The sequence below is a fragment of the Cyanistes caeruleus genome, chromosome 19 (assembly GCF_971803275.1).
Source record: "Cyanistes caeruleus chromosome 19, bCyaCae1.hap1.1, whole genome shotgun sequence".
In the NCBI taxonomy this organism is placed as follows: domain Eukaryota; kingdom Metazoa; phylum Chordata; class Aves; order Passeriformes; family Paridae; genus Cyanistes; species Cyanistes caeruleus.
The window spans coordinates 2,265,579-2,407,495 of record NC_141719.1 but is presented as its reverse complement, the minus strand read 5'-3'; the positions used below and the strand labels follow the sequence as shown (position 1 = coordinate 2,407,495).

General features: G+C 44.6%; 4 protein-coding genes and 1 long non-coding RNA gene across 7 annotated transcripts in view; 1 reads left to right on the top strand and 4 right to left on the bottom strand.

The window, feature by feature from the left end:
* Positions 1–49,236, bottom strand: part of GAS7 (growth arrest specific 7) — a 76,026-nt gene extending 26,790 nt beyond the window's left edge. Inside the window, exons 1-4 of one of the 3 annotated variants that reach the window (XM_086856688.1) lie at positions 48,894–49,236; positions 17,372–17,495; positions 4,457–4,528; positions 2,814–2,899 (exon numbers count right to left, since the gene is read on the bottom strand). In XM_086856688.1, the coding sequence (XP_086712814.1) occupies positions 2,814–2,899; positions 4,457–4,528; positions 17,372–17,495; positions 48,894–49,076 (465 nt within the window). In that variant the 5' untranslated portion in view covers positions 49,077–49,236. Of the gene's footprint in view, positions 1–2,813; positions 2,900–4,456; positions 4,529–17,371; positions 17,496–21,062; positions 21,327–48,893 lie in introns of those variants that run through there. The other 2 variants (XM_086856689.1, XM_086856690.1) reach the window with 2 other exon arrangements.
* A 2,083-nt stretch (positions 49,237–51,319) lies between these two features.
* LOC147649786 (uncharacterized) lies at positions 51,320–55,461 on the top strand. Its single transcript, XR_015277896.1, has 2 exons — positions 51,320–51,452; positions 51,543–55,461. It is a non-coding gene; the product is annotated as an uncharacterized LOC147649786 (long non-coding RNA).
* Positions 55,462–59,564: 4,103 nt separating this feature from the next.
* Positions 59,565–87,714, bottom strand: LOC111937206 (myosin-4-like). The gene is made up of 39 exons (XM_086857766.1): positions 87,511–87,714; positions 87,271–87,414; positions 87,023–87,179; positions 86,473–86,500; positions 86,280–86,391; positions 83,479–83,571; positions 83,319–83,382; positions 83,131–83,229; positions 82,931–83,034; positions 82,344–82,482; positions 81,811–81,929; positions 81,567–81,716; positions 81,319–81,489; positions 80,673–80,986; positions 79,623–79,695; positions 79,001–79,088; positions 78,201–78,318; positions 76,674–76,797; positions 75,710–75,846; positions 74,176–74,431; positions 73,326–73,568; positions 72,496–72,672; positions 71,728–71,873; positions 71,554–71,644; positions 70,411–70,800; positions 70,197–70,323; positions 69,667–69,785; positions 68,895–69,091; positions 68,205–68,388; positions 67,155–67,320; positions 66,250–66,374; positions 63,997–64,305; positions 63,704–63,907; positions 63,350–63,475; positions 62,057–62,227; positions 60,848–60,952; positions 60,673–60,768; positions 60,140–60,274; positions 59,565–59,790 (listed from the first exon to the last, which is right to left on the bottom strand). Exons 1-39 carry the CDS (start codon positions 87,712–87,714, stop codon positions 59,776–59,778), a joined length of 5,820 nt encoding a protein of 1,939 aa, XP_086713892.1. The 3' UTR covers positions 59,565–59,775.
* An 11,624-nt stretch (positions 87,715–99,338) lies between these two features.
* Positions 99,339–124,453, bottom strand: LOC111937203 (myosin-1B). The gene is made up of 39 exons (XM_086857381.1): positions 123,811–124,453; positions 116,327–116,567; positions 116,097–116,240; positions 115,849–116,005; positions 114,877–114,904; positions 114,664–114,778; positions 114,492–114,584; positions 114,330–114,393; positions 114,148–114,246; positions 113,944–114,047; positions 113,719–113,857; positions 112,328–112,446; positions 112,078–112,227; positions 111,323–111,493; positions 110,595–110,904; positions 109,879–109,955; positions 109,499–109,586; positions 109,296–109,413; positions 108,328–108,451; positions 108,112–108,248; positions 107,291–107,546; positions 106,237–106,479; positions 105,963–106,139; positions 105,732–105,877; positions 105,554–105,644; positions 105,076–105,465; positions 104,229–104,355; positions 103,940–104,058; positions 103,449–103,645; positions 102,877–103,060; positions 102,625–102,790; positions 102,327–102,451; positions 101,832–102,140; positions 101,527–101,730; positions 100,657–100,782; positions 100,393–100,563; positions 100,201–100,305; positions 99,845–99,940; positions 99,339–99,635 (listed from the first exon to the last, which is right to left on the bottom strand). The coding sequence occupies exons 2-39, from the start codon at positions 116,528–116,530 to the stop codon at positions 99,483–99,485; spliced, it is 5,826 nt and encodes a 1,941-aa protein (XP_086713507.1). The 5' UTR covers positions 116,531–116,567; positions 123,811–124,453; the 3' UTR covers positions 99,339–99,482.
* A 1,314-nt stretch (positions 124,454–125,767) lies between these two features.
* On the bottom strand, positions 125,768–141,680 carry LOC111937209 (myosin-1B-like). Its single transcript, XM_086857383.1, has 40 exons — positions 141,623–141,680; positions 141,388–141,424; positions 140,271–140,508; positions 140,041–140,184; positions 139,793–139,949; positions 139,182–139,209; positions 138,969–139,083; positions 138,797–138,889; positions 138,635–138,698; positions 138,453–138,551; positions 138,249–138,352; positions 138,024–138,162; positions 137,554–137,672; positions 137,313–137,462; positions 136,568–136,738; positions 135,998–136,304; positions 135,737–135,819; positions 135,065–135,152; positions 134,853–134,970; positions 134,047–134,170; positions 133,831–133,967; positions 133,474–133,729; positions 132,196–132,438; positions 131,913–132,089; positions 131,682–131,827; positions 131,503–131,593; positions 131,025–131,414; positions 130,783–130,909; positions 130,428–130,546; positions 129,985–130,181; positions 129,429–129,612; positions 129,177–129,342; positions 128,879–129,003; positions 128,384–128,692; positions 128,032–128,235; positions 127,234–127,359; positions 126,969–127,139; positions 126,777–126,881; positions 126,539–126,634; positions 125,768–126,037 (listed from the first exon to the last, which is right to left on the bottom strand). The coding sequence occupies exons 3-40, from the start codon at positions 140,472–140,474 to the stop codon at positions 125,885–125,887; spliced, it is 5,829 nt and encodes a 1,942-aa protein (XP_086713509.1). The 5' UTR covers positions 140,475–140,508; positions 141,388–141,424; positions 141,623–141,680; the 3' UTR covers positions 125,768–125,884.
* Positions 141,681–141,917: the final 237 nt, after the last annotated feature.

Below are 141,917 nucleotides of genomic sequence, written 5' to 3'. Positions count from 1 at the left end.
GGGCGGGCAGTGCCCCTGTCCCTGTCACAGCTGAATCGCTCCTGGCATCATCGCTGGGCTGTGCCAGGGACTCCCACCCCAAACCCCACTGCCCGGGCACCCGGTGCTCGTCCTGGCCCTGACAGCAGCATCGTGCCTGGCACCACACACGTGCAGCTCCGTGGCTGGTGTGCTGTCCCCTTGGTGGCAGTTGTGACAACTCCAACGGACAGCATTTAGCTGCTCTCTAGGAAGCCATAAACAAGGTCTGGCCTCGTGCCCAGCACAGCATAGCTCCGCGTTGTTCTCAGATGTGGCTTTTCCCCCCACCCCCTGACCTGTTTCCAAGAAATGTGGCTGAGCTTGCTGGAGGGATCTTGCCAGCGTTTGTTTGTGTGGTGGCTGCTTCCCAGGTCTAAGAAAGCATCCTGGCCAAAGCCTAGGAGCTGCTCCACAGTGGGAGACAGCCCGTGCCAGGAACAGACAAGGAGGCAGTCAAAGCAGAGCAGCTTAGGATGGCCCAAGACACACAAGGAGAGAGAGAGAGAGACAGGCAAAAAAAACTTTGAGGGTATGCAGAACAGCTTCTTGCAACCACGAGTTTATGATCAGATGCTTTCCTTACTAAGGACTCTTCTGCAAAAGCTGCCACAGCTCCCAGGAAAAGCAGCTTCCCAAGCAGGCGTAGACACAAGCTGTTCTGAGAATTAATGCCACCAGCAGCCAGTTAGAGATTCAGAACTAATTCAAAGCAGGTTCAAAGCAGGGATGAAGCCAGGACTTCAATTTGGAAAAACCTGTAATAAAGGAGCAGTGGAAAGAAAGTATGGAGGCGATGAAGGGAATGAGAAGTCATGAAAGGGATTTCTGACAGGCTGATGGCTGAGTCAGCTGAGCAAAGCAGTGCAGAACACTGAAAGGCTGAGAGAGCCTGGACAAGAGAAGGCTCCAGGAAGGCTTAGTGGAAACAGTACCTGAAGTTGACCTACAAAAAGCTGAACAGAGATTATGGACAAAGGCCTGGAGTGATAGAAAAAGGGGGAAAGGCTTCCCACTGCCAGAGGGAAGGGTTAGGTGGCATAGGAGGAAGAAATTGTTCTCTTTGAGGCTGGTGAGGCCTTGGCACAGGGTGCCCAGAGCAGCTGTGGCTGCCCCTGGATCCCTGGAAGTGTCCAAGGCCAGGCTGGATGGGGCTTGGAACAGCCTGGGATAGTGGAAGGTGTCCCTGCCCATGGCAGTGGTGGCACTGGATAGGTTTTAGTCCCTTTGAGCTGAAGCCATTCTGTGACTCTATGACTCCTCAGGTATCTCAGATGTGAATTTGAGTAAATAAGTATCTGTAAATTTGAGTAAGACTCAGCACTGGAAACAGAAGGTGGCAAATGTTGCTACAAAGGAAGTTCTGCAGAAGTTAGTTAATCTGTGTTCCAAGCCAATACAAAACATGGGAGTCACATACCTTGAGAAATTATGTATTTTTTTGGCACAAGGACTCACAAGGGACTTTTTGAAGGAAGTCACAGCCTACAAGTTTATTTGGGTTCTCTGAGGGAGTCTCAGTAGATGTGTGGACACGGGTGTCTGGTGCTGCACTACATAAGATTTTAAAATGCTTTTGACCTAGTTTAGGTGCTCACTGTCTCCAGCCCGGGCAAATTGCTCAGAGAGACAGCAGCACAGGGAGTTAGTACAAGATGTTTGGTGTGTAAGAAACAGGGTATCTAAAGAGCTGGACTGAGAACTTTCATTCTGAGAAATGCTGTGAATCTAAACCAGGACTAGTGACCAAGGTGAAAGGCTGAAGGGAATTACTTGAGAGGCAGCACATGAGAAAGAGGGCCAAGGCAAAGCGGGACAGTTGTCAGACAACACAAAACTTAGAGCAAGAAACAGAGAATGCCAGAGAGACACTGAGAGCATCAGACAGGCCAGGTCCACATGGCAGCAGCACACCAATCAAACACACATTTCCCCAGAGGTATTTAGCAATGCAAAAGGACTCACCACTTTCATAGAGAAATGAAAACATAAAACTCAGGTCTGAGACCACTGGGGGAAACTCCAGAGGGTGGGGAAGCACAGCCCAACTGGACTGTGATCCACCAGCTGTGGCAGTCACATGGTCATATGGTGGTATTTTGGCAGGGAGCAAAGAGTTTCATGGGAGGAGCTGGAAGAGGGCCCTGTGCTGCATCTGCAGACCTGTGGGGAGGATTTTCCCAGGGATATGACGCGTTGCAAGCAAAAGTGCAGAGATATTTATTGGAAATCTGGACAAAAGACGGGGGAGGCCAACTGTCCACAGGTCAGCATGCTGTAGGTTAACTCGGGGTGATGTGCTGGGTGAGGCACTGAGGAGGGGCTGTGAAAGGATAGGCCAGAGTGGATGAAGTCATTGAGAAAAAAGCTTTGGATGAATTCTTTGTGAATACTGTATTTGGGAGGGAAAGCTGGAGCTGCAGGAAAATACAATGAGATACAGACATGGGCGGATGTGCGAGTGTAAAGAGAGGACTGTGCTGGACACAGGCCCAGGGTTCAGGCTGGAGTGGCAGGAAAATTCATAGGGTTGTTAATAGTGACTGAAGTGGCCTGGTGGATTTTTCAGAAAGGAGCAATAGGACAAAAAAATCCAAAGGACCTTGGCATTTTTTACTGTTTTACCAGCTGGACACAAAGACTAACTGTGCTACATGCAACAAATCTGTCTGATCTGAGAGTTTCTAAAAGAAAATTACCTCCTGACTTCCTGCTCTGGGTGGATTACTAAACTACTTAAGTAGAAACCATTTATTCTTGCATTCTGCTGTTTTTTCTTTCCTTCAAAAACTTACCTGGGGGTCCCCGCTGGCTTTTCGGAGGCTCATATGACCTGAGTCGAGCTGGTGTACTGGGGAGCCAGAGATGTAGTAGCCATTCACTGTAAGAAGAGATGGAGATTTAGCAGGCTTGCTGCTGATAGCAAATGAAAAACAGCACAAATTTAACAACTAATCCCATAACTGAATATGAAGATACAGATCAGTGTTTTAAGACTTAGTTGTATTTCTCATTACCCTTCTGTGATTTGACTGGTAACAGATTGAACATCTTCCTGAGTGGAGTCTGTTTTGCCCATGACCATAATGAGTGATCTCTCCCTGCCCTTATCCCAACCCAAGAGCATTTTGTTGTAGTATTCACTCCCATTCACCTGAGGAGGAGAGTGGCAGTGTGGCTTGCTGGACCTGTCATCCATTAAAAGTACTGGTCCAAGGGAGTTGAGTTTTGATGTTAAGAAATGTGCAAGCCTTGATATAGTTCCTGCATAGAACTATAAATAGCCTTTTTTTTTTTTTTTTAATATACTGAGCAAGGAATAATGCTTAAAGTAGTGTTAAAACAAGATACTCAACTACATTATAAATCCTTTGGTCACAATGAAATACACAATCCTTGCACAGACCACCCACCCAGTTCTGCCAATAAACTGCCAATAAAGAGATGTTTTCTAAGGAAAACATCCTCTAGCCTGCTTTATTTACAGTCAGCTGGCAGCAATGGCCTTCACATTTAACACTTTTTATTCTAGAGTAATTTTTGCTTTATTTTGTCACTCTGCAGTACCCAAGAGCTTTTCAGTACAGTTACACATCTGACTCTGTTACTTGATTCCCTGCAACCTCAAGCCAAGACAGAGATTATATATATATGATCACCCCTGTAGCCATCACATGCTAAAACTCTTTTCTGTGCTTATGCTCTGCATGGAAGAGCATCAGCCAGCCCATGTGTGTCTGCAGCTCTTTAATTTCCCTGCCCTGTCAGAAAGCAGAACTGAGGAAGTGCTTGTTGGGCCCCTCTCTGCCTCTGTGCTCCCAGAAGGAGCCACCCCAGCTCCTGAGTGGACGCTTTAGACACCCAGACAGAAGATGGATGGGCTGGCAGGGAAGAAACAGTCCAGAAGATGTGTCAGGAGGGAAAGCCCCACCATGTTTGCTCTGCTACACTCTCATGACCGTGTAGCCTGGAGAAGAGAAGGGTCTGGGGCAACCTTAGAGCCCCTCACAGTGTCTAACAGGGATACAGGAGAGATAGAAAGGGACATTAGGCAAGAGTCTGGAGTGACAGGACAAGGGGCAATGGGTTTAGGCTGTGGGAGGGTAGACTGAGATCAGAGATTAAGAGAAAATCTGTGAGGGTGGTGAGCCCTGGCACAGGGTGCCCAGAGCAGCTGTGGCTGCTCCTGGATCCTTGGAAGTGTCCAAGGACAGGGCTTGGAGCACATTCCATAACCTGGGATAGTAGAAGGTGTTCCCACCCATGGCAGGCAGGTGGAACGAGATGATCTTTAAGGTCCCCTCCAACCTGAACCATTCCGTGATTCTATGTGTACATCAAGTCTCTGTCCCACTGTATGACACCACGTTCCTTTGCTTTGCTGAATGGTGGAGAAGCAGATTCAGGCAGTGCAGTCAGGCACAGCATCAAACAGTACCTGCAGAACTCTTCTGTGACACAGGGCTCTTTGGAGTGCCAGGCACGCTGCTCGGCCGCTCCCACGTCGTTTCTGTTGAAGGGAAACACCAGTGTGAGGGTGATGGAGGCTTTTGCACATATAGCAGAGTTATGACTAGTACACATAAACCAGGCTCTGACCCTCACTGGCCTTTGAACCAGGCTCTCACCCTGTGAGGAAGATGCCTGCACCTGCTTGCACTTCCTCTCTCCCCTCACATCTTCCTGCTACAGCTGCCAGCTGGGATGGGTGGAGGCAGCAGGCTGGAAGCTGCATCACTGGTTCTTCCAGATCAGTGCCTGGGAGCACTCAGCTGGCCTGCAGTGACTGCCTTTCCAGGTGCACTGAAACCCTTGCCAGCCGTGGTCCTCAGCCTGGGGACAGGCACCAAGCAGTGGCAGCGCCTCTGCCCCTGCTCTGTCCACAAAAGGCAGCTGTGAGTGCCTCACAGATGTGGTTCCAGCCACATATGCACAAGCTGTAGCACCTTTTTTCCCCAAAAAAATTATTTCCCTGGAAAATTTCCTTTTTTCCACTCAGGTCACTTAGCAGCTGGAATCTGCAAATGTTTGTCACAGCAGTTGTGACACTCCAAAGACTGATTCTGCTTCCCTCCCTTCAGCTGCCTCTGTAGTTTAACCATTCTGCTCATTTTCTCAGCAAATGGAAAATTGTTTTTGACCACATGCTGAAGACAGAAGATTTAAGTGCAAAACTTTTTAGAAGTTGTAAACAGAAGACAGTGGAGTGAGAGCAGCAACTTCCACAGAAGTCCAGCTAGAAAGCCCAAGGAACCATTCCTTTCGAATGCACATGTCAGTTCCAAATCAACTAAACAGCACTGATTGCCAGATGGTATCAAATAAGAAAATAAACAAGTCACTTTCATCAAATCTAAGGACTACTTAGCTGCTTCATTTGAAACTGCTGTTTCCCAAATCCCAACCAACAACCATCCAATCCTGCCAAAACCTGAAATCCTGCATCTGTGTCAGTATTCTGGATGGCCATGGTCAAGTGGTGATGGAGGAGGGCCCTTGAGGATTAACAGTTTAGGTTTGGCAATGAACACCTCCCTCAGGGCACATAAGGCCTCCTGTCCTCGGTCAGTGCTTATTTGGGCATCAAACCCAAGAGGTTAACATGCTTAAGAACCATAAAAGACCTATTTATATATATATATATATATTTTCATGCACATATGTATATGCACACATGTATCTATATGCATATGTATATACACATATATATGCACAGAGATGTCCTCAAGGGTTGTGTTAGGTTCCTTATTTCAGGAAAGGACTCAGGATTACAGATCCCAAATGGAAGCAGGTGCCACCTCCCACACCTGTAATGTCCCAGAGATTACAGAATGTCCCTGCTCCTCCCAACCTTCCCCTCTCACCCCCTCCCTGAAACACAGCGTGCTTTTGCTTCCAAAGAAAAATACTTCGAGTTTTTTCTTCCCTTAAGTGCAAAACCTGATGAACTAGAAGCTTTGCTGAGTCACAGGGGAATATTTAAATTTTAGCCTGTTTTTGTGAACTGGGCAGTAAGTAAATAAATTCCACACTAGGTCAATAAAGAAGCACTGAGAAGTGTCTTAACTAAACAGAAGTCAAATCAAATGCAAAGAGTTGTCTTTTATGAGTCAGCTTGGCTTGGCTTACAGTCCACAAGTGCATGGTTAAATAAAGACAAATTCTAATTTACATTTACTATAAGGCAAAGATAAACAATACAGTACCCACGTGTCTTGTAGATTTTTTTTTTAATTTTTAAATTGTTGATTAATTAATAATGTGAGTTGAGATCTGTGAGAAGGGAATTTGATGTCCACTGATGCTGAGCCCCAGTGCAGTGATGTTTTTTTGCCAGCACTGACTTTAATGTTAGGAGTAAAGCAAATTACCTTCATGTTTGGCTTGGGGGTTTCACACAAGCCTATCTACCTCCAGCATTTTTGAGACCCTATAGAGGAATGCACCTAAAAACCTACCAAATATATGTATGAAATGTAATTAATTGGTTAATGAGATGTAGCTCAGTTGGCCACAGCATGATGCTAACATGAGGGTTTGATCCCTCTATGGGCCATTCACTCAAGAGTTGGACTCAATCCTTGTGGGCCCCTTCCAGCTTAGAATTTTGTGTGATTCTGTGAAAATTACCAGCTGCTTCTTGTAACTGGTCTCTGCTTTGCCTGCTGGCTGTTGTGGAGCTGCTGTGCAGTGCCTCATTCTTCCCCTCTGCCACACAGAGCACCCAGACACATAACTTGAGGGCAGAAAATTCACACATGAAAGAGCAGTGCCCAGTGGTAAGCAGATTTGTGAATCCAATTTAAAACATTCAGTGTCTTGACAAATTTTCCAAAATAAAATGACTTTGGAGTTAAGCACATTGAAAAATAAAATAAAAAAAAAAACAAAACAATGCTATAAAATGCATTAAATAGAAAAAGCATATTTAATTGGTTAGGAATTAAACAAGAATGTTTTAATTCTATTTATTTTGAGCATTAGGAGAAAAAAAAAGTCCACTTCTGTGCAGGGATTATTCTGGCAGCTCAGTAGGGATGGGGACTAATCTGGATCAGAACTGCACTGCTGGAATGCCATCTACTGGAAGCAACTACATTTACAAAGGTAAAACTGTGACATAAATTTCTCTGCAGCTTAGTCATGATTAGAAATGAGAGTGGGGATTAGAAGTGAGTGGGGGGATGACTTTTTTTTTGCAGAGACACAGAGAAGGCTTGTTGAGAGATAATGCACTGTCTGATCCAGCAAAGGCAGAGTCTTGTCTGGGAGCACCACACAGAGCCTTCAATCCTGGTGCTTGGAAAATCAGAAGGCCACTTGTAACTCTGTGGTAAAAGAGTGATCATGGATTTTAGGAATAGATTCCATATTGGCCTAGATTTTATATCCCACAGTTTTCCCCAGAGGATGTTCCAGTCAAGCTAAAGCCTCATACTCCAGGTGCAATTTAGCACAGGCAGACCAACACCAACAAGTTCTGTCCTCCCTTACCAGCCACATGTTAATTAGACCAATTAGGCAGTGTGGGAAGGAATAACCAGTAGTTTCTTTGAGAGAGATGACCCAGCAGACAATTGCAGACAATTCTTGACTGTGAAGGAGGATTGTGAACAAAAAGAAGTACTGCAGCCTTGGGAGATACCCAAGGCCAGGGCTAGGAGCCATCTGGTCTGGTGGAACATGTCTGCCCCCAGCAGGAGCTGGCACAAGATCCCTTCCAATCCAAACCATTCCATGGTTCTGTGGAATTTAGTTAGTGAACAGCAAGGCAGGAGAAAACCACTTGTTAAAACTGAAATGACATAGTAAAAGGAAAAACAGTTCAAAGATCCGAGCTCTACTGGCCAACGGAACCTGAGAGGGTTTTCACAGAAATGGTGAAACATTTCCTACCAGAGGAAAAGTGGAAACCTGTGGTGTTTGTGGGAAGCAAGTTCACTTCTGTTTGGCAGAATAAGAAATTACATGATGTGTCAGAGAGCCACACACTCTGGGATGTTGTGTTAGTCAAGAAACACAGCTTCTGAGAATATCCTGAAGTGGATGATTTGTGTGGTCACACTGTGGCAGCTGAAGAATTGTTGGTCCCTCTTCCATGAATTCAGCAGCACTCTAAGGTCAAAGGAGCTGCTCTCCAGTTTGAACATATATCAGCCAAAAGTCAAGGCTTTATGTACCAGCACAATCCCTCACAAATGTGCTTATATTCCTTTCAGGAATGCACTTAGTACCTCAGCATGGTGTCATGTGTAGTTCTATTTTTGGAACTAAGTGCTCCAAAGTTTCATTCTCTCATCTACAAGAATGGGGCAGATCAAGCCAGTGGACCTCTGGGTCTGCTTACTGTGCAGAACCCTCTCCTGGTCTTAAAGATCTGTAGCCCCTGTCCTTTGTTACCCAGCTACTGGTGCCAACTCACATCTTTAAAAATAGGTTTGGAGTTTATTTTGGCTTTAACAGCAATAAACCTGTGATGCTGAGCAGCTCCAAACCCAGTTTCTGCCCTGAATAACCTGAAGCTGTGCAGGCTGCACAGGCCAAGAATGAAGATGCAAAGGCAGGGAGGAAGAACAGCAACAGAACATGTCCCCCCTCAATGCCACAAGAAGAAACCCTGAAAACTTCTAAACTGCTCCTGCAAACAAGCAGGCCTAGAAGTCACATCTGCAAAAGGGTAGAACAGGCCTACACAGTTTTAACTCCTCCCTTGCAAACACTTTGCAAACCTTCCACAGCTCTTCTGTGCTTCTCCACTGCATCTCCACAGGCTCTCAGCAAGATTTGTGGCAGGTCCATGGCTCCCCAAAGAGTAAAGATTGGTTGGCCCTGTGACTCAGAGGGAGGGCAATCAGCCCTGCTTAGAAAACAGGTTTTCTTTAATAGCACTCCCAGCCAAAACCTCCTCTGCCTGGAGCCACCACGCTCTGAACCTTGCCTCACCAGCCAGGAGCAGAGAACCGTCAGGGCTGTCACACCTCATGTCCCATTTCTGGCTAAGATCTTCCCCCCATTTGTGATGAACTGGCAAAGTTTTCATAGCACTTCATTTCTTGGTACTGTGTGGGGTAGAAAAAAGCCCAAAGGAATGGCCAAGGGAGTGTGGGGGTTTGGGCATGTAAGGAGGGAACAAAACTCACAATGCCCTGAGACTGGTGGGAACCATCAGAACTTTTGAAGTAGAAGGAGTGGATGGATGAAAGTGCAATGAAAATATTTTTCCCTTCTGTTCCACAAAGGATGTGCAGTACAAGATTGTGTTTCATTGGAATGAGGAGGTCTCACCTCTGCTTCAGTTCACAGAACTCAGACCAGCCCTGGCCTCCTGCAGACCTAAGGCTGTGGACTCTCCTGAGCACTTTCTTCATCTTTGTGCTCCCACATTTTGGTCCACTGAGCCCTGCAGTACTGAATCCTGCATGGGTCACCTGTTCCAGTATCAGCTCAAAATGCCCAAACCACCAGCCCGTGCATGAACCTCTGAAGTGCAACACAGTGACCTCACACTGCTCCATGGGCCTCCCAGGACTGTGCCTTTACCTCCCTCCTCATACCTAATAAAAAGAGACAAAAAAGCAGGCAGAACTGACCAATGCAAATCTCTGCATCAAACACGAGAGTCAAGCACACAAGTGCTGAAAGCAGAATACCAGGCAGCACATGAACTTGTTCAGCAGGACTTGCGCTATCAGAACTGAAATCCACTTCCATCCCACAGGCAGTCCAATAACAGAGAGACTGAGGCTGCCAAACAGCTTTTGACCTCAGTCCTGAAAGACACACCACGGAGACAGGCACCATCCAGGAGTTCCTGAATTGCTCTGTCCACGTGTTGAACGGAGAGGTGCTTGCAGCCACCTCCACAGCACGGGAAAAGCTGCTGACAAGAGCTCTCACTTGATCTTTCAAAATGATTACTGCGACATCTACCATGCCCCTCCTTTTTGCAAACATGTGACAAAAGCAAGCCCTTCACTGCAGGCTTAGCAGTGATAATAATGCCATTTCCAGCACTTTCCCAGACAGGCTTTGTTGTTCTGGGTTTTAGGCCACTTTACCAAGGCAGGCTCCTACACCACCCTTTAGCTAGGGCATCCTGTATCAGAGGGAAATGCTCACTGAAACCATTTAAGTGTATGAGAAAATGTGTAATAAAAATGTTTGACACCTCTTTGGTGTCTCCATAAATGACTTACTCTTTGAGCTGCAGTTCATAAGTTTAGTTGGAGTAGGAATTGACTGTAGATGCTGAGGGATGAATAAAACCCCTCAACTCAGAGACCTTTCAAGAAAATGACCACTTTCAGCCACACATTTCAGGACTACCCCAGAACTCACTGTTGCAGGTGGCATTTTACTAATGATGTTTATGATGATTAGAATATATGGACCTTAATTAGGATCAAGATAACACAAAAGCAGAACTTCTGCTTTCCAGGAGATAAAATGCTGTTTAGTAAATGGGAAGGAGCTTACATAAAAGACAAGAAAAGGCTGGAAATAAGAACACACCACATAAGGCTGGCCTCAGCTGTGAAAGCAAGGTGACTGTAAGCCACACAAACAGTGGTGTCACAAGTACATAAGTCATCTTTAATGTGATGGGCAAGGTAGCTGGAGTGCTGTTGTTTGACTAATGCAAGAGGTATTGCAGCTGCAGCCCATCAGACAATTTCTTCAGCATAATGAAATATTTTCCTGCTGAATCTACCACCCACACACAATTGTAAACCCCTCCTACAGACACTGAGTAACTCGTTAACCACGTAGTGGCTGTGCATTCTGGGCACTCTTTCTTGTGTTTTGGCATGGCAAGTGTGGATGTCTCTAGATGTTGCACAAGGCAGATGCCAGGCACTCAGCTGTAATGTCACTGGACTCAACCCTCCTGTAGCAAGGCCATGCTCAGAAAACCTTGGGTACACTGAAATTGTCTTGGGCTTCATTGTGCAGATTGTGTACAACTCAGAGGCCTTTACAACAGTTTCAGGATTGAACCTGCTTCAAAGGATGATAAATGTGGAGTGTTTATCTGGGATATCAAGTGGAGACAGACAGAAACGTGCTGTTTGTCACCTCTGCACAGCTGTTTGCTCCAGGGTAACCCAAATTCCCTCATTACTGATTTTCCTAATATTTTTCTTCCACATAAGAACACTGTCTCATATATTCTATTTCTTTCTACTTAAGAACCAATTCCTTTTTTTTTCATGTAAAGACAATGAAAATTAGACCACACAACAAACACATGGTGGAAATACTGTTACAGTCAGATAAGATCACAAAATCACAAAATAGTCTGAGTTGGAAGGGACCCAGAAGGGTTGTGGAGTCAGACTCTTAGGTGAATGGCCCATATGGGGACCAAACCCACAACCCTGGCATTATTAGCACCCTGCTCTGACCAACTGAGCTCATTTCAGGGTCAAGATGCATAACAAAGGCAAATAATCCCAGTGTGGAAGGACATTAACCACTGGAAACAATGGTGGAAGTAATGCCTCACAAGAAGGGAGGCATCTGCTGCATTTTGAAGGCTCAGAAGAGTCAAGATGTTACTTGCCCCTAAACTCCCATTTCTCCTCCCCAGGAATGCGAGTTACCACTTCTGAATTGTTCAAGCACTAAGAGCAATAAAACAATTTAACCCCCAAAAAAGGCTTCTGCACTGAGGCAGAGAAGATGCACCACCAGGCATGGTCACAAAGACAAGCTGTGGAACAGACAGGTCACCCAACACCTCTTCTCTTTAGAAGGAAGGCACAGAACTACACACAGTTCATCTGGGGAGCAGCACAGAGCTCCACCATATCAAATCTTGTACAGCTTTAGCTTGCTGACCTTCTTCAAAGGCTGTGTCCACCCCTTGCTCCCAGCCATGCACCCATCCTGCGCCTGGTGACATTCCTGGCTGATCCTGCCTTTCCCTGGAGAGCTCCAGGGCAGGACAGACAGTCCATGGAGGAGCAGGAGCACAAATGAAATGTTCCTCTAAACTCATATTAAGATTCTTTGACTCAGACAACTAGAAAAAGCAAGCCAGCAGATGAGTGACAAGAGCCAGGTTAGATGTGATGATTGTAAAAGCTGGGGAAATACAAAGACACCAAATAAAGAACAACTTTCATTGAGTCCCCAGGCGTTTGTCACTTTCCACACTGATAAATATTTTTCATGTAGTTTAGGTTTTACAGACTGAAAAAACAGGCCTGACAGGGATTTCAGGAAGTTATACTGTCCCTGCTCTACCCCAGAGTGAGGCCAAAGTGAATTTTCATGCTTTTGCATAACCTGCTCTGGTGATACAGACTCCCAGGCTGTACTGTACTCCCACACTTCACTTCCAAGAGAGGGTTGGAAGGGTTAGCTGTCCTGGTTGCAACTGAAATGTGTTCTAGTGATGAAAATTGAAATTGATATTGAAATCTTCTAGTGATGACAGGCATTGCAACAGTCTTCTCCCTAATGGCATTTTATGCACTTTAAGCCTACTTTCATGACCCTGCCCATATCTTTGCTTTCTAAGGGCAGACACCCCCAATCTCCCAGCATTTACCCACAGGCTAGGTTTTCCACATCTTCCATCATTTTTCCTACTCTCTTCTGGGCTTTATCCAACTGACTCACATATTTCCTGAAGTGTAGCGTCCAAACAAGATAAAATATTCCAGCTGAGACTTTATAATTTCCTTGTAAAGTTGGACGCTTACTTCATGCCTCACAGACAACACTCCTATTTATACAATGGAAAATGCTGGCTGGCTTGTTCTAGCACAACACTGTTGGCTCTCACTCAACTTCAGATCCTCCAGAGCCCCAATGTCTTCATCTGTAAACTGTTCCATTGCCTGTCTTTTGCCATTTAATTATTTCTGATGAAATCTCTGATCTTAAATGCATCTTTACTGAACAGCATCCTCCTATTCCAGGGTGATTGTGAATTCTGAGCCTGTTCTGTGCAGGAGGGAACACCGTGTTCTCTTCCAGCTCCAATTAAAAGTTATTGTTTGAATAAGTGCTCTCAATGTCAACATGCCATTCATCACTGGAAATACTGCCTAGAATGGATCCCTGGGCAGATCACTGCAGGATTCCCTTCAGTACAAACCTCCCTTGGACAAGGGACCATTGATTACCATGCTCTGAGGATGAGCTGGAAAACAGTTTTGCAGCAGCTTATTGTAATTTAATCATGGTCCCCACCTTGTTTTCCCTTTAGTCAGCTTTCAAACTGCCTTTGTTGCTTTTAAGACCTGTTTTCCCATCAATGAACTGCGTCCCCTACCCACAGACCCTGCCTAGATGCTGGGTAAATGTTTAGCCACAGTCCCACACCTTCTCTCAATGGAGCTTTTCAGTGATGGAAGTGCAGAAAGTGCCACAGACTTGCCAAGAAAGGCTGTTGTTGATAGCATTCCCCCTCAGAAAGGCAGTGGGTGCCAGCAAGGCCCCAGAGTGGGGCAGAAGGATGCTCTGTACCTGACCCAGGGCTCAGCCACAGCCCTGAGCTGGATGAATCCCCTCTCTCTGCCCTGGGATATGTCTCCCACTGACTGGCAAGGCAAATGGTGGACACCCAGGACAGCTGGAGTGCTGCAGTGAGGGACATGCCACTCTGAGACTGCCCAAATACAACATTTACATGAACAGACAGTGAACCCAATGCCTGGAGCTCCCACAGCATGCTCACCATGCTGCTGTGTGACTCTCTTCCACCTCACGCATGAGAAACCTGCGATGGAAAGGGCAACCAAAGGGAGGCTGCATGACAGCAATGCTTCAGGGACATGTGCAAAAAGAAAGGAGCATAGATCTGTGTGCCCCAGGCTCCAAAAGAGCTCAGAGGGAGCTGTTCAACATAAAATGCAGTGCTACATTTGCTGCCTAACACCAGCCCTGAAGGAAAAGCCAGAGTGGAGCACTCCAGCAATTAACTGCATTTAGTGGCAGGTCTGTATCCTCTGGACTCTGGAAAAGTGGGATCAGAGGTGCCCTGCAGCAGGATGCTGTCATCAGGGACTCAGCAGCTGCATTCATGGATGGGGCACCCTTGGATGGAAGCAGCTGGACATGATTCCCTGCGTGCACACAGCACATGGGCAAGGCTGAGCTCCAAGGAACTGCTGTGAGGGCTCCAGCTGAGGAGAGCTAAGGATCCTGCTGGATGCCATGGAGAGGAGTCCTTCCTTCCTTCCTTCCTTCCTTCCTTCCTTCCTTCCTTCCTTCCTTCCTTCCTTCCTTCCTTCCTTCCTTCCTTTCCTTCCTTTCCTTCCTTTCCTTCCTTTCCTTCCTTTCCTTCCTTTCCTTCCTTTCCTTCCTTTCCTTCCTTTCCTTCCTTTCCTTCCTTTCCTTCCTTTCCTTCCTCCCTCCCCTGGTGCCTGGGATATCTGAGAAGTGGCTGTGATGTTACACACCAAGAGTTCTGCATCAGCTGCTGTTGGTGGGTAACGATGATTAGCAGACCTTTAATCACATAGTTCACTGAAGGCTGGAGTGATCTGTGAAGGCACTGAGGGTCAGCCAGCTGTCTTCCACTGACCCCTGAGCTCCCATGTGCGTGCACTAAACAGTGACACCTCTCTCCAATGCTTCAGGGTACTTTCATTGTCTGGTGAATGGTAAATGAGAGCAGCCTAGAAGTACATGTGCACCTTGATGGAGAAGAGACCTGGCTCCTGCTGCTGAAACGATGGTGCTAAGGAGGCCAAGAGGGACAGAGGCCCACAAAGCCCTGTGACAGAGATGTGTGCCAGCACCATGTCCTCGTGACAAACATTGCCAGTGTTTATCTTGGTACTCCCAGCAGCAGCTGCAGCAGTGACAGAACAAATAAGCAGTTCAGACAAGTCAGCAGTGAGCTGTCCAGTCTGTGAGACTGGCCATAAACATCACCCATGCCAATGCAGCTCTGCCACAGGAAAGATGGGTCCTGTAGGTTTAAGGCTTCTAGCATATTGTCTTTGACTTATCCTGTGGCTGAAACCCAGAGAATACATTCTAAGTGTCAAAATGCAGTCCCACTGTTAGGAGCAAGTCTCACATGCCAAATGTGACTTTATGGTGACTGCATGGCTCAGCAGGTCCAGCAGTCAAAGAAGAAAGTGTAGCAACACCAAATTTGACCATCATGAGCCTATGGATAGTCCTGAACCACAGGTTTTTGTGGGATCAGAGGTCAAAGCTAATTAGTCAGATTAAATCAAAATAGTGTCCAGACAGCTGCTCATGCCAGGCCTGGGAAAGGCTTCACCACACACTTCAGCCAAAAGGCCTGGAGGTTGCATTCTGCATTGTCTGAAGCCGAGATGACACCACAGGTGACACTTTTGTGGCACTTAATCCACTCTGAGGAAGCACAGTCATTTGAGGTCTGAGTCTGATCATGCAGTATAGCCCAACCAGAGCAAAAACACTCTCAAGCAGTATCACCCAGCTGCAGTCTCTATGCAGCTGGAACACTTTGAGGCAGCAGCATATTCTAACTGAGCAGGTTAGCTAAGCTGAGCTTGCCAGGAACACCTACTAAGCTAGAGGGTAGTCAGTGCCCCTGCACATGCTGCAGGAGATTCCTGCTGTCACACAGCCCTTATGGAACAATGGGAGGCTCAGAAATGCAGGGTTCTTGAGTCCAGCATAGGAAAAAGAGCAAGTCTGACTTCAAAGCCAACAAGGCTTAGGATGGTGAAAGCATTCTTATCTAAACAGAACTTGAATAAGTGATCCCTAAAGCAAGGCTCAGAACACAGAAACCCCACTTCTATCCTCTTACATAAACACCATAGGTGGTTTGGACTAGACTGGTTGTAAGTGACCTCTGGAAGTCCTCAGCCCAGCTATTCTGAGCAGGATCACTGCTAACAACAGATCAGCCACAGCTCTGTCCAGCCAGTTTCTGAGATTTTCCAAGGACGGAGATTCCCCCGCCTCCCTGGTCAGCCTGTGCCAAAGTTATCCTCCCTTCCTAGAGGAATCAGAAATCTCTGATTTCTGGCCTGAGCTCCCAAACAGGATATGGCAATTGGCCCTTGTTATATTACTTGTAATTTTTGTGAGGGAAATACAAAACTGCCTGACATTAGGGAGAAATTTAGTCCCCGTCCCCCACGTTTCTGAGGCAGAGTCCCTGTGACAAGAGCTCTTATCACAAAAGAAACAGGCTCTGCCTTTTACCTGGGCTCAGCCCAGTGAGTATGGGTCCATCACAGTGATGGCTCACAACTGAGCATAATCACCTCTTCCCCTACATCTGAGCAGCAGTGGGGATGGGGTATCTAACTCCTGCTAATCTCCCCAGCTGTGCAGGGGATGCTGCCCATCAGCCAGAGCAAACTGTGCTTGAAAATGGAGGCAGGCTTAAATGGAAATGCATCTTCTGGAGGGAACGTCCTGTAAGATGTGAGTGCATCAAACTCCAGTAAATAATGACTTGGCAAAGCTCTGGGCCAAAAGCTTCTGAAATAAAACACATCAGCCCCTGAGCAGACCATGAGGTGCCCATGGCTCTCCTTTGTGAGTGTAATAAAGGAATGCCAGAGGTCACTCCTGATGGCTGCAACTTCCCTGTGAGCAAGGTTAGTTCCACTTGTCCTCTCCTTCAAGTCACTCTGGCATTCTTTTTTGCTACAGAAATGCGGATTTTCTGGTCACAAGACCCTGTTTTGCAATGCTGCTGTGAGCTCAAGATGAGAAAAGCAGGTTGACACAGAGTCTCAGGTAAACTGGAGGTGGTACAAGTTTGACAGGTCTTGAGCAGGTGATAAGATCGTGAGTTAAGTCTGCTTCTCAACATGACAGTGAATAGAGCACACAAATACAGACTGAAAGCTTTGTCTGTGTTGTCCCATTACATGTGTTTTTCTTTCCTTGTCTCCAAGGCAAACTGAGTCTGACCAATTCACTGTTTCTGTTTTCCCCAAAGGTGTTTTACTGATATCTGATGTTCTATCGAACTATTTACAGGTATGTGTATATATAGACATAAATATCTCCAGGTAAAGGAAACAGGGAATGTGGTAAAAAATATAGACATAAATATCTCCAGGTAAAGGAAATAGGGAATGTGGTAAAAGTTTTATCTTTAACAGTGTTTCAGATTCTAAAACATCAATGACAGGGACATTTCTGCTTTACATTCTCTGTCTTTTGTCAACATCTCAGATGTCTTCTGATGGTCAGAATTAAGATGACAGAGAATAATAATCTTCTTGTATTTTCTTTCATATGGTGTAAGGATCATATTAATTTCTTTGGCTCTACAGGCACTTTTGTTATCCAAATCAACTAGAAAGATGATTTCTGAAACAGATCTCTGCTGGTATGGTGAAACATTTCCTGGAAAGCCACCCCCACTTACCATTTGTGAAGCTGTTCACGTAGTACCTGCGACCCTGGGGAGACATGTAGCTCTGCCAGCCGGGGGGAAGGTGGCCGTTCATGGTGTCCTCTCCTGGCTGAGGAGCTGCCTTTCGGGGTTTCTGCTGAAAAGAAAAAAAAAACCAAAAAAAACCAACCTGTTAAGTCAATATCTAGATTATCTAAAGTCTAACCAGACACATAGCTGGAAAGAAATGATGTGGTTTGGCTTTCTAGAGATTCCAGTATAACCAAAGTATTCCACTCCATTTCTCTTTTCATCTGTGCTAGTTTCATCCAGAGCATGAAGCAACATTGCCTTGAAGGAATCACCCTTTGGGACAAAAATCAACCCCTCTGATTTAATGTCCCAAGAGCACGAGGAGCTGTCCAAGAAAATGACTCTGGCTGAGTAGTAAAATGCAAAGCATGAAATCATCAAGTGTCTGAGAAAGACAGGCAAACATCTGGCCCTCCTTTATCTTCCCATGGATATACCAGTGGGTCAAAGCACTGATCATGGAGGTGCTGTCACAATTTATTTTACAGGAGCACCATCACCCAACCCACAAAACCAGCTTCTCTCCCTGTAAGCTCCTGATACCACAGAGTACTGGAACAAATCCTGGGACAGCTCCTCCACCACGGGATTAATGGTGCCCTGTTATTGTTTGCAAAAGGACACTGAAGAAGAGTAAACTCTGCAGTGTGGGAGTGGACCAGCTCTGGAAGAATACTGCAGCAAGTGGGTTCCCTCATATCCCATTCACTGATATCTGGCCTTGAAAATAAGAAAAGATACACCAGACTATCTCTGCTGTGCATGGGAACCTCCTAAAGAGGAATCTGGGGTAACCCAGCCCTGGCTGCTGTCTCAGAAGGTCCAGATTTCACACGTTTTTGCTGCACACTCACCGTTTCTGTACCTAACACCTTCTTTCCCTCCTGGAACTGAATTCCCTCCATTCCCACTACCCCTACTTCTTAATACAATCCTACACTGACTCCACGTGCCAAGCAGGTCACTGCTAAGCTCAGATGACTTTAGGGGCCCATGGTATTCCTCCACTTTGCACAGCCAGCACCAGTGCCCTGCAAGGACAGACGTTACCAGCTTCCTTAAGGGAGGCTCTGAATTGCCCCAACATTCTTTCAATCACATTTTCAGTGTTGCTTCACGTCTCTCTGCTGGACTGCAGGTGAGTGGACTTTCACAGGTGAGTGCCATGGATGCATTCTTAAACAAAGGTTATGCCCAGTGACAGATCTGGATGCTATACAGTTAACACCAGCAAATATTGGATGGAAACAGTATAAAAAGCAAAATTAACCCAGTGTTTCATCTGTAGTCTGTGCCAAAATGTGAATCACTTCAAAAAGCATACAAGCATTATGATTTACAGTTGCTAATTCTATTTTGTGGTCACTAATATTTCTAACTTTGCTTCTGATTTTGCACCAATAGAGAAGTGCTTTGAGCACAGTGCTCTCTATCCATGACAGTCAAGAGGAAATATCAGCACTGCCAATGCAAATGGCAATGCAATGCAATGCCAAATGCTGAAGTTCTTGGAAACAATGGGGAAACAGTCTGCTTTTATGTGAGCGTACTGTGGGTTAACTCCATCCAGCAACTCAGCACCACACAGCCACCCACTCCCTGCCTCCCACCCCTGAGATAGGGAGGAGAATGAGAAAAAAAAGTGAAATTCATGAGAGAAGAACAGTTTAATCACTGAAATAAAGTAAAAGATAATGATAATAATAATGATAATGATGATAATAACAAAGAAACAGGAGGAAACAAAAAGAGAGAGGAATAAAACCCAAGAAAGACAAGTGATGCACAGTACAATTGAACACCCATACCCAGCCCTTCCCTGAGCAGCATTTGGCCCCTCCTAGCTTACTCCCCCAGTTTATACACTGGCATGAGTGGAATATCTGTGGTGTGGAATATCCTTTTGGACAGTGTGGATCAGCTGTCCTGGCCTTGCTCCCTCCTGGTTCCTTCTGCAGCTCCTTGCTGGCACAGCACAGGACACAGATGAGTCCTCCATTTAGAGTGAGCACCGCCGAGCACCAGCTAAGACATCAGGGTGTTAATCAATATCCAGTATTCTCATACTGAATCCAAACTTCGCACTGTACCAGCTACTAGGAAGAAAACTAACTGTATCTCAGCTGAAACCAAGACAGCAGGGATCATGACATGAATCAGACACGAGACAGAAGACATGAGACAGAAGACATGTGTGCATCTCTTCCCTTTGTTTTAGACAGGAATGTGTCTCAGCTCACTGTTAGGCAGGACTTATCCCCCCAAGGAGACTGCAGAGGAAGATCCACTGAATGCTGGCACCACTTCTGTGTTAGAGCCCCTAACCAGTCCCAGTGCAATCCCCTCCCAACAACACTTGGACTCCGGCTCCTACAGCAGCTTTAGGGGAAAAGAGAAATGGAAAATGGTGTAGGGGAGGAACAGAAGAAGAAACAAAACTTGACTTCATACAGGTTTCCCCAGCACCTGCCCTCACAGAATCACAGAATCACCAACTGGGTGATTGGGTTGGAAGGGACCTCAAAGCTTATCTCATTCATTCCTCCTGCCATGGGCAGGGACACCTCCCACTATCCCAGGTTGCTCCAAGCCCCATTCAGCCTGGCCTTGGACACTTCCAGGGATCCAGGGGCAGCCACAGCTGCTCTGGGAAGCCTGTGCCACAGCCTCACCAGCCCCACATTAAGAAGAATCTCTTCTTAATGTCTTAATCTCAATCTACTCTCTCTCAGTTTGAAGCCATTCCTCCTTGCCATATCACTACTAGCCCTGTTCTCATCATGTAGGAGCCCAGGATGCTCTGGCATAGATAGTGTGGGATGATGAGCTCTGGGATAGAGGCACATGGGCCTGGGCATTATAATGCACCATAGATGAAGTACCTCATAGCTTAGGCACATTCAGGAAGCCATCCTTTCAGAAATGAGAGTACCAGAGAGGCCATCGTGGGTAGCACATTGTCCCTTTTCTGCCAAAACAGGAGATCTGAGGAAAAGGAGAGATTTTCATGCTCAGTCTTCCTCGGCAGACACAACCCTGTCCCAGCCAGGCCATCTGCAGTCCCTTCTTCTTGCACCAGCACAGTTAAACCAAGGCCATGTTTGCACACCTATGTGGGAGAGGTTTTGGTTCCTGTGGCTTGTGATGACAGGCAATCCTGCTGCTGGGACACAGCAAGGACAGGGCACAGGGAGCAGAAGCCACTGGCAGATAGGGTTCCAAGAGGGCACAGTTCCACATCTGGCACAGCTCCACATCTGGCACAGCACCCACAGATGGGCTTCAGAGCTCTCCCAAACCCAGCTCTCAGCAGGGCACTTTCCCTGCTCCCAGACACATGGAACAAGGAAAGTGCTGAGAGGTATCCATTGTGTAGATGCACCCTTTCCTTAGATCAGCAAGACTGGACTGTTACTTTGATTTCTTGTTCCTGCTTTATGAGAATTATTGCCAGCATAATTTCTGAGAACAGTAAATTACAACAGAGGACATCTGCATGGAAAGGAGGTTTCCTATCAGCAGAGAGCATTGCAAACCAGCAAAGAGAGAGCATCAGGCAGGGACTGGAAGTTGAAGAAAAGCTCAGCTTGAAAAGAAGCTGCCAATCATGAGAATAAGTATCAAGGCTTACCAGGGAGCTGTGCACTTCTTGTGGTTCCTCCATCAAGATTAAGTGCCTCTTTCTAGAAGTTCTCTATTCCAATAAAGAGAAAAAGCCAGGACCCTGACACCCCTGCCTCAGCTCAGGCTGGGTGGGCTTGCAGTCCCTTCCACTTTCTAAACCTTCTGACTCCCACAGCGCCTTCCAGTTCAGAAATGTTCAGGCCACTCCCCTGACTGTCACTGCTGGAAGTGTCACCAGCTGCTGTCACCATGGTGGTGGACAGGCAAATCTGGACCCAGAAAGGATGTGTGCAACACATGGTCGAGGAAACAGGAAACCTGAACAATGTGAGCAGTGAACGTGTGACCCCAGTGAAATCCTCCTCCATCTGTATCTGATGCCTGGAAAAGGGATCAAAGGGTCTCACAAAACATTAAAATCCAACAGCGCAAGAACTTCTCTCCCACGAGATTTCCTAGGATCAGAATTCCATGTAGCAGGGGAACATACAAAAGCCAGCCACCCAACAGGTCTTGTTCTATGTGACAAGGGATGGTTTTTGTCTGCTGCCTGCAGGAACACAGGGATGGAATTCTCCTGATAAATGCACAGAAGAGAGAAAACAGAAATGAGCAGCAAATGCAGAAAGGGCACTGGAGCTCTTCAGCACCCAACCACGTGATAGAGAGATGGCAAAGGCAGCATGTGGAATAAGAACAGATCTATGGGGTTAACTCCTCTAATCCAGGACAGCAGCACTGCCAAGAGGCAGAGGGATTTGCTGTTTAGGTCAGAGCACACAAACCTAACCATTCTCTGTGCTTCTTCCCCTGCATCCAGGGGCACTGGGACAGGGATGTCAAGAAGAGGACAACCTGTGTGGGCCAGAGAGCCACCTCACAGCACCAGAACCCTGACCAGGAAATACTGTTTCTGTGTGCTGCTACACACTGCTGGTCTGGAAGCTCATCTGACGAGGACAACTGGGTCAGGCATCCTGGATGCTTCACGTGAAGTGCAGCAGCAGCCAGGGCCTGCCTGTTGGAGCCCTGACACTTTCTGGCTGGCTGGGCCAGCTCAGAACAGGGCAGCACAGCCAGTAGGGAGGTGGTGGGTGCCTCTCCCATTCCACCTCTTCTGACTTTTTGACTGTTTTTCTTTTCTTTCTTGGTCTTCTTGATCAAGTTAGCAGCAGCCCAACTCATTCTGTTCCTTTGGAATAGCCCTTGGCATTGTGATGCCCTCCCAGTGGTGGAAAAAAAGCCAAAAAGGGTTTTATGCAGCAAAGTGAGGCAACAGGGAATGACACACATCAGTTCAATCCATGATGACTTGACCCTGAGGCAAATTCTGCCTTGCTCAATAGAGGAAAATGACTTCCCATTTTCAAACTGCAGGAAATCCCCATTCTCCTTCAAAGAAGGATCCTGGGGAGGAAACATCTGTGTGTTGACAAGCCTGAGCTCCCTGAAGATGTGTGGGCTTGCACAGAGTTCCAGCAGAGCTCAGACCAGGGGCAATTCCCAACACACAACCCCAGGGAAAAGAAAGCAAAACAATCCCAAACCCATAAGTTCAGGCCTTGAGCAACCTGATCTAACTCTGAACAAGGAGCTGGACCAGACACCTTCAAAAATCCCTTCCAACTTAAATTCTTCTGTGATTTTATGATCCTATTTCAGCAGAGCATGCAGTCTTGGAGCAAATGAAGAGGAGTCTCTGGCTGTGGGAAAGGGCTGGAGGGCAGCTACAGCACACTCACCTGCTGCTGCCACCTGTCCAGTCACACTTGCAGACCCAGCAGCACAAGGAAAGGCCACGGTGCCCAAACAAGCAGCTGCCCTGCAGTGCTGGAGGATCACTGGTGACAGAAAGATGGGGAAATTATAGAGGGGAAGCTCCCTGCAAGGAGCAATGCAAGGAAACAGCATTAATCTGCCCCAGAACAGCCTCTGTCCTGTGGGGAATGGCTTGTTCTGCACTGACAATACTGAGCTTATCTTTCTGTCCAGCTGCTGTGTGTGTGACCACTGAGCTTGGAAAAGGAGTGTGTCAGTCCTAGGGAATGGCACAGAAAAGGCAGAACTACAGAAGCATAGAATGGTTTGGGCTGGAAAGGACCTCAAAGCTCATCTCATTCCATCCTCCTGCCATGGCAGAGACACCTTCCACTAGCCCAGGTTGCTCCAAGCCCTGTCCAACGTGGCCTTGGACTCTTCCAGGGATCCAGGAGCAGCCACAGCTGTTCTGTGCCAGGGTCTCACCATCCTCAGAGTGAAGAATTTCCTCCTAAAAACTTATCAAAACCTGCTCTCTGTCACTCCAGGCCCTTGTGCAAAGTCCCTCTCTTGCTGTCCTGGAGCCCCTTTAGGTACAGGAAAGTGCTGTATGGTGCAGTTAAAGAAGTGGGGTCTGTGTTTGGCTTCAGCTGATGCCTGCATCAGCCTGTGCCCTGGCTCAGGAGGAGGCCTGGGGCACTCACAAACCCCTCAGCCCTACCCACAGCCTCTCTCTGCCTCATACTTTGAGTCATTCTGCATTTTGTTCATTTTTATGCAATCTTTCTTGCTCAACATTTGGTTTCCATGGAGTCACATACACTGTGTGAAACAGATTTATATATAGAAAGTGGAACGGGTCATATGATCTGTCCTGGTTGTCATGGCAACCAGCACAGCTCCCCTCCGGCTGAATAGGATGGCACATTCTGCTGGGGACAAGTCACCCTCCCTGGGTGGCCCTGCCTGTGCCACTGCCCTGCAGCCCTGCTGTGCCATTCCCCTGCTCTGGGCACTGGCTGTGGCCCTGTGCCACCAGCCCAGGTCCCCTCCCGTGCTGAGTTAGAGCAGCTCAGAGTGCTGAGGTTGAAGCTGTGGGCTGAACTACACCCAGCACTTACCCACATTCCAGTTTAATGGGCAGCTCTCATTTTTCCCAGTTTTAAAAGTCTCCTTGTGCTAATAAGTTTCCTCTGTGCCATGCCACTGCTTCATTCCTTCTTCCTAAATAACTCCTGCATCTCCATGCAGCTGCTGTTTCCTTGGATGCCATCTCTACCACCTTCCCACCAGCTGATGGTGGCTGTGAGCAGGAGGAATAGTGGCCAGCTCTCCTGTATCTCTGCACTTCTCTCTGTCTCGTTTGGCTGTGGAACACAGTGTGCATGCTTCCCACTCAGCTCTGCCTGGTCTCCAGCCAGATCCACAGCTGCCAAAAGCCTCCCTTCTCTCCCACCCAGGTCCCTGGCTGTGGCACAGGCATGTGCCCAGGACTTGTCTTTAATGTAACATACACGAAAAGCACAGTGTTAGCAGAGAATGTGCCTTCTGGGACTAGTATATTTTTCTCCGTCAGTACCATAAATGAGGAAAAAACAAACTGTTTCTGAAGGATACATGACCCAGGGAGACAGACTGGGTGATGTTTTCTGCCTCAGTGCTGTGTGAGAGACCAAAATGTGTGGGAAGAGAAATGCTCTGATCTGTAAATCCCATCCTGACCCCTTCAAATTAGGGGCTGTCAAACCAGAAGTGAAAAATACAAGTAACTCCAGTGCAGCTCAGTCCTCTCCTTTCCTTCCCAACATGTGCCTGGTGCACAGAGCCATGTGCCAGACTGGGAGAAGTCACAGCACTGAGCTGCAGCTGAGCCTGGCCCCTGTGGTAGGTGATGTGGGACTCCTGGCACCAGGTCTGGTCCAGATCCTACCACAGACGATGCTCACTCCCTGGCAAAGCAACAGCTCAGGGAGTGCTTGGCAGTCAGTGGGTTTTGGCTGAGGAGGGAAGCTAGGCAGGTGTAAGAAGTGGGAAGCATAAGAAAGATGGAAGGGTTGAGATTCAGTGTGGAGAAAGAGCATTGGGAATGGGGCCCTGGTTTGAAGAGGGTGGTTAGCAAAAAGACAATAAAAAGCCTTTAACAGCCAGGATTTGGGGAGTGGCAAGTGAGCAGGAGGGTGAGAGCATGCAAAGAACAGCCCAGCTGTCAGCCTTCTCCAGCCTTCTCACCACTTGCTCTGCCTGAGCTCTGCTCCCTTTCCTGTGCTCCTTTCTCTGGGTGCTCTCAGGGGGTGACTGCATTCAGCACTTTGTGACAAGGGTGCAGAGATCTGGCACTGAAAGAGCAACCAAGGGGGAAATGAAGGACCACCCTCTCACCAGGTGCCAAGGACCACGGACAGCCAGATAGGAGTAGTGTCTGTTCTGAGAAAGCCCACCTAGAACACAGTGACCATAATGCACCCACAGGGAGCTCAGGAATCACCCCCAGGAAAACACACGATTGTTTTTCCCTTCTGTGCTAACAGACAAGTCACTTAATGGACACATCTGTCCAGTTCCCTTTGAGCAGCCCCTCTCCTGTACCCAACTGAGCCATGCATGGACAGGTGATGGCCAGACTGACACCGGGCAGGAAAAAAGCTGTGGGTGGTCACATCAGACAGCCACAAGGAGTTGGCACTACTGGATGCAGCTTCTACATCACGCCCTTGGAAGGCCAATGAGGGGTCATGCAGACAGACTTCTGTGATATTAGGGAAAATTTCTTCACCAAAAGGGTGGTCAGGTACTAGGAGAGGTTGTCAGGGCAAGTCATAGAATCACTGTCGCTGGAAGCGCTCAGACAATGTGCAGATGTGGTGTTTAGGGGTTCCGTGCTGGACTTGGCAGTGCTGGGTTAATGGCTGGACTTGATGATCTCAGAGGGCTTTTCCATCCTTAGGGAATCTGTGATTCTATGAAGGGCCCAACTCCACACACAACAGAGCAGAGAGGAATGGGAACAGAGCACAGAGGGACAACGATGGGAGCAGATAACCTAATCCCACAAAGACAGCACTCTGTGCAGTCACCCTTGTGGTGAGAGCCATCAGGCCCTTGGTCTGGGGTGAAAACCAGCACATTGAGACACAGGAAAGGTTCTCTAGACCACACACTGATACAGAGATGCAGGGAAAGAGGTGTTATACGAGACAAGGGATGATTAGGGGTAGATGGTTAGAGGAAGAAACAAAAGTGGGGCAAGGGATGAAACCAGTGAAGGGTAAGAGGATTCAAGGAACCAGTTAAATAGGCAGCTGATGATGACATTTATCTGCCCATGCCCTGACTGATGACTGCACTGTGTCCTGTCTAAGGTACTGAAGAAAAAAAGAGCAGACCTTGGCATCAACACATGGCCTTGGATACCCCTGTGGGAAGTCAGCATATGAACCATCCAGAAGGTAAAATCCAGTGAATGAATGCTAGGAAGGACTGAGCTGATACCTCTTACCCATTCCCAAGCGTATCTGTGACCAGCTGTCTCCCTGAAACTTGGAGCAAACCCTCCCAGCAGCCAGTTTCCCTATAGGAGTCAAGGAGTTTTTCTGAATTAACTGTAGTCTTTTTCCTTCTTCCTCAAAAGAAATACAGAAGTTAGCACTCTCCCGTTCCTCTGGTTTCCTTTCAGCACCAATGTTTCTTGCTGCTCAGAGAGTTAACATTTGGAATCCCATCTGCAACTAGCAGAGTGGGTATAGGCTCTGGAGGTCTAGGTATGGTTCATCTGCCAGGACACAGCCAGCACACTGAGTGCCCTGCTCTGCTACCTTTCTGTCATCAGAAGATCAAGCCATGCTGTCTCCCTATCACAATGTCTCAAAATAACAGGATGTGGCCGGTTGGGACAAAGCTGATTTCCCAAGAGATCCAGAGCTGCCATGAGACAATTTCATGTTTCTATGCAAAAGCTCTGCATGCTGCTGTGTAAACTCAGCCCACTCTGATGTGACAGAGTTTGACAAGAGCTACTTGAGTCCCAGCCCCATCCCCTCAATGGGAATGGAGACCCAGAGCTCTGCCACAGGCTGTCATGAGCTGGCTCTCTTGGATACTAAGGCTTCCCCAAGCAGGAGTTATCACACCATGGCTTGGTAAGGTAGGAATGGCCAGAAGGAGATGACAGACTGGGAATGAGGCAAATGCCAGCCCTCCAAAATCCTGGGCTGGATGTGTCCTGTGCCAGGGCAGCCCAGAAGTAGGCAGGAGCTCTCCTCCCTTCACTGTGGAACCCCCAATGCTCCAGAGGGAGCTGAGGTGGGACCTGCAGGTTGTGCCAGAAGTGGGGGAATGGCCAGAGCCCCTGGCAAGCAGCTGGGAATGGACATTGATCCTTTGCCTGACCAAGGGCTCAGGGCCCCGCAGGGCTGAGCAGGGGGTGTTTGGTCACCTGGGGACTCTGTAGGAGCCAGAGAGCAGCAAGAGACCCCAAATCACCACTGCAATGGGTAAGTGGATTGTAGGGCAGCACAAGCCCAGAGATTCCTTTGTTTGAGGTCTCTCCCCAGGGCTGTTTCTAGCACTGTACCAATTTTAAAGTTATTTTCTTCCCAAAATTGGATGCCTGAGACTCTGTTGTGTGAAACCTGGAGCAGAGAAGTTTTTTTACAAGCCCCACCCTTCTCAGGAGGCATGTGCCACTCTGTCTCTGACACCAGCATCTGGTACGAGGCAGAGCACCAGGGCCAAGTACTCTGAAAGGCCGTGTTGTTCTGGGCATCCAGGGACAACAGGGCCATTGTTGAGCAAACCTTGTACTGTCAGAGTCACCCCCAGAAGCACAGGGAGTCACAAGTCCAGAGCAAGCCAGCTGCAGCATTACTGCTTGTCTCCAGTTTGAAATGACCTGCTGTGGGGACAAATCCCTCCCTGAGTGGCTGCAGAGTGTGGCACACCAGCTCAGATGGTCAGAGGCCCAAGAGCCAGCCAAAAAGCTGTGGGCACGCTGATTGCTCCAGGTGCTCTGCCCTGGAAGGGTGGCTGGAAGCATTTATAAAAAGAAACTTCCCACAGACTTAAATTTGCTGTCTGACCCCTCTCCCTGGGCTGTGGCATGAAAAAGGGGAGTAGAAAAGTCACCCTCAGCAGGCTTGGGGGCAAACAAAGAGCTGAGCAGCATGGCTGCCTTCTGGAATTCTTGTGCCTGTGAGTGCAGCTGGGTTTGGAGGAATGGAACATCTGGGAATAATGCCAAAGGTTTTAATGTGGGGCTTCCAGCCTGTGCACTGCAGGAAACTCAGCCTGAGCACTCCTCTCTACCTGTGCTGCTATCTTCCTGCAGCATCCTCTGCAATTCCAGCAGCTGGATGCAATTCCAAACAATGCAATTCCAACATCCTCTCTCCCATCTCTGCTGGGGCGTGCCTTCATGTGCTTCACTTCTCATACATCACTAAGGTTTTAACAAGCCCCATTCTACTGCAGGGTTCTGCAGTTTCCCAGACACAATAAAATCACTTGGTAACAACTAATAATTACTGTCCTTTCAGAAAAGAAGGGATTCTCCCTTAAAATACACAAGCTCCCTCCCACATGCACACACAAGCATGCATAGCAGAGCTAAGGCACAGCAACCACAAACCTTGCTACAGTCATCTGCCAAAAACATGCATTTACAGAAACAGTTTGGAGCAAGTAACGTATCTGTAAGTTAGAAAAGCAAGTAAAAGCATCATAGATAAGTTTCTGGAGATCTTGTCAGGTAGTGTATTCTCCTTTTCATGAGTAGTTATTAAAAGAACATTCTGAGAGTGCCCAAAGAATTATCCAAATTAGTTTGTAGTAATTAGTCTGTATTTATCATAGAATCACAGAATGCTTCGGGTTGGAAGAGACATTAAAGCTCATCCCATTCCAACTCACTGCCATGGGCAGGGAAACCTTCCACCAGACCAGACTGCTCCAAGCCCTGTCCAACCTGGCCGTGGACACTTCCAGGGAGAGGGCTTTAATTTATTAAAAAATACTAACTTATTAAAAAAGACTTTAACTAATCTTTTCTCTTTTAGGAAGAATGTTGGACAAGATGCCTGACAACCTTATATTTAATGATTTGCATTTCTGATAATTTTATTACAAATATTATCTCAAAATCCATGATATTAAAACAAAATTGCAATAGTTTACTCAGATTCTGTTCCTGGCCCCAGGCCCTAAGCAATCTTTTGGCATATTATAACTACACTTTTCTCTACTTTAAAATGAAATGCGGTTCCTCCTGTTGCTGTGCTTGGGCAGATCCCCACATAGTGTGCCTTAGTACTTCTTCAAGCAGCAACCTTTTACTTACAAACCCCCTCAATTTTTTTTGAATGGTGTTTCCCTGCAGAGGAAATCTGTTCCTTGGATTAAATGGCCTTCCACGACCAAAACTTTGGGAACCTCAGATGCAGAGCAAGCAGTGAAATGGCCAAGATACAAAGTGCTGCCAGATGCACATTCCTGCGCCCTCCCTTGTAATCTCTCTCAGGCGTGGGGAATGTGCCTGTTGTGCCTGTAACCCCGCAGCACAATGCACTCACACAGACACACCACCTCCATTTCTTTCTTTTTGTCGCTGCTACAAATCTCAACAAACGAGCAAACAAACAACAAAATAAGGCACGGGAGGAAGGCATTCTGACCGCTTGGCACGCCTGAAGGAGGCTGCAGGAGCCCCGCACACCCTGCCTGCTGCTGTGGCCGGACAGACAAACAGGCAGATGGACAGGCAGCCACTGCTGCTCTGAGAGCAGGGCTGTGTGCCCGTGCCTGCTGGCAGGACAGGGTGACACAGGAAGGACAAGGGACTCTGGGGGCAGTGTGGAATGCTTGGTGCCCCTCGCAGCTGGGACAGACTCCTGCCAGGCTCAGCAGGAAGGGAGAGCCCCACTGACACCAATTACCGCATCTGCAGCATTTTTCCAGGGGCTCCCTCTCTAAGTATGCCAATGTGGGTCTGCCTTTGTACCCTGACAGAAGACTGAGATGTGTCTCAGGAAAATCCTCCCTCCCCAGCAGGCTCAGGGACTCTGGAGGTTGCTCGGCCATGACCACACGTATCTCTGCCTGGCTGCCTCAATCCTCACCCACAGCCAGGTCTGGACAGCCACATCAGAGCTGTTTGCTGGGCTGACATCAAGGGCAGCCAGTGTGTGACATCCAGGTAAGGCTGCACCCTGAATCAGCCCTTGGTGGGCAGAGCAGCATCTCCAGGGCTCTGCAGGAGCTGAGCTTCCCTCTTCCCCGTGCTCCTGGAAAGGCCAGAGCTGGTTCTCATCCATCCATCAGCACCAGTGGCTCTCTGCAGCTGCTGTCCCCTCTCCAGCATCCCTGCACAGTGGCTCTGCTCCTTCTTCTGGCCTTTCTGATTTGGAGGAGCACACAAGCAGAGGACACCTGTGTGTTTCCCCCATGTGCAACCTTCCCAGGGCTGTAATGTGAGCAGCCATTTCACCAGGCCAGGCAGTGAATTTCAGCCTCTTATCTCTGGCTGAAATAAAAGGGTTTTCCACGTTTACCTTCTAATTAGTGGCCTACCTCTGAGGTAAAAAACCTGTTCCTTGTCCTCACAGCTGCTGCTCCTGGCTCTCTACATGCTGAAGGGAGCTCAGATCTCATTTTCCTGGTTTAGCTCTTTTTAATGAAACTCCACCATTTCATCTAAGAAGAATATCCAGGCCACCACACTTGTGCAGTGAAATCCACTCAGTCCTGATCCATATGCAATAATAACATTTACGGCAGCAGACTGCCAGTGGTGGGGAGGACTGCAGAGATGAGGGATGGCAAAGTAAAGTGCTGGGAGACAGCAGTGGCAGCTGAGCAGGAGACCTGCTGCTGGGACATGACCAACTGCATCTGGCTCAGACATGAGCAGAAAAAAATAGAGCAGCCAGAAACACCCAGGAAATATCAATTCAATATTCGACTTGGAAAAAGTGTAAGTAGGAGAAAACAGTCCCCCACAAAAAGCCAGCACAGGGAAAATCTCTGGAAACTGCTATTGATGAATTTGAATTTGCACTTTGCAGTAACTGAGCATTCTCAGAACACAATGAGTGCCACTGGGTCCCCTCCACCCTCTCTCTTTTCCCAGTCAGTCTCCAATCCCACTAACACTGGTTGAAAGAAGATGATGAATAAATTGGCCATTTTAAAACTGCCTGACACCTCAGTCCCTGGGACTTTCCTGCCAAGAGGATGCATTTCCAACGTGGTCCAGACACTGTGACCTCCTGCTTACTCCAGATTCTTCAAACCACACTCTCAAAGCAGATAAAGAAAATATATTGGTTTGATTGCTCTACACCCAGCAAGTTAATCTTGTTTATGGAATTGGGCATTTCAATATCTGTCTTCCTCCTATGTCCATTACAGCATATAATCACCAGTTACTGCATCAGTGAATTTGAATAATTGTAATATGGAAACATCAGAAGTCATTGGGACTGGGGAGCTTTTGTGCTTGGTACTAGGCATGTAAGAGAATGAACCTTTTAGACTGCTTTTAAATTAAAAAAAAGCTGCTAGTTATTCCTTTGACAAGTATAGAAGTGTAGGCGCAAAAGTAGATAAAATCAGCAGAAAAGCATTAACAGTAACAGGAAATACTTTGTAAATGCATATTAAGAGGAAGGCTAAATAAAATAACAAGTTGAAGCTCGGCAGAGGAGAGCTACCCATGAATGACCATGTTCAGGATATTTAACAAAATGTCATTTATTAATAAAGCCCTCTGTTATCAAGTGGCTCTCATAGTTAATACCAACAACAAATATTTCAGCCTCAGCAGGGAAAGACTAAGTTGGAGAGCCCTGACATTGATAGAATTTTGAAGAACTGGCTCATAAATCTCAGAGCATTCGCTAATCTCTGAGAATCCATGGAAAATCTGGTCCAAAAGAAAGTAAAAACCAAAGATCTAGGAAAAAAATGACCTGAACAGAAAGAGAAGAAAGTAGTTTAATGTAGCCAGAAATAATGAATGAAATGGGAGTGTGTTGGATATGCCATCTATCTGCTGAAAAGAAAAAGGGTGGTTTATTCTCCCATTCTGCACAGGAGGAAGAAAAATGAATTTAACTTTTTCAAGGGAAGGTTCAGGATGGAGGTGGTGTTGAAGCCACAGTAAAAGTTGAACTTCTTTAAGGAAATATCAAATAACTATTTATAAGAAGTGATGTAGGTATTATTCAGCCTTTCTGAAGCAAAGGAGTGAGCCTGTGACTCGAGTATGAGGTACAGATATGTGTCCTCAGCAGCTGTTTCCAAAGATTACACTATGCTGACACTCCACTGGGAGATGGCTTGGAATGGACACATTTGATACGAAAATAGAAATATTATTTAAAGTATGACATCATGTATTAGAAAGAAAATAAAATCTAATAGAAATAATCTCATAATCTAAGAGGAAAATGCTACTTAGGAAAGATCAACACTTGGAGCTGAAAGTTAAGAATTGGGGGGGAGGATGATACCATCTTTCTGAAATGAAATGAAATGAAACCTTTAATAATACTATCACAGGGAAGGTGCTGTCTGCCCACCCTGCACCACCTGGACATCATCACCTCAGAGAGGCATAAGTAAATCACTCCTAGCCTATAAGCCCTCTCCACATGAACTTCTGCAAGCTTTTGCATGTGAATTATGGTAGTATTTGCAGCTGAGGTGTTTTGAAGCCTGCGACTGAAAAAAAAAAAAAAAAAAAAAAAAAAAAAATTAAGCCTAGGGAAAACAAGAAAGTTCTGTTGAGTCTGCCAATTATATTCCACAACTTTAGATGGGATTTTTAAGCCCATGGGGTTTTAAAGTCATATGCTTTTGTGAAAAAGGTAGAATTCAATTTTTAATCTAGACTTAAAAATAAATGGTCATAAATTTCCAGATCACAAGCTGCTACCCTGTGAAGAGCAGGAAAAAACAAGTATTGAAGCACAGCTTTTGGCCCAGGTAATCCAGGAGTCATGGAAACACTCTATTGCTATTACCCATAGCACCAAGTTCTTACAGGGTCCTTTCTGTCAGGAGCTTGTCCTGCTCAGGGCACCTCACTGTTTGTGCTACTTCCCTTCTGAGATTTCCAGGGAAGTCCTGGGGAAGCTCTCTGTGATACCTGCAGTTCTGCACCCAGCTGCCTGAACACTTGTGCTGGCCTCAGACAGATGCAAGGCAGGGGAAAAAAAATAGTTCTGGGAAAATTTAATTCAAACTCAAGAGCTGCTTTCTGGGCTGTAAAAATCGTATTTGCACCTTCCTGCTCTGCCACAGCAGCCTTGTTTGTGGAGGAGGGAGTGGGGAGGCTGAGCACAGCTCTGCATTCGCAGGCGGGTCCCACCTCCTGGACACCAAACCTTGGCCTCGTGCCCGGGAAAGAAGCAGGACGATGCAGAACAGATGCTGAATTCAAACTCCAGATTGATAACAACACCCTCAGGCTCCTGCTCTCTGACTTAGCAAGGGAAGAACAGCTTGGCAAGACACAAAAACTACATCTCAGTGTGGTTCCTTGTGGGGATTGCCACACAGCCTCTTTAAGCATTTCCACAGGTAGAGCTGCTCTATCCTCTTGCCTCAGGACTGCAGACCTCAGCTAAGCAGGTGCTCACAGCTCTGATCACCAGGGAGAAAAAGACAGCCTGGACATCTGAAAAAGCACTGGGAGAGACTGACCTCAGGAGTTTCTCTCCCTCAGTTGGCTGTAAAGGAATCAAACTGTTTTGTGGTTTTGAAATAAGGATGAACTTGTTCTTCACTGTCTGCGTGACTGAGAAGTTCCTGCCCCAAGGCTTCTCACCTGTCCACGCTGGAACACTACAGCACAAACAATCCTTGAAGCTTATGAGAAAGCTGCCATCTCCCTGGACACCCTGTACTGGCACTTCTGATTGTGCCCTGGGGCAGCAGGATGGTCACAGCACAGCACAGCAGTACCCTGAGGAAGTATGTGGTGCTTCACTTCATGCAGAGAAGAAACTGCAGCCATATCTAGCAGTTTCTGCCCTTGAGCTGCTCACCTGGCACAGGAGGTTGGTTAATCCTCCTCTCCTGGAGACTATAAATGAGCCAGTGGACACCAAACACACACAGCCCCCATCGGGCATGGAGGCTGCCAGGAGGAGCCCTCCTGGCATCCAGAAGTTTTCCACTGGTGAGCTCTGGGCAGCTCCTGCCAGGTGTAAACCAACACTCATCCCCTCTGGAGAAATCAGCATCTCTTGCATCATCTGTGCAGAAGGGCTGGACAGCTCTGTCAGGAGGTGGAGATAACCTGCTTGAGTAGCACACCCACATGGCAGTGACCCAGCTGAGGTCTGGCTCTGGTGCCATCTCTAACACCGTCCCAGCTGTGTGCTCAAACTGCTCCAGCCCCATCCAGAGAAGCATGGGACACATTCAGCACTCCTGGAGACCAGGCAGCTGCAGCCACAGGGGAACAGGGCACTGAGGTGGCTGACAACAGGGTCTGGCCCCTCTGTTCTCTCCCAATGCCCACTCTGAACAGGTTCTGCTGCTCAGTGGCCTCGTGAGCTCAGAGCACACAGAAGGTACCCCAGGAAAACACTGGGAGCTGGACCAGTGCAGCAGGGAGGTTCAAGAGGGCTGCTGCTGAGTGCAGATGGGGTTAAGGAGGCACAAGAGGGTTTCAGGGGAGCCCAGAACAGCTCAGGTCTCCAGCATTGCCCTGTCTTCACCTGCACAGCCCAAACATCCTTCACATAACTCTAAATATTTCTGTGCCTGCTGCTGAATTGGAACAGTCAGAGCTTTCCAACAGCCTGGGATGTGCAGGATGGCTGTGCCTGTGGCTTCTGGACACACACTGCCCTCCTGTGCAGCCCCCACAGAGCAGTGCCTGCCTCCCCCAGCCTCACTGGCACTTCAGAGGGGTCAGCAGTGCAGTGCTGCCCTTGCTGCAGCAGCTCTGTGCTGCTCATTCCAAGTTCCTGTAATTGACTGGATTAAGGGGAAAAAGTTGGTAGATTACAGGAGGAATTTTTTGGTGAATTTTTCACAGCTGCAGGGTCTCACCATGTGAAGAAAAATAAAACCTGTTTTATTTGAGGGAAATCTGAGAGGTTATCTTGGTTTTGACCTCACTCTAGTAGTTGTCTTGTATGCTTAAACATATTGAATGTTCAGTGCCTAATTAATCACACTCTGCTACACAATGGCAGCACATTTCAGTGTATTATTTTCTTCAGAATAATATGGTTTAACAATATAGAGAAGTGAAACTACAGTGAAATGTGTGGTTGTTGTTCCTAAGGCTGGGCTCCTGAGAGAGGGAGCCTCTGGAGCTGAAAGATATTTTCTCAGCATGCTCTGAGAAAAAGTAATATATGTAACATTTCATGATCTCCACTGAAAGAGAAAGGTCTTTAGACAGGAAACAGGGCTGAGATCAAAATTAGTGTTACAAGAATAGCTTTCAGATCTGGCCTGCACTTTTCTGGGGTGGTATATTTAACTCCTTCAGCTGAAGATATTGCCTTACTACTGCTGGAGCTGCAGACTAGCAGAGAGAGGGGAAAATGAACAACAGTGAAGAATTTATAAATGCATATATTTTATTTGGTTATAAATAAATTTCTCGCCTTGAGAAGAAAACGTTGAAGTTGTCAAGGAAGGCAACATCATAAATAAAAGAAAACGTTTACAAGAGAGGAAAAAATTGTGTCCTACATTGTGATGAGCAGTAAATCAGTTGTACTCCTTAGGAACATTCTGGTAAGGCAACTGAGGTAGTTACACATTATGTGATAAAGAGGGACAATTGTTGCTCTCCACAGAGCAGAATGAGACATCTTAGGTGTACAGGCTATCAAAAGCCAAGCTGTAACCTTATTATTAAAAGCAGTAAATACAAGGAAGAAGTATTTTGAAGGATTTTAGCTGCACTGCATTTCAAACCATAAGAAGCTGGTGGGCATCTGCCCTTTGAGCTGTGTGCCACTCAAAGAGAGAGACAATGACAAACCATGACCTCAGAACAGAGTGGTGCCAGCCCTGGCAGGCAGAACCCTTTGTGGCATCTGCCTGATGGTGCTAATTCAGATTTCTGTGGGGGTTACAGGTGTGCACCCCAAGCAGGTACCACCCAGAGATGCTGAAAGGAGCAGCCCCAAGACCTCCCTCACACAGAGCTCAGTACACGAAGCTCAGTAGCCACAATCATTGCTATCTGCAAGAAAAGACTGTATGAGGCTCTCTCTTGGTGGTGAGGAGCAAACATCCCACTGCAGCACAGGGAGGGGAAGGCCTGTGCAAGTCACATCAACCTCCCCAGAACACTTCTGCCATGGGGAAGGAGTAAAAGGTTTTCAAGCTCACTCTCCTCTAACCACAAGCAAACATCGGATCCTCCAGCGCTGAAAGCAAAAGCAAATTCCCTACCACCAAAGTGAATGTTGGGATTTGTTCATTCCAGGGCCTGACTCTGGGCTGGAAATAGGCTGTAGCTTCTGAGGGGCTCTTCACAGGCTGCCAGGACACAGCTCTGACCCCAGCCAGGGCACTGGAGCTCCTGCTGCGGGAAGCAGCAGAAGGGAGGAGGAGGTTCAGCCCTGCAGCTCTAACACCACTGCATACATCAGGGACACTTACACAGAGCACTAACCAGTGCTAACAAAGGGACTACAGCCATTCCTGCTCATGTATTTCTGATTCTAGAATCATAAAAGAGGCATTTCCAGAGATTTGCATCTTGCCCAGCAAAAACCTGCTTTGCTCAGTGTAGCCAGCTTCATTCCATGTGTCACCAGAATCACTGTGTGCAAGCTTCTAAGATTGTGATATAAAGACCTTGCTGAGCATCACTGGGTGGAGCCCTGTGATCAAGTTCTCTGACCTAACTGAGTAAAAAATGCAGCCAGAGATGAAGCATTCAGCAGTTCTCAGCTCCTTTCCCCTTTCATGTGCTACTTGTGGTCTCCATCTGTGGGTTCACTGCCTTCCATGTGGGGCTCCAATGTGGCCAGCAGACCTGCTCTCCTACTCCAGCAGAGTCCCACCCCTGAGATGTGGCAGTCCCACGCCCAAAGTGACAACATTCCCGAGGAGGGCATCAGAGGCATGCTGGAAGATGCCTTGCTCCTGGCCACAGTGATCACAGCGTGCTGGGAACAGTGATTTGCACCACCAAAATCTCCTCCCCAGCACTGCCAGCAAGCTGCACAACAGAATTTGCCATGATCCCATCACAGAGATGAATTATGTTTCTGGCCCATGATTATGTTTCTGGCAAGCACTGAGGGAAAGCTTTGTCCCCCACCAAAGTTTCATATTCAGCCTTAGTAAATTTGGTGAAGAGAAGAGGAGGGAGCTGGAGTGAGGGAGTCCTCAAACCCTGGGGTAATGCTCAGAGGAGCTGTGCACAGGGGTTCACTGACTCATGTTCGTTGCAAAACTATTTTCCAAAAGATGATTTAAACATGATTTCTTTTTGAAAATACCTGAAGTTCCGTTCTTCATTCCCTAACAGACTGAGGTTATTCCCAGTCTTCATTTGGTCTCAGTTATCGCTGTGATCATCAGCAGTCTGCAGTGCAATGAGACAAGTCATAGGCTCTCTTCTAAATCTTGCTATTGAGAGTGATTACTTGGCCTTGGGTAATGAATTAGTCCTATTATACAGCAGCTGGCACAGTAGAAGCTAATCTGCTGCTCAGGCAGCTCATTACATGGGCAGGGCTGGAACTGCTCAGCTCTGTGCTGCACACACAGCCTTCAGCAGCATTTTTTAACTGAATTCTGCACACAGTTCTTCAGGACTACAAAACAAACTACATCCATCAAATCAGTTTCTGTCTGTTCCTTTCTGAGTTAAGCGTTTGCTCACCCCTTGGAAATACAATTCCTCTTCTGTGCAATTTCTACATGGCACTTTGCCATATCTGTATCAAATCCAAACTCTGTTAATTCTTCATTCTCTGTCAACCCTTGCAAACTCTGTCACTCCTCATCTCCATTTTTCTCCTCCAAACTCCTCTGTACTAATTATTCCATCTACCCCAGTACCACAAGCTTGCCAGCTCTGCCTCTTCCATAACCAAATTTCACTTCTGCAGCAAGTGGAACTGCTCCTGTACTGCACCAGCTTGTCACTGTAGGTCTTGCTTTGTGGTTTTGTGGCAATGGCTCAAGGAGGAGCATTTCAACACACGGCAACTGCAGGATTTCGTTTTGGAAACATAAGCAAAGGGCTAAATAAGTGAATTAGGAAGGATCAGGAAGACAAAGAAGATCCAGGCAGCCAATTTAAAAGAATGTTGTGAAAGTGCATATAGATGACTATAGTCAAACTAAGCAGAATGACAGAAAAAATTCAATAGCAATGTTGTAGCCACGGTGGTACTCTTGGGAGTGCTGGTATCTGCTGTTAGACCAACTATCACAGGTATGCTTGTGAAAGAATAAACTCCTTTCTATGAAAAGAAGCAGACAAGGAGTGAAAAAACTACTGTACAAAACAAGAAACAGATAAATCAGAAGGCAAAGAGCAGAAGCAAAAAGAGTCTTCCTCAAATCAAAGGTCTGAGGGGTGATGATGCCAGTCACTCAGACAATTCAGGAAAGTGAGAAATGTGTTGTAAATATGTTCAGGTTATACATGATTGTTTACATGAGCTCTGGTAAGTCTTCAAAGAACAGGCAACAACACAGGAAACAAAACACACTAGGAATAAATGCAAAGTATTACATATGGAGGTAGTAACAGAAATCCTGTTGTACTTTTCATGTCTCAAACAATGTCAAGCTCAGAGATCCTTGTTCCTTCCCTCAGACTTCCACAAAAGCTGGTCTTTTAGCAGCCCAGGGAGCTGCTCCACATTAACCCCTCCCATGCTCCCCATTCCACTGCTGAATTTTTCTCAAGCAGTCTCAGAGCTGCTTGGCCTGTCCCTGGCACAAGGGCTGTGAGAGAGAACAAGAGCCACAAGCCACAAGTGCTGAACCACCAAGAAGGGCACTGCAGGTGCAGTAAACAATGACATTTAACTCTGAGCTAGCAGATTTCAAGGAAGTTTTTATCATGATTTCAAGTAAAACATAGGGGCAAGTTTGGGAAGATCAAATGAACGACTTGAGACCTCTAATTCTGTGCCTCTGCTCCCTCCCCACTCTCACACCTTTCTCCCTTTTACCCACTGCTGCACTTGCTGAGAGTGAGAAGGCATTTCAAAGATGAAAATTCAGTACTTCTGGGACAGCCTGGTTATTCCAGACTTCATTTCCAGCCCAGAGGAGCTCCTGCTTTATCTCTGTGATGGGCTACAGCCTTGCAGCTTGCCTCTGCTTTGGCAATGCTGGGCAGGGCAGATCCTCTGCAGCCTTCACATCTGCTGTGTCCCTTCTTTGCTGAAGATCACAGAATATTGCATTGGAGCATTCCATAGAACATCACACACCTCCCTTATGGACCTTGGTCTGATCCATTTTACAATACAAAACCCCAGGTCTTCCCAAGACTTGTTAGTTCTAATTACCTGTTATTGAGGAGTTTTTTCACAGCACAAAGAGAAGCAAAGAACTGATGGACATGGGCACATGAGGTGATGGCCGGAAAAGGAGTTAAAATTGGAAAGATTTTGTTCCTGGAGACTGCAGCAGCAGAGGCCATTCCAAGTGCCACAGAGCTGGGAAAGCCCTGAGAGATCTGTGCAGTAAACAAACTCAGTGCTCAAACAAACACTGGAAGACCACGATGCTTTTGCTGCCAGCATCACAGTGGGAATATCTGTGGCTCAAGAACAGTCTGCACAGTCTACTCTTACCAACCACGAATGTAGGAAAAATGCCAGACAGGTCTCAAACAATGTCAAAGAAAGTTTTTCAACCTTTGCATCTGCACCTGTTGAGAAGCTGAAAGATTAGTGACCAAAGTAATCTGTCAGTCAGCCTAAATGAATCCTGAAGTGCCTCATGCTGATGACTGAGTACTGAGGGGACTGCTCACAAATGCTGACAAAAGTGGATGTTAAAAGACACTGTCCTGTTCCGCTGCCAGATATACCCTACAAAATGCAGAGTGGCAGCTCCTGAGTAACCCATGGCACCCCTTTCTGGAATGTGCCAGCAAAAAAGCAAACCACAGATGTACTAGGGTAGTACAAAAGCTATTTTGATAGCATGATGTGGAAAACTGGATTACTAGTACAAGCAAAAAGCTTTCTCTGCTGTTCCATATGTCTGTAAAAGGATTGCTCCCCAGGGCAGTCACCACAGCAGGTACAGAGAAGGCACCAGGGCAGGGAGGGTGCTGTCAGGGAGTTTGTATGCCAGGAAATTGTACAGCCTGCTCTCCCTCTCAATCACAAGTGCATTTCTGCAGATATGGCAGGTATGCAAGGGGCTCTCCCATGCCTAACCCTGTGCTACAGAGATTCAGGCTGCTCACCTGCTCTGCAGGTACAGGGCAAACATCTCAACAGCCCTGCCACATACCAGCCCTGCACAGCAGCTCCTCTCAACAGGTAATGTTTTACACAGTGCTGTGATATAAAATATTCCGATTACTCTAAAGCATACTTAAAATTTTCAAGACAAACAGTAGTTGAAGCACAAAGTTGAAAAACAGTGGCTGAGCAAGCTGTTGGCCCTGGTTTCCCACTGTTCTGCACACTCCAGGGCTCATATCAATAAAAGGGAGTGATAGGTAATTAAATATGGCAAATGACATTTTGAAGTGACATGAACTGATGACATTGTGCAAAGCACAGCGTGGGGACCACCAATTCCATTTTGCTGCTTTCAGGTTTGCCCAGGTCCTCTGTCCTGCCTGCAAAGGAGGAGTTGTGCAGGTTACTGGAAATGAGCACACAGGGAGCAGCCACTGCAACCCAGCCCCAGCTTTTGGGAGGCTCCAGCAAACCTGCCTTGCACAGGGAACAAGGCATAGTCCAAGAGTGCTGGATGCTGAGAAAGCTGCCCAGAATGAGTGCTCCCTGGGAGTGTGAGAAATCAGAGACAGAAATATCAGTGCCTTATGTCAAACTCTCCAGGACATAAGTTAGTAGTGGCTGGTTCCCTTTGCTCTCGATGGGAGGAACAGGATGAACACCTGCAAAGTGAGAAACTCCTGCTGCCCTGAGTTGCAATGTGGCCACAATGAAAACAACTGCAATAGACCCAAATATTTTCAAAGAGAGATACTACCTGCTGCTGTTATTGTGGGGTTCTCCAAAACAGACAATGTTCTATCTTTGGGACAGCACTTGGTGTCAGCAGCCAGCAAAATAACAAAAGCAAGTCCTGAGAACACACTCAAACACTTCAGATTCTGATAATGAGCATTGGGGCACATTACTGACAATAATGTGCTTCATGGGCATAAGCAACCATGGAAGATAAGGAATCATGGAGCATAAAACACAGGTTTAATCTGCTTAGTTAAATGACCAGTTAATTTTACCTGGTCATTTATTATCCCACAAGTGAAAGTGAAATAAGTAGAAAAAAAACAAATCACATCAAAGCTGCCAGAATTTTCCAGTCTTGATTACAGAGCCAAATTTTCCATTTTGGACACCAAAGTAAAGATTTGTGTTTAGAAAATAAGTATTTGGCATCTTCTCATTATTCCTACTGTTTTTAAACTACATTCAGTATAAAGTGTTGTGTGGTTAATTCAGCACTGGTGTTTGTGGCACAACACTCAAAGCACTGAAGGTTCATTTTGCACCCAGGCTGGAAAGTGAGACTTGAGTTCCCCATGTTTACTGGTGCAGAAACCACTCTTGTATTTTCCTACAGGACATGTGCCCCATTCAGAGCACAGAATGAGCCGGAAATTCTTTAGGGAACTAAGCAATCTTCAAGTGAGTCTTTAAATGATCCACATTTTTCATGGTTGCTCTATATCCACCCTTAAATTGCAGGTGCACAGCAACTCATTTAATCTTGCACATCTAGAAGACAGATGTCTGCAGGGAGACTGTTTTTAGACTCTTTTTGTAATCCACAAGCAGAGATAGTGCAGTTTAAGCCCTCCATGGCACTTTTCCATCTTTTAGCTAAGGGTAAAGGAGAAACATCTTTAAAAATCCTGTCCTGTGCAATTTTTCTAAGGTTATCAGTGTGACTGTTCTCACCTGCTCCAGAAGCAGCACCCATGAGCCTAGCTCCTGCAACAGCCCAACTTGTGCAGGGGACAGAAGAGCTCACAAAAAATGCCACAACCATCTGTAAGACCCTTCCCTTCATAATCCTTGGCTATTTATGGTACTATTCAATTTTTATATTTTATCTGTAACTTGAAGTGCGAGACAATTATCGCTAGATGGATAACAGGGATTGTGAACTGCAGAATCACATCCCCTTCATATTCTCCTGGGGCTTTAAATTCCATCAGAACCTTGATTAAAGAGTGATTTTCTGGCAGCAAAACATAATTTCCTCACTCTTTTATATTTGATTTCATTCACATTTGCCAGAAATATCAGTGGTCAGATGATCACAAGTTTCAACTCTAAAAAATACAGTTACAAAAAGTCAGAGAGAGAAAAAAGACCGTGTGAAACTAAACTTCAAGGCAATACCACAGGATCCTCATTGTCAGTCCTCTCATGAACACCTCACTTTGGACAACAGTTTGCTGTTGAATCACACAGAGCAGACCAGCCTCAGCACCTGTGAGCACTGAACTTTGGAAACTTCACCTTTTCCCTGAGAAAATATCCACATCTACATCTAAATTCCATCCATGTTCCATCTACAGCCAAGCAAATCTCTGCCTTCATTAGGAACCCATCCCTGCATCAAGAGAATGAAAACCAACCTTCTACAACCTTCTACACTGGGGAAATGCCCTCCCCACTTCAGCTGTGGTTGCTGCCCCAGCCCCAGCTCCCAGGGGCAGCAGAATGGCCAGAACACTCAGGATGGTGTCACAAGCACCCCTGGGCAGGAGATAGGAATACTAATCCCAGTTTGGCAGTGATGGCATCCACTCTTTGGGCTCAGCACCCACAGCCTTATCACACCAGATTAAAGGGCAGATTCCTTCCCCAGCACCCAAGACTACAGATTGGAGCATTACTTGCTCCACAGAATATTCTCAGAAAAAAGCAGTCTCAGCAGTCACATCTATACCTGAGATCGTCACACATCCCCTCAGTTCTTGTGGTTCTTAATGAATTTTATGTTAAGCTGATTTTTGAGTGAGGAGGTGGAGGAATGAGAGAGTGAGACAACCAACTCCAAGGATGTAGAAGAACCTTGTGAGAAAGCAAATCACCATTGCTGCGTGCAGGAGATAAGGACACCATGTACAAATAGCTCAGGGCTCAGGTACCCACAGCCATCCAGGTGCACACCCAACTTTATTCTCTTTTGTGCACCAGGAAAAGCTCTGTTGCAACAGATACCAACACACCCTCCCTTTTAATATATATCAGACACATCATACAGCCCCCATGACGGCAGAGAGCACAGAAATCCTCCACACATTCTCTTGTTATTACAGAATAAATAAAAACCATTTTAATTTCTGTGTATTCCTTTCATCCTTTGTCTCTGTGACTCCCCAGGCACCACGAAGGAAGCAGTCTGTGCCATGCCATGCTTCCTGCAGCTGGATGTGCAACAACCTCCAGGCTCAGCTGTTTGCACATCTCCAGCTGCCCCAGGCTGGTTTAGGTGAGGTGAGTTACCCACTGAGTATTACACAGCAGTGGGAGCAATGAACCATCAGTCTGACAGCTGCAGGTGAAGCCTGCACCAGGGAGAAGCATTCCTTCCCTCCTAAGTGCCTCACAGTTCTGGTAAATCAAGCTGTGGAGAGTGCAGATAAGATCAGTGGCAGCTCCAAGTCCTACTCAGTCCAGCCCGCTCAGTCAGATTCCAGAGCCACCTCCATCCATTCTGGAAGCACACGCTGTGCTTCATACAGAGACTTACATCTGTGGGATGACTGAAGCTATAAAAAGTGCTGACAATTTCCAGCAAATTTGCATATGTTGCTGCTGCTGCTGCTTATATAAGTGATTTCTAGTTAACTACAAATACAAAAATCAAGGCCCAAAAATAGGTTTGCAAAGAAACCACTTGCAAATGTGACTGAATGATACATCTCTCCAACACTCCAAAAATCACTTGTCTAGAAAAAGCAGACGCAACAGAGGTTTCTCCAGAGGGTCCCATACAAAGCACCTCCTGGAATACAGATTACCCCACTTTCTCAACATCTCTGCTGCCCTGCACCATAAAGTTTGTCACAAACTGGAGCACCTGAGCCTTGTGCCAGGTTGCTCTTATGTCTGGAGCTGTATAGATCTTTCTATACACATCATCATTCCAAGCTCCCTGATGCAGCTGTGATGAGGAGGCAGCCAGCCTCAGGATAAGAAACATGAGCTGTTGAGAAATCCCTCAGTGTATCACACACCACACTCCATTGGCTCTGTCTATACCATACACCACCTCCTCACCTGCATCTGCACATCCTGCTCCAGCCTGGGAAGGACAATTGCTTAACCTGGGGCTGCAACAGTCTGGTACTGAGGGGACCTGTAGGGCTCTGCTCAATGGTCAAAAGGTCAGGCAAAAATATAAAGCACACAGGAGGGAGGAAAGGGTCAGAAAATCCCTGACTTTCAGGTCTCACAGCTGCCATAGCTATTAATCACCCAAGGAGGAGTGAGGGTTGAAGCTGATGGTATCTACTCAATAGGATATGGATACCAAGCAACAACATCCTCCTTCCCCAAGCCCTTCAGCTTGCACAAGGGTGCTGCTTGCTCATAGACCAAGCTCAGCCAAAGCAAAACCAAATGAATCTGACAGCAGTCTTCAGGATTCCTCTAGTGTCCATGGATTCTCACGCTCAGGAAATACTGCTTAGGGACCATTTTTCCATTAACCTACTATCTACAGCAGTGTAAGAAACTGTACTTGGTTTTCCAACATAAGGAAGACAAGGACACACTGGAGAGAGTCCAGCAATGGGCCACGAGGATGATTAAGGCACTGGAGCATCTGTCATACAAAGAAGGGCTGAAAGAACTGGGACTGTTTAGCATCAAGACAAGAAGGTTTGAGAAGGATGTTATCAGTGTGAATAAAAATCTGTACGGGGGACAGTAAAAAACCATATAGACTGTTCTCAGTGATACCCAGTGAAAGGATGAGGTGCACTAGGCACAAAAAATCCCTTTAAAGGGACACAAATCCCTTTAAAGGACACAACAAAAAACTGTGAGGGTGGCTAAACACTGGAATACATTGTCCAGAACAGTTGTTGTGTCCACCCTTGCACACATTAAAAACCTGACAGACATAGCCAGGCAAGCCAGACTAGCTGATCTCCAAAGGTCCTTTCCAACCCAGTGATTCTGTGATTAAAACCACAGCAGCCTCCTCAACTGCTCCCAACCAGCCCAGCCTCAGGGAATCCATCTGGAACCCCACCACGAAGCCGATACCCTCCCTTTCTCCCTTTGCTGTCTGCTTTTGATAGTTTTTTGGTTTATGCTACCACTTTTGCTCTCTGACAGCAGTATCCTCTCCAGAGCTCCCAGAGACATGCCATTTCTGCCTTGTCCCTACCATGAGCTCCTCCAGTCCTTCTCCAGCTCTGTTTCCATCACTGCCTTGAGCAGGATCCTCCACCATTTTCCTCTAACCCTCCACTCCAGGCTTGAAGCAGCCACAGGAACAGTAAACAAAAGGATGCAAAATGTCTTTATCTCTTTACCTCTCTGTGTCTCTTGCCCTGCATTTACCACATTTTTGGTCTTTCCCTTGATCTTCTGTGATGAATGAACTGAAAACACAGTTTTGCTAGCAAAAGAACACAGAATGTAGCAAAAGCACAGGGCTGGCTGCCTGTGAGGAGACCCAGGTGCTGTTGGTGGAGCAGGTTCTTCACAAGTCAACGACAGCATCAGGAACAGACACTTCTCCTCCTCCTTCATCCCTCAGGAACCAGCACACCACAGACTTGCTGCTCAACCAGCCAAGGGTGGGAGAGCTTCCCCTCCCCGCTGCTTTTCAGACCTTTCTCACTTCCCTCTTCCAGCTCAGGACCAAAACTCAGCAGAGACTTTTGAACCAGTGCTGTCAGAGGACATCCCAAGGTTGGTAAATGTGAAGCCCTGTGAATGAGAAAATGCAGCCTTCCTGTCTAAACACAGTACAGGCTTCAGGTCACAAAGACTTCAGAAGAAGGCCACCTCGTTCTGGCAGCTCCCAGCCACCAATGGACCTTGCTGAGAGAAGAAAGGGTGTGTGCTGTGGAGGCAGGCAATGCCATGAGGGACATTCTGTCACTGCTGCGGCAGAAAATGCAGCCAGCTCTCCTTCAGGCTCCAGAGAGAGCACAAGTAGTTGTTGGGGAAACTGGGCACAGGGAAATGAGGGCAGGACAGAGGGAAACAGTAACATCTTCCTCTTCAAACAACAATGTGTGATCAAGTTCAGCTGAGGACAGAGCACTGAACCATACTGAGAGCTGCAGGGCCAGGGCCACCCAAAGCCCATGGAGGGGCTGGCTGGTACAGAGAGAAGACTGATGTCCATGGCCCCATCTGAACATGCACTGTGACCACCTCCCTGACGTCAGCTCCGATGTCAATGTGGCTGGGCAGGGACTCGGATCAGAGAACAGAGGAGAGTGTTTTTGTTGTGGTGTCTTTCAATTAGATCAGGTCTCTGAGCAAGCTGCTTACCTGCACTCAAGGGATGAGCTACCTAGAGATAAGGGAAAGGCTACCTGAACAGAGCCATGAGAAACAGACACACACAGAGCTTCCTTCTCACATACCTACTGTGATGTGTGCCAAGCACCTGTGATCCCATGGATTTGGTTAATTAGCTCTCATTTGATGCATTTTTAAATTCTGGCTCACAGTCTTTATTAGGTGCCATCTCTGGAGAAAAGGAAAACATGCCAGAGTGAACACACTCAGCCCTTGCCATTTTTCTTGCCTTCTTTCTGAAGGTTTGTCCAAGAGAAAGGAGGCCAGGCTGTGTGCACAAGTGGTCTCCATCAAAGCTGTCAGTGGTACAGGAGCCAAGGGTGAGAAAGACACATTTGTGGGGCTGTGGGCACTGATCTGAGCATGCTGGAACTTGCTCGGGGAAAGTTCTTAAAGACTTAAGTGGGGAAATCAGAGTTTCTGAGAAGGAGATGACAGAAAAGCAAAGTTATGGTATTTGGAAGCAATAACCCACTGCCTCTGCTGAGCAGTCTTTCACATCTCATGATACATTTTTCCTCAAACAATTCCTAAATTCCTAGGTGTGTAAACATTTAGCAATTTGTGAAACTACAAACACTCACTTATCTCTATAAATGATCTTGTAGGTGGCAAAACTGACAAACAGCAGGACTCCCACATTCTGAAACTAGCGAGAGAAATCCCAAGTGCATCAGCTGCACAGGAAAGTCTGTGGCCTCACTCTTGTAGCACTGCATGGGCAACTCCTTCTACTCTCCTGGCTTTCCAGGAAAAATAGTAAGAAACAGGAAGTCAAAGGAAACATCATAGATTTTTTAAATTTATTTGGACAAGAGAAATGAAAAGGCAGTGCCAGATCTGTGGGCAAAATGTCCTTTTGCACAGAATCCTTTGCTCACAGAAAACTGCTCTACTTGCAGCTGGTGGGCAGGTTTCAGTCAAGACTCTGCTTCCTGCCTCTCTGATTCCCTGGAAAGTGTGGATGGAAAACCTGGGATGGGTATTGCCCATAGGCCTTACACATAAGCAAAGCAAGCTGGCTGATTCCTCTTGGGAACCTGGAGGACAAACAAAGGCTGACCTGAGAAATGTGCTGTAAATGGCTTCAGCCCAGTCACCGCAGGGAGATGCTCCCAGACACCACTGCCATGTCCACAGCCTTGGTGTAAGTTTCAAATGACAACAGGACACAGCCAGCAAGGAGAGGAGTCATGGGATCGTGGTGAGTTCTTGCTTTAGTGCATGAGATGCTTCAGAATTCACATGCAGAGACTGTGAAGGCATTCTTCATGGACATATTTTTTACCCTCATGTTGTGTCTTGTTTGCGTGGACAGAAAGCCATAAACACATTCAGGCACAAGCAGTCTCGAGGTGGGAATCCAACTGTCACCCCAGCTGTCAGGGACCTGAAAATGACTGAGGCTGACAGAAATTCTCCATATCCTGACAGAAAGTCCATGGCCTTTGGGTCTCACAACCAACCTTAACCCTGCTGGGGCTCCCTGAGCCATGCCACAGGTATGGCAGCGAGGTGTCTGCAGCTGGCTGGAGAACTGCCGCAACAGAGGCAGAGACGGCTCCAGGGAGAACTTAGACAATCTTCCAGTATCTACAGATACAGGGAGGGGACTTTGGACAGGGGCATGGAGTGAAGGGGGAATGGCTTCAAGCTGAAGAAGGGCAGATTTAGATTAGACATTACGAAGAAATTCTCCTTTGCAAGGGTGGTGAGGCCCTAGCACAGGATGCTCAGAAAACCTGTGGCTTCTCCAACCCTGGAAATGTCCAAAGCCAGGTTGGATGGGACTTGGATCAACCTGATGTTGTGGAAGGTGTCCCTGCTCATGGCAGAGTGGGTGTAACGGGATGATCTTCAAGGTCCCTTCCAACTCAACCCATTCTGTGATTTCATAATTCTATACTGAATTACCTCTTCCACAACATAAAGCCACGACATGTTCAGTGAAAGGAAATGAGAAGGAGTGGGAGCGAGTGAGGGAGAGAGGAGGGAGTGGAACTTGCCCAGCATCTGACCCTCATGAGCGACGGACAGGGGCTGCACCACCGCAGCCTCTGACTTCTGCTGCTGTTCAGCGACCGTGAAAACCCAAGCGTCCGGAGCAAGCCCGCAGCTCGTCACGCACCTGAGCTCTGCCTCTCCATGGCTACAGCTACAGGCACCAAACGCTCTGGCTGCCGGAGCGAGACGGGCAAGTGGATTCTTACAGCACCCGGCAGCCTCAGCCCGGGGTGCCGGAACACCTGCCCGGGGCAGGGGCACAGCGATGCCGAGGGCGTCCCAACAGCATCCCCGCGATGGCCCCGTGTGCCCCCGCGGGACATTCCCGGCCCCCGTCCCGCTCCCGGTCCTACCTCCAGCAGCTGGACGTAGCTGGCCGGGAACCAGCCTCGCAGCCCGTCTTCCTTCTGCCCTTCCCACCAGCCGCCGTCTGGCACCTGCAGCACCGTGATCAGCTCACCCGCCGCGAAGCGCAGCCCCTGCCGGTGCCGCTCCCCGGAGAAGGGGTACAGCGCCTGGCAGCGGGTCCCCGACATCCCTCCCGGACGCGCCCGCAGCCGCCGCCGCCGCTCCGCGCCCGCCCCGCTCGGCTGAGGGGGCCCCGCTCCGGCCCGGCCCAGCGGGCGCCAGGCGCGGGCAGCGCGGGCAGCGGCAGCCGAGCAGCCCCGGCGCCGGGCGCCCACGGGCACCGCCGGCTCGGGGTGGGGCGGGAGAGGCGGGACGGGCAGGGCGAGGGGAGGAGGGCGAGAGAGGGAGGAGGAGTGGTGGGAGGAGGGGGAGAGCGGAGAGGGGGAGGAAGCGGCGGGAGGAGAGGCCGTGATGGTGCGCGGGGCGGGCGGTGCGTGTGGCGCTGGTGGCGGCGGGACAGCGAGAGGGAGCGAGTGTGAGTGACCCTGGGGGGACAGCGTGTGGGAGAGAGCACGGGGGGCACCGCGCGTGTGGCTGTGTGACAGACACTGCTCTGAGGGACTCTGTGTGCTCCACACCCCTCTGTGTGTGTGACAGACACTGTTCTGAGGGACTCTGTGTGCTCCACACCCCTCTGTGTGTGTGACAGACACTGTTCTGAGGGACTCGGTGTGCTCCACACCTCTGTGTGTGTGACAGACACTGTTCTGAGGGACTCTGGGTGTATGACAGACACTGTTCCAAGGGACTCCGTGTGTCTGTGTGTGACAGGCGCTGTTCTGAGGGACTCGGTGTTCTCCACACCCCTCTGTGTGTGTTTGTGACAGGCACTGTTCCGAGGGACTCTGCGTTCGTGTGTGTGACAGACAGTGTTCTGAGGGATTGTGTGCTCCACACCTCTGTGTGTGTGTGTGTGTGTGTGTGACAGGCACTGTTCCGTGGGATTCTGTGTGCTCACACCCCTCTGTGTGTGTGTGTGTGTGTGTGTGTGACAGACAGTGTTCTGAGGGATTGTGTGCTCCACACCTCTGTGTGTGTGTGACAGGCAGTGTTCTGAGGGACTCTGTGTGTGTGTGTGACAGACACTGTTCTGTGGGATTCTGTGTGCTCCTCATCCCTCTGTGTGTGTTTGTGTGTGACAGACACTGTTCCGAGGAACTCTGTGTGTGTGTTTGTGTGTGACAGACACTGTTCCGAGGAACTCGTGTGGACACTCTCTGTGTGGACACCCACTGTGTGTATACGTTTGTTACACACAACCAAGAGCGTGAGATCCATTATCACTGAATGCCTGAAAGAGATTATGTGACACACCTAAACCCGTATGAAGTGTGTGTGTGACACATCCTCAGGTGTATGTGTCTCTGCAGCACTGGTCTGAGTGCACACCTTGCTTCGTGTGTGTGTGTGTAGCTCCTGTGTGAATTGTAGGTGTGTGAGGCACCTCTGTGTGGCTCTCAGGTTTGTAGCCTTTCTCCTAGACCTTTCAGAAGGTGACTGAGTGTAGCTGTCCTTCATCGAGACAGCACTGATCAGAGCTGAGCTCTTCAGGGGTTTTTATTAGGATTCCTTTAACAAATTTTCAGCCTTTTTTCACAGTTCTATTTTTGATCCTCTGAATTGTGATAAATTGCTTAAAATCACCCCCTTTTGATAAGTATTTAAGCTGATAACTACTGATCTATGATCCATTATGTGCTATTATCACACCAGCTGTGCCTTGCTTGGCAAAACCCCACAGACCTGATATCATGGCACACATCCAGGTACATCTATCAGCAGTATTCTCTAACAATGCCATTTATAGATGGCAAGAACTGAAATTAAAACAAAATCCTATATTTTACTTCAGCATATACAAACCCAGCTTTGCTATTTGGTAACTCAGATCTACATAGTTTAGAGCGCTCACATAAATAATTTCGGTTTAAATATTGCTTTCCTTATGTTTGATGTTGACAGAATGCTTTGATATTTTCTTTGGCTCATTCTCTAATATTTTTTCCTCTACTTCCAACTTGTTTTTTTCTCACTATCTCCCTTTCTAATATTTTTTCAGGCTCCTGTTCTTCTTTGCATGAACTCTCTTGATGGGAAAACCTCTAGCAGGGTTTCAGTCCTAGGGTTATCTCCTCCCTGAAGTAATTACAAACTTCAGCTTTTTAGCAGGCAAGCCCAAACGTAAACACTTGCCTAATTTTTATTTTAAATTTTCTTTCTAAACCTGTTACTATGACTTGCCTTTGGCTTGTGTACAAATGTCCAGTCTGTAAGCAGAAGGGCTCTGTTCCAGCCAGAGGATGCCTTTTAGTCACTGGAGGTAAAATATCTCTTGAACAGTTCCATACATAATCCTCATTTCATTTTTCAGGTAATGACCAGGTTGGTTTCTCAGCTATGTCTAGTCCTTCCCCTCAGCTTGCAGGATGGCTTTGCTTCCTGAACAGTTCAGAGAGCAGCTCTTGCCAAAGGCTTGGTTGGACCTGTGCTTGCTACTGCATCATGTAATGTCTGTATTGTGAAGGGTGTTAAAGGGGGACAAGCTTGACATGTGAGGAAAATTATTTCTGAGCATAGGCATCTTTTTTCTCTAGCATATCAGAGCCAGAGTTATGATGAAGTACAGAAGCCATCCCAGAAACATGCAGATTTGCCACTTCAGGGGTACCAGGCACTGGGATGAACTGGTCAGCTTTCAGTCTCAGCCTTTGTTCCTACCATCTGTTCCAGCATCTGAAGCATCTCAGCTGCATGCAGGTGTTCCCTGGGCAGTACACAGCAGGTCTGACTGAATGTTCCAAACTGTCCCTCTGGCTGTAAGATCTGCCTGAATTTATTTCCTGAGCCATCACAACTGTCATACTCACTCTACCATCTGTTCTAGCAGGGTATTCCACTTAGCAGTAAGAAACCAATTCTAAATCAGCATCACATGCACATATTCTGTATTAGTGTGAGATCTTGAAAGGATCTTTTTTTTCCTGAATACCTAAGGCTTGGCCAAATAACTTTTTAACAAATCTTAGTGTCGGGAAATGCTGTCTGTGAATGAGAAAGAACCAACTTCATAGAACACTGCAGAAAGCATGTGTGGTCATCCAGTCAGAGACAGAGCTCATTCCATGATTTCACAGCCTGTTCTTGGGCCTTAAAATGGCACCACTACAAGTCCTGTACAGGTGGGCAGATTCCCTGAGGAGGGACCTAAGAACATCTTGGGAGTACCAGAAGAAGGTTGACATCTGACAGCTGTGGGAGCAGCATGGTCAATAACTTTTTTGTTCAAAGCAGTATTTGACAATCTGTCTAGACCATAAAAAAGATCTGAGTGACTGCAGCTGTCTTCTCTGAACAGATCCTGCAGAGGTCCAAATGAGAATGGGTTAGCACAGGTTAGTATGGGAGAGCTTTATAACTGTGATGGATTGGAGATTCAGATGAATAATTGATTTGCCATACCTGTTTTCAAAAGACAGCATCACCACATCTCCTGAGGCCAGGAACCAGGAAAGAAAGAGACTAAAAAGAAAGCACATGTAGCACTGGGTCCTTAAATGACCTTTGATATCTAAGTGACAAGTAGAAATTATGTCCATTTATGGAGAGTAACTGTTCTCAGTGTGTACACAGAAGATACTTTCAGCTGTTAAAATGCTTAAAAGTTTTTGGTGGAAGGGGCCATTCTCAGTGCTTTAAACAGACAAAATGCCAGAACAGATCCAGGAGCTCAGAACAAAATTTCATCTGGTCTGCAGTCTCTTTTTGGTCAGCAACTCACAGAGAATGAATTTCCTAGACCAGATATTCTTGAGCATCAGACTTGGAAATTTAGGCATCCAGGAGTTCAAACATTCCAGGCAGAGAACTCGGATTTATGAGTCATGTTCATCTGATCAAATATGTGATTTGAACATGAATTAAAAAAATAGCACCAAAGGATCCATCTTGGCTTTACCTTTGATTTCTGCTTTTAGAAGTTTTTCAGATGGCTCTGCTGACCTTGAAACTCCCCTTGTACATGATCAACCCCAAAAATGAAGTCAGATGTGCAGTGCCCTGCCTGGCTGTGGTTGTAGTAAAACTTTGTGATGTTCCAGGGCAGGTTTAGTCATCCTTGTCTTAGCAGTGCCCAGAGCTGTATCTACTATTTTAGAGTCAGACATAAACAAACGTATTCTCTGTCTATAAATGGACAGTGATATTACATGAACAAACAGCTTGTGGTGATTCACATGAGAATAAACTGGGGTTTTCTGCCAGGATAATTCACCTGGAGAGATGACTGCTTCCATTCACTTCCATTCTTGGAAGCAGGCTGAGAAAAACAAACTGTTCCGATAACATCAGCCTATTTCCAGCCAATATATTTCCTACTGAGAGGCAGGGCTGGTCCCACCCTGTTACATGACAGCAGTAATTGGGCCTAGAAATGTGACTCATAACTCTGACACTTTGCCTCAGAGTTAGGTGTCAGCAGCAGCCAGTTGTCACAAACCCCTGTTTGAAAGAGTGATGCCAAGTCTTCTCTCCAGCAGTTCAGTGTTCATCTCTCACTTCTTGGAGCTCTGAAAAGCCTCAGTCTCAGCCCTGTGCTCCTATTAGATGGCTTCAGAATTTCAAATGAGTTTCCTTCTCTTTGTCTTGCTGCTCTTTCTCTTGCTGCAAACTAAACATTCAGGGCTTCCAGGGCACTTCATGGTGGTCAGTGTGCTCACAAAGGGAGTATAGGTCTCATTTTAGACCACCTCAGTGATTCCTAAGCATTTATATTTGTTGAAGCAGACATTGTTGTAGCCTTATCCTCTCTTCTTCCAGCTCTATAAACACTAGGTCATTAAATGTTTAATGTTTTTGGGTTTATTGAATGTTTAACTATTTCATGCTAAATGGAAAAGTCATTGAAAGGAAGAAAGGCGTTGTCTATAAATCATATACTTACAGTATTAATAACAATAAACTGTGACTACATGGATCTCAGCTTCTAAGTGTTAGAAAATAACATAAGACAAATAGCTGTGAATCTGACTGTCTGGCTTATTATGTTGTCTCCAGAAATATCTTACAGCAGAAGTCTAGGGAAAAGGAGAGGTAGAGAGAGACATTTCTGAAAACACCTTCTTTATTTCCAATGAATGATAGCTCATGTCTTCCCCGGTTAGGGGTGGTATCACATCATTCCACTTTCATTTCCATTATTGAGGCTAGTTATTTATTGAGGCCATGCAAACTTCTTGGCATGTCTAACATTCTGTAGCAAGGGTTTCCAGTGCAGGCATGGGATTTTGGAACCTGTCCCTTGCCTGTTTCATCTGAGCATTGTGCTGGCCCACAATCATAGGCTGAACCCACCCACAGTGACCTTTATCCCCAAAGAGCTGTATTGGAGTCCAAACCTGAACCATTACTCAGAAATTTACCTGCACATGGAGATATTGGCATGAGCTTACTTTAAGGGTCCTAAGGGACTTGTCCAAGATTACAAGGAGAGGCACTGGAAAAACAGGAAAACATCGCAAGAGGACTCTGATGAAAGCACCCAAACTTTCCTTCAAATGTCCTTCTCTCTGGCTTAGTATCAATCTTAGTGGAATGATTTGGGCTTGCCAGATAATCTACAACAGCTTGCTGGATCCCAGAGTGTCTGATCTTCTCTTTTGAGCCCAAGGAGAACTAGGCTTCTGGCCAGCTAAGGAGAAGAATCCAGCTAGGCAGCCCTGTGGCCAAACTCCCTTTGGGTGTGCAAGCTTGGACATTGATATTTCCCTGACACTAAGCTTTCCTCTTCAGCATGAATTGCCCATTGCTTTAATTCCATCAGGGATTTCTTGTGTCATGGAAGAGTGGAGATTCTGCCTGAACACACTGAGCAGGACTGATTGCTTTCTGTGGATGAAGCTGTTGATCTGTGTGTGTGTGTGCCTGTATCTGCAGGACATAGATGTCTCAGTGTTTGCCTCTCAATGGTGCCTCTGTTCTACAACCATCTGTGTATAAAGCTGCTATTCTGCCATGAACAATGACTCATACAGGAAAGTCTCGAAGAATTAGGCAAGAACTATGTTCATCCTGAGGAGTATTGAAGATAAGGATCCAATCCCATAAATTCTTGGAAAAACTCAGCATTAGTTTTCCCTTGACAGCTTTAATCTTTAAAATCTGCTGTTGCTGACACACGTTTACAAACAGCAGGTTGGCAGCAAACTGTCTCTGTCAGTGGGCATCACACATCCACCACTTGTCTCTGACAGCCCTGCTCACTGTGACCAACTTTTCCTCACTCCATTTTCCACAAGGATTTTATGAGTTCTCTTCCATCTCCTGTATTTTCCTGAGACTCCACAGATTACTTTCTCCAGTCCCTTTTTTTATATCTCCAGGCTACTCCACTCCTCTGCCAAGAGCAGTGGGTGAGCGGGAGAAAGTAGGGTCACTATTCCTGATGCCCTGCAAGCTTCACCTGGACCTGGAGCTGCCCAAAACTCTGTGCAGGCTGCAGGAGCAGGGATCTATACTGATATCAAAAAATCACAACAATCTTCTCTTCAAATATCTTTCAGGGTCTGGGTACTCAGGAAAGAGCTGAAAGGAAGGAAATATCCTGAGGATTTTATGTATATATAAAAATATATATTTATATATATATTTTATAGTCTCCTATAGCCAGAATGAATGCAGAAGGAAGAGTTTCTGAAGATCAAGTGAGCTTCTCTGACGAGTGGGGAAGGTTCTACTTTGTGGCACCTTGTCTAACACTGTAAAAAGAAAAGATTGCAGGGTTCTTGTATTCCAGTGACCCAAAAAGGAAACTGTTGAGGAATGAAGATTAAGATGATCAAGAAAGTTTAAAACGTAATATATCATATGAAAATTCCAGATATGTAAACCATACATTAAAAAAATACACACCAAAACAAATCAAATTTTTTCTATTGGACTAGAATTTAATTAGAAATTTTATTCTCAGATTTTGAAATTTCTATAGGTATCAGGTCTGTGCTTCTTGACCTTTCCAGTGAATATCAGTCCTCAAACTGCAGAATGCAACTTCCTTCCTGCTAGATTGGTGAGTTCAGGTGAGTCGGTGAAAAATGTGCATTGAAATCCCATCTCCTACTCCAAGCAGGCCTAACTTCAAAGCTGGATAAAGTCACTCCAGGATCTTGGTCACCTGTATCCTGGAAACCCCAAGGATGGAAATTCCACAAGCTCCTTGAGCAGCCTGTCCCAGGCTGCAGCACTCTCGTGGTAAATGAGGTGCTCCCTTTGTTGAGAAAGGATTATTGCTGTTTGGCTACACGAGACCATTGCCTCTTGTCCTTTCACTGTGCACTTGCAGGAAAAGCTTGGGTGTGTTGGAATTTATCCCACCCTTGCAGCAGCATCTCTGCAATGAGATCCCCCAGCCTTCCCTCCTGCAGGCCAAACCAACCTAATTCCCATCTCACCTTCTCACACAGCACACGCTCCCACTGACCCTGGGGCTGTGCTGGAGCCCCTCCAGCATGTCAGCATCTCCCATACAATGGGGGGTGTGTGTTTAAAAGCTGCACAGAGGATTGCAGATGCAGCCTCACCAGAGCCAGGCAGAAGGGAATGACCACATTCCTGCACTTGCTGACCACTTGCTAGCGCAATCCCATGACTGGTGGGTGCTGCTGCTGCAGGGGAGCGCTGCTGACACAGGTCCTGCTTGTTTTCCATGAGAATCCCAAAGCCTTTGCTGCAGGGCTGCACTCTACAGTCAGTCCCCAGTCTGCCCTAATACATGGAGTTGTTTTGTCCCAGGTTGAAAAAAATAGTTATATTTTTCACAGAACAAATACATGAGGTGAATTAGACCAAATTTATCGTGTGATTGAAAAGGCTCAAACCCTGGGTCCTCTTGTGCTGAGTGTGATGCTAATAAAAGTCAAGATATTCGTATTGTATGTACTTGTGCTAATGCAAGTACAGATCAACAGTGGCACATGGGAGCAGCATTTCAGCCTGAGAAATCTGAGTTTTCTGCGGAAAGTTCTGATGTCAGTCACAGACTTAAGCAAAGGGGTTGTTAACTCTCAGTACAAATGACCCTTTTCCTACAGGCTTGAAAGAGAATCTTGTAGGCCCCTGGAATGAATCCCACTTCTATCCATTCCCCCAGGACCTCAAAGGAGGTGCAGGCACCATGCCTAGAGGGGATGAGCTCCGTGTGTGCATGGTGTGCTTTTAAATCAGCATTTTATCCTCCTTTGCAGATAGGCAAACTAGCAAGAATTACCCTTCAGATACCCTGAGATAGAACACAGCTCCATCTCTCTTAATCAGCTACTTTGTTACTGTTCTAAAACAAAGAGTCTTTTCCTTTTTTTAATTTCCTAGTAGAGAGATTTATATTTCACGTTACTTCTGGTTTGACTAAATGAAAAATAGAACATTACTTGTTCTTAAAGAAATAAATAAAGTTCATTTTATAAACCTAGCAGTTATTTCAGCTTCCTTTCAGCTTTCTACACTTTTTTTGAGGGACAAGCAAAGGACTCATAGGGCTCTGTAGATCTCATGACAACTACAAAGCACATCAGGAAGCTTCTGAGAATGCAAAGCATTATTCAGACAAAGGCTTTTCTTTCAGCTTTATAAATATGTTCTCAGCCATCATCATAACAGAGCAAAAAATAGCCCCAAGAACACTCCTGCAGAACTAAACTCCCATGCAAGAGCTGTTTCTCCTTCTTTCAGTTTTTTCTTCCTTTATGTACAAATAGGTTTGTGTTTAACAAAAGGATAAACCCTGCTAATCTACTGATCTGTCAGCTAGCCCTGTGCTTATCACAGCACTGTTTGTGGGCTGGGGCAGACCTAATGTGCACAGCTGGGCAATGAGAACTGCACCGTGTCCTGTGAGAGCGTGGGCAGGGGCTGCCACCTCGGGGGCTGGACACAGCCACTGCTGCAGTCACACACTGCTGTGTTTGTCAGCAGGCTGTCCACATCCATCTCTGGCAGCACACCGTGCCATCCTGCAGGACAGGACAGCCAGAGCCAGGGATGGCAGGTAGCCATGGAGCTGGGGACTGAAACAATGAGATGATTTTTGTCAGCTTGACAGACAGACCATGGCTTGATGGCAGAGCACTGTCCAACGGGGCATCAGCAAACATGCCAGGGAGTTTTGACTGGCACAAAGGACCCTAAATGTGCACAGGAGGATGAATGGCCAGTCAGGAGCATGGGTAAGAGCCAGCTGTGATGACAGGGTGTAAAACACAGGATGAAAATGACAGAAACCAAAGTGGAAAACAACGTATGGGAGCAATTTAAGCAGATAAGAAGACAGAAGAGGAGAAAGGAATGACATGGGAGGAAGGGACACAGAGTGCTGGATGTACATGGGAGGAGGCAGGAGCCTTGGCTGGGGTGACCAGCACGTGTGGGGTGATGGCACTGGTGCCTGGAGACAAAACCGGGAGTGAGGAGAGCAGCCAGAGCCACTGGCTGTCGCTTGGGCCAGCAGGTTGAGCACAGGCACGCAGCACAGCCCAGCAGGGGCACGGCCGGGAGCCAGCACTACCTGTGCCTTGTCCTCGGCACAGCAGCCGGCAGCGGGGAGGATCCAGTGTGGGATCAATGTCCAGGAGCGCGTCCAGAGACACCAGAGTGAGCCCCTGGCGCTGGCAGGGTGCTCCCAACACGGCGTTCTCTCCGGGACAGCAGGAGCAGCTCAGCAACAGCGCGTCTGGGGCGCACCGCACCCCGCACAAACCTTACCCGCACAAACCTTATCCCGCACAAACCTTACCCGCACAAACCTTACCCGCACAAACCTTACCCGCACAAACCTTATCCCGCACAAACCTCATCCCGCACAAACCTCATCCCGCACAAACCTCATCCCGCACATCCCACATCCCGCACATCCCACACATCCCACATCCCGCACATCCCACACCCCGCACAAACCACACCCCGCACAAACCACACCCCGCACAAACCACACCCCGCACAAACCTTATCCCGCACATCCCACATCCCGCACAAACCTTATCCCGCACAAACCTTATCCCGCACATGCCACACCCCGCACAAACCTTATCCCTCATAAACCTTATCCTGCACATCCCACACCCCTCGCATCCCACCCCTCACACCCGCCCGTACCCCCGCACACCCCCTGTACCCCCGTACCCCCCCTGTACCCCCGCACACCCCCTGTACCCCCGTACCCCCCCTGTACCCCCGTACCCCCCCTGTACACCCGCACACCCCCTGTACCCCCGTACCCCCGCGGGCCCGCGCTGCCACAGCGCCCCCTCGCGCCGCTCTGCTGCAGCTGCGCCTGGCAGCGCTGCCGCCGCCTCCGCCCGGGACACGGACACACGGACACACGGACACACGGACACACGGACACACGGGCAGACGGACACACGGGCAGACGGACACAGGCACGGACAGAGGGACACGGACAGACAGAGAGACTGAAAGATTGAGACAGACACGGACAGACAGAGAGAGAGACAGGCATGGGCACACAGACAGGAGCAGATAGACTGGGATACGGACACACAGACAGGGACAGACATGGACGGACAGACAGACACACACTTGTCAATCTCATAGCGAATCAACAGCCCATATAGTCACTAAAGCATCACCCAGGTTTATTTTATATACATATATATATATATATATATATATGTATAATTTCTCACAGCTTCACCTCAAGGTTGGCTAAATATATCAGTTACACACATGCACACTGGGTTACTAGAAAAAAGTAATGGATATCTGCTGGATGGACAGAAGTCTTTATCAGGAGGGAGCCTGCTGCAGCTCGGGTCAGGAACCTCATTTCTCTGATTTCTAAATACAGAAAAAGAAAGATAATGTAGAGGGTATTGGAACAAATGAGTTATTTGTGGTTTTGTTTCAGGTCTGTGGCTATTGCAATTGTTCTGCCATTTTATAATGAAGAAGTAATATCTCCCAATTGTGCTGAAAGACCTGGATTCTTAGAGTTGATTTGGTCTGACTCCTGTGGGGCACCAGAAGCACTTGCAAAGTGCAGGGGTTTTGAGTAAGTGACAATTCCTGGCCTTTCTTTATGAGGACACTCCAGTGGGAGTGGGAGGAATGCAGCTGTGGCTGTTTGGGCAGGGACCTTTGTGACACCACCTGCACAGGAAGGGTCCCTCTGCAGCCCCCGACTCACCTGGCCCTCCATGTCACGGCTTTTGGCTCTCAGCTTGTTAACCTGTCCTTCCGCAATATCCGCTCGTTCTTTCGCCTCTTCCAGCTCGTGCTGAGCCTTGCGGCACCGCGAGAGATTGATGTTTGCCTGTTCTTCCTGAAATCCAACGGCACAAATGGCATGGCCCTGTCACCTCTGACAGCTGCGGCCGTGCCACAGTGACCTGTGCTGGCCTCGCAGGTACAGCGTTGCCAGTACTCCGTGAGTTTGTGTTTAGTGCCAGCCACAGCCCTCGGGGGGCAGAACATCACCCCACTCAGCTCCAGGTGGGAAAACTGCCTTGTGTGGCTCCAAAAGTGCACCAGGTCCAGGATAACTACAGCCACGCCCGCTCTGTTGCGAGCCATGATAAAGAATATTCAAAGGCAATGGTCTTAGCTGCCCTGTCAAACTCAGTATTCAATTATTTTAATGATCTAGGGGAGCCCACCTTTCAGAAATCTCCACCCAGGCCCCACTTGAAAAGACTCCCCACTGGAAAGTCCTCCACTCACAGCTTCCTCAGCCTGTTTCTTGTACGCTTTCACTTTTAACTGCAGCTTGTCCACCAGGTCCTGGAGCCGAAGAATATTTTTCTTATCTTCTTCAGACTGTAGGAAGTGCAAATCGAGTCAGCCTTGGTGGATGAGCAGAGGTGATCCACGTGGGAGGGCAGGGGATTTGCAATACCTGGTAAGTGAGCTCCTTCAGCCTCCGTTCATATTTGCGAGCTCCTTTCAGGGATTCTATTCCCCGTTTCTGCTCAGAATGAAGCTCATTTTCTAACTCATTAATCTGAAACACAGAATCAAGAATGGCTGCTGATCCTGCTGCAGAAAAAGGGCCAGAGCAGGGCAGTGTCCTGAAGCTGCTTCTTGGGTCTAGACTAGCTAAAATATTCTCACCATGTTCTGCTGGTGATAACACAGTGTGTGAATCCATAGCTGTTTATAAAAGGAACTCAGCTGTGCATACCTAGAGCATTTGTAGTCAAAATTAGGCTTAAATATGTCAGAGAAGAAGAAATTGAAACAGGGAAGGGAAGGTACTATGAATGTTCAGCAGGTAAATGGGAAAAATCTGTTTCATTTTTTTATCTATCGTTTTATATCTTTGGGAGCAGCAGTGGCAAATACTGTTTAGGGACAGCATGGAAACCTGGCTGCTGTTCCTTTTCCACTTGTCAGCTTCCACAGGCATTGAATTAGAGATGTAAGGTGGCACATCTATGTCTGTGCCCCTCTGTAAACCTGCTCATTTCTGCTCCCTTTTTGAGCCTTTTACCAGCTGCCTCTACAGCCTTCCATGGCAGCAGGTTTCCGAATTTCACTGCCTACTCTGTAAAGCATTTATTTTTATTTATTTTAAAGGTGAAGATGGGCTGGTCTCTCCAAATGGCAGAGTCCTAGTCTTGTTTAGATAAAGCTTTATCTTGTAGATCCTTCCTGAGCTGCAGAGACCAGAACTGCACTCTAATATAGTGGCAACAATGTGTTGCCATACAACTCTGTCTTGTTCTCAGTGCCTTTCCTAATAAAGCCCAAAAATTTTTCTGTTTTAAGTTTTTGCTTCTATTGCACATTCAACAGCTTCTGAAGTCTGTCCATTACCAGTTCCAATTTCCTCCCCAAGTAAATATGACTTAAACTATTATTCCCTAGACAAAATTACCATCTAGGTCTCCCTGATTTCCATCTGCCCCCATTTTTGCCCACTCAGTTTTTTTGAGGTCACTCTCAAGTTCATCACCACAGTGCAATGTTTGGCTACTCAGGACAGCTCTCATCAAACCTGCTGGGAATACCTGGGGCTTTCCCTGTTTTCACCCTCCCAAGAGGTTCCAAAAACCAAGGGCCCTGTCAGAAACTTCACCTCAGTCTACCCAAGCCTTCACCATACCCTGGCCTCCAGCTTCTGGAGTTGTTTCTTCCCTCCCTTCAGTGCCAGCTGCTCAGCCTCTTCCAGACGGTGCTGCAGGTCCTTCACTGTCTGCTCCAGGTTCTTCTTCATCCTCTCCAGGTGGGCACTGGTGTCCTGCTCCTTCTTCAGCTCTTCTGCCATCATGGCTGCCTGGTTTGGTGCACAGTGATGTTACAAACATCCCCACCCCAGCAGTTCTGGGTGCCTGGGGGCAATGCCCAGCTTCACACTCGTGAGTGACTCTGCACTCTCAGTGGCCAGGGCTGTGCTAAGGCTCTGTCATACAAACACAATCACTCTCTCAAAGTCTGTGTTTCTAAAACTGCTTCACCTCAGAGAACAGAGTTGATATAAAGAAAAAAAATAATCAAGGCGTGCAAATGGCTTGCTACCAAACTTCTATTTTTTAAGTCTGTCAAAATTGAAGTATCTTGAAGTATTACCAGCTAGCACTCTGCCTCTCTGGGCTTCCTCATGACTGAGTATCTGGCTATTTAATGCTGCAATATGCCAAAGTCAGACTTCTAAGCAGTTTTTGTCAGTGAGATGACCTCAAACTGCACTGAAGAGCTTATGCCTGCTGAGGTCCTCAGAAGCTGGGATAGATAGCTGTCACCAATGTGGCAGAGCAGAGATCAGGGATCCTGCAGTGCTGCTGCTGGTGGGCAGTCAGGACCAAACACTGGTGCACCAGGATTTAATGGAATTGTGTCACCATTTTCTGTTTAATTTTTCACCCCTCCCAGATGGTCCCAGGTATTGTTACTTCTGATAATGTGGAACCTGTAGCCTCATTTAAATGAAACCTTTTTATCCTCTTTTTCTTTCTTACATGCCTAGCATTTGTATAGAATTGTGTAAGATTTTAGCCTTAATTTTGGCTTTTCTGTGCTTTGTCTAGACACGCCTTTGTTTGAAACTACTCTTTTTCTATTACAGTTTTGCCACCATCTGTTCTATCCTGCCTATTACATTTACTCTGGAAGCAAAAGTGAATAGGTATAGAGAAGGGGAGAGAAAATGCCTTTTCAATATAGACACCTAGCAGGACAGGAGGACCCTTTCTGAAGGAGTCTTCTGTGACAAGTACCAGGGCAATGGCTGCATGAGGCCCATGTGGAAGGGATTGTGTGTCTCAGATATTTTCTGTTGAAGAATTGCTTCTCCTCCACCTGATTGCTGCCTTTCTAAACTGTGAAAGTGACTGTGCAAAATGGCACACAAAAAAAGTGACTAGTACAAAATGGAAAGGAGGCAAGCAAGAGAACTCACATCTGTGATGGCTTTCTTTGCTTTCTCCTCTGCATTTCTGGCTTCCTGAATACTGTCTTCAACTTCAGTCTGTAAATGAGTTATGTCCACTTCCAGTCTCTTCTTGGTGTTGAGGAGGCTTGTGTTCTGTTGGGGCAATCAGCAGACAGGTCATTCCCACCTCATTTGTGCCATTTTCACCTTGTTTGTGCCATTTTCCCCTCGTTTGTGCCATTTTGACCTTGTTTCTGCCACTCCCACCCTATTTGTGCCATTCCCACCTCATTTCTGCCAGTTTCACCTCATTTGTGCCACGCCACCCCATTTGTGCCACTCCCACTTCATTTCTAGCAATCTCCAGGAGATGCCGAGTACCTGTGAGTGGAGCAGCTGCACTCTCTCACTGGCATCCGTCAGCTCCTGCTCAGAAACCCTGCGGGCTCGCTCGGTCTGCTCCATGGCAGCTCGCATCTCCTCCATTTCTGTTGTCATCAGACTGTTCCTGCGCTCTGCTATAGCAAGCTGCTCTTTCAGGTCATCGTTCTCTCTCAAGGCATCATCTAAATGGAGCTGGGAGTCCTTAAAAGGTGAAAGCACTTGTTGTGAGACCCAGAAGCAAGGAGAGGGAATGGCAAAGACCCACGGGACAGTAGCCTTGTGGTCCATACCTTGAGCTGCCCCTGCACAGCTTTAAGGTGTTTCTGTGTCTCTGCTGCCTGACAATTGGCATGGCTCAGCTGTATTTCCATGTCATTCAGATCTCCTTCCATCTTCTTTTTCAGCCTCAAAGCATCATTTCTGCTTCTGATCTCGGCATCCAGCATGGTTTGCATAGACTCTAACACCCTCTGGTGATTCCTCTTCAGCTGTTGAATTTCCTCATCTTTCTCTGCAGTCCTTCTGTCAACATCTGACTTCACCTGGTTCAGCTCCAGCTGGACACGTAAGATTTTCCCCTCTTCATGCTCTAAAGAGCCCTGTCAGGGTTGAAATATCATAGTTTGTCTCTGTAGTGTCCATTCCTGGGAAATGCCCATGCAGAAATGTGACCCTTTGCAGCTGGGAGGGCAGGTGTATTTGCCTTATTATTAAAAATAATCCCTATTTACCATGGACCTTTAGAGAAGACCAAGCACTGAAAAAGCTGACTGTTATTCCATACTCATTGTACCCCAGCTAGATATTAAATTTAGGAATAATATTCCTTGGGAAAATGCCTCAGATACCACAGGGTCTGGGCTCTGAAGGCTGTGGTGACACTGGGGACACAACACATCATGTGGAAATATTAAACAGGACAGCCAAGCCTCCTGCTCAGAAGCAGCCTGCCTTCTCTTGCATCTCCCTGCTGATTTCTGCTTTGTCCCACCCCAGTGACTGTGGGGGCAAGTTGCCCTTTCACACAATCTTCCCCTCTGGTACTCATTTCGTTCCCTCTGGTGTCCTCCAGCTTCAGATGTAGTACCAATGAAAAGCCTGAAGCTGGGTCTTTGCACCTAGTGGACAGAAATAAGCACATGCAGAGAATAAAACAGGTGATGTAGCCCTGGCATCCCTTTTAAAACATATTTTCCAGAGATGCCTGATTCTCCTTTTGGATGCTAGAATGAGCATGTGAGACTAATTCAGGATCAGACTGACCATATTTAGATGCATAAATTAGAGTAAATGGATTACATGATCACAATAACTCTTGCTCCTACTGCCTACCCATTTAGTGAGATCTAGAGATGTGCCAGTTGTTTTACAATTCTTTTTCAACGTAAGAGGAGTTAAAGAGAAAATAAAGTGAGGCTTTTATTAGTTGTGGACAACAAAAGACAAAAGGTCTGTCAAAAGTCTATACAAGGAAAATCCTGGATATAGGTATAAAATGTTTTACCCTGAGAACGATGTTGCACTGGAAAAGGTTGTCCAGCAATACTCTGAAATCCCCATCCTTGAAAATTTTAAAAACCACTTAGACAAGGCTTTGAGCAACCTAATGTAAGTTCAAAATTTGCCCTTCTTTGACCAGGAAGTTGACTAAAGACTTCTAGGGATCCTGTACAAGCTAAGTTAATTATGTGTCTCTGTGTTTGAGAGTATACCATGGGCAGCTCATGAAGTGCTCACAAAGATATTTTGTGGAGAATCATAGGTGGCTATACAGAAGTAATAAAATCTTTTCCAAGAGGCAGTCAGGAAAGATATAGAACAGAAGGCAGAGCCCAGACAAGAGGGAACTGAAGGAGCTACAATCTGGCATGGATTAGCAAAAAAAGTAAGATTTAAAGTAATGGGGAGCTGAGGGGTAGCCAAAGAGAGTAAGGTAGACAGGAATCATGGAATTGTGAGACCCAGTATGCAGCCTGTGCCAGCAGTGTGTGACAGTGCACCAGTGTAGTGTGAGATTCAGCAGACCCCCAGCAACCTCTCAATGTTCATCAGAACCTGTGTCCTGTGAACTGGCTCCCCTTTCAACCTGTTACTGACTCCTGCTCATGGAAAGTAGTGGAACTGAAGAAATGTTGCCTCAATTCTCTTCAGCATTCATCTTGCTTTGAGCAGATTGAGAAAACTTTTAAGTATGGATTTGACCTTCTCTGGAAACATCCTTTCTTAATTTGACTAGAAAACAAAACTGGCAGAGTTTTGAAATGCTGGTGACTTTTTTCAGCCTTCCTTGGGAGCAAATTCAAACAGATAGTGCCAAATGAGCTCAATTTTAGACTGGGGCTGAGAGGTTTTTGTGATGATAGCACAGCAAGGTATGGCACATTGGTATGGCAGGGGAGCAGTCCTTGTGCTTTTTGGTCTGTCTGTGCTGTCTTTCTGCACTTTTGGGACAGTTTCAGGATAAGCAGGAATATAAAATATATACCCAAATTTTCTCCATTTGTGATTTCTCTAAAAGCAAGCCCCTGACTGAGGACACTTGCCTCTGCTTCTTCTAATGCTGCTTGTAGGTCACACTTTTCTTGCTCAATTTGCTTCTTTGCTTTTTCCAGCCCGTGATTTGCTTTTCCAGACTCAGCAATCTGTTCAGTCAGATCAGAAATTTCCTCTGCAACCAGAAAACACATACTCAGCTCCTCTCAGACAGTGTGATCTGTGGCACCTGCAATTGCTTTCTGGCAGTGGGAGTGACAGAAGAGACTCTGGTGTCATGGGATGTAACAGTGAGAAGAAATAATACATCTTGTCTTGTGTGCAATCTTTATTTCTGATAACCTGCACATTCCAGTTCAGTGTGCAATTTGAAAATGAGAGGGACCAACTGAAGTGAGCTCAGAAAAAAATGTCAACTTTGTCTGGGTAGTGAAATTACATCTCCAGAGACAGTCATGTTTGATTGATTTCTTTGTGCTTAGATAATCCCCAGTGATCATTCAGTTCACAAAAAGGATCTGAATTGTATTTCCTTTCTATAATTAGTTTGCTTATTAAATGCTAATCCATTGTGCCACAGCTGCACAATCCTCCAATAATCAGGAGACAGACAACAGCCCTCCAGATTTTTTCCAGTGGCAGTGACTGAAGCAGTCTGAAAACACTGAGTATCATCATAATTTCTGCCTATTCAGTTAACTTGGTCCTTATCCATGCAAAGGATTATGATGGTTTGAAGAAGGGGGAACATCCTGAGGAAGCAGGATGCTGCAGAGATGAAAGTGTGTGCTTGCAGGTGACTTTATAATCAGCTGAACAGGGAAGAAAGTCACCACCTTTGTGGGAAAATCATAAAGAACAAAACCCTGGGAAGAGGCAGAGCTCTGGTAGTCCAGAAATGTGGAAGCATCTAAGGGCAGACAGTGAACCTGAGCTGACAGACACGTGAACTTACGCTGGAGGTTCTTGTTCTCCCGTCTGACAGTCTCAGCCTGGTCGAGCATTTCCTCATAGGCGTTCTTCATCCGGAAGATCTCGGTGCTGAGAGCGCGAGACTCCTTCTGGGCAGCCTCCAGCTCAGTCTGACTCTCCTGGTACTTCTGCTTCCATTCAGCCAGGATCTGGAGTGACAGGAGAAGAATGACCCGTTCTGAAACACTCCATCTCTGCACCTTTATGTGACAAGAACCCAAGAGGCCTGGCCTAGCCTAACAGCCCTTTGCTGTTGTACTCTGCCTGTGACAATAACTCCCTGTGATGCATACTCTGGTTGTTTTGGTGGGATCTACTTAAATTTGCCTCTTCAATCAACACTAGTGCATGCCCCAGGCTGTCAGGAAGGAGTTTGGATTGAAACCAGCCCGAACATAATGTAGTTGGTCTGAATGATATGTTTGGATATAAATGATATGAATGATAGGTCTGGATATGTGAGACTTGATAGTGTTACAGGAGCCAGTGGTCCTGGACTAAGCCCACCAAGAAAGGTCATTCTCTACCAATTCTCTCCTCAGTTTGATACCACAGACTTGTAAGATCCCTTTTTAGCACAGCCTTTTCACTCACACCAGGGTAGGCCAGAACACAGGGCTGTGCAGCATCACTTGATCCAACAGTGCAGATCCTTTAGTAAGAGCATTGAAGGCTGAAATAACATGAGTCTGAGGCTCTGCCTAACCTCAAGGTTAGACTGGCAGACTAGCACCAGGGCTTGTTAGCTTGCATGTGAGTACTCAGGCTGTTTGAGCAGTCTCTGTTGTGAAAACTTCATGCTTTTTAAAATTATCAGAAGGCTGCTTTATTATTTGCTGTGATCACCTGGGGTTACTCACACAGTGGCTTTTTCATTACCATATTTCCCTCTATGGTGTCCTTATCATAACTTTGCTTTGGGTAAAATGCAATTTCTTTTACTGTGAGTGCAGAACTTTGGTCATTTCAGAATTTGTCTTGTCCTATCAAATAGCTAATGATGTTTAGATCTGGCATGGTCTTTTGAACAAACCTTGTCAAAGTTCCTCTGCTTTTTATCGAATGCTGCACAGACTGCATGTGACCTCTCCACATCAATCATGAGGTCATCCACTTCCCCCTGCAGCTTCTGCTTTGTCTTCTCCAGTGAAGCACACTTTGCATTGACAGCCTCAATCTGCTCCTCTGACTCCTGCAGGCGCTGGGCCAGCTTCTTCCTGCAGGATGGGACATTCAGCACTGAGAAATAGAAAATTCTGACCTTCTCAGGAAATGAACGTGAAAGGAGTTTAGATGGGGAAGATGGGCAGAGAGAGCAATATATAGTGCTGTGGTGCTCAGAGCATGGGGTGGCACAGCACTCTGAAGTGATGTGCACAGACTGGGAGAATATGCACCAAGTATGAGCTGTACCAATATGGAGAGGGACCAAAAATATGCTTTCAATACTGACAGTGTAAAGAATGTGCTCTTTCAACTACTATTATGAACTTAATGCACTGGAATTCTCCTTTATGTAGGAGAATAAGCCTCAACCTGAGCCCCTAAGTTTCCACCCATACTTCTCTTTTAAATATCTACTCACTCCCCTTTTCACTTCTAATACATTAAAAAGCACACTGCTCTGCATATTACCACTACAAACATATTCTGATTTCCTTCAGTTCTTCACTTATTACACTTAAATATCCTTCTACTTTCTCCAAGCCATCCCTCCACGTACTTGGCCTCCTCGAGCTCCTCCGTGCGCTGAATGGCGTCTGTCTCGTATTTGGTTCTCCACTGAGCCACCTCGCTGTTGGCCTTGGACAGGGCTCTCTGCAGCTCCCCCTTGGCCTCCTGCTCCTCCTCATATTGTTCCCGGAGCAAGTCACAGTCGTGGCGAGCGGACTGCAGGGCGTGGGCCAGGGCATTCTTGGCCTTGGTAGTTAAAATTAAACAAGTTGTCAGAACACAAATAATTTGTGACTGGTTATTTTTCCTGTAGTCTGATAAAATATTCATATCTGCCTGTCCATGTGCTACAGTTGCTAGAGGAACAGAAGGAAGAAAATAAATAATGTGAGGGATTCTGGGTTTCAGGCTTGATGTTGTTAAGCAGGCTCAGGTGCTTGCCCATTTCTTCTGGGATAACAATTCTCAAACACATCTGCACCAGGTGTTTCAGGCAGAGGCAAAATAAATCCACCAACAGACAAAGTGCAAGCACTCCTGCTTTATTTCCTTTTTCTGGCTGCTGCTGTTTGCTTTGACTATGGGCACAGAGCTGCTTTCCTTCATTTCTCTCATGTTTTTGATCTTTAGAATGCATGATGAGAAGGACATAAACTGTCTTGCTTATTTAATTTTTAATGCCTCCCCTCTGTCTAATATTCCAAGGCAAAGTTCAAAATTTTCACTATTCTGATGTCTCTTCTCTGAGGAGAAATCTCATTTATTCTTTTTATCGCATTGATTTATTTTAAAATTTGTTGTTCCAAATGAAACCAAGTCACCTTATTTTCTTCCTCCAGTTGTCTCTTCAGCTCTTCAGTCTGCTGAGTGAATGTATGTTTGCCTCGAGTTAGCTGAGAAATCAAGGACTCCTTCTCCTCCAGTTGCCGAGTAAGTTCACCTAACAAGAAAAAGTCGATTTTCTTAGAGATACAAGACATAAAATAAATGAATGAGAGCAGCTAGTCATGTGGAAAGTGATTACAAGACATAAAGTGGTAAATTGAAGGGAGAGCAGTAATTGCATTCCCACCGATGGGAAAAGCTGTTAAAGAGAAATGCCGTGCTGGCATCAAAGAAAAGAAGACAAACCGACCACAAACTCACATGTTCATTTTGACTGACAGTACTCCTTCTGGTTTGGTTTTGTGTTTCCTTGGGTAGGTTTCTATGACTGCCACCAGGAGGAGATCCTACATTCTGAATTTTGTTCGGATCACCAAGTGATGAATATGTTACAAAACACACAGGCATTCAGGCAGCATAGTTAAGTACTTGACACTGGAGTAATACATTTCATCAAGGGACATACCATTCTCAGTCTGTAGGCGTGTTTTCTGTGTGTTCAGATCATTAATTAGCCTCACATGTTCATCATCTTTGGCTCTGACTTCACTGAACTGGTCTTCAAGAGCTCGGCACATCTTTTCCAGATTGCTCTGTGAAGAGATAGAAAACATCCCTGCGTTCATCGCGTTGTTCAGAAGTGCAATGCTAACATGAGAAATCCTTCTTCCTGTGCAAACCTTGGCTTTGGAGACAGACTCCATGTTGCTGGCCAAGTCATCAATCTCCATCTTCAGCTCACTCTTCTCCTTCTCCAGCTTCTGCTTCACACGTTGCAGGTTGTCGATCTGCTCCCCCAGCTCAGCGGTGCTGTCCGCGTGCTTCTTGCGCAGGGCGGCAGCCGTGGCTTCGTGCTGCAGCGTGGCCTCTTCCAGGTCCCGCCGCATCTTCTGGAACTCTGCCTCACGCTTCTTGTTCATCTCCACCTGAGCTGCTGTGGCCCCTCCTGCTTCCTCCAGGCGCTCGCTGATCTCCTCCAGCTCCCTGGACAGGTCGACTCTCTGCTTTTCAGACTTGGCACGGATGGCACGTTCAGCCTCAATTTCCTCCTCCAGTTCCTCTATCCGAGCCTATGAGAGTTAATTGGTTAAGAGAAGACTTTTGAAAGGACAGATTTAAAATTATCACTAAGGAATAAGGAGCAAACATTCACATCTGTTAATACAAGCATAAAAACAGAAGTACCGCCAGAAATTTCACTGTATTGTGCCCTAGGACAGGTAATACTCATTTTGGAACAATAGTGAGTGTAAAATCTGATCCTGTATGTTATAGCTCAGAATGGATTTATTATTGTGTGAAGGCTTCAGCTGAAGAAATAGAGGGGGTGTCACTGGAAAATGTAAAGGAATGTGAATTTCTAAGAAATTTCCTAGAAGTCAGGCCAGAACAAAGCACTGTCCTTTCTCCATCAGCAAACAGGATGGAAAGAACTTCAAGATGAACAATCATGGGATAATAGTACCGAAGAGAGCTGTCTTCCTGGTTCTGCATTTAGGAGGTGGTCTTTGTCCTCATCATGACATATTAAGTCACATTCTATTGTTTTCTTAGAAAAGTGATTCTCAGTGGCTGCACATCTGTGGCAATTTTAAAGCCTGCCACAATGTTCACATAAGAAATTTCCTACATAGTTATGTAGAATTAGGGGCCAGAGTTTCTGTAAAAGTGCCCTGAGATGGGAACAGCACCCAGAGCCCCCTATTAATAATTTTATTTATGTGAAGGAAAATATTTTTGTCAAATGGTCTAAGAATAAATACCAGTTAATTCTAAGAAATTTGTGCTTACAACTAAAATTATTAATAACTCCTAGACTTTACCTGAATCTCCTTAATTTTCTTTTGATGCTGAGAACTTTGAGCCTGCTCATCCTCAATTTTACTTTGCAACTGGCTAATTTCAAAATCCTTTCTGTTAAAGAAGAAGGCAAATTCAATATGGTTAAGATAAAATACGAATTTCAGAATTCAGAGCATAAGAAGTCGGTGTAATACTTTTTTAGCCTTTCATCCATTTGTTGCTTATCATTTTCCAGATCCATGATGGAATCCTGAGACATTTTCAGATCACCCTCTAGTTTTCTCTTTGCTCTCTCAAGGTCCATTCTCAGCTTCTTCTCTTGTTCCAGAGATCCTTCAAGCTAAAACAGATAAAACATACTTTGAAATACATAAATTATACTTTGAAAGTAACTATTTTTGATTTAAAAATCTAACTAAGTTGGAAATTGATTAATAGAGAAAATAATCAGGGCATCTCCACGTGTTCTGCACTCTCACTGTGAGACCAGAGCTGCCATGGTGATTTTGTTTCAGACACTGAACTGGCCACAGCTTGGCTGTACACAGTTGAAATACCAGTTTTTGGGAAAACAGAAATTAAATTTTTGCAGTAGCTGCAGTTCCTAGCATATAGACTGCTAAATATACACAAATTTGCAGTATTTATAACTTCCTGGAGTATATGCACACACAAATAAGTCTGCAGCAACATTCAAATAGTCACAGGTCTCCTGCTTCAGCTAATGGGTTAAATCAGATCACAAAAGTCAACAGTGCTGAAATGCCCCATGATGAACATGAAAGATGTGCTGGATTCCACAATTTCCTGTCAATTAGCAGAGATTTTTTGGCTAAAATTATCAGAGCCAAAAAAAAAAAAAAGCTTGTCTGCTTTAGGTGTTGCTTATACTCTGAACTGCAGATTTCCAGCCCACTGCAATCTGTCACAGCCTAGGTATACACAACCCAAAAACTTCTTACATCATCCACTTGCTGCTCCAGCTTGGTCTTGGCTTTGGTGAGGGTGCTGACTTTGTCTTCCTCAACTTGTAAGTCATCCAGTGTCTGCTGGTGGGCTTCCTGGAGAGCCTTTTTCTCCTTGGTGAGTTTAGAAATGTTTTCATCCAGAGCTGCCATCTCTTCGGTGAGGTTCTTTACCTGTCAGACAGCCAGCATCCATCTCATGAGGCTGAGAAGTGGCAGACTGAGAACACAGTGGCTGCATCCTTGCAAAACCTTGCATGGATGAAGTCAAAATGCTCTCTGCAGAATATTTATATTGATTGCAATGAGGGCAGCAGCATATATCATGCCTGAGAGTCTCATCTCTCTGGTCCTGCAATGGTAGGAATTCTTTAGTTGTTTTTGATCCCCACCCCTATCCTACTAAACTTTATAGTTTATAGTTAAATGTGCTAGATCTTCACTTGCCTCTGAAAGTTTTTCCCATTGGGATTTACAAAAGCCCTCTGAGTTGCTCTTGCTCAAGGAATGTCTTTCCTGAGTATATTTGCTATGAAAACTGCTGTAATTTCTCAGCAAGTCAGGTTCTTTAAAAAGAGATGATCAAACGTTAAGCATAGCCAAAAATATGCTAAATTTTCCCTAAAAGTGAAACAAACCATGATGGCATGACAAAGAACCTTAACAGAAAAAATTCTATCAGCTGATTGATTAAGTGAAAATACCTCTCTCCTATGCATAGGACACATTTCACTTCTATTCATAGAAGTTATAAGTGGCTACATTATTTTGACAGGTTGTATGGGAGCACTGTCTGGGGAAGAATAATTCCCTGATTCCTCTGTCACCTTATTCTCTGTTGCATGCTTCTCCTTTTCCACTTTGGCCAGAGTCATTTCAAGATCATCAATATCCTTCTTCAGTTCTGAGCATTCATCTTCAAGTTTCCTCTTCTTTGCTGTCAGTTCAGCATTTGTCTCCTCTTCATCCTCCAGTCTTTCATTTAATTCTTTAATTTTAGCTTCTAGCTGGATTTTACTTTTAATGAGTCCTTCACATCTCTCTTCAGCATCAGCTAGATTTTCACTCTCCTATCAGAATACATTGAAGGCACATTATATTTATCATAAAAATGACAAAAAGCAGTTAAGACCCTTGGTGAGTGAAACAATACAATTTTTTTAAAACTAAACTGATTTGAAAGCACATGGCAACAAGTGACAAGTCCACTTGCACTAGACTGCTCTTGGCCATGTAATATTTTATTACCTTTTAGAACCCGGCAGGTGCAATTTCAGTCTCTGGCTGTATTCCAGAGAAAAGCAGTTCCCACAGTCTCAGTCCTGCCTCTGACAGAAAAGCAGCCCTGCCCTGGCTCTGTATTATAATGGCAGCAGATGTGGAAACAGCCTACATTTCATCCAGAAACAGACACCACAGTGAGGAGCACATTATAGGCACTGTGAAATGTCTGATTCTTCCACTGGTGACAGCGCTGGAGCTTCCTGCATTCTTACTGGTGTTAATGTTTGGTATAGGCTTTGCACCTTGCTTAGGTGTAAGGGACAAGACCAGACACAAAGCAGTGGAGGCTTTGTCCCCATTCCATGTCTGTTTATAGAGGACAATGGAAAAGAGGAGAAAAAGAGCAGCAGAGTAAGAGGAGGTGGGGTGAATCTGAAAACGGAGCTTACTCACAGACTGAACCTGGAGCTGCAGGTCATTTTTCTCCTGCACCAAGGCCACCATTTTCTCCTCCAGCTCCTTCCGCTTTGCCTCAGACTTTGCAAGCTCTTCCTTGGTTTTCTCAAACTCTTCCTTCATGTTGGCCATCTCCTTCTCAGACTCTGCACTCTTCAGCAAGGGCTTGATCTTGAAGTACAGCTTCATCCATGGCCAGTGTTTGACATTCATGAATGCACGAATGTTGTACTGGATGATATAAATAGACTCTCTGAAAAAACAGGAAACCAATTTATGAGACTGGTAAGAGCTGAAAACATGCTCTGATTATTTGCCACACAGCATCTGCATTTACCCAAGAACTTTTGCAAGAGACTTTTTTTCCCTCTCCTCCCTTGCTTTTATTAAAGAGTCATTTCTAGGGCCTTACTGCAGAAGGGCTGGTTCAGTAGCTTGAATAATATCCATTGTCTGAATATACAAGGGAGAAATATTACAAAACAGACAGACTTCTCTGGTGTGTTGACTGGGAATCTCTAAGACTTCCCTCAGTCTCAAGGAAAATGCAAGTGCTCAGGTAAATACCAGAGTGAAAACTGATATTGTTGAAGTACTGCTGCTAAGGCTACAAATCTGGCAGTTAATGTCAATTGTGGTAATTGACAAAACCATTTTGATGCTTTTTGAGTCACTCAAATAGCAAATACTATATTAGAAATTATTAAGACTGAAACTGAAAAAATAAGGAAACATTTTAATGAAATTGAATGCAGAAGGATATTGTTAATGCCCATAGTTCAAAGGGACATTAGACAATTCCTTGCAGAGAAATCCAGGGAGAGTTATTAATTCTTAGAAACTATGTCTGGCTCAGGAAACACCTGAGCTGCAGAGTATTACAAATAAAACAATTGTTTGGCAGAGTGTCCTGTACATTTATGCAAGTCTTGCTCCCCCTAAAACTTTCACCTGTCAACAACATGCAAGGAAGTTTGCTTGTCTTGTCCAGTGTTGTCACTCCTGAAGTCTGAATTTTGAATGATTCATCCCATCTCAAAGGGGATGAATGAAAAGCTGAAGGGGATGTGGAATAGTTGAAAGTATGAGTACTTCTCTGTACAAGCTAGGATTGTTCATCTTAGATGATGGAGCCAGGGAAGGAAATTAAAGACAGGGAGAGCAGAGAGTGATTATATGTCATTCCTTAACAAAATCAATGTGATCCATTTGATGATAGCAAAACCTTAGCCCTTGTTCAGCTGGCTGTCTCTGTCACAAGATTCTTTCAAGGCTGAAAACAATGAGTGTATTCTTGGAGAAAAGGTTCCTTGTTAAATACCAATTATCATATTCTGCGTGGTCCCATTGCTATACAGCTGCTGCCAGAATTTGTGAGACTGTCAGGAGGAAGCTGATTGTTTGTACTTGCTCTGCTCCCCAGTGATTTCTAAGGCTCTTTCCCAAGGACAGCTTTTTGCCTGGGACAATATATTACATTGATGGACCTTTGGTCTGACACAGTGCAGTTGCTGGTGTTTTCTTACATTACCTTCTTTCATTCATCTTCTTAAACTCAGTTCTCATGAGGTACCCTCTGCACATAGCTTGTGTACAAGTGATGAGGCTCACAAGCTTCTCATCTCTCATCTCTTCAAGGAGTCCCAGGAGACCTGCCTTGAAGAAGACCTAGAGCATAAAAAAGGGTCAAACAGCTTGAGGCTTAGGCAGAAACATGGCCATTGACAGCTGATGCAGGGTAGTACAAGGTAGTTTAAGAAAAATGCCTGGAGGGGAAAGGTTTAAGATCTAGAAAAATTTTCTGTCAGTATTCAAATCCTCAGTGTTCCTGTGACTCATGACAAGTCACTCTGTGTATGATCTAATTGTATTATTGCAGTGTTATTTGATGTCTGCTCCAGTGTAGTTTATGGAAATTTTAGCTCATCTCTGGAAGTGTCCAAGGCCAGGTTGGACAGGGCTTGGAGCAACCTGGGATAATGGAAGGTGTCCCTGCCCATGGTTGGGGGTTGGAACCAGATTATCTTTAAGGTCCCTTCCAACCCAACCCATTCTGTGATTCTGTGTCTGTTCAGTAATGTAGGCAATGGTTTTGTGTGCAGTGATAGCACTCTCTGGGTTGTGCTGACCACAGAACAATCTCTCACTTAACACTGCTTTGGGTATTCCAGACAGACTTTGTGTGCTTAAATCCCCTGAATATCAGGACTATCCAAACTTGTCTGAGCCCATCTAACCTGCACTGATACAAATATGTTCAACTGGCCATGAGAAAGAAGCAGCAGAAAATCTAGTTGCAGTGAGGCTGGGTCACTGAGGTACTATGGTGTTCCCAGGGCTGCCCCTCACACAAGAACCACACAAATTGTCTGCACTCCTCCTTGCTAGTGGTGTGCTCTGTTTATAATCATCATGAAGGCTGATTTATGCAAAAAATACTTTCAACAAACAAAATATTTTGCTTAATTATACCTACTCTTCCACAAGGACTTTACCTTGGTGTGGCCAAATTTATACTGGTTGTGGTCAACATCAATGGAGGACAGAAGCTTTTCTGAAGCCTTTTTGCTGTCAATGAATTGGCCTTCTGGAATGGCTGAGGCATTAAGGATCTTGTACCTGTGGTGAGACAGGTGGCAAAAACTGGTTGCAAAGAGGGTGAGTAAAATAGGATTCATTGTATATCATGAAATACAGGAACACTGAACTGTCAGAAAGCAGCTGAATGTGTCATCTGAACATAGACAGTGTTGTTTGGTTGAACAAAACATGATGAAAAGGGGACACATCCACTCTTTAGAGGAATCTGTTGGTTGTGTAGCAACACAGTGTGCTGTCACATACAAAACTATGGCACATACTGGAGTCTCTGCAGGTCCAGGAAATAGGAAGAACAAAACTTGTCAGCCTCTTCTCAGCTTGTTTCATTGATCAGAGGAATGCCACTCAAATTAGAGTTGAAGATTAATTAAAACTTCAATTAAAAAGACAAAGATCAGCTATATTCCAAAGGGAATGCAGATCTTGAACAGCTCAGTCTCTACAAGTTGTACCACTGGATGCTTGAGTGGATTGAAAATGACCTGGTATTAACCTGGAAATGCTAACAGCAGTCTTAGCAGTTTGCAAGGCAGCTAAATGATTAAGGTTATCCTATGTCATTGGACCATCTAATCCTTCTAAAAGGGTTTCTTCAGATACATCAGTGGGGATGTGTGACTGTACACTGGACTTCTTATTCTCAAGTCTACCTTGAAAAAGAATATGTAAAATCACAACAGTGATAGTAGTGCAGTGATTTTATTCTCTATTTTTGGCTTCCATTATCATTCCTAAAGCACTTTGTGGTTCTAGGCCATGGCCATTATGGATGGATTCCTTCAACTGTCATTTCAGATTAAAATTTGACAATTGAGACCAGCTAATCCCTTACTGAACACCAGGCTGCAGGACATTTTCAGAGACATCTTGGGTCTTTTTCACACCAGTGCAGCATGGAGGAGGCTACATTTAACTATAACAACTATAACATTTAGCTATAACTATACATTTCACTAGAACAGCAGACAGTTCTGATTGAGCACTCTGTGGCAACTGAGCCCACATGAACCAGTTTAGTTGTCTCCATTTTAAAGATGAATAAGAAAAGGCACAGGATACAGGCCAGAGACAGAGTGCTGTGAGGAGGCTCATGTGGATTGACTTTGTATCTGTACACTGGAAGACTTCAAAGAATATTCCTTAATGGCACCTTAGTTATTACACTGCAAGTGTTCTGCATCTCTGAATCATCAGGCATTGGCTTCAGTTTAGAAATTATGCTGGTTCTGATGTGTTGAGAAATCTCTGGTCTGGTCAGAGGGGGAAAAACTGGAGTGACCTCCAAACAATTAATGACTTGGTTCCCTCCAATGCCACTAATCTGGGAAAGTGTCTCTCCATGGTGTCACCAGAATGTCACCTGAGCTCTGTGCTACTGAGGCCCTTTCCTAACAGGCAGTGAGTAATAACTGAGGACCCACCGTTGTTTAAAGTCTGCATAAAGGATCCTGCTTGGAAACCCCTTCCTGCAAATCCGGATGCCTTCTAGAACCCCATTGCACCGCAGCTGATGCATCACCAGGTAATGGTCCATTGCACCTTGAACAAAATACATCCATCATGATTCCATTTTTATCCCAAGGAACCTTCATATGGATTAGCATTTCAGAATTATCTCTTTTTATTTTAATTTTTTTTTTTTTATTTTTTTATTCAAGCAGCTCTCGATTAAAGATGCAGGAAGTGCTGACAGACCATGCCTTCAGTTCATTAAAGTTATGGAGAGTTGCATCAGTGAGCTTTACTAAGAATGCAAGGGCTAGCAGTGCTTGTGAGAAGGCATTAGGCCACATTTCCCAAAAAAATGTCAGGGTGGTATTTTACGATACCAACTGAAAAATCTTCAACAGCATCAGCCTCCTCACTGGATGTAGGCAAAGGTGGCACTGTGCCATCCAGGCAAGGGATTTTCTAATGCTGTTACCCACAACAGACAATTTTATCAGCTGTAATCAAACCCATCTTTATCACCTTTAGTTCTGTACACACATTAAGCAAAGATGGGTAACTGTTGTGGACCATGTAATACTCAATTTTTTTTGGTCACAGTAGACTACACAAAAAAGTTCCCTTTGTTACTGTCTTGCAGGCCAACCCCCAAAAGGACTTGACGTGCAGAGGGAGCTATTTGGGAAGTTGATGTGGAAGCTTAACAGGCTTCCAGAATTAATTCCTTAATTCCTGTCAGTCCCATGTCTTCAGAATATAAGGGTGGACTTACCAGGTGTCTTGGTCTCGTTAGGAATCAGGCAACGCACAAAGTGAGGATGGGTGCTTCTCAGGTTAGTCATCAACTTGTTCAGGTTTTCCTGGGGCAGAATGAAACAAGGGTTTCAGCTTCAAGCTACAAAGCTTTTGCATTCTTATTTAAATTCAGGGAAATATAGAATCACAGAATGGTTTGATTTGAAGGAGCCCTTTGAAGTTCATCAAGCCCAGCATCCCTGTCCCAATTCCACTGTCCCAGGTTGCTCCAAGCCCTGTCCAGCCTGGCCATGAACACTTCCCAGGGATTGGGCAACCACAGCCAGGCCACCTGTGCCAGGGCCTCCCCAGCCTCAGAGTGAAAAATTATTTTTCTTATTTCCAATTTAAATCTACCCTCTTCCAGTTTAAAATCATTGCCTTTTGTTCTGTCACTACAGGCCCTGGTAAAAAGTATTTTTCTGGCTTTCTGATAAGCCCCCTTTTACAGATTGAAAAACCAGAATAAGGCGTGCCTGGAATCTTCTCTTCCTCTGGGTGAGCAACCCTAACTCTCTCAGCTGTTTTTATAGGGTAGGTGTTCCAGCCCTCAGATCATTTCGTGGCAGCATGGCTCATGTAAAAAGAAATTCACATACCCTGAACACAGCAGACACTGTCTGGAAAGAGCCCCCCTTCTTCTTAGCACCCTTCTTGCCACCACCACCAGCACTATCACCTTGGGAGAAGTAGATGGGAGGTGAACAGTTAGAATATGCAATACATTTTGTAGGCCTCCTCTTCCTTTGGCCATGGACCAATAAAAGACTTCATTTTAAACACTGCTCCCTGAGAGTTAAGTGAACTGCTGCTAGGTAGCTGTTGATCAGTGTGTGGGACATTTGATCTCAAATGCAAGATTTAGGTTGCTGGTATGGAACAGTGTGGCCTGACCTAAGTTTCCTCGCAGTGCACTCTGTGCTACTGGTTACATATTGCTTTCATTGTTACACAAACCCCATTTACATTTTTTTTTAATCAGGGAATGACCCCAAAAATGTGACTCAGCACCATGCATCCATTTATCAGTGCAGGGAAGTCTTCTATAGAAAAAGCTCCTAATCCAGTACTGCAGGTGAAGAATACAGTTCTATTCTGAGTTATGGCAGGAAGCAAATTTTAGTCTCAGGAATACAAGTCCAAGCTCAGTGTCTTTCCATAGTTGCTATACTGTGAAGCCAATTAAATAAAGACTTATAGAGGACTTCTAAATTTATTCTCTGTCTCTTTTTTCGTCACAACACCAGGACTGCTCAGCTGGATATGAAATTGTTCCATGGTCTTCTTTTAGTTCTTCCAGTTCCCCATAAGAAACAAAACTCTGTCTACAAAGACTAAAATCCTTGCACTTTGCACATTTATTTGGCCCCTGTCTAGTGGCTGAGTAAGCATGTAGATGATTCACAACAGTCAGGAAGTGTGCACCTCCTGTCACTTGGGATTGGACTTGCTGTGCTTTACTTCTCTGCAGCACATAAATGTGGTGTTTCCAACAGTTCTACGTGCTGGTGTCTTAGTTTTGGCATATCTGGATGCACACAAGAATGAGGTCACCTTAGGGGCTGGTAGCCTTGACTCTGCCACTGAGAGGAGAAGCAGAAGGAGGCTTCAGTTGATTTTTGCCTTATTGGCCATCACTGAAAAAGCACTTACCTGTTTCTGCACCAGAATAGTTAGAAAAAAGGAAGGACAGCAGCTTCAAGGATGATTTCTGGTACAACCCCACAACAGTTTCATTCAGAGGGTCCTTGTTCTTGTCAAGCCAGCCAGAGATGTTGTAGTCCACTGTGCCAGCGTAGTGCACCAGGGAGAAGTGAGCTTCAGCCTTGCCTTTGCCAGGCTTGGGCTTCTGGAAGCTGCTGCACTTGCCCAGGTGCTGGTCATAGAGCTTGTTCTTGAAAGAGGTGTCAGTTGCCTTGGGGAACATGCACTCCTCTTCCAGGATGGAGAAGATGCCCATGGGCTGGGAGAAATATGAATACACAAAGTACGTAAGTGGTGGGGAGGGGAGCCATTACTGCTCCTCACTGTTCACTCACTGTTTAAAGGCCGTTGTTAAAATCATCAATTTAACATTGTGTAGGCATTCTCCCTTCCACCCCAGCCACATTGTTCAGGAAACCATTGTTTGTGCAGAGACAACCTGTTGTTCCAAAAGCTTTGATTTTGTAAGCTGCCTATTTTTATGTGAGAAGGTAATTCAATAGTAATGCATCATTTTATCAAGAACAACTGAACTAAAATAAATTATCATAAAAGAAATGTACTCTCTACAATGTAAAGATTTTTTTCCACCTTCTCAATGAGCTCAATGCAGGCAGCCAGGTCCATGCCAAAGTCAATGAACTCCCATTCAATCCCCTCCTTCTTGTACTCCTCCTGCTCCAGCACGAACATGTGGTGGTTGAAGAACTGTTGCAGTTTCTCATTGGTGAAGTTGATGCACAGCTGCTCCAGGCTGTTGAACTGCAAATTCAAAATACGAGAAAAATTCCAATTAATTTCAGCCAGCCCTCAGTGGGCAATAACCTACAATAACTCACATCAAAGATCTCAAAGCCAGCAATGTCCAGGACACCGATGAAATGCTGTCTGGGCTGTTTTGTGTCCAGCTGTTGGTTGATGCGAACAACCATCCACAGGAACATCTTCTCATAGACTGATTTAGCCAATGCACCCACAGAATTGTATACCTGTAAGGAGCACAGCCATGGCAGTAACAGATGTTGAGTTAAAGCTGAAAGAACACTCTGAAGAAATTGAAAAGCTGATGAGCTGTTTATGTACCTGTTGGACATTTTGCCCTTTAGTTACATATTCATTCCCAACTTTCACCCTGGGATAGCATAAAGCCTTGAGCAAATCAGCAGAATTCAGACCCATCAGGTAGCCAGCCTTGTCAGCCACTAGGATCAGAAACAGCAAATGAGCACAGTAGAGACAAAGAAAATTGTCCTGGTCCTCTGGGAAGTTTCTGTTACAAGGAGCCTACTTTTAGCACAAATCAAATGCATTTATTATCAAGAGAAGCTCCTCTCCAGTCTCATGGAGAATATTTCCTTGCTCTAAAGGCAATGTCTCATCTGCTACAGAATCCTGTGTCCGTGTCTGAAAGACTGCAGCAATGCTTAAGTTTTATGTCTTTCTGTTTCCTTGTAGAGCATAAATTAAATCCCTGGCTTTGTGAAACTTGAAACAATCTTTAAAAAAATTAGTTTCTCCAAAGGAAAATAATTCTCAAAGTGTTGGGCTCTCTGTGGGGTGTTGTTGCTGACTCTCTGATGGCGCAGTTCAGAAGCAAACTCTGCAAGCAGCCCTACCTTCAGTGCCATCAGGCTCCGCCTGCTCCTCACGCTGCTTCTGCTTGAATTTCATGTTCCCATAGTGCATGACAGCCCCTGTCAGCTTGTAGATCCCCACCTTCTCATCAGGGCTGAAGCCCAGGATGTCCACAGCATTCTGCAGAGGCAACAGGCAAGTTGGGAGAGCACAAAAGCTGAAACCCAAGAGGCAGGTGGGGTTTCTATCCCTGCCTGTGCTGAGGGTGTCCAGCAGCATCCCGGTTGTGTGGCACCGAGCAGCAGAGCCCAGTGCTGGGCCTGGCTGCCCAGGACCCCTGGCTGCAGCTGGGCTGGCTGCAGGGCTGGCTGCAGGGCTGCTGCAGGGCTGCTGCAGGGCTGGCTGCAGGGCTGCTGCAGGGCTGCTGCAGGGCTGGCTGCAGGGCTGCTGCAGGGCTGCTGCAGGGCTGGCTGCAGGGCTGGCTGCAGGGATGGCTGCAGGGATGGCTGCAGGGCTGCTGCAGGGCTGCTGCAGGGATGGCTGCAGGGCTGGCTGCAGGGCTGGCTGCAGGGATGGCTGCAGGGCTGCTGCAGGGCTGTTTTGCTCTGCTCTGCTCTGCTCTACTTACATCTGTCGCCAGCAGCTCCTCGCTGTCATCGATGCTGGCAACCGTGACTTCTCCTTGGCTCACATAGAGGAAGTCATAGGGGTTGGTGGAGATAAGGAGCAGATCTGCAGGTGTGTGGGTGACCTTTAGTGGCACTGGGGCAGGTCACAGTGGGAACAGAAAGCACCCACTGAGCCAAGCCCAGCACTGCTGGCACTCACCGATGAGCTCCGGCTTCTTGTTGGACATTATCTGGTAAAAAATGTGATAGCTCCTTTCGCTGGACAGCTGAAAAGTGACTCTGGATTTCTCCAGGAGATCTAACCAAAAGTGAGGTGCTGTTAGTCTCCTGATAAATTTGAGGTTGCAAACACATAAATTCTGCTTGCACTGACTTGCTCCAACTCACAGGTTTCGATATCTGCAGAGGCCAGCTTGCCAGTTGGTCCAAAGTGGATCCGGATGAATTTTCCCTATCAAGCAGTGCAGACCACACCATTGGTTATGACAATCAATGTATGAGACTTGCATTAAATATCTTCATTCCAACAAATCTGAAATGAACTCACAAAGCGTGAGGAGTTGTCATTCCTCACGGTCTTAGCATTGCCAAAGGCCTCCAGCAGTGGGTTGGCCTGGATGATCTGATCCTCCAGAGTTCCCTAGTCACAGGAGAAAATGCTCCTTAATCACTTCTTAGTAAATAACAAATATTGCAAAAGGGATATTACAAAGAATTTTTACATATCACACTTGATTTAAACCTAAAAATTAACAGAGTTCTTAATCACTCATCAGCCAACACTCATGGATATTGCTGCTGGTTTCAAAGGGCAGAGAGCTGAAAGACACATCTGTGTTTTGCTCGCTTCTTGTTCATGTTTGGTATCACATACAAAGTCACTGCAGTGGAGTTCAGGGCTTTTGAAACCTCTGTGAGAGGCGTTTCTGCAATCCTGTTCACAAAAGCCTTGACAGCTAAAGAAAATAGGAGAATTCTGGAAATTGTTTTGAAGGTTGCTCAAGCCCACAACAGGTACAGACTTGGGTAGGAAACACCTACCAAGGGAAAATGTAACATTTTGCAGTTGCATTCAAACAATGAATATTCCTGCAGCCTTTCATGATTTTTATTTTCTTTTGTTTGTTTTTTTTTTCCTTTGGTCCTGCTGCAGTACTGCAGAAGGAATGTTCAACATGTAAAGTTTTGATACTGTGTCATATCTGTTGGTAACTGCAAAAATATGGAAGGAAAAAAGCTTCTGTGACATTATGTCTCTCCTTTTCGGTGCAATACAGTCCAGGAAGCAGAGTCACTGATGACTCTAGCAAAGTCATGAGTGATCCTACAGAATCAGGGCATGAGAATGTTGCCAGAGATAATTTCCAAGACAGATGGAAAACCAATATTAAGAAAAAGAGAAAGATAACTTGGTTTACATCAGATGAAAGGTGAGCAGTGCTGTTTTGGTTACTGCATCTCGGTGTGTGCAGTGCTCAGGGCAGCCTTGAGGGGAGAGGCACTGCCGTTCCCAGCGCTGTCTGCAGATGGCACAGCAGGTTTAAATTAGTTTTTGTTAGTCCACTGTGAAGAGGGACCTTTAAAATTAAAGCAACGCCGTAGCGTAGGATGCTCTATATCTTTCTTAAAAATAAAATATCCTAAATCTATAGAATAATGTGAGAGGAGAGGAGACTCGAGGTTCGGAGAGGTTCGGAGAGGTTCGGAGAGGTTCGGAGAGGTTCGGAGAGGAGAGGAGAGGAGAGGAGAGGAGAGGTTCGGAGAGGAGAGGTTCGGAGAGGTTCGGAGAGGTTCGGAGAGGTTCGGAGAGGAGAGGAGAGGAGAGGAGAGGAGAGGAGAGGAGAGGATAGGATTTGTGTCTCAGTGCAGCTAACTTCACCAACACCAAACCTCCTTTGAGTGCACAGCTGGAATCAAGGAACTAAAACAGGAGCACTGTATGTGGGTAACAGTGTGGAAGAAGATGGGAATTCTTTACACAAGTTCGTTCTGGAATCCTGTCTACAGGCTGGGTGACAAAGTGCTGGAGGCCAAAACCATATTTGAGGGAAATGCTGTTACACACTTCCCTTATTCCCTTATTCCTGTACCTGCCTGGCATCTGATTTCAGCTTGTATCTGCCACTGGCTACACAGAACCATAACCTACTTCATTTAATGTTCCTATAAAGAGGAACATGCAGTTGTCATAGAGATAGGAATGCTTAAAAAATAGAGTATTCTGTGAATTCTCAGAAGAGGGCAGAACAGATTACTGTCAGTCTGAGAGCCAGGTGATTTTCTTTCTATCACACATGGTCTGTACATGTCTCAGCTGTCTTGAAGCTTTTCTGAGATCAGTCCTGGCATAGTGAGCAGCTGATGAAAGCTGAGCCCAGGAGATTCTAACATGGTGCTGATGAAAAGAGTGCCTGTGATGAACTTGCCTTGTCCATGATAACCCATCAATCACAGACACCTGCCTCTGAGGGAAAGAACATTCAGCCTTGGAATCTCCTTAAGCTCCACTATGCCCTTGGGTACTCAAATAACATGCTGACACATGTCACACGCTTTGATGAGCATCTCACGGGCTGTGGTGGCACACACTTGTGCCATCAGGATGTTTGTTGCTTGCTCTGTGCTGGGGAATGAAGCCTGTGCCTTGCAAATGCACCAGTGGGCTCAGATTGCAACAGCTGTGCTGCTCAGCAAAGGGACATCGGGGAATGCATTTTCTTTTCTGCAAGGATCTTTTCTGAGGTTACTTTCTGGCTGTCAGGCAAGTGGTCCCAGCTGTCCCAAATCCAGCCCTTTTCCCATGCTGTCCATTTGGGCTGTTCTGTTGACCACAGACAGAAAAACCAGCCAGTGGAAACTACTGCCTGATGCAATTGCAATGATGCTTCAGCACAGCCATTCTGCAGTCCAGAGCTCCTGCACTTCCCTGTCAGCAGGAATGAGCCAAGGACCAGGAATGGCACAGCCACGTGCCCCTGGAGCTGAGTGCTCTCTTTTCCCATGCAGTACTCAGGTGCTGTGGATCTCAAAGGACACTGATGAATAGGTACATAGATGGACAGCCAGCACGGAGAAAGCTGCTAACTTGATCTTCCCCTCCCTCAAAAAAACACTCCTGTGTAAATGGAGGCTTTCCTACATTGATAAAATGATTTTATAAGTAAGAGTTCAGCAGATTTGAGGCTGGGCATCAGGGGTAGATGAGCATAGATGTGCTTGTGTTGTGCATCCTGACTGTCTTAGCTGCACAACACTCTCTGCCTTTAGATAGTCCTGCAACCCCAAAATACACATTGGTACTTTCCCCTCAGCAGGCACAGCGTGGAGAAGGGGCAGCTGATGTCATACCTGCATTTTGCCGGGCTGTGGATCCTTCTTCTTCTCACCAGTGACTGCAATTGTTGCAAAGTACTGGATGACACGCTTTGTGTTCACAGTCTTCCCTGCACCGGATTCTCCACTGTTGAAACAAAAATATGAATTATTACAAGAAATATCATCACTTCTGTCAGCTTTGTCACTCATACCAAAACATACTCACGTGATAAGGATCGACTGGTTGTGACGATCTGAAAACAGAATCACAGAAAGAGATGTTCAAATGAGATGTGGAGGGCATCAGACACAACTAACTGACTTCAAGAGAAAGAACTGTATTTTATCAGTATTTATCACTTTCTTACAAGAAGAAATAAAGGATGTATTAATACATATTAGCATGCACCTGGACTTTTTTTTTCTGTACAGACAGAGATTTAACTTCAAGCAGTGACTCTTTACAAGGTTTCCCACTTACTATTTTTTTTGTTTTATGTGTAGACCTTGGCTTAAATACTGTTTAACTATAATCAATTATAATAGGCTGTGTTTCTCCTTTACCAATCCTTTAAATTCCTTACAAAGAGAGGGGGCACAAAGCCATAGAGCCAGCTACTGCTTTTCCTTCATTATCTGACAACTCAGAGACCATTAAGATGTTCACGGTCTGATCTTGCATTTTGCTGTATGGGACCACTGAGAACCTAAAATTCCTTGACCAAATAGCCAGCCCTACATATATCAGTGTTTTCCACTCCTGCCAAGTAACTCACCAGTCAGCATGAACTGATAGGCGTTGTCAGAGATGGAGAAGATGTGTGGAGGGGCCTCCTGGCGCTTCTTGCCGCGGTAGCCAGTGACCACCTCGGGGTTGTACACGGGCAGCCACTTGTAGGGGTTGACAGTGACGCAGAAGAGACCCGAGTAGGTCTGTGAGGAAGGGACACAGCACGTTGGCTTCCCCTGAGCCTGGCCCAGCACTTGCTGAGGCTGCCCAAAGGAAGCTGCTGCTGCCACTTACGTAGATCATCCAGGCTGCGTAACGCTCTTTGAGGTTGTACAGCACGGCGGGTTCGTGGAGGTGGGTCATCATGGCCATGTCCTCGATTTTATCAAATTTGGGAGGGTTCATGGGAAAGACTTCATCATCCTTTACAGTCACAGTCTAGCAAAAAAAAGATAAGGGAACAACAGGAGAAATGTGAAACAGGGAACTGCCTGAACTGGATGATCACATAGGAGTAACAATGGTATGACTTACTGTGTCATCATATTTTTTAACGGTGACTTTGCCACCATCTTTGCTCTGTATGGTACCTTTCACATACATTTGCTTGTCATCTACTACAAAACAGGCTGACTTGGCATCAAATGGGCGATTCTGGGCTTCAATTCTTTCCTTCTCTGGCTTTCGTAAATAGGGAGCAGCTTCTCCAAAGATTGCCATCTCTGCATCTGAACTCATGTCTGCAGTTGCTCTGGAGGAACGCAGAAAAGTTGCAGAAAGTCTTTGCTTTATTAAAGTTGTAATTTACATTTATCCCCATAGTGGTCATGTTCAGTGACTAGTAGGAAGAAAAGGATTAATAAGGCACTCAACTTCTGACTCAATTTTAATTATCCACTGAAGAAGTGCTAATAAAGAAAGTTCCTTTTGTAGACAGATTGTCTTTGAAGACATCCCCCTTAAACAGTGCCCAAGTGAGGGCAAAGAGAATATCAAACTACAAGTCTTCAAAACCTGGTCCTGCTCTATCTTCATCTGCTGTTCACAGAGCTGCACAGCCACATCCTTCTCAAAGCCACATACATGTTGAGATGAAGTCATTTGACATCTAAAAATTTAGGCAAAGGTAAGCTCTGTGAGTCATGTAGAGTAGCTCTCACATGTGATTTCCAGGTGGAGGTATGTTTAACACACTCTGGTTTTGATGTTTTAATAACAAGCAGGGGAACTTCAGCTAATTTCTGTCTATACCAAGCACTGGAACAAATTGTGAATGTTAATCATCACCTATCTTAAGCCAAACCTGTTTGTTGTGTGAAGCAAATTGAAAACATCTTTTCCAATTATGTTGCAAAATTGGCCAATAAAGGAATATCTTGTACATTACAGGTAATAATTAAGAACATATTATTAGCTAAATAACATACTATTTAGGTAAATAAGTATGTGACATAACATTTCAAAGAATCTCAATTATAGCTTGAATCTATTATATTTTGAACATATTATATAGACTAATAATAGTTATGAATCATTAAAAGACAATTCATATGTACCAGATTTTGTTAAGGATTTATCTAGTAGAAATATTTCAGAAAACTGATTTATGGTCAGTTTTATTTTGCATTTTTTTGAAATATCTAGTAAAAAATCTTCAACACAAATAAATGCTTGCTATGGTTGAAGGAACTGTCATGGGTAATTCATGAGCATCTGGAAATAGCACAAGTAGAAATAATGTAGGCAGGAGCGAGCATAAACAGAATGTTCTTCCCCAGGCAGGCTAATATACAGGCTAGAAAAAAAAATAATAAATTTCTAAATTCCTGCTCCTTCATATGTTGTCTGGATGCACTGTGAAGAGTAAAGAATAGAAAAGGACAGAACTGAAAAACTAAGATTTGTGCATCCAAGGCATCAGAATACTGAAACAGTCAAAATAGAATGGTTTTATGTGCAAGAAAATGATGAAAGGACTAAGAAGGCATTTGTAATGCTTCTCTGGACATGTTGTAGAAGTGCTGATCTCTCTCAGCAAGAGCCATCTGCTGTGGATCTGCACCCTTGCAGGACTTTGAGGGGCTGCCTCACGCAAGAGCTTTTAACAGCCAGGAGTTTCAAAAGCACAAAACCCATAACCTTCAGCTTACTTTGAAAGTAGTATTCTGCCTATACAGAGCCCAGAGCTTGTGCCTGTGTGATCTTGTGTCTGAGGGGCTCAAGAGAAGCAATAGGAAAGAAAGAGAGAAGGTATTTCAGAGTGTCCATGAAAAAGTGAAGCCGAACATCAGAAAAGACATATCAGAAAATTCCTCAAGGGGCACAGTCTGTTAAACTGCTGAATGTCTTTGATAGGAAATAGTGTAAATTTTAGATCTTTACACATTCCTGAGCAGAGAAGGTGGCATCCTCTAGGAGAATAATCTGTTCTTCCATCCCTTTCAGCTCCAGTTTCAGTGAGCACTTTTTGGTTTTAGGATAGAAGGCAGATGTGTGGAAGGTTCCTTCTGCGCCCCGCTGCACACTAAGTCACTAACCTTCCCCAGGAAACCTAGAAGGGACTGGTGCACACAAGTTCTCTGAAAAGGTTACTCTTTGGGCATGAACAAATCTTCCTCTCAGGCAGGAGACCAGATCATTCTGAACTTTGTTTGAGTTTCAGTGCCTGTGTGATAAACCAAAGTCAGTAAATAATTTTCTAGACTTTGCCGCAGAGGAAACTAACGCTTGAATATTACTTTAAGTCTCCTCTGTGAACACAACCTCAGGCTTCCAGCAGCTGTGCAGATGGCAGGGCATGAATTTTAATAATCTATAAATCCCAGAATTCAAGGTTACACCACAAAAAAGCTGTTGCTGTCTCTATCATGCCCTCTTGACTAAGTTTGAGCATCTGTAACTTTTCTTTCTGCATACATGGAGTATTCCTGCCAAGAACTGTGACTATTACTCATATCAATTAAAATACCATATATCCTTCCCAGTGATCCTGGTTCTACTGTCTTTTGTACTTGCCTTTTCCATTGTCTGGGTGAGCTTTACTTATTGCTCAGGATCAAGTAGCAAAGGTAAGTGTTATTACCCCTACCTTCAGAGAGCCCACGAGGAAATCTGTTTTCAGAACCTGTGTGGAATAGTTAAAGAAAGGACAGAGAGAGTTACATCAAAACCAGTCCATTGTCCTGAGCATATGCCATATCAAACATTCCTACACCTTTGTAGCCTCTCCAGATAGCTGAACTGCACACAGTGCCCTAAAACTCCTGATCTAGAGCAAAATTCCACAGAGTATTGCATTCCTTCCCACATTACTGTGAGCTGCTTGAAACAAATCTAATGTCCAGGAAAAAATTAGCTACTTTACTTATATAATCCCAGCCAATTTCAACTCCCTTCAGGGTTAGTCTTCCTGTGCCTTTCACAGGACTTGGAGGTAGCAAAGTTGGTAGAAGGCCCTTCCAAGGACTGGCATGCTGTGACTCTCCTGCTTCTTCTCCACATTGGAGTGGTTTGGGTGGTACAACCTTGACTTTGCATGTAAAGCATGACCTGGAATGTTAGAGGTGGGGAATGAGAAGAAGATGCCCCTTCGTATTCCACCTTTTTGGGGAGCTCTGGAGATGCCATGGTCAGAGCATGAAGCGAGGGGGTGGCACTTACCGTGAGATGCTGAGGTAACAAATCACAAAGTCTCCTTCAGCTGCAGCTCTTTATACGTTACCTCCTGCCCACACAGCACTCCAGCGCTCTATTTTTGGTCAATAATAATTTACTCTTTAGTTGTAAACGTGTTGTAGCTCTGATCTCTCTGCTAATTACTCAGAGACAGGATTGGTTTAAGGCTCTATGAAGTCAGCTGCACTGACCTCTCCTTTTCACACTGATATGTGCCAGGATGGAGGAACCCAAAGACAGCTCTGATAAGGCCAAATAAGGCAACACTTGGGTCTGTACTGCAAGGGTTTGCCTTAAATCAGCAGGATGGGATTTTTCTAATTGTGCACAATTACTTCTTGAAGGATGTAATATCAATGGATGCCCTCCTATCCTCCTGTTTGTCTACACATGCTGCTAGATAAGAAGAAATTTTTATTGAGGCGAATTTTTTATACCATTGTGTGGAGTGCTGACAAGCCTGAAGCCAGCCTCAGTCTTTGGACAGAGTGAGACAACTGCCAGCTAATGGACCACAAGAGAGACTTGCATTCCTGGCCTGTGGGTTTGCAAGGCATGCTCGAGGTCTCAGCCTGCAGGAAGGTGCCTGTGCCACTCCACTGTCCTGCAGAGGCTGTCATGGAGCAGGCTGGATGTCAAACCAGAATGAATGTAAGTTGCTGTGTAAAGGAAGGTGGAAGGAGAGTGGCTGCTCCTTTAAGATTTACTGTTTAAGGACTGGTTTTGTCACTGCAAGGGACAGGAAGAAAGGGAGGAATAATTGAGAACATACTGGGACACAAACCTGCCTGACAAATGGTAAGGGAGGAGGTGGTGTGCAGCAAACCTGGTCAGACTGCTTGGTGAAGGCATTTGAAAGTGTAAAAAGTAACAGTCTTGAGGGTCTCTCACATCTTTGGAAAATACTCTTATCACAAGATAATTTTGTACAGGAGATGCGGTGACAAAGTAGATTTGTCATCATTACTGCATTTTTCTTTATTTTCAGGCAGAAGAAACTTTCAACAGAAAATTATTTAAACTTCAGAGGTCATGAAATCTAACCACCTTTTTGTGGAATGACCCAGTTCCTTCTGTGGGAAGGGATGGATTGTCAGGTGCATTGTCATTGCTTCACATTGGCTCGGTCTGGGGAACATCCTTGGTGCATTTACACAGTTCTCCTCGGCTGTTTGTTTTGGATTATCTTCAGGGTGCCCATGATTTAGTTACTCGAGGAAGCAAAGGCATCTGTACTGGATTCTTCAATAGAAAATGGATTCCTGCAGTGTTGAGAGGAATCCTATTTAGGCCTTTCCTCTTGTTTTTTTGAGTCCTTTCTAGAATGTTTTTCAATGCTTTTATTTATTTTTTTTAAATCAGAGTCATTGACATCTTTTCCAGTCTGAAGTGTGAGCACAGACGTTCTCAACAATGACACCATTCAGATGTGGAGATAATGTTATTATAGTATTTTTATTCTGTCAATTTCTGCATATCAAACATTTAAATTAGCTTTTAAATTTAGTTGCAACAGCAGAATTGCAGGCACTTCTACATTTTAACAGCCTCAAGATCTGGTTTGGGTCCCCCACATCTGTATTAGACTATGTTCTTCATTATTTAGTATGTGCACTTATATTTTAATTTTAATTATCTGCATCTTTAGCCTAAGCTTAACTATAATGGAACCATCATTACTCTTTGTCAGAGACTACCTGGTTTTTCATATTTGACTCACCTAATTCTTTTGTAGTTAAAGGGATTTTACATTTTCTTCTGAGTAAAAACCAATAAAACAGTATATAGTGAAGAACTAATCCTTTACAATGGCACATCCCCTGCATATTCAGAATCATTTTGACATCTGTCAATTTAGAAAATTGTCCTTTTGAGGGATTATGTGGTTTTCAAAGCGTAAGCAGGTTTTTCCAGCATTTCTCAGCATCTCTTGTGGCCCAGGGTCACTGCCATTCGGGTCCTGCAGAAACTCTAATCTGGAGATCCTGAGAGGATGTGGGAAGGGAACTTGTGCTTTGGGGTACCCTCCTTACACAGGGTGCTATGGAGCAATGGACAGATTCAGGAGCAATCTGAGGAGGAATGCTTTCTAGGTAAGAAGAACCATATTTGCTTATTCTCTTTGGTTTCTAGAGCATAAATGTCTTTTAAGATGGTTCCCAAGTTCCTGGATGAGTGGACATCAGTGTTGCTCCCGAAGGAGAGTGACCCTCTTTGTAACCATCCAACTGGTCCTTATCTTGTAAGAACAAGTCCAAAGACAGGGAAAGGCTGTAGGTATGTCCTTGAGCATCCTCTTTTGGGAGCATCTCAGTAAGGCACTGAGAAGCTAAAAAGCTCAGGGGTCTCAATATCTGCCTTGCTTCACATTGTATGAATGGGGGAATAATGCCTTCTTGGGGAAAATAAAATGCAGAAAATTTCTCTTGTAGCCAAGTAAAAATTTTCTCTTTTAGTTAGACAAGCTGAATCTGTAAAGTTTATTTAAGGTTGAAAAAACAATTAACCAAATGTGTTGCTTGTAAAGGCTCAGAAAACATTATGTAACGGGAAGATTTGTGGAAAGCACATTTTAAGTCAATTCAGGCAAACACACCAGGCAGGTGCCAGGTAAGTTTTAGAGGTAGTGCATATGCAGATATATATAATATATTAATGTGATTGGTCTATTGTCTATCTTGATTATTATTTTATTACTCACAATACTTAATGCATATATATATATATATATACACACACACATAGATATGAATTTATAAAAAGCATAAGCATGGAGTTTTTTACAGCAATTTATCTGTCAAGGAAAGGACCACACATTTAATGTGTCAGTCTCTAAACATGTGTTGTACCAGCAGATTCATCTGCATGGTTTCTGCAAATTGATATTCCTGGAATTCTATAAATTCTCCTATTTGCTAATGTTGGTCAATCACAAACACCTTCAGGAGTTCACATAATTCTGGCATTGTCATACTATAGGATACATAAATGTCAGCCTGTCTTGGGAGCTGAAAGGCTAGATAGCATGCCAAGCACAACCCGGCAGATTTGTTCATTTGGTTATCTAACAAATTCTTTGCTCTTTTTGCACGGCAGAGTGTTTGTTTTCTCTATGCTGTGCTTCTGTCAAGACTCAGGGCACACACCACACCTGTTCTAGCACTAAATAGATTTGATCCTATGACAGTTACCCAGAAGCTTTTCCAGTGGATGCTCATGAGGAGATAATTTCCCCAGTACAAGTGGTCAGGGAAGCAAGGCTTCCATACTAGGTGCCCAAACCACTGACAGGCAAGCTGCTGTATCTGCAACTATCTGACACTTTGGGGACAGATTTTGGTCTAAATTAATATAGCTATTCTCATATTTCTTACCCAACCGCCTTTCCCTAGGCCTTCAGGGACATACATATTTGTTCCTGATACCGTCACCTTTCAAACCTTTTATCACTCCACCTTAACAGGTTATTGTTGTTACCAGATAGACTGAAAGGGAAAGAGGGATAACTATCTTCTTGTTGTCCCCCATCAATTCAAAAAGCTTCTGAAAATGTAATTCTTTTGTGGATTTAGCCTCCATGTAGGAGCCTGCCATTACATCTGATTCAAAGTTGCCTGGCCTTTAAGATCATTAATCTGCATTAGCAATTCTGTAAGTCTGGATTTTATCCTTTACTGCTCATGCAGGTCTCTGAAAACCACAGAGATACTCTATATTAAGCATTATTAGTACTCATTTACAGGATAAATCCTCTTCCCTGGGATGTAAATGATGTGTTTGCAAAGCTGGAGGGGACTGGTTTTGGAGAAAAGGTGGAGAACAGATGCCATTCCCAAAGTGCATTACTGTCACATGAGTCACTGAGATTTATTGCCATGGAAACCCCACAGTTTAATTTGGTGTCCTGCTTTATTGAAAGCTTTCTGGTGTTCAGTCTCCTATTCCATGGACAAAGAGCAAGAATTCCTCCACAGCTCTTCTCAGGTTATGATGGCATGATGACTTTTAGGCTCAAATGATCAGTGTTGCCAGAAAAACTGGAGAGATGTATACCTTCAAACAAATTTTTGTCCTCAGCAAATGCTCCTGCATTTTATAAAAAAAAAATGCATTGAGGTTTGAAAATATGTACTTTGATCTTTTGAGCCTGTCTTTAAATGATATTCTTCTCTAATGAAAGCGCAAATATTAATTTATGTAAAGGGACCAGAAAGCCTAAACTTGTCAAAGTGTATGGTATTTCATGCTGATTTCTGCATCACTGAACATGAGTTTGACACTGCACCAAGGCCAAAGAGAATTAATGACAATCTTTGAGAGATTCCTTTCTAAAAATATATTTGCAAGCTTTTTTTTTCCCAGCTGTCACTTACCCCCAGCCTAGAAAAGCTTCTGTTATAATACTAAAGATGGGCATTGAAGATATCTTTCAGCTAACTGTTGAACACTGTAAAATAGTTAATGATATATTCTGTATATTTTAGGGGAAAGGGGATGTCTGCCCTAAATTTTCCTTTTTCCTTCCCCCAGCATAAACCAGTAGCATGATCACATCTTCAGGTTGTTTCAGCAGTTGCAAAGTTGGCACCAATCCATATTCTGTACAAGCTACTGACAAGAACTATTTATTACCCTTGGGACTACAGGGCTATTTCACCTTAAATGTCAGATCTTCTTCTTTCTTATGCCCTTTTTGAGGCAACCAAACTGAAAACAATTCATTAGCAGGCTATTATTTGTACCTTGCCATTGTGAAGCCAACAAAAACCTTTTTTTTTTTTTTCAATCCAAGCTGTTCTGGTAGCAGAAACAGAAGTAGAGGCAGAAGCAATTGAAATAATACCTATTATTTGCTCCCACTTACAGCTGATCTCATATCTGTACTGTCACCTTGCACAAAAGCAAATGATACTGCTTATTTGGGATTTTATCTAGTAGCAGCAGAAAAAAAACCTGTGTTGAGATGAAAATGGCTTGACTTCCATGGCAGATATTTTCAGCTAATTAAATGATGAGGATTATACATCCTGCCAGTTGCCAAATAGCACAAATAGTCAGTTACAAGTGGCCAAGACCAGAGGGTACTTACCAAGGTTTCCCTAAAAGCATGGAGATGTAACATCTGGAATATTAGCTGTGGTGTGTGAGCTCTTACTAAAGCTGCCTTGCTTTTGGAGATCTGGAAGTTATCTAGTAAAATGCTAATTTTTGAAAAGTATTTCAGGGAATGGTGGCCCAGTAGACCTAATACCACTACTAAGAATAAGGAGAAGCTAATAATTATTAGAATTCAAGGACACAGTGATAAATAAACATATTGAGCAAAACAGCATTTGTAAAGGGAAATAGTATTCCACAAACCTAGTGGAGAATCAAAGATATGTGGATAGGTGGATGGTACTTTCTTAATGAATATCTATAAGCCATGTGAGAAGGTATATCACCTTTCTTAAAGAAGCTAAGTCTGTGTCTGTGATGTTATTTAAAATAGTTTTGAGAAGTGATCCTGGGCAAGGACAGGCTGATAATCCTGCTGCAGACGTATAAGTGTCCCTGGGGATGGTATCTGAATGTCCAAAGTGGCTTGATCTGAAGCAAATCCCAGGAGCAGCTTGGGGGAAAGCTCAGTCCAGCAGCTCTATTTATGTATATATTGCATTAGGGCCCTCCTGGGATTCTCTTTGTCCTTGATGAACCTCACAGCCCTACTCAGTAATGTCCTCTATACCCTTGCTGTCCTTCTGCATAGAGCCTGCTAGCAGGTTATGAAACAGCCCTCGTGTACTCAGCAGGGATTACCAGGGCATCAGGAGTGCCTTGCCTCCTGCTAAGGACTCCTCTGCTTTTTGTGGAATATATTCTGTATCTGGGACATCACCACTGTGCTTTGCTCAAGTTGTTTCAAAGCAGGCAGTAAATGCAGTGTGGAGGAACTTCTGTCACAGCAAGGTTGCTTCTCTCTGTTGGCTTCTGACTGCCCACATCAGTCTCAGCCTTCACCTGCAGTGCTGCCAGCAGCAGGTGCAGAGCTGGGTCACTGGGCTCTCTCAGGGCTCTGCTCTTGCCATGGCCACTTCCCACTGCCTGAACAATCATCCAGAGCTGCTCTCCAAGGCAGCTCTGTGGAGCCAAGCTAAAGCCAGCCCTGCAAGGACTGCTATGAAAATACCTGGGAGGATGGGTAAAGGAGAGAGTGACGTTTGTGAGATGTGCTGTACTTCTCTAGTTTTCAAAACAAGCAGGAAACTCCATACTGTCCTTTCCTTCCACATTTAACAGGCAAGACTGCACCTACTCTTTTTAGCTACTTTCCCTGCCTTCCCAACTAAAGTATTTTGAAGGAACTTCTGGATAATTTTGTAACAGCAATTCAGCAAGCTCAGGATTTGGGGGGACAATATAACATGCTGGATCAGTTAACCTGGGGGTGACATGACTGCTGCAGCTCCACACCCTGAGACCCAGCCAGTGCCAGGACAGCAGATGTTCCCAGCCAGACATTGACACAGAACATGGGTGTACATCCTCTGGGGGAATTGCACAGCTGTGCTCTGGTTAGAAGTCCACACAGTCCCAGAAAGAGAAAGATTATATGCTTGACTCAGAGGCAGGAAAAGCCGTCATAAAAAGTAGGAAGTGGGACCCCCAAAACCTGAACAGTTCCTTGGCAGATAAGAGGATGTCTGAGCAAGTAGGGATACATTAAAACAGGATCTGTGTGATAAAAAAGTTGCATGCTGATTTGTCAACTTTTTCTTTCTCCAAAAGTGACTCAGTAGGAATCTTTTTCACAGGTGGCAATCATTCCCACAGACATCTTTTCTCAGGTGAATGACATGCGACTCTGGGAACATTTTTGGAGATGTCATGACACTCAGCTGGGAATTCAGTCAAGGCAAGCTGTCCTGTAAGGCTGCAAAGTATTTATCAAAGCCTTGAAATTGAATGATAAAAAGAGTGACTACTTTTGACCTTGATTATGTATCAGTGATGAAAGAATAATGCAAATTTTCATATAACTGTATCTCTGCTCAAAGAAAATAGCTTTGGAAATTATATGAGTGAGTGTATGTATGCATATATATATATATATATATATATATGTATGTATGTATGTATGTAGGTATATATGCATGTATGTATGTGTGTATATGCATATATAAATATGTATAATATGTATATATGTTTGTGTATGTGTATATACACACATATATCGGTATGTATGCTTCAACTGCATTCCCAGGCACATCTACAGCTACAACAGCAGCCCTGAGGAGAAGAAGGAGAAGAAGTTGGGAGTGTTGGTTGACAAGAAGCCCAAAATGCCCTGGCTGTGTGTATTGGAAGCCAGAGACCCCCTGTGTGTTGGGCCGAGCCCCCAGCAGTGTCCAGCAGGACAAGGGGAGGGGACTCTGCCCCTCTGCCCCTGTGCTCAGGTCAGACCCCACCTGCAGAGCTGCCCCAGCCTGGGCCCAGCACAGGAGCTGGAGCTGCTGGGGAGAGCCCAGAGGAGCCACAGAGATGCTCTGAAGGCTGGAGCCCTCTCCTCTGGAGCCCGGCTGGGAAAGCTGGGGATGCTCACCTGGAGAAGGATCCAGGGAGAGCTCAGAGCCCTTCCAGGGCCTGAAGGGGCTCCAGGAGAGCTGGAGAGGGACTGGGGACAAGGGATGGAGGGACAGGACACAGGGAATGGCTTCCCACTGGAAGAGAGTAGGGTTAGATTAGATATTAGGAAGCGCCTGTAAGGGTGGAGAGGCCCTGACACAGGGTGCCCAGAGAAGCTGTGGCTGTCCCATCCCTGGAAGTGTTCAAGGCCAGGCTGGATGAGTCTTGGAGCAACCTGGTCTAGTGGAAGGTGTTCCTGATGGTCTAACCCATCCCAGGAGATGAAAGCAACCCAGGACAGATCACTTGGGTGCATTAGCATGAAACAGCACTGAATGATCAATGTGATTTTTAAGAGGTGACCATGGATTTCTCTGATGTTTGCTGATATCCACAAAGAATGATAACCCACATTTTGAGTGAGGCCATGTTGTGCAAAGTTATCAGGATTACACTGGAGACTTCATAGGAGGTAGGTGTTTGCCTGACCAGTTTAGGAAATTCAGGGTAGTTATGTAAACAAAATGTAGACAATGACCAACTGACTACATGAGGTTACTGGTTATGCTGCCCTGGGAATGTTGGTTTCACATCACTTTCATGAACAAAAGTTGAAAATAGATCTCTTTTTAGGTTTAAATGCCCTCTAAATTATGTTCCAAAGTGGCTTGAAGGATTGAAGAAATTTAACTTGAAGTAAGATCTTGCAAAGAAGACACAAGATTTAAAAGAATAATCAAAGACTAAGTGGGAGTAGGAAGGAAAGTGTAATAAGTTCTTATTGTTTGGACAGAACACTTAAGGTAATATCTATTACATTCCAAGCAACAGTTATAAGGGATAATTACATTTTGTTTCAGAGAAAAAATTATTTTCTCAGCAAAGGAAGTATTAGTTTAAATTTCCTGGTGAGAACAAAGCAGGATATCTGATCAGACCACTTTAAAAGTGGCTGAAAAACTTTGAAAATACCTGAAGCAAGATTTTTAATTGAATAAATAAATTTAAAATTAGCAAGGAAAAATGTAATCCTTAAAATAATTCAGGGTAATGATTAAAATGCAACACTCAACTTCTCATTATTTACATGGCATAAGCTCTACAATTTTTATTATGTAGGCATTACTCATCTACAGATTAATGAAAGACAAAGCAGTGATTACAGAATAAAAGTGATAGAATGTCACATTTTGTGCAATTCTCTCACTTTACAGCACTGGAGGTGTTTACTCTTCACTTTCTGCCTTCTTGCCGATTTCCCGGCTCTTGGCTCGGAGCTTGTTGACCTGTGACTCTGCAATGTCAGCCCGCTCCTCGGCTTCCTCCAGCTCGTGCTGGATCTTGCGGAACTTGGAGAGGTTCACATTGGACAGCTCCTCCTGGAGATAGGAAGAAATATAAAACAGGTTTTAAAACAGTTCCACTGTGACACTGCTAGGTGAAGATATGAAAGAAAGAAAGTGAAATGAAGTAGAGACCTACTGCCACAATGTTGACCTGGGTTCAAACAGAGCTACACAGGTGAAAATATCAACACAGAGTCCCACTTCCACCTGGTTAAAGACTGACTGAACACAGTGATACTCACAGCCTCCTCAGCTTGTCTCTTGTAAGCTTTCACCTTAGTTTGCAGTTTGTCCACTAGATCCTGAAGCCTGAGAACATTTTTCCTGTCTTCCTCAGACTAAAGAAAATGAGAAGAAAGAGAAGCATCTCTTTTACCCTCCTCTACATGAAACAGAGACTAACATTTTTATTTGACATTGCTGCCCAGTAAGACAGAAGTGATAAACTGGATATTGTGAACATGACTAGAAAGATAGTAAACTCCTGGTGCTTTCATTATTCTCCTTTTTGTGTGTGTGACTCAGGACAGAGGCTCAGGGCTACATTTTTGGTTCCAGGAATAAGAGTGTATCAACACAAAGAAGATTCCTGCCTTACCTGGTAGGTCAGTTCCTTCACCCTCCGCTCGTACTTGCGCACACCCTTCACGGCTTCAGCGCTGCGCTTCTGCTCAGCATCAACCTCCCCTTCCAGCTCCCGCACCTGCAAGGACAAACCCATCCCTGCAGCTTCCCTGACAACGTCTCTGCAAGGACACGCTCACTCAGGCACAACCCCAGCCCTACACACCCTGGCCTCCAGCTTCTGGATCTGCTTCTTCCCTCCCTTCAGTGCCAGCTGCTCAGCCTCATCCAGACGGTGCTGCAGGTCCTTCACTGTCTGGTCCAGGTTCTTCTTCATCCTCTCCAGGTGGGCACTGGTGTCCTGCTCCTTCTTCAGCTCTTCTGCCATCATGGCTGCCTATCACAATAAAAGGTCAAAGCCATTTAAGGACTGGAGATATTTTGGGGAGACTACATTCATCATCAGCAATGCCAGGAGTGCCCAACTCACATCTGTGATGGCCTTCTTGGCCTTCTCCTCAGCATTGCGGGCTTCCTGGATGGTATCCTCCATTTCACTCTGGATCTGGGCAATGTCTGTTTCCAGCTTCTTCTTGGTGTTAATCAAGCTGGTGTTCTGTTGAAGAGCATGAACATGATTTTTTTTTTTTTGTTAGCTTGCAGTATCATATCAAGTACAGCATAAGTTTTTTTTTAATATAGATTGTGCCACATGTCATCCACCAAGGCAGGCACAGGAAAGTAACAAAAATAGAGTAAGAGAAAAGTCAACGAAATGCTTCCTCTTCAGCATTGGGGAAGAGTAATTCACTCTCAACAACTGAAAAGAGGAAAAATTTTGAATGTAGATGGGATGAATCCCTTCCCAAAACATTCCATTACTTGAAATTGGACACTTTCTGTAGATTTCAGTACTTGATTGCTCAGTGGCTCTTATGACACACAGCTCATGTCAAATTCTGCTTAATAAATGCTAAAACGAGCCAGAGGAATTCATCCCCAGTTCCTCGCTAGTAAAAAAGTACATGAGGATTCCTCAGTGCTACATTTCAGCCAGCAAGGAATGAATGTAGCTGTGGTCTCAGGGTTCCATTTCCTGACTGCACAGAGAACTTGGCATGTCACTGTGAATAAAGTGTCTGAGAATGCAAATGAGGTGGAAGCATGTGTGTCGTTGTCAGCCTGGGAGAACCACCAGTGCACACACTGATTTCAGCAAAGATCTCTTTAAGTAACGTGATGAATACTCCAGACAGGTAGACTGGCTTCCTCCATGTTGAGTATCCAGTGGTGACTGGAATAAAGCATTAAAGTGTTCTCCCAGTTACCAGGAGTGTTATTTCTCACCAAATGACCTCACCTGGCTATGGAGGAGTTGCACACGCTCGCTGGCATCCATTAGTTCCTGCTCAGCCACTTTCCTTGACCTCTCCGTCTGCTCCAGGGCTGCCCGGAGCTCCTCAACTTCAGCCTGCAGCAGGTTTGCTCTGCGCTCCACCATGGCCACCTGCTCCTTCAGGTCCTCCTGTGACCTGAGAGCATCGTCCAAATGGATCTGGGTGTCCTGTAGAGCCATAGAAAGAAATTATAAGCAGATTTAGAGCTCCTGTGGACTGAAAGTATTAACTAAGATATTTCACTGTAGGCAATTTCTGTTCAAGAGACCTTGAGCACTCCCTGTGTATTTCTCAGGTTCTTCTGTGCCTCTGCAGCCTGGCGGTTTGCATGGCTCAGCTGAATTTCTATTTCATTTAGGTCTCCCTCCATCTTCTTCTTCAGCCTCAGGGCTTCATTCCTGCTCCTGATCTCAGCATCCAGAGTGCTCTGCATGGAGTCCACAACTCGCTGGTGATTTCTCTTCATCTGTTCGATCTCCTCATCTTTCTCTGCTACCTTCCTGTCGATCTCAGCCTTCACTTGGTTGAGCTCAAGCTGCAGGCGCAGGATCTTCCCCTCCTCATGTTCCAGGGAGGCCTGCACAAGAAAAAATAACACCTTTCATGTGACAGATGTTGAACCTGAAGCACTGAGTGAAAAAGAATGCTATGTTTAGATAATATCTCTACTTTTTTAAAACCTCTTCTCCTCTTTTGTCTGGGAATGGGATAAACAAGAGAGAGATCCAAGAGGCGTAAGAGAGATAGAAATAATGCTGTGTACCTCAGCTTCCTCCAGAGCAGCCTGGATTTCAGATTTCTCCTGTTCAATCTGCTTCTTCACTTTCTCCAGCTCATGAATTGCCTTCCCTCCCTCCGCAATCTGCTCGGTGAGGTCAGAAATCTCCTCTGTGGGAACAAAGATCAATGGCATGGTCAGGCACAGGGCAGAATGGGAAGGATCCTGTCCCACCAAGGTGACAGGCACCTCTGCAGATCTGCAGGCACAGACCCATGAACAATGGTGGTCATGGCTGATGGTGAGAAAGGCCAGTGAGGGGAGCAGAGGGCCAGGGACTTACGCTGCAAGTTCTTGTTCTCCCGCTTCATTGTTTCCAGGTGGTCCAAGGACTCCTCATAGGCATTCTTCATCTTGAACAGCTCCGTGCTCAGAGAGCGCGACTCCTTCTGCGAGGCCTCCAGCTCAGCCTGTGTTTCCTCATACTTCTGCTTCCATTCTGCCAGGATCTGAAGAGAAACGGGGTGTGAGTCGGGCTGTGGCCATCACAGGGGCATGCTCTGGCCAGGAGTGCTGGTGCTGGAGGCCAAAAGACCTTGTCAAAGTTCTTCTGCTTCTTATCCAGAGCAGCACAGGCAGCATTGGATCTCTCCACATCAATCATCAGGTCCTCCACTTCATTCTGCAGCCTCTGCTTTGTCTTTTCCAGGGAGGCACATTTGGCATTGACAGCCTCAACATGTTCCTCTGCATCCTGCAGACGTTGGGCCAGCTTCTTCCTGGGAGGTGAGAAGCACAGTGCCTCGTTAGAGCTTGGAAGGACATTACTTCTTTTACTGTCATGAGTTTGTCACTTTGGAGGTTTTGATCTAAATGCTTTCCACAGTAATTTTTATTGTCCATGAGTGCATGCATGCATGCAGATCTATCATTTCTGTGTCTTATCACTTATGGAGGATCAGGCCTGTCTTAGCCCTTCTAGCCCTGAAGCCTATGTTTCCTCTATCAATCATTTTTTCTCTCCCTCCATCTCTCCCCATTTTTTACAAAGACAGTATAACCTGGATGCCTCATCTAACTCTTGTCTGAACCCACTCTCAGAGATGCCAATTTCCCTTGACCAGTTTCCATCTTCTCCCATCATTTTTCATCCTGCATCCCACATACTTGGCCTCCTCGAGCTCCTCCGTGCGCTGAATGGCGTCTGTCTCGTATTTGGTTCTCCACTGAGCCACCTCGCTGTTGGCCTTGGACAGGGCTCTCTGCAGCTCCCCCTTGGCCTCCTGCTCCTCCTCATATTGTTCCCGGAGCAAGTCACAGTCGTGGCGAGCGGACTGCAGGGCGTGGGCCAGGGCGTTTTTGGCCTTGGGGGAAAAAAAAACCAGTGTAAAAATGAATGGAAATATCCTGGGAAATATCCTTGCCTGATGGGCAAGATACTGAATAGCAGTGGAAGGTCTGGGGATTTGCAAAACAATTAACACATAGACTGTGGTGAAGGAGGAACAAAACTAGTATGGTAAGGTTTGCACTGTATTACCTAGGTGGTTTTTTTCCTCCCTTTTGTCTTGTTGATTCTGTTTTTTCATATGTGTCTAAAGCTACTCCCAGACAGAAGGAATCTAATGGACAACAAAGAATTTGGAGAGCCTTCTTACCTTTATCTCTTCCTCTAGATGCCTTTTGAGTTCCTCAATCTGTTGGGTGAAAGCCTGTTTGCCTCTTGACAGCTGAGAAATCAGAGCATCTTTCTCATCTACCTGGCGTGAATATTCACCTGGGAATGTTCAGATGCGTAAAAAAACGTATGTAAAAGTGTTCATCTTGATAATAAATGCCCACATGAAAATATTTTGAGTTAAACAAAAGACTCCAGGTGCTTTTTATGTTTTTTTTTAAAGGACACAAGTAATATACAGTATTCTCTTAAAAACACAAATGCCTTACCAGCTTCTGTTTGTAGCCGAGCTCTTTGAGCACTAATGTCATTAATTATGCGCTGCTGTTCCTCCTCCTTTGTCTTAATTTCACTGAGTTGATCTTCAAGGGAACGACACATCTTCTCTAGATTTGCCTGTTTGCATGAGGAATGGAAGGAAAGATGTTTAAGATGGTTCAGCTCATAAACTGTGAGAATCTGAAGTCTTATGAAGGAAGAAAGAATGAATGAAAAGCCAGAATTTCTCAGTTAGTAACTGATATATATTTCTATGAAGTTTGTGTCCCCAATTCCTACAGCTGTATATTCCCTGCCCACTGCAGGGCAGATGAAATGAGACGACCTCTAAACTGCCTTCAAGCCCAAAGCATTCTATGATTCTATAATTTCTTAATTTTCACTAATCTATTTTCAATAGATAAAAAGAATGATCGGACACTGTAAAATGAAGAATTAACTTCAAATTCTGTTTGTCTCTCAGAGATTATATCACTGAAGTATTAAAGGTAAGAAAAGTAAAATAGGAATAAAAAGGAAATGACAATTTCTATTATAGGAGTAATTCTTATTTTAGAAGAAACTATAAAGCAATATGGTCAGTGCCTCTCATTTGTAATATTCTGAATCAAGCAATGAGACCCCAGAGTGCCTTAGGTTAGGTGTTACAGGTGAAGTTATTAGCTCTCAACCAAAGGATATAAAAATTATTTAAATAATACTAAAATTTTTAAACACATTTGTGTTTCAAGTTGCAAAGTGCAATAATTTATTCTAAAACATGACTAACTAAAATTTCTATGTTAAAATATAAATACTTGATTATGTTTCAATTAATGAGAAGAAATATTTGTGTACCTTGGCTTTGGAGACAGACTCCATGTTGCTGGCCAAGTCATCAATCTCCATCTTCAGCTCACTCTTCTCCTTCTCCAGCTTCTGCTTCACACGTTGCAGGTTGTCGATCTGCTCCCCCAGCTCAGCGGTGCTGTCCGCGTGCTTCTTGCGCAGGGCGGCAGCCGTGGCTTCGTGCTGCAGCGTGGCCTCTTCCAGGTCCCGCCGCATCTTCTGGAACTCTGCCTCACGCTTCTTGTTCATCTCCACCTGAGCTGCTGTGGCCCCTCCTGCTTCCTCCAGGCGCTCGCTGATCTCCTCCAGCTCCCTGGACAGGTCAGCCCGATGCTTCTCTGCTTTAGCGCGAGAGGTTCGCTCTGCCTCAATTTCCTCCTCCAGCTCCTCAATGCGCGCCTGCAGAACAGGAGGGACCCTTCACACCCGTGCCCTCCTCCTGCCTGAGCTGAGCCTGAGCAAGAGAGGGGAAGGAACAGAGACTTGCCTGCAGCTCCTTGATCTTCTTTTGAAGTTGCATGCCCAGGGCTTGTTCATCCTCAGTTTTGCTCTGGATCTGGCTGATTTCAAAGTCTTTCCTTTGGGCCAAGTGAACCGTGTTAGAGCTCAAAGGAAGAAGACAAGTGGTCCAGCCCAGTACTCAGGAGCCCCAGAGCCACACTTACTTCTTCAGTTTCTCATCCAGCTGCTGCTTATCATTCTCCAAATCCATGATGCTGTCCTGGGCCATCTTCAGATCTCCTTCCAGTTTCCTCTTGGCTCTCTCCAGGTCCATGCGCAGTTTCTTCTCTTGCTCCAGGGACCCTTCCAGCTGAACACAACAAGACCTTCAGTGCTCTACCAGCCAGCTCAGGCTCCATACCTGTCCTGTTCCTGCACTGTGTCTGTGTGCTTACATCATCCACTTGCTGTTCCAGCTTGGTCTTGGCTTTGGTCAGAGTATTGACTTTGTCCTCCTCTGCCTGCAGGTCATCCAGGGTCTGCTGATGGGCCTCTTGGAGGGCTTTCTTCTCTTTGGTCAGCTTGGCGATGGTCTCATCCAGGGCTGCCATCTCCTCAGTCAGGTTTTTCACCTTTAGGAAGAATGGAACAAGCACAGACACAAAATTGTGATTAAAACTTTATATCAACTCTTTTCCGTGAGTGTGATTGACAGGTTCTACCTCATACCTTGTTTTCGGTGGCGTGTTTTTCCTTCTCCACCTTGGCCAGTGTTAGCTCAAGGTCATCAATATCTTTCTTCAGTTCTGAACATTCATCCTCCAGTTTCCTCTTCTTGGCTGTCAGCTCAGCATTCATCTCTTCTTCTTCTTCTGCTCTCTCTGTCAGCTCCTTAATTTTGGCTTCCAGCTGTATTTTGGTTTTGATGAGCTGGTCGCACCTTTCCTCAGCATCGGCCAAACCATCAGCTTCCTATATGATTCATTTAAATAAAGAGTTTTCAACCTGAGGCTACTGGCCCAGATGTAATTTTAGGCTGTAGACATCTAAATGGCAACCAGTTAATCCAAATGCTTGCTGGTAAATACAGTTTTAAGGACATTATTGTTACTACATTGTTATTTCCAGGGAAAAAAGGAAGCAGTGAACTTTTTTACCATTTTTCTTGAAGAGGCAGGGACCATAAATGCCAGAGAAATACCTGACACTCTCAGCCCTTCCTGAACTTCACCTGAACAAAATGTGTTAAGAGGACCTCCAAACAACCTTATTTGGTCGGTTGATAACATATCAAAATTGTAAAATATATGAAGTTCTATAAAGATGCGATAGTGACTCTAAGATCAGCTCTGTCAGTCACGGCATGGTGCTAAGAACATCAAAGTCATAGGTTCAATCCTTATATGGGCCATTCACTTAAGAGCTCGATATCATGATCCTTCTGAGGCCCTTCCAACTCAGACTATTCTGTGTTTCTAATTGCTTCTGTGAGTTATTGCATAGGATTAAAATGACATAGTATAAACTGTACTATTTGCTGGCTGAAAATTGATTATTTCTCTCCTGATTTAAAAGTATAAGGAACCATCTGCAACAGTTAATTGTAGATGTATTAATGTTTGCAGGTTTCAACTTAGCTATTCTATATGGTTTTTCTTCCTATTTTATAAAATATGCATATGTTTTAAAAGTAATTGATATTTTGGGATAATATGTCTTCACTGAGACATTTGGGATGATTTTATATAGGATGTTACAAGCCAAGAACTTTAGCAATACTCACTGCCTGCACTTGGAGCTGCAGGTCATTTTTCTCCTGCACCAAGGCCACCATTTTCTCCTCCAGCTCCTTCCGCTTTGCCTCCGACTTTGCAAGCTCTTCCTTGGTTTTCTCAAACTCTTCCTTCATGTTGGCCATTTCCTTCTCAGACTCTGCACTCTTCAGCAAGGGCTTGATCTTGAAGAACAGCTTCATCCATGGCCAGTGTTTGACATTCATGAATGAACGAACGTTGTACTGGATGCAGAAGATGGACTCCCTGAAAGGTAATACCAAAATACGTTTTGGTACATATTTTAAAAACTATAAAAAAAATTTAATAGTATGTATGTATAATATATATATTTCTACAGAAAACCTTCCAGTGTTACGTAGAGTATCAACCTGTAGAGACAGTTTTGGAGTCCAGGTGTTTGGCTCACTTTTCATGGCCAATGAAAAGGAATACTTCTGTAAGCTGACTTGGCTGCTTTTATGGAAGTTATCAAAGGGAAGTGGATGCTTCTCTTGTGATAGAAGTATGTCTTTCTTTTTATTTAGCAGTGAACTAAAATAATTAGCTTAGGCTAGATATTGAGTTTCTGGACATATAATATAGCCTCTTAATGAATTCAGCAATTATTAGGACAAAGTATTAAAAAATTTTTAGTTTCCCTAAGCTGGGAGTTTACACTACTTCATCTATTTTCAGGATATACTTCCATATTGATGAACTGAATTAATGAGAAATAGATGAGATTATTTGTGAAGCATCTTATTTTCAGTTTTGTTCATGCCATTAGTATCTGATAAGGATTGGCCCTGCAAGACAAGTCAAAACCCACCTTCTCTCCATCATTTTCTTGAACTCCACCCTCATCAGGTAACCCCTACACATGGCCTGGGTGCGGGTGATGAGCTGGGCCAGCTTCTCATCCCTCATCTCCTCCAGGAGTCCCAGCAGCCCAGCTTTAAAGAACACCTTGAGAAAGGGAATGTTGCAGCACATCACTGTCAGGTCGAGCAAAGCCCAGGAATGCAGTGAATGGGGGAATTTGTACCTTGGTGTGTCCAAATTTGTACTGGGTGTGGTCCACATCGATTGAGCCAAGGAGCTTCTCAGAAGCCTTCTTGCTGTCAATGAACTGTCCCTCGGGGATGGCACTGGCATTAAGCACCTTGTATCTGTGGAATCAGGAAATAGAATATGGAGAAGGTCAGATTCTCAAAAGCTCAACCAAACCTGTACCAAGCAATGCCATTGCTAAGATTTTCCGAAGAGGGATCGAGAGTTGAAGGCAGGTGAATAAATCTGAACTCTTACATTGTATAGACATTGCACTCTCATGGATGGGTAAGTATGTTTTTAGGGAAAATTGTGCATTTCTCTTAATCCAAAGATTTTTGACACAGAATGGATAATGATTTCTGTGGGTAACCACTGATGTATTTCACATGCCATGTTACCTAAATGCCTAATTTCTAAGTGAGAACTTTATGTGGAAAAGCAAAATACGTGGCAGGGAAAAAAAATCAAATCTCAGTCCTAAATATTGGCAATATGTACTATCTGAGTATGTACTATATGAGTATTTTCCAGCTGATGCAGAACAAGAAGCAAGATACTTTCACTGTATTTGGGTTTTGAACCAGTTAGTCTAGAATGTCTTTTATTGTCCTTATTCATATATCTGTATTGACAGGTGAAAGTCATCTTGCTTTGTTCTCCAGGTGCCTAAGTCTAAGGTAGTCAACTTCACTTCTGGATACTTAGTTAAAAAATACTTTTTCTCATACCAGGATATGCATAAAGAACGGGAATAAGTAATAGCCCTTTGAAAATGTCTTTTTTTTTCCTCAATAGCTATAGAAAGAACCTGGATGACTCACTTGGACAATTGACTTTTGTATACCTAAAGGTAGGTGCAGTGAACCTCTCTTAAAACTTCCACAGTACTTAAAACAATTAGGAAATGCAAATTATTCAGCATTTGTGAGTATGATAAAGGGTAATGACAGGTAATCTGACCTCTGTTTGAAGTCAGCATAGAGGATTCTGCTGGGGAAGCCTTTCCTGCAAATCCTGATCCCTTCCAGCACGCCGTTACAGCGCAGCTGGTGCAGCACCAGCTCGTGCTCCATGGCACCTAATAAATCACAAACAAAATTGTGTATCACTTTACAGCACAGCAAAGATCAGATATATCACAGCTCTGAACTTTAACAACTTACCAGGTGTTTTTGTTTCATTGGGAATAAGGCACCGCACAAAATGGGGATGTGTGCTTCTCAAATTGCTCATCAGCTTGTTTAAATTTTCCTTAGGAGCAAGAACAAAGCCTTGGGTTTAAAAGTGTCACACAATCTCAATACTAGGTGGAGATAAAAACACTACAATAAAACCATGATTGGTAATTTTTTTTTACAGAACTTTTGGCCAGTTCTGAAAGAATACTTCCCAATATTCAGTAAGAACTCCTCTTTTCTAGAAGCAAATATTTTTATACTTTCTGAACAAAAAGATATATTAGATCAACCAGTTCTTTTCTGAACAGAATTTTCTGTTTTTCTTTTCATAATGTGGTAAGTTTAGAATGATTATTCTACAGTACCCGGAAGAGAGCTGAGACTGTCTGGAAAGAAGAACCCTTCTTCTTGGCACCCTTCTTGCCACCACCGCCACTGCTCTCTAAAAAATAATAGTTTTTTAATAAAGAAGTGAACAAAAAAAGCACACAGAATCCGAAAAACCCTATATGTTTATCTTAAAAAAATCTAGCAAAAATATATCATGATCAAAATTTGCAAATGCAGACAGTGGTTAAAGTTACAAAAAGAGACTTGAATTTTTCAGATGACAGTAGAATGAAATCTAATGACTTCGAGATGAAATTTAGAAAATGCAGTTGGGAAATAAAATGTAACACCTTGCATAGAAAAATATTTGAGGAAGTAAACTAATAGCTAGTAAATAAATCAAATGCAGTATTTATGCATTCACACATCTAAGGGTATGCATAAATTTAACACCATGCTGATACATTTGATTGTATTCCCAGAAGTAATTTAGAATGGCCCATATTGCAGAAATCTGGTTTCTCATCTAGGCTGGGTTAATGTTCTAGTACAGCAGTCTCGTTCTAAAACCTACAGATCTGTTAAGGTCTCTAGGGAGTTATAATATCCTTTATTAGACTGAGATCCAAAAAGTAGATGACATTTTGTGTTTTCAGTTTTAGAAATATAAATCTCATTGCAAAATACTATTACAAGATTTATTATTTTATGTTTCTGTAAATAATAGTAGAACTGATTTCAGAGAAATCACCTGCTTCAGCCCCTCCAGCATTTGCAAAGAGTAAGGCCAGGGTCTTCAAGGATGACTTCTGATAGAGCCCCACAACAGTTTCATTCAGAGGGTCCTTGTTCTTCTCCAGCCAGCCAGTGATGTTGTAGTCCACTGTGCCAGCGTAGTGCACCAGGGAGAAGTGAGCCTCAGCCTTGCCTTTGCCAGGCTTGGGCTTCTGGAAGTTGTTGGACTTGCCCAAGTGCTGGTCATAGAGCTTGTTCTTGAAAGAGGTGTCAGTTGCCTTGGGGAACATGCACTCCTCTTCCAGGATGGAGAAAATACCCATGGGCTGGGAGAAATAGCAACATGTGAAAAAAGTGTGGAAGGAAGAAACAGAGGCAATGTATGTAAGAAAGAGGAATGGAAGATAAGAGTTATACCAAAAAATCCTCCTCAGTATGTGTAATCTTATGTTTCTCCAGAAAAGGCGTTTTGTTAGTTGGTATGCCATCAGTTATAACAACAGAAGCTCCCCCATACGACTCAAGGTTGTGATGTAATAAAGATGTAGCATACAGAAATTAATTTTATCCTTGTTTCATGAAAGTGGAAAGCAAAATTAATAAAGTAATAGCATTAAGATACATGGAAGAGTTTAATCTTCCTATATGCTCTTTCTTTGAAATGAGGAAAAAAAAAAATCTTAAGAAATGTTAAAATAGAGGTTCTATAACTGAAAAATTATTAAGTATGTGGGGACCAATAACCTTCTCAATGAGCTCAATGCAGGCAGCCAGGTCCATGCCAAAGTCAATGAACTCCCATTCAATCCCCTCCTTCTTGTACTCCTCCTGCTCCAGCACGAACATGTGGTGGTTGAAGAACTGTTGCAGTTTCTCATTGGTGAAGTTGATGCACAGCTGCTCCAGGCTGTTGAACTGCAGAAGGCAAAATTTATTTACTTGTGAATTTCAGTTCCAGGAACACCTTCCATCTTCCAGTAGGCTTTATTCTTATCCCACTAAGGTCTGCATGATTGGAATCTTGAATTTCTTGTGCTGGAACTGGACAGGTGACTGGCATAGGCCCTGGCACTGTCTCAGCATATTTCTGAGATTTGAATAGATCTGCAGAGCTTAGTTCAAGTCCATCTTTTCATTTGTTTGAATCTGTGTACATTACCTGTCTATTCTTAAGCATTCAGAGGAAATCTGGCTTCAGCATTAACAAAATCTTCCATTCAAATGGCATATTTTAACTTCCTTAAAGTCCCTCTCTGCTACTATTTATCAGTTGTTCAACTTTCACTTCTGCATGCAACAATAAACATCTACAAATAAATACAGTCCTGTGGGATACCACACGTAGTGAGAACCAGATGGGTACCAGTCCTAGAGGAAAAGCAGAATTATTCAATGAATAGGAATAACCCATAACTGAAATAAAGCACACTCCAATCCCTAAATTATTCCAATTTCCTAATGCCTCTTCCAGGAGAGCTTTATGGAGAGTCTCCTCTTACATCAAAGATCTCGAAGCCAGCAATGTCCAGGACACCAATGAAGTACTGCCTGGGCTGCTTCGTGTCCAGCTGTTGGTTGATACGGACAACCATCCACAGGAACATCTTCTCAAACACAGACTTAGCCAGGGCACCCACTGAATTGTACACCTAAAAAAAGGTTAAAGGAAAGCTACCATCTGCATCAAAAGAGGAAGTACAAAATTTGTAATTCAAGTAATTTTGTTTTCTATTATCACTTGTCTCTTACCTGCTGCACAGTTTGGCCCTTGGTCACGTATTCATTCCCCACCTTGACGCGGGGGTAGCAGAGGGCCTTGAGCAGATCTGCTGAGTTCAGACCCATCAGGTAGGCAGCCTTGTCAGCAACTAAAGGAACAAGCATGAGCAGGAGCAGATGTTAGCTCTCCAGTGAAAGGATCTTGCAGTAATTCAGATTTCTACAGAAGCCACACATACGTTACCATGTCCTTTAAAATATTGTAGTTTCTCTTGAATTTTTAATTTTTTTGTGATTTAATCTATACGATTAATAAAGACAAATATTATTGCAATACTTTTACAGTTAACATGCAGGAGACTAGACAGACAAAAGGACCAATGGCCATGAAAATGGCAGATCAAACAGTCACAATTTCTGAATAAACAGAATAGGAAAGTGGCTGGTATTCAAGTATGCTGCACTGAAAATTGTAGTCAGTGAAACTCTCCTGTCATTGGAGAGAGAGAGAGGTAGATTAGTGAGGTTTAATGACAAAGGTATGAACAGGATATTTTGTACAACTTTCATAGTTGGACTATATTGTCCCTAAGGACAAATATCAAACACAATTAAGTGTTTCCCAACTCTCATTTTATCTGCAGCTAGGTTAACAAATACAAGCACCACAGCACTGCATATACTCTGTCATCACTTTCCAATCTGCTGCCTGTCTTGTCTCACAGTGAAGCCGATAGCAGGCACCAGAGCTATTTACAGGGTTCTTCAAAGGGAGAAGGCCAGACCTTATTATATAAGATTTATACACAGATGCTAATTTTGAGATGCTTTTATTTTATGTGTTAAATGTGTTGTTGTTATTTCCAACAAAACATTTAAGGCACATTTATAACAAGAAAGATGAAACAAGAAGGAAATTCCAGTCTTGTAGATATATATACATCCATACACACACACACACACACACACACACACACACACACACACACACACATATATATAATATATACACATATATATGTATATGCACATGTAGTTGTATATAGGTTATTCTACTTTAATTATATCATTATTTATTAGTACTTGAGAATTGCTCCTGGTTCCATGTCAGGTCTGGGAAGATTCCAGTCAAGACAGCACCCAAACTTTCATTACTTTTCACTGACTCCTGCTCTGACAGGAGGCAGAAGCATGCTTTAGGAGTCACTGGACTTGATTTTTTGCATTGTTCAGAATAATCTACAGGTTCCATTGAGTTATGTTCTTCCAGGGAATTCCTCTGGCTAGCTCCCACTGCTTTTCCACAACACTGGCACTGGGGAAATGCACAGGCTGAGTCACTCATTCTGACCCTGACATGCTGCCTTTAACTGACTGAGTGTTCGCTGTCTTCCATGCTCTGGGATGGGTTGTGCTGGTACCTTCAGTGCCATCAGGCTCTGCCTGCTCCTCTCGTTGTTTCTGCTTGAACTTCAGGTTCCCGTAGTGCATGACAGCCCCTGTCAGCTTGTAGATGGCTGTTTTCTCATCAGCACTGAAACCCAGGATGTCAATGGCGCTCTAATGAAAGAGTTGTTAGGTTGAGTACCCCAACTGTTAAAGGTCAGAGAAAGGAAACTTCACCTAAGAAAACTTCTGCTACTTACGTCGGTGGCCATCAGCTCCTCCTGGTCATTAATGCTGGGAACTGTGATTTCACCTTGACTCACGTACAGATAGTCATAGGGGTTGGTGGTGATCAGTAACATCTCTGGAGAGAAGGACAAAACCCAGCCAGGTCAAATTGGCACAGAAAGGAATTGAGTGCTGTTCCATGACCTTTGCCTGGAGGAGTTAGTGATCTTCCCTACCAATTAGCTCTGGCTTCTTGTTGGACATGATCTGATAAAAGATGTGGTAGCTCCTTTCCGCCTTGAGCTGGAAAGTGACTCTGGACTTCTCCAGCAGATCTGGCAAGGATGGTAGGACAGAGTCAAGCACAAGAAGTGGGGAAGGCTGGAAGGAAGGGGATCAGGCCAGAAGGGTGTCTTACATGTTTCAATGTCAGCAGAAGCCAGTTTGCCTGTGGCACCAAAATGGATTCTGATGAATTTACCCTGAAAGCAGCAGGAAAGTCAATTGAGAACTATTTTACCAATCTGGACAGCAAGAATATTCAAACTGGTGTTGACAGTTGTCCCAAGTAACAACTTACAAAGCGTGAGGAGTTGTCGTTCCTCACGGTCTTGGCATTTCCAAAAGCCTCCAGCAGTGGGTTGGCACTGATGATTTGATCCTCAAGCGTCCCCTGAAATAGAAGTCTTCTTGTCATCATCTGGCTCTTCAAGAAATTGGATAGTTGCAGGTTTCTAGCCCTGGGACCTCACCTGCATTTTGCCTGATGTCTGCTCCTCCTTCTTCTTGTCCCCACTGGCTGCAATTGTTGCAAAGTACTGGATGACACGCTTTGTGTTCACAGTCTTCCCAGCACCGGATTCTCCGCTGCCCAAGCCAAGAGAGAAGCAGAGGGTGCGTGGTCAGGCAGGAGGTCCCCTGGCACCGGGCAGCCCCGCAGGGACCCGCGCAGGGGGTGTACGTACGTGATCAGGATGGACTGGTTCTCCCGATCTGTGAACGAGGCAGAAACAAATACACTTTGTAAATGAAGAACACAAAAATACTGAAAATGAATGTAAGTCATGGCAAGGAAAAAACCCAGCACTTTCTTCTTTGTTTACTCCTAAGCCTTTTTTTCCATTTCATTTCCTTGCAAAGCAATTTGCACTTGCACCTTTACTTGAAACATATTCACAACACTTATGACCCAATCTTAGAGAAGTGTGGGTTTGATGGGTGGACTGTTGGATAAAGAATTCACTGGAAGTCTGAAGAAAGGAGTTACAGTCAAAGGCTCAGTGTCCAAATGACTAATGAGTGGTGGAAAGACAGATAAGGGCTTTTTCCCAAGTCTGTGGTGACAGAATGAGGGGCAGCAGTTTTAGGTTGAAAGAGGTAGATTTTATGATGATGGTGGTAAGCCACAGGAACATGTTGCCCAAAGATGTTGCCAATATCCCACAACTAAAAATGTTCAAGGTCAAGTTGGACAGATCTTTGAGCAACCTAATAAAGTGGAAGATGTCCCTCCAAATATCATAGGGAAGGTCCATGTCATTTTTAAAGATCCCTTCCAGCAGAAAACATTCTGTTATTCTATAATGCTTTGCCATGGGCACTGAAAGCCCTTGAAGAGCCATGTGCTGCTTCTCTCTTCCACTCTATGTTCTTTTCCTTCTCCTGCATACAGTAAATTGTTTTATTTAAATAAATTTAATTTTAATTTACAAGACTGCTTATAGAGCAGCAGAGAAAGGGACAGTAAAGACCCATGGCAAAGGAACCCTGATCATGGGTAACACTCTGGAACTCCATAACACAGAGACAGAAAGGAATGAACAAGGCAGAAGCAGAATTCCCAGCACTACATAATCCTGTTTCATTTTTCATGACAAGGTTTTATCAAGACAAAGCAGAACAGTTGTGATCTGATGCTTATGATGAGAGGCACTCACCAGTCAGCATGAACTGATAGGCGTTGTCAGAGATGGAGAAGATGTGTGGAGGGGCCTCCTGGCGCTTCTTGCCTCGGTAGGCCAACACCACCTCGGGGTTGTACACGGGCAGCCACTTGTAGGGGTTGACAGTGACGCAGAAGAGACCCGAGTAGGTCTGTGAGGAAGGGACACAGCACGTTGGCTTCCCCTGAGCCTGGCCCAGCACTTGCTGAGGCTGCCCAAAGGAAGCTGCTGCTGCCACTTACGTAGATCATCCAGGCTGCGTAACGCTCTTTGAGGTTGTACAGCACGGCGGGTTCGTGGAGGTGGGTCATCATGGCCATGTCCTCGATCTTGTCATACTTGGGAGGGTTCATGGAGAAGATCTGATCTTCCTTCACTGTCATGGTCTGTCAGAAGGCAGGAAGGTAGATGCATGTCAGCTAAGAGCAGAGTGGGAATGAACTGGTGTTTGTAAATCTTGCACTTTACTCACCTCTCCCCCTTCAGTCTTGACAGTGACTTTTCCTGATTCCCTGCTCTGGATTGTGCTCTTTACATAGGATTCCTTTGCATGAACCACAAAGACAGATGACTTGGCATCAAAAGGTTTGTTCTGGGCCTCAATTCTCTCCTTTTCCGATTTTCGGAGGTAAGGAGCTGCCTCCCCAAAGATGGCCATCTCAGCGTCTGTAGACATGGCTGCTGCTGCTTACTACACGTAATGCAGCAAGTATCTGCGAGGGTAGAGAATATATTAAAATAGTGTGTGATGAAAGAAACACTCCTACAGCACATTCAATTGCTCTTCTTTAGGTATCAACTAAAGCCTTTTATTTTTCTGCAAATTCAGAGTTATTTTTGCAATTTTATTCTATTATTTTTTGTATAGTCAGATCTTTAATCCTAGTGGACCTTTGCATTTACAGAAGAATGCTTTCTATCTTTTTGTGTTTGGAGCAGATGAAGGACACGGAGCTGTTGGAGTGAATCCAGAGGAGGCCATGGAGATGCTCCAAGGGATAAAGCCCCTCTGCTCTGGAAATAAGCTGGGAGAGCTGGGTAGTTCAGTCTGGAGAAGACTCCAAGGAGACCTTCTAGCAGCCTTTCATTACCTAAAGGAGATCCAAGAGACTTGAAGGGGAATTTTAGACAAGGTCCTGGAGCAACGGAACAAAGGGGAAGGGCTCACAACTGAAATAGGATGAGTTTAGATTAGATATCAGGAAGAATATTCTTTACAGCAAAAAAAAAATTACTTTGCCTTCTTAGCCAGAGATGAACTTCACAACACAAATTAGTGCTATCAATTCAAATGAATGGATGCAATTTCCTCTCTGGTTTTGTCTCTAACAACATGTTCTTCCACTTGATTAATATGTTATAACTCAAATGAGACCATGCCACAAAATAATCATATAAGGCTGAAAAATGGTCCCAGTTTTTCGCCAACAATTTTAACACTGCTTATATTATCTCACATTTCGTTACAAGATTCCTAACAGGAATAATACTAATTATTCCTATGAGGAATAAGATTGCTATTTTATATATCTTAGTATATGCTATGTCAGTATATATATTATGTTATTATATATTATAGTATATTTGTTTATATTTATATGTATATGGTACATTATGCCAATATTGTACATGGTGGTATTTTATAGACACTGGATGCCTTTCTCACAATATATCCTTATGCTACTATCAAAAACTATTATATATATAGTAGGTTAGTATACATTTATATATGTATGTAATGTGTCAGTAATTGACTTTAAAGTATTAAACTATTTTCCTTTGTTTGTTTTGCTTGACATTTCCTGAAATCAGCGCTATGCTAACTCTCCTTCACTGATTTGAAGTATGCTGGTTATATTCCTTACAGGATTGCTTGTCAACATTTTATAATTTTGAGGGATATATTCTAGTGACAATATTTGACAAAATTAATATATAAATCACTGAAGAAACTAAATGTGAAGAGTTTATTTTCCTTAGTGTAAATATTTAAAACTGAATTTAGTTGCAGTTCCATCTCTCTTTTTTTCAATTATCCAAGTAGGTACCATCCTTTATTCAGTTCAAAATATAATTTTGTCAGAATTATGCAATATTTTCAGAGGCAGAAAAAGCCTATAAGGAAGTTCAGACTGAAATTTTAGCACTTTGATGTTTTGATACACAAAATTCTAACAACATTCCTCAAGTTTCCATGTGAAAAAAGAACATATTATCATTATTTAAATACATATTCATTTTCCTGTTCCTTCACAATCAGTGCCAGTGACCCTTGATGTCTGAGATAAATGCAAAAAACCCACTCTAAATAATTGGAAAGTACTTTCTGATTTTTTTGTTTTTTTCCCTTAGGATAGTTTCTCCAGGAACTGGTGTCTACTGGAGATCCCACGGCAGAGTGAAGACAATTCCACAGTAATCATACTTTAAAATTCACGCTCTTTAATAATCTTGTGACAAAAATATCAACAATCCAATTCTCATACTGTAATTATACAATGGACACAAATAAAACTACTACCAGGATTTCCAGCACACCTGCACAGAAGCTCTGCCTTACAGCAACTCTACCTGTCCCTAAAAAGTGAATAAATCAAGATCTTACCTTTTGTGAGACAAAGAGTTGCAGATTGGAAGACAGACAGTATCAAAAAACAGAGTTAGTAACTTACTGCTGCACTCCAGACAACATTTATAGACTGAAAACATATGGATGGCTGGAAAGTAGACTGAAAATCCCAGCTGACACTGGCAGACCCCTATTGAATGAATGTGAGCATCCATAGGAATGCACTGGAACTTATGGAATGCAGGGCCAGTTTCCCTTCATTCCTGATCTCCCTAGTCCCAAGCCCTGAAACTCTTACCTTAGAGATTTCTGAGAAAGGACGAGTCACACAGATCCCAGGGTACTTTTATAGGATCTGATCTGCATATGTAGCCACCACCTCCTCTTTCTTAGGTCAAAACATTTTTGGCAATCTTAACTCCTAACAGAATTGCGATTCATATTAGAAGTGAATGGATATAATTAGACATAACAGGTCTGTGAATCAATGTCCTATAAATAATTTGACAAGAAAGCATGAGAAGGGGGGGAGGTGGGGGTGTGTTCTAAAGGAGATGAAAGGGGCTACACTGGCTCTGTAATCCATCGGATGCTGACTGCACAGAAAAAGTGAAGAGTAAGAGCCAGTGTGTCTCATAGAAAACATGTAGGGATGGAGAGAAGGCACAGGCTCCTGCCTGCTGCAAGTACTCAGAGTCCTCAGTGAGGAAAAGCAGGAGGGGTCCTACTGAGAGGCAGCATTATTGCTAGAGGAAGAATAGCCCAATGCAGGAGGAAGCATCTGAAAAGGAACAGAAGTTGCAGAAGTTAGAATCAGGAGATGATAAGAATTACCAAGGACTAGAATGGACCAAAGCCGAAGCAAGAGAAGGGGGGAAGAATGAGTCTGAATACAGTGATAAGGAAGGATATGTGAATAAAGAAGAGGAAGTCCCTGGCGTTGTTTAAGATTGGATGTGGCACTCAGTGACATGGTTTAGCTGATAAGGTGGTGTTAGGTCAGGTTTGACTTGATGATCTCAAAGGTCTTTTCCAACCTGGTTAATTCTGTGAAGTAAACCGAGATGAAATTCCAGTGAGATAACAGCAAGTCACCACGAACAACAGAAGCAATAAAAGAGCAGAACAAAGCCTAAAGATAGAAGATTCAAAGCCTGAGGTCATCAAGTCCCAAACAAAAGGCACAGGAATCAAATTCTTGTTTTTGGAGCTGAAGGTTTTCAAAGATCATATGAACAGAACTATGGAAGCGTTGTACTGAACTTAAGACATTTATTCCATTGGAATCAGGAGAGATTGATGATGTTGAGCTGCTGTCTCAACATAGGGTATTCACCCAGCATTACTTTTGCAAGATAAGTGTGCTAGGAAAGATTTAATAAATTTACATCCTCTAAAATAGCCAGTCATACCCTATGCTGCTCTGGAAAATTGTCGACTATTTTCAGAGGTATCTGAACCTCATGATAGTTTGTGTAAAAAGCCAATCTACTGTCCTGATCTCTGGGCTATTCCTCACCCAGATTAAGGAGGGGACACGTTCTACGTTCACAAGGATCAGAGTGGTGAAGAGAGCAGTGGAACCATTCACTTTACTGAGAAGCCATTTCCTCTCCATGCAACACATCTGGATTTGTTCAGGGTTTGGAGGTGCTTGGTTTTTGGTTGGTTTTTCTTACAGTGTGGTGTTTTCGGTTGGTTGGTTGGTTTGCTGGGATTTTTTGTTTGTGTTTTTGGGTTTTGGATTTTTTTTTGGTTGGTTGGGTTATTTTTCATGTATTGGTCTTCACTTCCCAAACTGCAGTTCCTCCCACAAACAAGGAAATCTGAAGTGAGTCACATCTCAGCAGCTTCACCTGGTCCTACAGCATATTGCCTCCTCAATTACAGTACCAGTTGTGCTCCTGCCTCTCTTAGCATCTCCTACTCAGAGATCTGGATAAGAAAGTGAGGTAATTCCTTCCTCCTCTTCTCTCAGCTGTCTGCATCTCTGTGATGGCACTGTAATCCAGGGTGTGGGAAGGAGATTGACAGACATCAGTTTCATGTTTGGAGTAAATTCCCACTGAAGATAAGACTGAGGCCTATGCTTTAGCCCTAACAGCTAAATCCTCATCAAACTATAAATCAGCACTTTCATGTCTTTACTGCAATTATATTGTGTGAGAACTGGAATTAAGGATTAGTTACAGGTATTTCAAAGACTCTCTATGTTGTCTTATCTTGCTGATGCATGCAGTTTTTGAGCTGGGTTAAAACCTGGCTGTGAAGAAAAAAAAGGAAAACCATGGTTTTCCCACAGTCATGTATAATACTGGCATAAAAGCCTTGATTTGCAAGATTTTTTTTCAAATAGATAAAGAATAATCCATAAAGATTTGAAAACTCAAAAGGAAGTAGTTTTTCAAAGGATTTTTCAGTATCACATTAAATTGAAAATTTCCACAACCTGTAACATATTGCTTGATCTGCTTTCACTGGTATTTGTTCTTTTCTTGATTTGCCTTTATATTCCCAGTCAATGCCTTGTGGGATCTTGTGCTCATAGGGACTGGAAAATGAATCAGTTGTCTTGATGTAGTTGTCTATCTCAGACTGAACTGAAACATTCTTGCCTCTAATAGTGTTGTCTACTATGGCAGCTCAGACATTCAGCTCACTCACCTACAGATTCATTTGGGCATGAAGGTGACTAAAAATAGATATTTGAATCTGGAACTGAATCTCACCCACATATGTAACAAACCTAGTATTGAGCCTCTATTCTTCACTGAAATTTCTCTTTCCTTGTGTCCAGTTTGTGTTGATTTTGCCTCTTGGTTCATTCTGAGTGTGTTCACACTGGCAGCAGTTATTGAAGCTAGAATTGCTGTATTGCTGCTTGAGAAAGGGGAGACAGCAGTTGTCTCAGCAGAGGAATCTATAAATCCTTCTAGCAAGGCTGCAGTGAAGTGGGAGCCCTGAGCAGCCCCTTCAGTCAGCTCCCAGACCTGTAATAAGGTGATGACTTCTTCAAAAAGAAAATGTTTAAGGCACTTAAAAAGGGCAACCTTTGCTTATTGAGCATAATGGCAAAAACTATGCCAATAAAAATTCCTCCTTCTTAATATGACCTGTTCATACTTTACCTTTGCAGTATGATCAGTTTGGGCTAACAACACAGATTTCCAAGCAGCCAGCAAAGATAAACTGATAAACATCAGCTGGAAAGCAATTGCAACTGATTGCAGTGGATGTTTACTAAACAAATGACTGCCACCTGAAAAGGCATAAAGATACATTCCTGAAAAAAAATAAAATACATATATATAGAAAAAAAATAAATTATTTCTCATTTTAGCTATATTCTACAAGTTGTCTGGGTCTCTGTTGATTCCCTGATACTTTCCTATCTGCCATCATCATTCATCAGTAGAAGAAAGGACTAAATAAGCATCATAAGCACAATATTTTTCTTCATTGCCTATCTCTGACAGGCTCACCCCCTGCTCCCCCCCCTCAGCCTTGTGCCTGGACAAAGAGGTTGCAGCCAGTGTGGGAAGGTTCTGGCTGGGAGATGTCAGGGCAAAGCATGAGGTGACAGGCTGAAAAAAATAGTGAAAAGAGAAAGGGAACTGTTGAAATTCCTAGAAAATATGGATAAACCAGCTCATGGCTGGCATTTATGGGTCTGTCTTTCTGTACTGCCTCTGACAGGGCCCAAAAGCACAGGAGAGGGTGGTTTAATGTTGGGGATAAATAAAACTTCACAAAAAGAAGGCCTCATTACCCTTGCAAAATCATGGCTCACTGCTGTTAGTTTGGCTAAGTAGAAAAGGACTCTGGGAATGACTCGGCTGAATTGCAGGTAGAAAAACAAATTATATAACCATTACATGCTTACATTGTGGTATATGGTGGTTGGTTGAATTATATTTGTTGTGCTTAAATGGAATGTAACTGATAAAGGCCTAATTGCTTGAAAAGGTCTGTTTTTTGCAATAAACAAATTTTCTTTTGCACCTGCCTGGAGAATCCATATTGCTCTGCATCACTACAGTTCAAGGCCCTGGTGGAGGCTTCCCATTTTTCTTGCTGTGCCCAACCAGCATCTTGCTCCCACTACTTCCCTCCCAAGCCCTGCTTTTTCAGCAGAAGGAGCTGGATGTTGGTAAGCAGCTCCATGGGGAAATACAAATGCATTAATATTAGCAGAACAAAGTTCTCCCTCTACTTCCTTGCTGGCAGAGGCCTCCTTTGGTTGGTGCAGCTCCTGAAGCTGGCTGCAGGAGCATTTCCACCTGTATTGTGGCCTTTGTGGTGGGCAGGAGTGGTGTGGGCCCCATCTCCAGCCATGATATGCCCACACAAGGGTTGTGGCACAGAAAAAAACCTATGGATAGAGGAGAAATGTAACGTGCTAGAAGAGCAAAATAGAGCTTTTTTGCTGCTCAGCTCAAGTTGCAGCTCCCTCATTCACGTTGCCACTCTTTCTGAAACACAGCTGGTACAAAACCAGCCATGTGTTAATGGAGGTCTCTGATGAGCCCTTCAAAGGGCATGGCACTTAGAAGCCCACTGACACATTGTCGTGGTTTTAAAGCATTTGCTAAAAAATCACTAGAAAAACCTACTCATTTCTTGCTGTGAGATATGGATTAGAAGAAGAGCGAAACAGGCTTAAAACTTAAAAGAAATAAAGTTTATTAACAAAACTATAAGAATAAGAAACCAGAATAAAACCTCCAGAAAGCCTTTTTCTCCACTACCTAACCATTCCCTTGACATGACAACATAGAGACAAAAAAAAAAACCTGGTTGTTAAAACAGTCCTAACTTTGCTATACTCTTTTCATCAGTCTTTGTAGAGAAAAAGAAGTTCTCCTCTGCCAATCTGTGGCATTTTTTACAAGAAAACCATTTTCTCACAGCTTTGAATTTTTCTGATGCCAGCCGACCAGAAAACTCTGTCATCAGTCCTTTCCTCCCATTTCACACCACTGAGGTGTGTTATGGGTCATAAGTCAAGGGGTATCATTTTAAGGATGAGTTACTCAAAGGCAAAAGTTCTCTTCATCTGTCTCTGTGATCCTCTCTGGAAACAGAAGTTTTCTCTTTGCCTCTCAAGGGCCACAAATCTTCAACAACTATTACTATTCTTTTTCTGTTCCAGCATCTCATAGTATCGCAACTACTTCACCATTTGCTTAGATCTACACTTTGAAATACTCCATTCCCCCCAAAATACTTTCATGAATTAAAGGAGTTTTTTCATAGCACTATTGTCCATCTCCATAGTTTTAGCAAAAGACTATTTCAGCTTATTAAAGCATCTCCTTATTTCTCTCCCCCATCTGAAGCTTAATTCCTTTCTTCACTGTCTTTGATAGTTTATGTTGTCTCTTTACCTGTTGATCACTCTTTCTTGCCTTCTTCCTGGAAAAAGGATTAAATCTGAAAGTCTCATCTGGGTGGTAAAAGGGTTAAAATCTGGCTCAAGCTGCAGGTGTTGATGGTGCCAGGTTTCAGCTCAGCAGTGCTCAGAGCTGGGGCCAACTGGGAATGGCTTCAGGCACCCCGGAGGTTTCCCGGGAGGCTGCAGCAGAGCCCGGCCTGGTCTGAGCCTGGGGCAAGCCCCGCAGGCCCCATTGCCTGGCTCGGGAACTGCAGCAGGCCCAGCCCAGCCCCTGCCCGGGCCGCATGGCCTGGGGAGGAGACAGGAGCTGGAGTTCTGCTGCTTTTCAAAGCTGGAAACCAAAGAGACTAGGAAACTCCCAGGATTAAGTCTTAAGATGGTATTCACAGGTTGATCTCACTTTTCAGTGGTCAAAACTACTGTCAGTTCTCAGAAATGGCCAGTTATTGGCCAGGAGAAAAACTCCCATCAGCCTCTAGCAGCATAAACTTTCTTAGGTGTATATCTTTGTTTCTTAAAAGTAAATCCATCACACACATCCTGTGATGGGCCAGCTAGGCTGTGTTTGATACCACCAGAGTCACAGGGAAGACAGGTCCTGTTCATACAAAGTGTGCCACAATGGCCCAAAAAGTTCAAGGGGTACCAAAAAATCCCAGAGATGCTCAGCTGTGATGGATCCTGAACTGTCATTTCTACAATGGATGGAGTAGTGTCCCTACCCAGCTCCAGGTATCAACTGCTGCTCAAATGTTATTTTTATATTTAATTAGGATGTTCATAATTTTAAAGCAGTAGTTTTATAGCACTTGTAGACTGGCTGAAGGATATCCAAAAGGGACATATGAAGGCCAGCTAGAGACTGGCGGTTCTGGTGGGATGGCCAAAGATGTTTAGGACTTGCTTTAAATAAGGAGCAAGTTTGAGAGAGCTGCTAAAGCTTGACACAAAATACCAACCAAGTCAGTATCCACTCTGTGTCTTGGCAAAAACAAGTTGATCAGCAGCAAGAGAACCTTTCAGGTTTACTTCTAATTTGCCAGGCCCTTAGACACGTTCAATGTATTCCCAAACGATCTAATTTACTTGCTCATCTGTAAAGTGTGATCAATATTCAGGTACCTTATCCAACCAATGTTGCACTTTACCTTGCATTTCCAATCAACAGTCAAATGTTGACTGTCTAGTTCAGCTTAATGCAAAATACAATATTGTGGGCTAATAATTGGTTCTTAGGAAAATGAAGCACAGTATGTTGAGAATGACAATAAACAGACAGGACAGTCTGGTTGTGGACAGAGCAGAAGGCTTGAACCTAGAAAGGCAGTGGAAGGTTTGAGTGAAATAATAAATAGTTCTCAGTCTTAACTATTCTTTCTTCCATAGTCTTTTTAATATGGATTCTTCTCACTCATCCTACATGTAAATTAATATAATTTTGTGCTACTCATGAAATGAAATCACTTCAGAGAAAGGTGGTGGGGGTATCTCTTCATGTCATTTCCTCACCATGTTGGTTTGACTAATTGTCACTGCTTGGAATGAAATTTGAGTTTCCTACTTTTAATCTTAACTAAGTAAGAAACATTTTTCAATTAATGTAAATTATATATATATATAGTTTTATACATACTTATATATATGTGTGTGTGTGTATGCTAAATGCTTAAAGAATCTTTACTCCTATTATTTTACCTTTTTCCTAAGAAGATGAAAATCACTTAAAAGAATGCAGTCTTAGTCCATCAAAGAAATGCATACTTCTCCTTGCAAGAGGAATACATCCATATAATTATTACCTTTCTTCATGCATTTTTCAAAATGCAGATGTAAAAATGTTTTGCTGCTTGATATACACATTTAAATGTGAAGATGAACTGGGTACATGTACTTCAAAAGTAATGAAGTCTAGAATAAATAAATAAATAAATAAAACATGATAGTCACTGTTCATATGCAAGGGTCTCTACTGTCTTTATTACCTACACAAAAATTATAACTAAAGAAAGTAACACAGAGGTTTACATTTTATGCATGCCTCAGGTCACTTTTTAGTCTTGGGAGCCTCATTCCTCTTCTTCTATCTTCTTATGAATCTCCCGGCTCTTGGCTCGGAGCTTGTTGACCTGTGACTCTGCAATGTCAGCCCGCTCCTCGGCTTCCTCCAGCTCATGCTGGATCTTGCGGAACTTAGAGAGGTTCACATTGGACAGCTCCTCCTGGGAGGGAAGAGGGCGTTGTGAAAACAGCATGGTTTTTTTGTGGACATTTATTATCAGAAAAATGGAAAAACAAAAATTGAAATGCCACAGCTGGGATAGCAGAGCAGATTCAAAACCAAGATGAGAAGCTGCTTAGGGTGTTATGTGTGTCAGAAAGAAAAGAATATTGGAATGAAAAATGACATTATACACAGCAAGGTCTAGGCAGAGTTCATGTCACAGTTCTGATACACAGACTGACAGCTGCTTCTGACATCCAGGGCAAGGTATAAGCAAAGCAACAGAGTGGGAAATGAGGCTTACAGCAAAACAAATAGGGTTGGGGAATTATATTTCCTCCCAAACCCAGCAAGTCTTACTCTCACATTCCCTATTCTATCAAAATATCATCATGTTGCATCAACAGTCAAGGTTTCAAAAAGCTGTACAGAAGAAAACATGAATACAGAATTCCGCCTTCCCAAGAAGAAAGTCTGGTTTGGAAAAACTGGTACTTACAGCCTCCTCAGCTTGTCTCTTGTAGGATTTCACTTTCATTTGGAGCTTGTCCACCAGATCCTGCAGCCTCAGGACATTCTTCCTGTCTTCCTCAGACTAGAGTGTTTGGCAAACAGGAAAGAGAGTCAATTCTTGATTCTGCATCACGTGAGGTTAACAATTCCCCTTGGGGATGGTGTGTGTAAAACGTGCCTTGCTGTGAGAAAACCGTGTGAGAGCAGGAGCCCTCCTGCCTTACCTGGTAGGTCAGTTCCTTCACCCTCCGCTCGTACTTGCGCACGCCCTTCACGGCTTCAGCGCTGCGCTTCTGCTCAGCATCAACCTCCCCTTCCAGCTCCCGCACCTGCAAGGACAAACCCATCCCTGCAGCTTCCCTGACAATGTCTCTGCAAGGACACACTCACTCAGGCACAACCCCAGCCCTACACACCCTGGCCTCCAGCTTCTGGATCTGCTTCTTCCCTCCCTTCAGTGCCAGCTGCTCGGCCTCTTCCAGACGGTGCTGCAGGTCCTTCACTGTCTGGTCCAGGTTCTTCTTCATCCTCTCCAGGTGGGCACTGGTGTCCTGCTCCTTCTTCAGCTCTTCTGCCATCATGGCCGCCTGATCAGAGCAAAGGGTCAAAGCCATTTAAGGACTGGAGATATTTTGGGGAGACTACATTCACCATCAGCAATGCCAGCAGTGCCCAACTCACATCTGTGATGGCCTTCTTGGCCTTCTCCTCAGCATTGCGGGCTTCCTGGATGGTATCCTCCATTTCACTCTGGATCTGGGAAATGTCTGTTTCCAACTTCTTCTTGGTGTTAATCAAGCTGGTGTTCTGTTGAAGAGCATGAACATGATTTTGTTTTTGTTAGCTTGCAGTATCATATCAAGTACAGCATAAGTATTTTTTTTTTTAAAAAAGTGCCATCAGATCACACTGCATTCTAAGAAAACTCTGTTATAGCTATTAATTTTTCAGATATGATGGGCCTTGGTATTTCGTGAGCATCTTCCATAAAGTCTTTTCTCACAGTTTCTCAGAAAACAAGGAAGGAATTTAGACAGAAAAATTAAAAAATTATTGGCTTACTATTTTAAGTCTAGTGACCATAAAACTGAGTCTGTTTATATAGGATACTTACAATGACATTGTTTAATTGCATAAATGACAGAGTTAGTGTGGTCCTATTTTGTTCATAGTCAGAACTAGATTTGCCTTTACAGTCTCAAATGGAAATGTGAAAGATGCTGAACTCAAGTAAAATATTAAGAACCTCACAAAAGTCTCTGAACTTATTAATATTAAAGTATCTATGTTGTAGTCTAGTGAAATTCATATTACATCAACACCCAAAACAAAAGGCTTAATGTTATCTACCACTTATTACTTCTTATTTATGGTGAAAGCCACAGCATTTAACAAAATACTGTTACAGCTCCCCTAGTCTTAAGTTCACTTATTCGTATGGAGTAATAGTATAAATATTAGCTATGTTTACAGACTGACCTGGCTATGGAGGAGCTGAACTCTCTCACTTGCATCCAGAAGCTCCTGCTCAGCCACTTTCCTTGACCTCTCCGTCTGCTCCAGGGCTGCCCGGAGCTCCTCAACTTCAGCCTGCAGCAGGTTTGCTCTGCGCTCCACCATGGCCACCTGCTCCTTCAGGTCATCCTGTGCTCTGACAGCATCATCCAAGTGTATCTGAGTATCCTGGAAAGAGAAATTCAACAAATTGGGAGGCGGGTGTTTTCTATTTTGGTACTTCCTATTTTCCTGTTAACTTAGAATTGAAAGAATTGTAACACAGGAAAAAATAATTGCTGTGTCAGAAATCAACACATCTTAAATTGTGCCAAACCTTCAGCACTGCCTGGGTGTTTCTCAGGTTCTTCTGTGCCTCTGCAGCCTGGCGGTTTGCATGGCTCAGCTGAATCTCCATCTCATTCAGGTCTCCCTCCATCTTCTTCTTCAGCCTCAGGGCTTCATTCCTGCTCCTGATCTCAGCATCCAGAGTGCTCTGCATGGAGTCCACAACTCGGAGGTGATTTCTCTTCATTTGGTCAATCTCCTCATCTTTCTCTGCTATCTTCCTGTCGATCTCAGACTTCACTTGGTTGAGCTCAAGCTGCAGACGCAGGATCTTCCCCTCCTCATGTTCCAGGGAGGCCTGGAAGAGTGGATGCAAACATTGATAACATTGTTAAACATTCTTCTTACATTCTAGGGAACAGCAAAATATTTCCATAAATCCCAGGTATCTTCATTCCCCAGGCAGTAGAGACGGGAATCCAGGCCTTTTCAGCCCTATTTCCTCATTTATTTAGTGCAGATGCCAGTGTTTATGGTCACATACCTCAGCTTCCTCCAGAGCAGCCTGGATTTCAGATTTCTCCTGCTCAATCTGCTTCTTCACTTTCTCCAGCTCATGAATTGCCTTCCCTCCCTCCGCAATCTGCTCGGTGAGGTCAGAAATCTCCTCTGTGGGAACAAAGATCAATGGCATGGTCAGGCACAGAGCAGAATGGGAAGGATCCTGTCCCACCAAGGTGACAGGCACCTCTGCAGATCTGCAGGCACAGACCCATGAACAATGGTGGTCATGGCTGATGGTGAGAACGGCCAGTGAGGGGGGCAGAGGGCCAGGGACTTACGCTGCAAGTTCTTGTTCTCCCGCTTCATTGTTTCCAGGTGGTCCAAGGACTCCTCATAGGCATTCTTCATCTTGAACAGCTCCGTGCTCAGAGAGCGCGACTCCTTCTGCGAGGCCTCCAGCTCAGCCTGTGTTTCCTCATACTTCTGCTTCCATTCTGCCAGGATCTGAAGAGAAACGGGGTGTGAGTCAGGCTGTGGCCATCACAGGGGCATGCTCTGGCCAGGAGTGCTGGTGCTGGAGGCCAAAAGACCTTGTCAAAGTTCTTCTGCTTCTTATCCAGAGCAGCACAGGCAGCATTGGATCTCTCCACATCAATCATCAGGTCCTCCACTTCATTCTGCAGCCTCTGCTTTGTCTTTTCCAGGGAGGCACATTTGGCATTGACAGCCTCAACATGTTCCTCTGCATCCTGCAGACGCTGGGCCAGCTTCTTCCTGGAAAGTGTTAAGCATAAGTAAGCAAATGGGAGCCTGTGGAGTGAAGCATGTTTTTCACAGGAGCAAACATAGCCTCTTGGTACTGTGTGATTCCCATTCACAGAGTATTGTAAGATTTCTTCCAGACAGCCACTCTGTTTCCATGTCTGAATTCTGGTGGAATCCTGCGGCACTTCCCTCTCTGCCAGCCTCTCTCTGCTATTCTGGACCTTTCTGCTTTTCCCCAGTGCACACCTGCTTTCTGTCAATTTTGTCTTTCTGTGTTCCCACCCAAAGGAGGACACTAACTTCTTCCTGACAATATCATGAAGGGGCTTCTCAAATTTCCATTCTTAGTCTCTGCCAGTGTTCTTGACATTCCCCACGTACTTGGCCTCCTCGAGCTCCTCCGTGCGCTGAATGGCGTCTGTCTCGTATTTGGTTCTCCACTGAGCCACCTCGCTGTTGGCTTTGGACATGGCTCTCTGCAGCTCCCCCTTGGCCTCCTGCTCCTCCTCATATTGTTCCCGGAGCAAGTCACAGTCGTGGCGAGCGGACTGCAGGGCGTGGGCCAGGGCGTTCTTGGCCTTGGGGAAAAAAAAAAACCAGTGTAAAAATGAATGGAAATATCCTGGGAAATCTCCTTAATGAGATCTTAGAAAGACCTGGGATGAGAAATATCTGGGAATTTGCAAAGGAATTAATGGATAGACAACAGGGAAAGAGACCCAATACCACTATGGGAAAACTTGCAATCTGTTATCTAAGTTATTTGTGTCCCTTTCATCTTGTTGATTAACTGATTTCATATATTTAGGAAAAAGCCTTCCCACCTTTATCTCTTCCTCCAGATGCCTCTTGAGTTCCTCAATCTGTTGGGTGAAAGCCTGTTTGCCTCTTGACAGCTGAGAAACCAAAGCATCCTTCTCTTCCACCTGGCGTGAATATTCACCTGAGAAAATATGCAGATACAAAATGGTTTTGATGCCATTGATGGTGACACTGCAAACATTTGGAGATGTAAGACCAGGTGGTTCACAGTCCATGCTGAAACTCATAATTCCATTTCAAGCATTTCTCAGTAGATGTGACCCAAAGTGTGTTGAACAGACCATGTGCCCATTGGAGTAATTTTTGCAATAACTCTGAGACATTATTGATCCGTACATGTAGATGTTGGTGTCTCACCTGACTCTGTCTGCAGACGAGCTCTTTGAGCATTGAGGTCATTGATCGTGCGCTGATTCTGCTCCTCCTTGGTCTTAAGCTCACTGAGCTGATCTTCCAGTGTGCGGCACATCTTCTCCAGGTTGGCCTGTGTTTCAGCATAGGGAAAGTGATGAGTTAACCATCCACACTCTAAAGAAGGCCAGGTACAAGAACTGCATTGTATTCCATTGGGTCAAAGAGCCAATAAAATATTTGTGTACCTTGGCTTTGGAGACAGACTCCATGTTGCTGGCCAAGTCATCAATCTCCATCTTCATCTCACTCTTCTCCTTCTCCAGCTTCTGCTTCACACGTTGCAGGTTGTCGATCTGCTCCCCCAGCTCAGCGGTGCTGTCCGCGTGCTTCTTGCGCAGGGCGGCAGCCGTGGCTTCGTGCTGCAGCGTGGCCTCTTCCAGGTCCCGCCGCATCTTCTGGAACTCTGCCTCACGCTTCTTGTTCATATCAATCTGAGCTGCTGTGGCCCCTCCTGCTTCCTCCAGGCGCTCGCTGATCTCCTCCAGCTCCCTGGACAGGTCAGCCCGATGCTTCTCTGCTTTAGCGCGAGAGGTTCGCTCTGCCTCAATTTCCTCCTCCAGCTCCTCAATGCGCGCCTGCAGAACAGGAGGGACCCTTCACACCCGTGCCCTCCTCCTGCCTGAGCTGAGCCTGAGCAAGGGAGGGGAAGGAACACAGACTTGCCTGCAGCTCCTTGATCTTCTTCTGAAGTTGCATGCCCAGGGCTTGTTCATCCTCAGTTTTGCTCTGGATCTGGCTGATTTCAAAGTCTTTCCTTTGGACCAAAATGAACCATATTAGAGCTCAAAGGAAGAAGACAAGTGGTGCAGCCCAGCACTCAGGTGCCCCAGAGCCACACTTACTTCTTCAGTTTCTCATCCAGCTGCTGCTTATCATTCTCCAAATCCATGATGCTGTCCTGGGCCAGCTTCAGGTCTCCTTCCAGTTTCCTCTTTGCTCTCTCCAGGTCCATGCGCAGTTTCTTCTCTTGCTCCAGGGACCCTTCCAGCTAAACACAACAAGACCTTCAGTGCTCTACCAGCCAGCTCAGGCTCCATACCTGTCCTGTTCCTGCTCTGTGTCTGTGTGCTTACATCATCCACTTGCTGTTCCAACTTGGTCTTGGCTTTTGTTAGAGTATTGACTTTGTCCTCCTCTGCCTGCAGGTCATCCAGGGTCTGCTGATGGGCCTCTTGGAGGGCTTTCTTCTCTTTGGTCAGCTTGGCGATGGTCTCATCCAGGGCTGCCATCTCCTCAGTCAGGTTTTTCACCTTTAGGAAGAAGGGAACAAATATAAATAAAGGAAATAGATATACAAGTTCTGTAATAGCACTCAACCCATTTTCTGGAGTGCAGGTCACAGGTTCTACCTCATACCTTGTTTTCGGTGGCGTGTTTTTCCTTCTCCACCTTGGCCAGTGTTAGCTCAAGGTCATCAATATCTTTCTTCAGCTCTGAACATTCATCCTCCAGTTTCCTCTTCTTGGCTGTCAGCTCAGCATTAATTTCCTCTTCATCCTCTGCTCTTTCAGTCACCTCCTTAATTTTGGCTTCCAGCTGTATTTTGGTTTTGATGAGCTGGTCACACCTTTCCTCAGCATCAGCCAAAGCATCTGCTTCCTATTAGAACAACATGGATATGTTTGCTAAATTCAACTGTTCGCAAAAGCTTAAAGGATAAATGGTATTTCTTGCTCCAGAAAAGAAGCATGGAATTATTCTATTTTGTTTTCTTTTAGGAAGTGATTATTTTTCTCATCTTCTTTTAAATCAGATTAGGTTTTTATTCCCTTTCTGTTTTTTTACTCTCATCAATTTTTCTCTCATTTTTCTTGTGGATAAGATGATAATATCCAGTAATACTTTTATTCTCAAGAATTTTGATTACTTTCTCTGAAAGTTAAGTATCAATATGTAGATATTTTTTTCTTTTTTATCTTTTTATCAGCTTTTCTTGTCTACACTAACTTTGAATTAATTTTCTTTGAGTAAGATAAATTGTTATGTAGTCTAGGTGAAACCATCAGAGGTTTCAATTTGAACCTGACTTTATTTTGATATATTTTGATATATATTTTGATATATATATCAAGATATATATTCTTGATATAAATATCTAAAGACTCAAGGTAATGTTTAAATATTGACCAATGGCTTGATCTCACAGTGGAAATAGGAGGTACATATAGGGCTGTGACAGAATGCAGAGGGTTTTTGTGTCCTTCTGGAAAACTGGTTGCAGATCATGTGGCATAGCATGTATCATAGAAAATTACACAGACGTCTTTTTTTTGTCTACTGATTGAAACCAGAGTAAGTTGTCAAATGAATTGCTATACAGACTCTGCATACTGTAAATACTAAATCTCCAGTAACTACATTGGATTATATTGTGGTTATATTATCCATATTATCCATATAATCCATATATATTGGATTATATTGTGGTTATATTGTGAACTTGGAGAAACAAACCTATGTGCATAGGTCCTTCAAAAGTCATTCCAAAACTAGAACATTATATTCTAATGGTGACACTGAGTGGTCTGAATTTTACCTTCGATTATTCATATTATTTTGTCAGGCAATTTACTGTGTAACATGAGAGTTATGTGTTGTAAATGTACCTGGAAGAAATACACTAACGATACCTACAGATTGCACTTGAAGCTGCAGGTCATTCTTTTCCTGCATTAGAGATGCCATTTTCTCCTCCAGTTCCTTCCGCTTTGCCTCAGACTTTGCAAGCTCTTCCTTGGTTTTCTCAAACTCCCCCTTCATGTTGGCCATCTCCTTCTCAGACTCTGCGCTCTTCAGCAAGGGCTTGATCTTGAAGAACAGCTTCATCCATGGCCAGTGTTTGACATTCATGAATGAACGAACGTTGTACTGGATGCAGAAGATGGACTCCCTGAGACATAATTAGAAAGTATAATGAATATTCTCAGTCTGGCAAGTATCAACGCTTTCCCAAGAGCAAAATTACTTGAACTGAAGAAGACAAAGGTGTACCTGCGCTCCACCATTCTCTGGTACTCCACCCTCATCAGGAAGCCCCTGCACCTGGCCTGGGTGCGGGTGATGAGCTGTGCCAGCTTCTCATCCCTCATCTCCTCCAGGAGTCCCAGCAGCCCAGCTTTGAAGAACACCTTGAGAAAGGGAATGTTGCAGCACATCACTGTCAGGTAGAGCAAAGCCCAGGGATGCAGTGAATGGGGGGGTTTGTACCTTGGTATGTCCAAATTTGTACTGGGTGTGGTCCACATCAATTGAGCCAAGGAGCTTCTCAGAAGCCTTCTTGCTGTCAATGAACTGTCCCTCGGGGATGGCACTGGCATTAAGCACCTTGTATCTGTGGAATCAGAGAAAATAGTAGGAAGACAATGTCCACTTATAAGATTGTTCCATTTACTGAAACCACGAGCACTGTTTGCAGCAGAATCAGGCTAAGGAAGTTGGAATTTCATCCCCTGTTTAGAGATACCCTTCCAATAAAGTCTTAACCTGGCAACAAATTTAAGGAAACTTTTCCAGTCTTTAGCAGACCAGCCATGATGAAGAGGACATTGATTTCCAGTTAGTTCATCCTTTTACTGAAGCTATGCTGTAGAAAGTTGCTTGAGAGGAACATTGCCACTTTCCCATACTCTGTATTGGAGAAAAGCCTCTTCCCCTGAAACTGGCAGCTGGTGCAATACAAGGAACTCTTAGTTTGTAATTTTTACCTAAGAGCCTGCTGCCACCAATCCCCAACTGCATTTATTAATATTGTTATCCCTGGCTTCTGTAGCTCTACTGAGCTTCTATACTCAGATGCCCCAGCAGTCAGTGAGGACACCTGACACTCTTCATTTCTCAATAATTTTTCTTTTGATAGCCATTTATATTGCCTTTTGTTATGCACCCCAACATTCCCTTTTCTTCCAGTTATGACCAAAAAGAGCTAGTGTTAAAAAATATCCTCAAGTAAAAAAATAGTTAAGAAGTAAAACATGGGCACAAAAGGCAGAATGGGAATCAGAAAAGAAACTGACCTCTGTTTGAAGTCAGCATAGAGGATTCTGCTGGGGAAGCCTTTCCTGCAAATCCTGATCCCTTCCAGCACGCCGTTACAGCGCAGCTGGTGCAGCACCAGCTCGTGCTCCATGGCACCTAAGCAATAAGACAATTATTTGATAATTAATGGTAAAACATAGAGAATAATGGCTGCATCACACTATTTTTTATCTCTGCTTGGGGTTCTTACCAGGTGTTTTAGACTCGTTGGGGATGATACAGCGCACAAAATGGGGGTGAGTGCTCCGCAGATTGGTCATCAGCTTGTTGAGATTTTCCTGTGGGTTCATGAGTAAAAGTTTTAATTAGGAAGTAGTACCTCCTCAGTTACAATTTCAGATGTGAGAAAAGTCTTATTAATAGATTTGCAATTCCCAACTAAAGCCATTTGAATGTGGGTTTTCTTCTGTCTTTCACTCTTGAGCAGGAGAGAAAGTCACAAAAGTTTGCAGTGTTTTTATGAGAGTGGGGGATATACCCACTTAGCCAGAACACCTATGGAGTATGGTGACCAGATGTTCATAGCAAAAAGCATAATTTTGAGTAAAAGAAGTTTCTTTGTAATAACCTTATTCTTATTGTTTGTACCTTGGTGTGTAGCCTGAGCTAAGTGCTTTTTCCAGCATTTGAAGAAAGGTGAGATCAAGATATATCTTCCTCAGCTGGCCTCAGCTGACTTGCTGTCAGCTTGTTTATGAATAACCAAAGAATTTTTCTTGATACAGAAAAATGTTAAGACCTGCAGTTAAATGGCCTTATTGAAGCTAGAGTGAGGTTTTTACAATCTTCAAACCAAACCAACCAAACAAACAAACAAAAAACAATCCAGGAAAGAAGTGGAGACAATTACTTCTGTACTCACCCTGAAAAGAGCTGAGACGGTCTGGAAAGAAGAACCCTTCTTCTTGCCTCCCTTCTTGCCACCACCACCACCACCACTGGCCTCTGAAGAACAGCAAAAAATAAAGAAAACAAAGAGATGGCTTTACAGTTTGAAAGACCAAGTTTTTTCATATATACCATTCATTATAAGAATGGAACATAGAGAAGAACAATAGCAGATATTCATGGCTCAGGTAGAGACATTAAATAAATGTGGAAATACGAATTTCAGAGAACTGACCTGCCTCTCCTCCAGCAGATGCAAAGAGTAAGGCCAGTGTCTTCAGGGATGACTTCTGATAGAGCCCCACAACAGTTTCATTCAGAGGGTCCTTGTTTTTGTCAAGCCAGCCAGTGATGTTGTAGTCCACTGTGCCAGCGTAGTGCACCAGGGAGAAGTGAGCTTCAGCCTTGCCTTTGCCAGGCTTGGGCTTCTGGAAGTTGTTGGACTTGCCCAGGTGCTGGTCATAGAGCTTGTTCTTGAAAGAGGTGTCAGTTGCCTTGGGGAACATGCACTCCTCTTCCAGGATGGAGAAGATGCCCATGGGCTGGGAGGAATCACAAGGAAGGAGGGACGACAAGGTGAAAAGGCAGAAAGACTCAGAGATGAAATAACTTCCTGAGTGGGACAATATTACTGCTCACAGGGATTGTTCTGCTCAGCAAAGTGTAAAATAATATAAACTGCATATCTGCAGTATCATATTTACCATTTCAAGCTGCATTTAGAAATATGTATAAAATTAATACATTTCTGAAAATACCTCATATTGTGAGGTAAATACATTCATATTGTGAATTACAGAAATACCTTTTCTATGAGCTCAATGCAGGCAGCCAGGTCCATGCCAAAGTCAATGAACTCCCATTCAATCCCCTCCTTCTTGTACTCCTCCTGCTCCAGCACGAACATGTGGTGGTTGAAGAACTGTTGCAGTTTCTCATTGGTGAAGTTGATGCACAGCTGCTCCAGGCTGTTGAACTGCACAGTTACAAATCAAGATTATTATTAATGTAAATTAAGTGAGTTAGGGATAAAGAACAGTGCTGGTTAATTGTACCAAACACAGGAAAATCTGTAAGTCTTTATTGATCCAGCAGTTTGGAACTTCTGTCAGGGTGTCCCTTTTGTCAACCTGAACTTTATCCATATATTTATGACTCCAGAAGCTTGGATAATTTTAATAACTCAGACTTTTTCAGCTCTGATATCTACTAGACAGCACTAATTCAGTTGCAAGAGAGTCCACAGCACAGCACACATTCACGAATGTTGATTTCAAATCAAGTGCCAAGCCTTCAGCAAAAAATCTGCACTTAGGGATTTCATTGGCATATGTTCAAACCAAAAACCTATTTTCAATTAAGACCCTGTGGGAATCAGATACTCTAGAAAGGTTCACTATACTATAAAGGATCAAACCATTTATTAAAAGAAAAACAAAAAAAAACCTAAACAAGCTAAACAAACAAACAAACAAAACATTCTTTCTGAAGTATTTTGTCACATAATAGTGTGATTTTAACAAGCAAGCTAATAAACACTTGCTCCTTACATCAAAGATCTCGAAGCCAGCAATGTCCAGGACACCAATGAAGTACTGCCTGGGCTGCTTCGTGTCCAGCTGTTGGTTGATGCGAACAACCATCCACAGGAACATCTTCTCAAAGACAGCCTTTGCCAGGGCACCCACTGAATTGTATACCTGAAATGTAAAAGAGAAAGCATGCAGTTATCATGCAGGACAACAGAGAAAGTCCAGAGAACCTATCCACAAAACAGGGGGTTGTTGTTACCTGCTGCACAGTTTGGCCCTTGGTCACGTATTCATTCCCCACCTTGACGCGGGGGTAGCAGAGGGCCTTGAGCAGATCTGCTGAGTTCAGACCCATCAGGTAGGCAGCCTTGTCAGCAACTAAACACCAAAACAATCAGTTGTTAAGGTACCAGCAGGCATTACTGTTCCTTTAAAAAATATATTAAAGGGCAATTCCAGTAAAAATCAAAAGATTAGAAAAGATAAAAAATGGGCATGTGCTAACAGCAGCACTCTTTGGGAGACACTGGACCTTACAGTTTGCATTATTCAAAATAATCTGAGTTGTGCTCCTCCAGAGAATTTCTCTAGCTAGCTCCCACTGCTTTTCCACAACACTGGCACTGGGGAAATGCACAGGCTGAGTCACTCATTCTGACCCTGACATGCTGCCTTTAACTGACTGAGTGTTCGCTGTCTTCCATGCTCTGGGATGGGTTGTGCTGGTACCTTCAGTGCCATCAGGCTCTGCCTGCTCCTCTCGTTGTTTCTGCTTGAACTTCAGGTTCCCGTAGTGCATGACAGCCCCTGTCAGCTTGTAGATGGCTGTTTTCTCATCAGCACTGAAACCCAGGATGTCAATGGCGCTCTAATGAAAGAGTTGTTAGGTTGAGTACCCCAACTGTTAAAGGTCAGAGAAAGGAAACTTCACCTAAGAAAACTTCTGCGACTTACGTCGGTGGCCATCAGCTCCTCCTGGTCATTAATGCTGGGAACTGTGATTTCACCTTGACTCACGTACAGATAGTCATAGGGGTTGGTGGTGATCAGTAACATCTCTGGAGAGAAGGACAAAACCCAGCCAGGTCAAATTGGCACAGAAAGGAATTGAGTGCTGTTCCATGACCTTTGCCTGGAGGAGTTAGTGATCTTCCCTACCAATTAGCTCTGGCTTCTTGTTGGACATGATCTGATAAAAGATGTGGTAGCTCCTTTCCGCCTTGAGCTGGAAAGTGACTCTGGACTTCTCCAGCAGATCTGGCAAGGATGGTAGGACAGAGTCAAGCACAAGAAGTGGGGAAGGCTGGAAGGAAGGGGATCAGGCCAGAAGGGTGTCTTACATGTTTCAATGTCAGCAGAAGCCAGTTTGCCTGTGGCACCAAAATGGATTCTGATGAATTTACCCTGAAAGCAGCAGGAAAGTCAATTGAGAACTATTTTACCAATCTGGACAGCAAGAATATTCAAACTGGTGTTGACAGTTGTCCCAAGTAACAACTCACAAAGCGTGAGGAGTTGTCGTTCCTCACGGTCTTGGCATTTCCAAAAGCCTCCAGCAGTGGGTTGGCACTGATGATTTGATCCTCAAGCGTCCCCTGAAATAGAAGTCTTCTTGTCATCATCTGGCTCTTCAAGAAATTGGATAGTTGCAGGTTTCTAGCCCTGGGACCTCACCTGCATTTTGCCTGATGTCTGCTCCTCCTTCTTCTTGTCCCCACTGGCTGCAATTGTTGCAAAGTACTGGATGACACGCTTTGTGTTCACAGTCTTCCCAGCACCGGATTCTCCGCTGCCCAAGCCAAGAGAGAAGCAGAGGGTGCGTGGTCAGGCAGGAGGTCCCCTGGCACCGGGCAGCCCCGCAGGGACCCGCGCAGGGGGTGTACGTACGTGATCAGGATGGACTGGTTCTCCCGATCTGTGAACAAGGCAGAAACAAATACACTTTGTAAATGAAGAACACAAAAATACTGAAAATGAATGTAAGTCATGGCAAGGAAAAAAAACAGCACTTTCTTCTTTGTTTACTCCTAAGCCTTTTTTTCCATTTCAATTCCTCGCAAAGCAATTTGCATTTGTACTCCTTCCTTGAAACATATTCATGGAGATCTATCCAAATGTCATAGTGAAAGCCCGTCATTTTTAAAAATCCTTTCCAGCACAAAACGTTCTGTTATTCTATAATGCATGAGGAGACATATTCTGCTTCTCTGTTCCATTCTATGTTTTTTTTCTTCTCCTGCATACAGTAAATTGTTTTAATTTTCTGCTACACAGACTGCTTATAGAGCAGCAGAGAAAGGGACAGTAAAGACCCAGGGCAAAAGAACCCTGATCATGGGTCACACTCTGGAACTCCATAACACAGAGACAGAAAGGAATGAACAAGGCAGAAGCAGAACTCCCAGCACTACATAATCCTGTTTCATTTTTCATGACAAGGTTTTATCAAGACAAAGCAGAACAGTTGTGATCTGATGCTTATGATGAGAGGCACTCACCAGTCAGCATGAACTGATAGGCGTTGTCAGAGATGGAGAAGATGTGTGGAGGGGCCTCCTGGCGCTTCTTGCCTCGGTAGGCCAACACCACCTCGGGGTTGTACACGGGCAGCCACTTGTAGGGGTTGACAGTGACGCAGAAGAGACCTGAGTAGGTCTGTGAGGAAGGGACACAGCACGTTGGCTTCCCCTGAGCCTGGCCCAGCACTTGCTGAGGCTGCCCAAAGGAAGCTGCTGCTGCCACTTACGTAGATCATCCAGGCTGCGTAACGCTCTTTGAGGTTGTACAGCACGGCGGGTTCGTGGAGGTGGGTCATCATGGCCATGTCCTCGATCTTGTCATACTTGGGAGGGTTCATGGAGAAGATTTGATCTTCCTTCACTGTCAGGGTCTGTCAAAGGGCAGGAAGGTAGATGCATGTCAGCTAAGAGCAGAGTGGGAATGAACTGGTGTTTGTAAATCTTGCACTTTACTCACCTCTCCCCCTTCAGTCTTGACAGTGACTTTTCCTGATTCCCTGCTTGTGATTGTGCTCTTTACATAGGATTCCTTTGCATGAACCACAAAGACAGATGACTTGGCATCAAAAGGTTTGTTCTGGGCCTCAATTCTCTCCTTTTCCGATTTTCGGAGGTAAGGAGCCGCCTCCCCAAAGATGGCCATCTCGGAATCCGAAGACATGGCTGTGGTTTACTGCGTGCAGCAAGGCACGGCCCTGAAATGGAGAGGCAGTTCTGAGTGAAGGGGGAAATTTCTTTTTAGCAGCTACCTTAGGCTTTGTAGTGTTCTGCCTATTATTAGGGTCTTTCTTTCTGCTTCACCTGCTTTTTACCCTAGATGTCTTTAAGTCTTCTTTAATCTGAAAGAAGATAGGTGTCTTTGATTGAGGTTTTTTTCCATTTTTCCAGTGTACACTTTCAGTTCATTAGATTTCACCGTCTTTTAGCGGGCTAGGCAGAAAATTAGATTGATTGGCAGATTCACTGGTAATGAAAGATGTAGCAGAAATACCAAGCAGAAGCAGAAGAGATACCAGGGGAAGTAATCAAAAATATGAAAGTCCACTTATATTCTTTCTCTCTCTCTCATTTCAGCCCATGCAATTTTGCCAACTATAGAGGTGGAGTATCATCAGGGAAAAGATATGGATTAAGCAGAAGCAGAGGTCTGAGTTGTCTATGCAAATCTTTTTTTTCTGTAGAGAAATCAGGGGTTTTTCTTCTCCAATTGTCCTCCCTTTTCCTGTTCAATCTCACCCTTTAATATTAACTTGTATAGAAAAAGGAAAAATTCTTAACAAAAAACATTTGGAGGGATTTGACTAAATCTTAACTATACATGTGCTCTTCATTCATCTTTTCTGTTTACAGTCAGTCTTTTAAGAGTTTTGTGTGTAAGAGGTCAACTATTTCCCAGCAGGTACCAAACAAATGCATCCAACACAGGGAATTTGCTCTTTTAGACAGCACAGCTCAGGTAGGATTGCACTGCTTTAGTGTGCACAGGTGTAAAGGGGTATGGGAAGTGGCCTCAGAAATGCATAGAAAAAGCAAACCTGGAGTCTGTTCCTACAGAGTAAGTAAATCAGTCTTACCTGTGTCACCAGTTGACTCTCTGGAAGCTGGTCAATACTGAAAAAGAGAAGTGACAACTCCTTTCTTATCTTTGCACAGGCTCAACGAGAACAAGTCACAGGGCAAAAACATTCTAGTGACTTCAAGAGAGAGGGAACATGTCCACTGAGACAGACAGTTCTTTGAGGAAAGCAGTTCCACAGGCAGCAGGAATGCTGTGGGATTCTGCCAGCACCCAGCTATCCCTATTCTTACCTTTAATCCTTCCACAGAGACAGAACAAGCTTGTCCCACCAGCACTTTTATAGGTTCTGGTTCGCACATTCAATTCCCTCCTCCTCTTTCTTAGGTCAAAAAATTTTTGGCAAAGCATTGTTTGGCAAACTTGACTGAGTACATAATTCGAATTCGTGCTTGTGGATATATTTAGAAATATTTGAGGTCTTCCTAGCTATGTGAATAAATCTACTATAAATATTATGACTAGGAATCTAGGAAGGAGGAAGTGCAGTCCAGCAAATAGAGCACGACACTGGATCTTGGAATTGTT

What these genes read in the sequence shown, in the direction of transcription:
- LOC111937203 (XM_086857381.1), bottom strand. Translation starts at nt 116,530, where the DNA reads ATGTCTACAGACGCTGAGATGGCCATCTTTGGGGAGGCAGCTCCTTAC. An exon ending in AGACATCAGGCAAAATGCAG is followed by an intron (nt 114,585 to 114,663) that starts GTGAGGTCCCAG and finishes CTTCTATTTCAG; the next exon opens with GGGACGCTTGAGGATCAAAT. An exon ending in AGAGCCTGATGGCACTGAAG is followed by an intron (nt 112,447 to 113,718) that starts GTACCAGCACAA and finishes TTGTTCCTTTAG; the next exon opens with TTGCTGACAAGGCTGCCTAC.
- LOC111937206 (XM_086857766.1), bottom strand. Translation starts at nt 87,714, where the DNA reads ATGAGTTCAGATGCAGAGATGGCAATCTTTGGAGAAGCTGCTCCCTAT. An exon ending in AGGAGCTGCTGGCGACAGAT is followed by an intron (nt 82,483 to 82,930) that starts GTAAGTAGAGCA and finishes TTGCCTCTGCAG; the next exon opens with AATGCTGTGGACATCCTGGG. An exon ending in CAGTGTCTGCTGTGTTCAGG is followed by an intron (nt 79,089 to 79,622) that starts GTATGTGAATTT and finishes ATTCTGCCCCAG; the next exon opens with GAAAACCTGAACAAGTTGAT.
- LOC111937209 (XM_086857383.1), bottom strand. Translation starts at nt 140,474, where the DNA reads ATGTCTTCGGATTCCGAGATGGCCATCTTTGGGGAGGCGGCTCCTTAC. An exon ending in ACGACAACTCCTCACGCTTT is followed by an intron (nt 138,699 to 138,796) that starts GTGAGTTGTTAC and finishes TGCTGCTTTCAG; the next exon opens with GGTAAATTCATCAGAATCCA. An exon ending in CCGTCTCAGCTCTTTTCAGG is followed by an intron (nt 135,153 to 135,736) that starts GTGAGTACAGAA and finishes ATGAACCCACAG; the next exon opens with GAAAATCTCAACAAGCTGAT.